Here is a 132,016-nt window from a genome sequence, read left to right as displayed (position 1 = left end):
TTCTTTGGCATTGGTTGCCATTCTCTAGGAATGCAGAGATCACAGATGCTAACAATGATGCCAGGGTTTCTGACAGGCCCCTCCAAGGCCTAAGGTAAAAGACATGACATATCCAAACAACACATAATACACAAAAGACAAGTGACACGATACACACCGGGACTGCTCTGCCCTGCGCACCTCAGCACTGTGATCCAAAGCCAGGCTTTGCTTTTATGGGGCCTAAGGGGCCGCTTCAGGGACAGCCCCTATCACCAAAGTGGACTCAAAAACCCCTTCCAGTAATTCCCAAACCAGCACCCTGCTTTCATCCCCCTCTCTGGGTCGTGGCCCTCTACTTATCTCTCGCACAGCTGGTGCTGTTGGTCTCGGGTGCGAAGAAAGGCCGCCTCGTCAGCCGGGAAGGTCCTGCTGGCACCGGGCTGGTGTCTCTCAGACAGCTGTATTAAAGAAAACCAAACATCAGTGCCCGATCTTGGCAGCCCCTCGGCCAAAACCCCACAAGTCAGCTACTCACCGTGCTCCTAAGAACGCTCAGCTCCTCGGGCCGCACGCTTCGGGCACGCTCGGAGACCGAGGCCGTCGTCATGGGTTAAGCCTGGGCTAAGAGGAGATGAAGTGATTTGGCATGGCTCAAACCTGAGGGGACCCTCGCTCCTCCTCCCTACTTCCCCGACTCACCGCAGCTCCTCGGCGGTTCCTGACCCGGAACTCAGGGCTCGTGAGAGCAGCAAACCCGGTCCATCGGCTGCTGGGGATGGGAGCTTGGCGTGCTCCGAGCGGATTGCCTAAGGCACAAAAACGAGAATGGAGACTTAGACGTGCCCCAGGAATTGAGACCTCAGCAACAAGAAAGGCTACTGATCACCTTGCTCTCCTGAACTTGACTGCTAGGATCCAGATTTACTTCCTAAAAAGAAAGACAAAGAACAGAGCTGTAACAGGGTCACCCTTGACACTCCCCCTGCAGAGACCAATGGTGACTGACCTGCTTGTAGGAACCCCCTCACCCAGGATGGGGGCTCTGCCATGGGTGCAATGCATCTGCACCTGAAAGAGAGTTAGAACATAAGTCAAACACCTGCAGAAAATCTCAAAAGCTGCAAACACCTCAGGTCAATATAGGAATAGCATCTGGAGTCCAAGTACAGCCCACATTACAAATTTCAACTCCCCAGGGCTTCTCCTGTTGCACCAGGCTATGCGGCAGGGCAGAGCAGCTCCGGCACAAATATGTGCACACACCCGTGACATGGGACAGACAGGACGTGACAGACAATGGGGACGCAACACGGACAGAAATCTCCTGGCAAGGAAAATGGCTGCGAGGACCATGAGAATGCAAAAGGAGATGACCGAGGGAAGACCGATGGTGAGCTGATGAGGCTCAGAGAAACCTGGAGGAAGAAGATGCTAACCGAATGATTTATTCCAAGAACTGCAAAGATGGATGCCCGAGAATCCTACGGCCAGAAGCCTCTACCTGCCCTCACGTTCTTTCAAGTCCTAGTCCGCCATAATGGATCCTGGCGGGGCAGAGCTGTCCACACAGCTCAGAACAAGACCTGAAAAGACATCTGACCGGATGCTTCTAAAGAGACAAGAGAGTCTGATGCCTGTCTGAGATCCCGAGTCAAAAGTTCCATGGTCTGGGTGCCAGGCCGAGGAATGCAGAGATCGCAGATGCTAACAATGATGCCAGGGTTTCTGACAGGCCCCACAAAGGGCTAAGATAAAAGACATGACATATCCAAACAACACATAATACACAAAAGACAAGTGACACAATACACACCGGGACTGCTCTGCCCTGCGCACCTCAGCACTGTGATCCAAAGCCAGGCTTTGCTTTTATGGGGCCTAAGGGGCCGCTTCATGTACACCCCCCCACCTCCTAAGTGGACTCAAAAACCCCTCCCAGTAATTCCCAAACCAGCACCCTGCTTTCATCCCCTCTGTGGGTCGTGGCCCTCTACTTATCTCTCGCACAGCTGGGGATGCCGGTCTAAGGGGCGAAGAAAGGCCACCTCGTCAGCTGGGAAGCTCCTGCTGGCACCGGGCTGGTGTCTCTCAGACAGCTGTATTAAAGAAAACCAAACATCAGTGCCCGATCTTGGCAGCCCCACGACCAAAACCCCACAAGTCTGCTACTCACCGTGCTCCTAAGAACGCTCAGCTGCTCGGGCCGCACGCTTCGGGCACGCTCGGAGACCGAGGCCGTCGTCACAGGGGGTGCCTGGGGTAAGAGGAGATGAGGTGATTGGGCATGGCTGAAACCTGAGGGGACCCTCGCTCCTCCTCCCTACTTCCCCTACTCACCGCAACTCCTCGGCAGGTGCCCAAGGCCACCTGGATGGCACCTTTAAATAGAAGAGTTCAGGGCGTCATCACCACGTCCTGTAATGCGTCCACAGGGCTCGCACGTGCAGGGAACCCGGTGCCTCGGCCGGCTGGTGACGGGGGCTCGGCCGGCTCCGAGTGGATTGCCTAAACCACAAAAAAGAGAATGGAGACTTAGATTTGCCCCAAGAATTGAGACCTCAGCAACAGAAAATGCTCCTGATCACCTTGCTCTCCTGAACTTGACTGCTGAGATCCAGATTTACTTCCTAAAAAGAAAGACAAAGAACAGAGCTGTAACAGGGTCACCCTCGACACTCCCCCTGCAGAAACAAATGCTGACTGACCTGCTTGTGGGAACCTACTCACCCAGGATGGGGGGCTCTGCCATGGGTGCAATGCATCTGCACCTGAAAGAAAGTCAGAACATATGTCAAACACCTGCAGGATAACTCAAAACCTGCAAACACCTTAGGTCAATCTAGGAATGGCATCTAGAGTCCAACTACACCCCACATTACAAACTTCAACCCCCCAGGGCTTCTCCTATTGCACCAGGCTATGCGGCAGGGCAGAGCAGCTCCGGCACAAATGTGTGCGCACACCCGTGACACAGGACAGGACGTGACAGACAACGGGGACACAACACGGACAGAAATCTCCTGGCAAGGAAAATGGCTGCGAGGACTGAGAGAATGCAAAAGGAGATGACCGAGGTAAGACCGATGGTGAGCTGATGAGGCTCAGAGAAACCTGGAGGAAGAAGATGCTAACCAAATGATTTATTCCAAGAACTGCAAAGATGGATGCCCGAGAATCCTACGGCCAGAAGCCTCTACCTGCCCTCACCTTCACACAAGTCCTAGTCCGCCATAATGGATCCTGGCGGGGCAGAGCTGTCCACACAGCTCAGAACAAGACCTGAAAAGGCATCTGACCGGATGCTTCTAAAGAGACAAGAGAGTCTGATGCCTGTCTGAGCTCCTGAGGCGAACGTTCTATGGCCTGGGTGCCAGGACGAGGAATGCAGAGATCACAGATGCTAACAATGATGCCAGGGTTTCTGACAGGCCCCTCCAAGGCCTAAGGTAAAGGACATGACATATCCAAACACACATAACACACAAAAGACAAGTGACACGATACACACCGGGACTGCTCTGCCCCGCGCACCTCAGCACTGTGATCCAAAGCCAGGCTTTGCTTTTATGGGGCCTAAGGGGCCGCTTTGTGGACACCCCCCCATCTCCAAAGGAGACTCAAAAACCCCTCCCGGTGGGTCCCTACCCTGCACCCCGCTTGCATCCCCTCTGTGGGTTGTAGCCCTCTACTTATCTCTCAGACATCTGGGGATGCAGGTCCGTCTCAGGTGCAAAAGAAGGCAGCCTCAACATCTGGGAAGTTCCTGCTGGCACTGTTGTTCAACAACTCCCTGTTGTTTCTTAGTCAGCTACATGAAAGAAATGCAAATATCAGTGCATGATCTCTGCAGCACACTGGCCAAAACCCAACAATTCTGCCACTCACCGTTCTCCTAAGAATGCCCGGCTCCTGGGGCCGCACCCTTCGGCCGCGCTCCGAGGCTGATGAAAACACAGGAACGGATGCTTAGAGTTGCACCGGAAAGTGAGACTGGAGCAATAACAACTGCTTCTGGACGCTACTCAATGCTCACATTGCCCACCTCACTTTGACTGCTGATATCCAGCTTTACCTCCTAAAAAGAAAAAGAACAGAGCTGTAACAGAGTCACACTTTACACTCTCCCTGCAGAGACAAACAGTGACTGACCTGCTCGGGGGAACCTCCTCACTCGGGATGGGTGGATGGATTTTGCCCTCGATTTTATCCTTCTGCATCTGAAAGAAAGCGAGGACAAAATTCAAAGGCCTGCAGGATGACTTCACAGCTCCAAACATCTTCTGTCTATCTAGGAATATCATCTAGAGTCTGGCAACGCCCCACAAACTGCAAGTCCCTGGGACTTGTCCTCTGGCAGCAGGCTATGCGGCAGGGCAGAGCGGCTCCGGCACAAATATGTGCGGACACCCGTGACACAGAACGTGACAAACAGGGGGACAACAAACACAACACATTATGCTTGTGGTGAGGGTCTCGAGGGGAAAAGGCAAAAGGGACCCCAAAGACACACTAGGTAACACGGTACACCGGACAACACGACGTGGACCGGAACTGTTCTGCGCTGCCCGCCTGAAAGCTGCCATCAAAATCAGAGCCTCTCCCTTTAGCTGTCCTAAGAGGCCCCTTGGAGGAGATTGCTTTTCCCTCTGCTAATCTTTAAATCTGTCCCAGGAACTCCCAACCCGCTGCTCTCCCATTGTCCCATCTCCAGGCCGTGGCCCAGACTTATCTTTTGGATGATCGGTGACGTGGATCCACGTTGCGCCTGAAATGAGTCTGCCTCAGAGGGCCCCGTGATCGCCTGTTAGCCTCTCGGTCAGCTACAATAAAGAAAAACAAAACCAATGTATGAGTACAGAGTTATGTGGGCCAAATCCCAGCGAGTCAGCTACTTGCCCTCTCCTGAGTGTGCCTGGCTCCTTCAGGCTCCAGCTTCATCCTGATTCCAAGGGTGTGACCTTTATTATCAGTGGCACCTGGGTTAGAGAAAAGCAAAGTTAAATGGCATTCCTGTGAGTGCAGTGGATGACCTTGTGTGCTGTAAGATGTGTGAATGCCTCTGCTCGGCTTCTAAAAGGCCTGGGGTGGGGGGCTCAAATAAACACCCTTTCTCACCCTACTGCCTTCAAAATCACCCCCCCAACAATAACTCCTAACCGGATACCTGCTCACCCTCCCTCTCCTAGTCACAATCCTCAACTCACCTGAAGCCTCATTCTCAAACACCATCTTGGACACTGGGCAGATCCCTCTTGTGACATGATGAATCTGCTGAAAAAAGTGTTGTAGCTGACACAACCTGGAGTCTCTGGAAGCTGCGCTCCTCCTAAAAAAAATACAAAGCAAAATAAGAACAAAACCAGAAATTACAAATGCACTTTACCACCCCTAAACACAAAACCCAAAATTGTGAACTTAAATACTTGCTGTATTCCAGGCTGTTTTCTTCACAGTATCTTCAAAGCCTCTGTTGCTTTAGATGCCCAGAAACACCTGCTGAAAACAAGCTGAGATAAGCTGAAAGAGCCTCTTACCTGAAATGAGAGGAGAGCTCTTATCCCAGCACCTCCCAGAGGGGGAATGAAGGCCCTGAGCAAAGGCTGGGGTTAATATACCCCTGATGGTGCCCGCCTCTCGTTCCCATGGCACCCGGGAAAAGGGAGGGGGTGAATCCCACCGGGTATAAAAGCCCTCAGAGCAGCTGAGGCTGTTTGGCTCCTCTGACTCAACTTCCAGGGAAGCAAAGGGCTTGTTATAGAAGACAATTCTTCAGAAAAATAACAGCACTTTCTTTTTTGCAACAACTACTTGGAGTAAGAGGGCAGAAAACTGGTAAGAAATAAAATTTTCTGTTTAGGCAGCATAACTAGATAAACTGGCTAATTTGCTGTTAACTTGCATAATTATTCCTTAGTGGCTACTAAGTAGTACTTCACGTGTGACTAAGTCCAGTGGTGGAGAATGCTTATGATATGAATAGTCTAAGTCTCCTTGGGACCTCTAATTAGGCCTATCTACATTATAAGTAAAAATAAGAAAAATAAATGCTTCCCAGGCAGTGTAAGGGTTAAGTGCATGCCTGGCTTACCCTGCTCTGAGATACTTGGTCCTATGGCACAGAAAGAAGGGCCTTGAAATGTATTTTTAAACTCTTAAAATGCTGAAAAAAGCAGAGCTTCCTTCCAGTGAATCCCTTAAACAGAGGAAATGGGGCAGCTACCTCTACTGAAACTAATACAATAGCAAATAAATAACTTCTGCCCTTTAATTTATTCTCCTTAAGTACTGGGAAAAGAGCAGTTTTCCTCACTTTAAATCTCTCCGGTGATGGAAAAAGAGGGATTCAAATTCTTAAGATGGAGGGTACAGCTGGGCTTCTCCCTCAATTTAGGGTTAGGGTTAGGGCCTCAGGACAACAAAACGGGGGCAGCTACCCTTAATTCAAACCCATAAGAAACATTGTCAAGATTTTCCCCTTCTACTTAAACTGGAAAATAATAGAAAATGAGGACTCCCTGTCAATTAACACCCCGAACAGCAGAGAAAAGGCAGGGATTCTTTCAACTGAGACCATTAAAATTGCAGGGGAAGCAGAGTCCCTCCCAGTTTGAACACAAAAAATAAAGGAAAAGGATGCTTTTTCCCTTTTTCCTAAACCCTTTTTCTCCTAATAACCCCTCTCCTTTCTGGGAGTGCTGTGGAGGGTCTGGGGGCCCTGGGGAGGGACTGGCACAGTAAAAGGGGAAAGTTGAAAGCTCTCTCCTGGAACCCCACGTGCTGCCTGGCCCGCTCAGATGCTGCCCCTTGGCAAAAGGGCTCTTCCCTTGGCGTTTTCTCAAAGTGTTGCTCCGTGCCCGGGTGGGTCCGGCTGCTCCCTAGTCCGTGCTGGATGCTCCGACCGTAGTTCCTGGAGGGACCCTTGGGATGCCCCTGTTAGCCCCTCTGGACTAGCAGCTCCCTGTGCGGGTGTGCCTGGGTAACCCTCTGAAAGCAGCTGGGCACACGGGGGGCTGCTAGACCTTGGAGTGGGGCTTGAGGTGAAGAAAGGTCCTGTGAGGAGTTCCTTCCCCTGCACAGCCCTTCGTCTGCCCCTTAAACCATGGGCTGCCAGACTTCCCTTTCTAAGGAAATTAACCTTTCCTCTTTGTGTGCCCGTGGCCAAAACCTCCTCCAAAACCGCAGAGAACGATTTCTCACGGACCGCGGCTGCCGACGCCGAGAACTCTTGCCGCCCTTGGAGCGCCGCGTGCCTCCTGCGAACGGACGTCGACGCGCAGCGGGGGTGAGTTTGGCTTTACGGGGAAGAGGGCCGGCGCAGGATTTCTCCGGGAGCAAAGCTGCCCCCGCCGAGAGCTCGGGCTGCCCTGGCAGTGCCAAGCACCTCCTGCGAACTGGCGTCGGGAGACGCGGGGGGTGAGTTTTTCTGTGCGGAAGTTCTCCCAGACCAAAGCTGACAGCATCTAACCCTAACCGCAACAACTTAGCTGGGTCTAAAACTTACAACCTTCGCACTGGACGCGTGGGACCCGACCCGCTGTGCCACCGCTGGCCCCTTGCTCAAGCATTCCACTGCAGTCCTAAAACTCTGCCTTTTCAGAGGGTGTTTCCTGTGACCCTGACCGTAATCTTCAAAATATGCTAAAGACTCATAAAATGGCTTTGAAAACGCCCCAACAATACCCTAAGTAGTCCCAGAAAAGTCCCTTCCAAAATCCCCTAAATACCTTTAAAAGTCCTGGAAAAAAAGCCTCACAAAGACATGCTCAGTCTCCGAGCTCTACCTCTTGCTGTCTAGCCCACAGATGTCATCCCTACCTTACTGCAGTGGGTCTGTTGTCCTCTGAGGGTTCTGTCATTGTGCTGCTGTGTGAGGGTTGCTGTCTGGTCTCGCTGTTAGGGTTGCTGCGTTGTGCTGCTGTTGGGGGAAAAGGCTGTTTTTAGGGGGGCTGCTTAGGCTGAGGTTAGGGCTGGGGTGAGGGGTGGTACAGTTGTACCCTGCACCCCTGATCTCCACTGGACTGTCCAGCCCTCAAGCCCTCTCCCTTTACCCCTCAACCGGTCCCTCGGCCCCCCAGCCCTCAGCTCCTGTGTGTCACCCTTGACCCCTCTCCTTTGCCCCTCAGCCCCCAGCTTCTCTGTGTCACCCTACAGCTGCCCCTGCCACCCTCAGCATCTCGGTGTGTCGCCCGCTGTCCCCTCTCCCTCTTCCAAAGAACCTTTAGAAAACCCTAAATATACCCTAAATAGTCCAAAAAGAGCTCTAAAAGTACCCCAAAAATCCTTAAAATGCCCTGATAAGACCCTAAAAAAGCCTAAAAATTCCCTCAAAAACCCTAAAAATACCCAAGCCCTAAAAAGTCCTCCACATACCCTCAATAGTCCTAAAAAAACCCCCAAGAACACACAAATCCCCCCCCAAACAATTCTTAAAAGTACTGAGAAAGCCCTTAAAATACCCTAACAAAATCTTTTAAAAGCCCTGAAAAAGCCCTAAAAGTATCCTAAATGTTCCCAGAAATTTCCTGGAAAACTCCTCCAAAAAAGCCCTAAAATATCCTTTGAAAGCCGTGAGAAAAACCCTAAAAAAAACCCTAAAAAACTGCTCAGCCCCCAACTCCTACCTGTCACTCTCTAGACCACAAACATCATTGCTACCTTTTTATTAGGGTTGCTGCCTGCAGCTGCTGGGAGACTTCTGGGGCTGTCCCAGCATTGGGGTTATTGCCTTGTGCTGCTGTTGGGGAAAACTGGGGTCCTAGGGGTGCTCTTTAGGGTGACCTTGGGGTTGGGTTGAGGGCTGCTGCACCTGTACCCTAGCCCTACCGGGTACCCTGTGTCCTTTGTACCCCTAACCCTCGGTGTGAGCTCTCCATCTGTCAAGCCTCCCCCTCCTTGCCCCTCAGCCCGCAATGTCTGCGTGCCACTCCGAGACCTCTGACATTGTCCCTTGGCCCCCTGGCCTCCACCGTGCACTCTCCGCCTGGTTAGGGGTGGTTTTTAGGGTAAGGTTAGGGGTGGTGTGAGCGCTGGTTCACCTGTCACCCTCAAGCAGCCCCCACTTTGCCCCTCAAGGCATCTGCTCCCCCTCACCCTTTTCTTGTCACCCTCAAGTTCCCCACTCCCAGCATCTCTGTGCCACCCTGGAGCCCTCCAGTTGCTCCTAACGCCCCCTTCTGCCTCTCAGCTCCCCCCATCCTCTGTGTCACCCTCCAGCCCCCTCCCCTCAGCCCGCAGCCCCTTGTGACACCCTGCAGCCCACAGACGTTGTCCTTGCCTGTCTCGCTTGGGTGTTGTCCTGCTGCGAGAGCTGCGCCGCCCTCCGAGGGTTCGGGCTCCCGCGTGCTGCTGGAGGGGACTCACGGGTGGGCGGTGGGTGAAGTAACGGATGGAGCGGGAAGTGTGCTGGGACGGGTTAAGGGCGGAGTGAGGGATGGAGCAAGGACGGGCTGGAAAATAGAGTAGGGTTAGGGGCGGAGAAGGGGACGCAGCAGCAGGGGGCTGAGGTGGGGAGGTGAGTGTTAGCAGGAGGCGTAACTCCGTAACTCCAAGACCGAGTCTGCAGCCAACGAGAACTCTGAGTGACCTGGGAGTGCCGAACGTCTTCGGCAAACTGATGTAAGGAAACTGGGGTGATGAGTTTTGTTTCCCTTGGAAAAGGGATGGCATTTGTATCCGTGGGCCTGCACCCTGCCCAGGACCTTTGATCTCGAGTGGGCTGCCGCCTCCTAAAATTCCAAACATCGCAGGTGAGACAGGGGGTTGGAAATTTTACTTGGGGTAGAAACCAATTTTGGATTTAGCTGAAGTCTGCTGGTGAAACTTGTGTAGTCTGTTAATTGGTGTGCTTGCAAAAAGGCCTGCAGAGAGAACAAGTTCGAGGCTACTGTTGGAAAAAGAGAATCTGGGTTACAACCGAGTGCACGGCCTTGTCCCTGTGTGAGTAAAAGTTTGAGGTTTTGCTGGCAGTGTCACTGAGTGCTGAGGGGTCCCCTGGTCGATAGGGCAACTCGGGAGGGTTTGCTTCAGGCTTTGCTTGTGAAAGGTGTGAGAAAAGCAAGCAGCTGTGAAGCAGATGAGCCCCCTCTTGCCTGTTGAAGTGTTGGATAAATCAAAGATAAACCTCAAGGTCCCTTCCCACCCAAACCATTCCATGATTCTTTGCCCTGGAGGCGAGGGTGCACCTGTCACCGCATTTCTCTTCACAGAGAAAAGCAAGGCACAATTCTTCCCAAGAATATTTCTGGGATTCACATTCTCTGAACCTCAGAGGAAGTAAAATCAATTCTTATCTCATTTACTGTGCCTGTGTTTGTGCCGAAGTAGAATGCAGCGTGGAGATTGTTCACCCAAAGTGATGGTGTTTTGTTTCCTTGGCCTGTCAGGGCCAAGTGTGTGTGTGTGTCGGGACTGTTGGGTGACAGTCATGAGTTGTGTGCGGTGTGTGTGGGGTTGAGTACTTGGCAGGTTCGGTTTAGATGTAATGTAATATAGTATGATAAAACAATTAATTAGCCTTCTGATAAGGCAGAATGCAGATGGGAAATAGTTGCACAATGATATTAAAGGACATGTGAACCACCTTTCTGTGAGACAAAAACACAAGACTCGGCCCATCGCTAACTTAGGACACAGCTAAAAAATAATAGATAAAATAATTTTTAATCTATTTTTGAATAACTCTCTAAAACTAATGGCAGATGATATAGCTATTTTATCTGGTAAGCTTCCGTGCAAAATTTCGTGCTGATGCTGGCTCGGACGGATGGAGATTTGGAGGAGGGGGAAGAACAAAGTGCCACGGGGCTTTATTGGATGAGCCTTGAAAGGTTTCTGCAAGCTTCTATTGCAAGGTTGATGAACCTTGTGTTTGTTAACTGCAGTTTTGCTCAGTGTTTTAACCCTGCTTTATCTCCTGGGGTCCAGATGACACATTCACACATCTTTAGAAAATTCAGTGGGATGCTCTTCAAACAACATGTGACTTTGCTCCACTGAGGGCAGAAACTTGATGGTTTTACCTCAATCTATGGTTTTTCAATATTGCTATAGAAAGTGCTTTTCTGTGAAATGTCTACTTTGGTTAGATCATGCAAATTGAGTGGTGGCTACTTGTATAAGTTGAAGAGTAAGAATAACTCAGGAATGTTTCATCATTTGTCTCTGCACTGGTCAGAAATGGTAATTTGAACTCCAATCTGTAGAAATTTAGCAAAAGAAGTTGGACACTCGGAGGATAAAAATAGAAAAAAATACTTTGGAAGGATTTTTCCTTGCTAGTGAGTGAGTTTCTAGCTGTAGGAGCATCACGGGGTAGCACGGTCGGGACGGACGGAGACGAGAGATCTCTGAAGCCGGGTCGTGGAACTTGGGGTTTATTGCAAAGGGCCCGGGGGCAGGGGCCTGCTGGGAGCTGCCAGCCACAGCTCAGAGCAGGCCTGAGAGAAGAGAGGGGTTGACAGGATGAGAGGGTAAGAGCATAAAAAGGTAAGAGAGCAAAAGCATAAGAGAGTAAAAAGGGGTAAGCGAGTAAAAGGTCAAGAGAGTGAAGTTCCCATTACAATACAAAAAATCATCTTCTGTGTTGAATAGTCTACTTCTCACTAACCAATCTAGTACAATACACAAATCCTATAGTATTTCCATACGGCCTATAAGAATCACTACATTACCATACTGTGTTACATTTTAAACCCTAAAAGCTCCTCTTTGGACCCCTTCTGCCAAGCTGGTAGGGTCTGCTCGGCCCCTTGGAGCTGTCTGCAGGCAGAGGGTGCTGTTTCATCAAAGGGGATTACCTTCAGCTGGCCACACCATTGTTTTCCTGTTGTTCAGTAACTGAGGGAGCTCAAAGCTCGCTTTCATTTCAATTTTGCTGATAGAAATATTACCTCATCCATTCCCATTTGTTCCCCCACTCGTTCGCGGCTGCCCCAGCCCCTGTGCTGGCTCCGGCACAGGTCGTCTGTCCCGGTCCGTCTGTCCCGGTCCGTCTGGCCCGGTCCGTCTGTCCCGGTTCCGGCCGCCTGGCCCGCGGCCGCTCCGCTGGCCGTGCCGGCGGAAGGGGCGGGGGGTCCGTCCTGCCGTGTGCACCGTGGGTACCGCGCTGACCGCACCGAGGGAGGGTCCCGTCTGTCCCATCCCCGGCTGCCCTGACTCTGCTCGGCTCCCGCCGCTGCAGCCGGGGTCAGTCCCGGCTTTGTCTCTGCCGGATCAGCCGCCGTGAGCCACGTGGGGCCGATCCACGCTGCAGCTCGGTCTGCACCGGAAAAGCCCCTGGGGCGGTCCCGGCTGCAGACCCCGCCTTTGGAGGACCGAGTCCCTGAGCTGTGCCGAGCCCCTCGGACGATCCCGGCTGCAGACCCCGCCTTTGGAGCATCCAGACCCTGAGCTGTGCCGATCCCCTCGGGTGGTTCCCCCTGCAGACCCCGCCTTTGGAGGATCCAGACCCTGAGCTGTGCCGAGCCCCTCGGCTGATTCCCCCTACAGACCCCGCCTTTGGAGGACCGAGACCCTGAGCTGTGCCCAGCCCCTTGGGCGATTCCCCCTGAAGACCCCACCTTTGGAACATCCAGACCCTGAGCTGTGCCCAGCCCCTTGGGCGATTCCCCCTGCAGACCCCGCCTTTGGAGCTCCCAGACCCTGAGCTGTGCCGATCCCCTCCGGTGATTCCCCCTGCAGACACTGCCTTTGGAGGACCGAGTCCCTGAGCTGTGCCGATCCCCTCGGGCGATCCCTGCTGCAGACCCCGCCTTTGGAGCACTCAGACCCTGAACTGTGCCGAGCCCCTCGGGCGATCCCGGCTGCAGACCCCACCTTTGGAGCACTCAGACCTGGAGCTGTACCGAGCCCCTCGGGTGATTTCCCGGCTGCAGACCCCGCCTTTGGAGCACCCAGACCCTGAGCTGTGCCGAGCCCCTCGGGCAATCCTGGCTGCAGACCCCGCCTTTGGAGCATCCAGACCCTGAGCTGTGCCCAGCCCCTCAGGTGATTCCCCCTGCAGACCCCGCCTTTGGAGGTCCGAGACTCTGAGCTGTGCTGAGCCCCTTGGGCGATCCCGGCTGCAGAACCCGCCTTTCGAGGACTGAGACCCTGAGCTGTGCCAAGCCCCTCGGCTGATTCCCCCTGCAGACCTAATCTTTGGAGCATCCAGACCCTGAGCTGTGCCGAGCCCCTCGGGAAATTCTCCCTGCAGACCCCGCCTTTGGAGGACCGAGACCCTGAGCTGTGCCGATCCCTTCAGGCGATCCTGGCTGCAGATCGCGCCATTGGATCACCCAGACCCGGAGCTGTGCTGAGCCCCTCAGGCGATCCCAGCTGCAGACCGCGCCATTGGAGGACCAAGACCCTGAGCTGTGCCGAGCCCCTCGGGTGATTCTCCCTGCAGACCCCGCCTTTGGAGCTTCCAGACCCTGAGCGGTGCCGATCCCCTCGGGCGATCCCGGCTGCAGACCCCGCCTTTGGAGGACCCAGACTCTGAGCTGTGCCGAGCCCCTTGGGCGATCCCAGCTGCAGACCCCGCCTTTGCAGGACCGAGACCCTGAGCTGCGCCGAGCCCCTCGGGCGATCCCGGCTGCAGACCCCGCCTTTGGAGGACCCAGACTCTGAGCTGTGCCGAGCCCCTCGGCTGATTCCCCCTGCAGACCCCGCCTTTGGAGGACCCAGACCCTGAGCTGTGCCGAGTTCCCCCGTCCTGCCCTGAGCTCCGTTCCCTTGGTAACCACGGCTCCGGCTGCTCAGCGGAACTCTCTAAAGGAATCACCTTATCGAAACACTAAAAGTTCAGGTAAAAGAAAGCCCTCTCCTGATTCTTCCTAAAAATACGGGATAAAAGCTATAGAAGATAAAAATCCAAAAAGAATGGGATAAAGGGATTGGTCTATTTCCATTAAAAGAGGTTCCCATAGGAGGGGGCAGACCAGGGTTTGTAAATGCTCCTTTGACTTCGTCTGAGGTCAGAAATTTTAAGAAATAAATAACAGGGATACTTGGAGGATCCCATAGGCATAGCTGAAGAATTAGACCAATTTTTAGGTCCCAACATTTATACTTCAGAAGAGAGATGTGGTCTGTAATGAAAATAATATTTTTCTCAGGAAGAAAGGCAATTAATCAGAGCAGCTGAAATAAAAGCTTAGGAAAAAAGATAATCTACGGTGACCCCCAGAGAAGACAAAATGCCAACTGTACCTCCTGAGTGGGGTAAAAATAACGAGGAGGGGAGTAAACACATGAATAATTATTGTAATTACATAATCAAAGGAATAAATGCGACAGCATGTCAAAGGCGAAATGCAGGGAAAAAAAAAAGGTTTTTAAGGGACAGCTTTTAGAGGGGAAAGAAGAAACTTCAGCTAAATAGATAAACAAACTTAAAAGAAATAGGAAAATGGTCCTAAGTAAGCGGAAGATCTGAAAATCTTTAAAGAGATGGGCACATAGGAGGAATAGGGAGGTCATAAGCTCTAATTTTCTGGGGGGAACAAATACCATCTGGAGCCTGTGATAACTTTAAAAGTGGGTCCCCAAGAAGAAGAATTAGAATTTCTAATAGACACAGGGCCAGACAGAACCTGCCTGTTAAATATTCCAAAAAGTTATAGTGTGAGCAAACATATAGTGAAAGTAACAGGGGCAAAGAGGGAAAGTTTTACATTTCTCGTCATTAAAGATGTAGTAATTGAGGGACGAAACTAGAATTTGGATGGGAGATGTCTTATTGGTCCCAGGGGCAGGTAGCAATTTATTGGGAAGAGTCTTACAAGTGCAATTAAGAATAGGAGTTTTATCAGAAAATGGGAAAATGACAGCTAGAGTTTTAAAATTATTTAAGAGAGGATGAAGAAAAAAAAAACAACAAAAAGGTTTGAAGTGGGGAAGGAAATAGGGGAAGATTAAATATCGACCCCATAAGGGTTACAACTGAGAGAGAAGATTGTCCCGTACGTGTACGTCAGTATCCTGGATCTTTAGAAGGACGGGAAGGTTCGAAGCCGGTAATAGAAGGACTAATAAAGGATGGGGCATTAGAACCTTGTATGTCTCCTCATAATATCCCTATGCCCCCAGTAAAGTCTGATGGGAGTTATAGACTAGTACAGGATTTAAGGGAGGTTAATAAAAGAACTCAGACTCACTACCCAGTGGTAAAATATCTTAGACACTTAATAAATAAAAGTAGCTGGAAACCCAACCATGAGAAATTTGCAAGAATTTTATTCCTTCTCCCTCCCTCTTCAAAGAGAGAGATCAGAAAATTACCTAGATTATTGAAATATTATAGATTATAGATTGAGGGGTACGCACAAGTAGCAAAATTTGTGTATGAAAAAACTGACAGAAGGAGATGATATAAAACAGACCAAAGAAGATATTGTTTAATTAAAAGAGTTAAGTTAAAACTAGCCTAACTACCAGCTTTAAGCTTACCTTTGTTCGAAAAATCCTTTATCATTTATACATAAATACAGAAAATGGAGTAGCTCATAAAATTTTAATTCAAGACTAAGGAAGAGTAAAAAAATATCTAGTAGCTTATATATCAAAGATGTTAGACTCAGTAAGCCACAGCTAGCCAGTAGGTATTTAACAGCTACTGCAATCCTAGTAAAAGAAAGTTGTAAGCTTACTTTTGGAAGTAATTTAGTTAGGTTCAGTTCATACCATCTGAGGTGTGTTGAATCAAAAACAACAGGTAAGAAGAGAAGAAAGAGAGAAGTTGAGGTAGGGAGGTGGTTAGCAAACTCTGAGATGTTAGAATGTGAAGTGATGACATCTTGGTGCTAGAAGAGAGCAGAAGTGTGAATGCGGGGTTTTTGCATGAAAGGCAGGGAAGTGTCTTAACACACGGTTGTTAGGAGGTTATTCAATGCCGAACTGAGGTCCAGAAAGGGTTTAGCAGAACGGGCCCTCCTTGAAGGGAAAGGAGGAGAAGTTGACTAGAGAAAGGAAAAGAATGTCAGGAGCACCTGGGGACGCCAGGTTTGGGGTTGTCAAGGTTGGGAGGTGTCTGACCGCTCCCTACGAGTGGCGGGGTCTCGGGGGCTGCGGCAGGCACCGATCCATGGAGGTGACCCGGTGGCGGTGCTGGCAGCAGAGGACACACGGGTTTGCCGGGCAGGAGCGGGCTGGCTCCGTGGCGGAACTGCCGGGGGGGCTCCCAGGCTGCCGGGGTCCTGAGTCGAGGATGGCAGCGTCGGCTCTGGTAAGTAGGCCGAGAGAGAGAAGGAAAGAGGAAGAGAGAGAGAAGAGAGAGAGAGAGGGCAAAAGGGACCCAAGGCTGCCCCCAGGGTCCCCATGCCCCTGGCTGCTCTCCCCTGCTCCGGCCCTGCAGCGAAGTGGCAGCACGGCATTGACAGCAAGGCCGTGAAAAGAGCGGGAGGGGGGCTAGCACTAAAAGATAAAATCAAAGCAGAGATTGCTGACTCTCCAAACCTCACAAAGTGGGTTGTTTTTCTTAAGTAAGAAGGTTTTTGGTCTTTTCTTTTGTGTGTTTTGTTTGCTGTTAAAAAGAAGTTTTTTGGTTTTTGTTTTTTTTTTCCTGACGAATGGGTTTGTAAGGCTAAAACAATTAAATGCTGCCCAAAAAGTAAAAAGCAATAGATGTGATACATCTCGTGTTAAAATTGGTCTAGCTTTTCTGATTTAACTAACTGTAACTCACAGAAAGAAGAATTTGCCTCTGCAGCTATTAGCACAGCTGGATAGAAGAAGAAGAGGCTGCTGTGGAAAAAGCTTTTAGCTAAACCCAGAAAGTTTGGAAGAAAAGTGAATGGTAAAAGTTAATGCAGTATTATCTTACTTTTATTACTATGCTATTAAGAAGTCCTATCCAGGTACTACTGAAGAAACAATCAGAATCACAGAAAGAGGGTGAATTCATGCCAGCAGAATCAAAGGACTTGTGAAGAAACCTGAGGAATGGACTGTCGCATTTAAACCGGGTGATACCGAACTGACTTTCCAATGGGGACTGAGTGGTAATAGTTTGGCAAAAGCCAAATGATCCAAAAAATGTACAAAGAACAACACTGAATTAAGAGTTAAGATGACGCTTATACCACTGGTTTCAAGCCCTGCCTGGTTTTATTCTGGTCATGCCTGAATAAAACATCTCCTTAGGGGAGGAATACTCCAGATAGAAGGATCAAGCCTGTTTTTGTGTTCTGACCTTAGCCTGAGAATTGTACAGGGGAGAAGGGGAATTACCATTTCCATCAGTAAACTTTATTTGATTCATTCCAATACTGGACATGCTAGCTGGGTTATAAGTAAATGCTTGAATTGTGAGAATAATTAGTATTGAAGTTCACAACATTTATGCTCTTATTGCAAAAAGTGTTAAAGTAATAACTTAGCTTTGTGGATGGGAATTATTAGTGCCTGGTGAATGAGAGATACCTGAAGAACGGTAAGAGACCACAGTTAAAGGGTGTCCAAACCAATTTGCCTGGAAATTAGTTAAGAGAAAGTGACAAGGAAATAGAGGGCAAGTGCAGATTGGCCTCTGTATTTCGCCACCGAGAAGATCAAATACACCTGCTGTGGGTTGCAACCTCACAGGCCTGGGAGGTGGGAGTATAAGGCATACTGGACCTCTGTTATTCCTGTTTCTGGCACTCATTTGTTCTCTTTTCCCTTTCGGGATACCAGCAAGATTGTGTCACAAATGCTGCAGAAGGCATCACGTGGAAAGAAACCAAAGTTCCTCTTTTATTACACATACCTATGTCAACAGCCACTGTTATAACCCATCCAAATTAAGAACCTGTAGGCAAAACGGAATAAATTATTGGATTACAAGAAACTTAGGAAAATGTGGTAATAGATTTGGAATTGAATGTTTAAAAGGAGAGAGATGGATTTGTTTTACATTTAATCTTGAAGATATGGTTCAAGAAGATTTGGTAAAAAAAACAAATAATAAAGGAAAAGGTAAAACCAGCACAGCAATTGAATCTGTATTGACCCCAAATAATCTATTGAGTCATATTACAAGACTCCAAGCAGTTATGGAAATGATAGCAAATGGAGCTGCCCAGGCATTGGAGTTAATATCAAGTCAGCTAAGCCAAACAAAAACTGTAGTGTATCAGAATAGGTTGGCTTTACACTATTTATTGGCCAAAGAAGGGGGTGTTTGTGGAAAGTTTAATATATCAAATTGTTGAAAATTCATGAGCACAGAAAAGTGATTCTAGAAAAAGCAAAAGAAATCAAAGAAGAAAAAAATATATATGCATATAATAACCCAGGTACCGGTCCAAAAATTAGAAAACAATGTTAAAACCTAGCTGGTAGGGTAATGTATTAGAAGAAATTAAGATCTTTCATTTTATGTGTTGCAACTATTTTTATATTTCTTCCTTGTGTAATCCCCTGTTTTATTTTGCCCGCATAGTCCAGAAGATGCAAGTAGACAAGAAATATTGCTCAAGCCAAAGGATTTACAAAGAATAAGAGTGGGGATTGTGAAAAATGCAGGTATTTTATGATTGGCTTTTTTGAAATATTAAAATGAATATTATATGTGTTGTGTTAGAAAGTAATGCTGTATTAATTCTCTTAAGTAGTGTGTTAAATATAGTTATAGGTTACAAAAACTGTTAAAAGAGAAACGATGCTATGTAAGATACTTTTTTTAAAGAAAGGACTTGCAGTGAGATAGCGGCCACAGGGCACCTGGATCTTTCAGAGAAAAAGAATTTATTGCCCTCTTATCAGAAGAAACAAACTTCTTCCTGCCTCCAAAGCGCTGTTAGGATTAGAAGGAAGAAGTGGATGATGAGCAGACAGAATCCTGTGTTTGAATGGAATTTATGCACCATGTACGAAGTGTATGACTATGCAACAGGCTATTGCTTTTAAGGGTTAATCCTTTGTTAACGGGGGTCCTTTTCCGGGCTCGTGCTGCCCAGAAAAAGGTACCCGGACGTCCGTAACTCTTTGTTTTTGTTGTCTCATATTGTCCTAATTCAAATTGTCCAAATTATTATTACTCTAATTGTATGACTATTTTTATAACCATTTTATTACTATTAAACTTTCAAAAATTTTAAAAGCAAGTGATTGATGTTTTTCACACCAGTCTGTTAGGTGAAAATTATCAAAAGATTTTTGTGAGTTTTCTAATTTTGGCATTAATGCTGGCAAATTTTCAGAGTTTACTGTCTATTTGTGGGTCGAGAAATCTGTCCCAAACACTGAGGGGACTCTGGAGCTATTTGGGAACAGTTCTTTTTCAAAATTCTTTTGTGTTGGGATCAAAGAGCTGGCATTTGCAGGGGCAAAATAATTCTCTGTCTGTCCTGTATTTATTAAAGCAGCTGTCATATTCCAACCTCCTCCTCCTCCTCCTCGCCGCACGGTTTGTGTGCATGGATGTGGCTGTGCAGACGAATCGTGACACAAAGTAGTCCCACTGGGTGCTAGGAGTGTGGAAGGCGAAAACGCGGAGGCACACCAGGTATCGGTTGTGCACTGTTACGCGCTGCACTGCGGAGGGATCTCTCGGTGCCGGCAGAAGGAGAGACGCGGAAGGATACGTGCAAGGCGCTGCAGTTTTCGCCTGCTGTGGTGCCGTGTACAGATGCAGTGGCGGCAGAAGTGGCGTGACAGGGCACAACGATTCCGGCTGTGGCCGGACAGTGGCACGCAGCGACTCGGAACCGGGACCAGGCTGTACCAAAGCTGCGGCAAACGCAGTGGGGGGTGGCGGCGGGGCTGTGGAGATAGAACTGCGCATGCGTGCGGCTGATCCCGGAAGCAGCACTGCGGTTCGATGAGTCGGCGTGGAGTGATATCGCTGGTGCTGGGGTTGTAGCAACTGCGCATGCGTGGGTTCCGTCACTACGGCGGCGCGGGCGGTCATCATGGCGCCGGGCGGGCCGGGGCGTGCGGGAGGCGGCGGAGCTGCAGGAACGGGAACGGGGCCGCGGCTGCGGCCGTGGAAGGGAACGCCGGGACGTCCGTGGTTGCAGGAGGCGGCGGAGCCGCGCCATCCAGCAGCTCTGAAGCGGGAGGGTGCGGTGGGGAAGGCGCGGCTCGGCCCGCCATGCAGCGGCGGCGGCAGGAGAGGGGAAGCGACCACGGGCGGCGCTGACGGGAGGCTGGGCTGGAGCGCCGCGGCGCCGGCACGGGGTGCCTTGGGTGGCTGGGGCGCCCCGGTAAGACAGTCATTAAAACACCCTAAAAATTATTTTTAAAGCCCTGAAAAAGCCCTAAAGGTATCCTAAACATTTCCAGAGAATTCCTAAAAAACTCCTGTAAAAAAAACCCTAAAATATCCCTAAAAATCCCTGAAAAATCACCTGAAAGACCCTAAAAAACTGTTTAACCCCTACCTGTAACACTGTGGCCTCCAAACATCATCTCTACCTATTAATCGGGGTAACTGCAAGACCCTCAAAAACCACCACAATCACCAGCTTGAGTTGGTCTGGGCAGCACCAAATAAAATAAAATAAAAAGCTTTAAAAATAGAAAAATTAAAAATAAAAATTAAATAAAAAATAAAATAAAAAAAATAAAATAAATGCTTTAAAAATGGGAAAATAAAAAAAAAGAAAATTAAAAAAATAAAAAGCTTTAAAAACAGAAAAATTAAAACTAAAAATTAAAAAAAATTTAAAAAAATAAAAGAAATGCTTAGAAATAGAAAAATTAAAACTAAAAATGAAAAAAAATGAAATTAAAAAAATAAAAGAAATTCTTTAAAAATAAAAAAATCAAAACTAAAAAATTAAATAAAAAATAAAATTAAAAAAATAAAAGAAATGCTTTAAAAATAAATCAAAACTAAAAATAAATAAAAAATAAAATTAAAAAATAAAATTAAATACAATAAAGGTTTAAAAATAAAAAATAAAACTAGAAATTAAATAAAAAATAAAAAAAGGTTTAAAAATAGAAAGATCAAAAATAAAAATTAAATAAAAAATAAAAAATAAAAAAATGTTTTAAAAATAAAAAAATCAAAACTAAAAATTAAATAAAAAGGAAAACTAAAAAAATAAAATAAATGCTTTAAAAATAGAAAAAGCAAAAAATAAAAATGAAATAAAAAATAAAATTAAAAAATTTTAAAAAGCTTTAAAAATAAAAAAAATTTAAAAATTAAATAAAAAATAAAAAAATAAATAGTTCAAAAATAAAAAATTAAAACTAAAAATGAAATAAAAAAAATTAAAAAATAAAATAAATGTTTAAAAATAAAAAAATTAAAACTGAAAATTAAAAAAAATTTTAAAAGCTTTAAAAATAGAAAGATCAAAAATAAAAATTAAATTAAAAAAACATTAAAAAATGCTTTAAAAAAAAATCAAAACTAAAAATTAAATAAAAAATAAAAGTAAAAAAAATAAAATAAATGCTTTGAAAATAGAAAAAGCAAAAAATAAAAATGAAATAAAATATAATATTTCAAAAATAAAATAAATAGTTCAAAAATAAAAAATTAAAACTAAAAATGAAACAAAAAATTAAATAAAAAAAATTTTTAAAAGCTTTAAAAATAGAAAGATCAAAAATAAAGATTAAATAAAAAATTTAAAAAAGCTTTAAAAATAAAAAAAATAAAAACTAAAAATTAAATAAATAATGATTTTTTTTAAAAAAGCATTAAAAATAGAAAAAGCAAAAAATAAAAATGAAATAAAAAATAAAATTAAAAAAATAAAATAAATGATTTAAAAATAAAAAAATTAAAACAAAAAATTAAATAAAAATAAAATTAAAAAATAAAAAAAGCTTTAAAAATAGAAAAAGCAAAAAATAAAAATGAAATAAAAAATAAAATTAAAAAATAAAATAAATGCTTAAAAAATAAAAAAAATTAAAACAAAAAATTAAATAACAAATAAAATTAAAAAATAAAATAAAAAGCTTTAAAAATAGAAAAATCAAAAATAAAAATTAAATAAAAAGTAAAAAATAAAATAAATGCTTTAAAAATAAAAAAATCAAAACTAAATATTAAATAAAAACTAAAAAAATGAAATAAATGCTTTAAAAATAGATAAAGCAAAAATAAATATGAAATAAAAAATAAAATTTAAAATATAAAATAAATTGTTTATAAATAAAAAATGAAAACTAAAAAATAAAAAATAAATTTAAAAAAATAAATGCTTAAAAAAAATAAAACAAAAAAATTAAATTAAAAAAATTTAAAATAAAATAAAAAGCTTTAAAAATAGATAAATCAAAAATAAAATTAAATAAAAAATAATTTTAAAAAGCTTTAAAATTCAAAAACTCAAAAGTAAAAATTAAGAAAAAAATAAAAATAAAAAAATTTAAAATTTGCTTTAGAAATATAAAAATTAAAACTAAAAATTAAATAAAAAGAAAAATTTAAAAATAAAATAAATGCTTTAAAATAGAAAAATTAAAACTAAAAAAAAGATAAAAAAAGCTTTAAAAATCGGAAAATTAAAAAAATATTAAATAAAAATTAAATTTAAAAAATAGAATTAATTAAAAATACTTAAAAAACAAAATAAAATCCATAAAGTGCTGTAATGTACTGTAAAAGTTCCATAAAAAAGGTAGTGCAGTTTTACGACTGTCGCGCTTTACGGCAGTTTTACGACAGTCGCGCTTTACGGCACCTTTTACGACAGTCGCGCTTTACGGCACCTTTTACGACAGTTTTACGACAGTCGCGCTTTACGGCACCTTTTACGACAGTCGCGCTTTACGGCACCTTTTACGACAGTTTTACGACAGTCGCGCTTTACGACACCTTTTACGACAGTTTTACGACAGTCGCGCTTTACGGCACCTTTCACGACAGTTTTACGACAGTCGCGCTTTACGGCACCTTTTACGACAGTTTTACGACTGTCGCGCTTTACGGCACCTTTTACGACAGTCGCGCTTTACGACAGTTTTACGACAGTCGCGCTTTACGGCACCTTTTACGACAGTCGCGCTTTACGGTGCCTTTTACGACAGTTTTACGACAGTCGCGCTTTACGGCACCTTTTACGACAGTCGCGCTTTACGGCACCTTTTACGACAGTTTTACGACAGTCGCGCTTTACTGCACCTTTTACGACAGTTTTACGACAGTCGCGCTTTACGGCACCTTTCACGACAGTTTTACGACAGTCGCGCTTTACGGCACCTTTTACGACAGTCGCGCTTTACGGCACCTTTTACGACAGTTTTACGACAGTCGCGCTTTACGGCACCTTTTACGACAGTCGCGCTTTACGGCACCTTTTACGACAGTCGCGCTTTACGGCACCTTTTACGACACTTTTATGGAAATTTTACGGAACTCTACAGCACTTTAGAGTTTTTGTTTTTCATGTATTTTTAATTAATTTTATTTTATTAATTTTGGGGTTTTTTTAATTTTTCTATTTTTAAAGCTTTTTATTTTATTTTTTTAAATTTTTTTATTTGTTTTTATTTTTAATTTTCCTATTTTTAAAGCATTTTATTTTATTTTAAAAATATTTTTAAATTTAATTTTTAAATTTAATTTTTCTTTTTTTAAAGCATTTATTTTTTTATTTTGTTTTTTATTTAATTTTTATTTTTCTATTTTTTTAATTTTATTTTTTTTTATTTTTATTTTTAAACCTTTTTATTTTTTAAATTTTTTTATTAATTTTTTTTATTTTTAAAGCATTTATTTTTTTTTAAATATTTATATTTATTTTTAATTTTTCTATTTTTAAGGGTTTTATTTTTTAAATTTTATTTTTAATTTTTTAAATTTTTCTCTTTTTAAACTGTTTTTTAAAATTTTTTTTTTATTATTTTTAATTTTTCTATTTTTAAAGCTTTTTATTTTTTATTTTTATTTAATTTTTATATTTCATTTTTTTATTTTTAAAGCATTTATTATATTTTTTAATTTTGTTTTTTATTGATTGTTTATTTTTCTATTTTAAAAGCATTTATTTGATTTGTAAATTTTTTTTATTTAACTTTTAATTTTTCTATTTTTAAAGCCTTTTTAAAATTTTTTAAATTCGTTTTTATTTTTAATTTTTCTATTTTAAAAGCTTTTTATTTTTTTAATTTTTTATTTAATTTTTATATTTAATTTTATCATTTTTAAAGCATTTATTATATTTTTTAATTTTGTTTTTTATTGAATGTTTATTTTTAATTTTTCTATTTTTAAAGCTTTTTATTTTTTTAATTTTATTTTTAATTTTTTTATTTTTAAGTTTTCCATTTTTGAAGCATTTATATTTTTAATTTTGTTTTTTATTTTTCTATTTTTAATTTTTGTATTATTAAAGCATTTATTTTTTAATTTTGGTTTTTTTTCTAATTTTTATATTTATTTTTTCTATTTTTAAAGCATTTATTTTTTTTTGTTTTTATTTAATTTTTATTTTTTACATTTTCTTTCAAAGTTTTTGAATTTTTAAATTTTATTTTTTATTTCTTTTTATTCTTAATTTTTTTATTTTTAAGTTTTCTATTTTTAAAGCATTTATTCTTTTAATTTTGTTTTTTATTTATTTTTCTATTTTTAATTTTTGTATTATTAAAGCATTTATTTTTTAATTTTGGTTTTTTTCTAATTTTTATATTTATTTTTTCTATTTTTAAAGCATTTATTTTTTACTCTTGTTTTTTATTTAATTTTTATTTTTTAAAATTTTTATTTTCAAAGTTTTTGAATTTTTAAATTTTATTTTTTATTTATTTTTCTTCTTAATTTTTTTATTTTTAAAGCATTTATTTTTTTTAATTTTATTTTTCATTTAATTTTTATTTTTAATTTTATATTTTGAAACCTTTTTTTATTTTTTAATTTAATTTTTTATTTCTATTTTTAATTTTTCTATTTTTAAACCTTTTAATTTTATTAATTTTTAATTTAATTTTTATATTTAATTTTTCTATTTTTAAAGCATTTATTATATTTTTTTAATTTTGTTTTGTATTAAATTTTTATTTTTAATTTTTCTTTTTTTAAAGCATTTTTTAAATTTTATTTTTTATTTAATTTTTATTTTTAATTTTTCTCTTTTTAAAGCATTTTATTTTTTTAATTTTCTTTTTATTTTTTAGTTCTAATTTTTCTATTTTTAAAGCATTTATTTTTTAATTTTGTTTTTTATTTAATTTTTTTTTTAATTTTTCTATTTTTAAAGCTTTTTATTTTATTTTATTTGGTGCTGCCCAGACCAATTTAAGCTGGTGATTGTGGTGGTGTTTGAGGGTCTTGCATTACGGCACTACATTTTATGGAACTTGTACAGCACTTTACAGTTTGGTTTTTTTTATTATTTATTTTTAATTACTTTTGTTATTTTATTTATTTTTATTTTTAATTTTTCTATTTTTAAAGCATTTTATTACATTTTATTTGGTGCTGCCCAAACCTGCTGGAGTGCATTTTTATACTTTGTAATACTTTGAAGTAATTTTTCCCAAATGGTTTATCCCAAACTGTACCCCCCTCCCTTTACCTGTGTTATCCCTCTCCCGGGATGAGATCATCCCCAAACCCCCACCCTGGCTCTCTGTCAATCACTCAGCCTCCCATCCCCCCCATGCAGAAGTTTCAGTCCAAGTCCTCGATTGATTAGCCAGAGGCTAGGGGTCAGCCCCCCAAGCCTTGCCCCATACGCTGTCCTATATGTCTATCCCCCAGCATCCATCCCTTAGGGTCACTTAATGGTTGGTAGGATGTTATCTACTTTCGGTTTCCACCTCCCTTAAAATGTAACCTTGGCACATCTCCCGGGGCTCTGGGCAGGAGCCCCCTGAGGTGCAGGAGCTCCTATGGGACTCCTAATAAAACCTTGCATTAACCCCTGCTAAGAGTCGGCCCTTTATCTTCTACCGCTGTCTCTGGTGTCTCTTCTGCTGCAAAGGCGACCAGGCCAGGTGTCCTCAGTACCCTCGGGGCACAGAGAGTGTCTCCCCCCAGCCCAGGTGCCCTCAGTACCCTCGGGGCACAGAGAGTGTCTCCCCGCTGTCGGCCGTGTCGGGGCTGCCCCCCCCCCGGTGTCTGCCAACTCGGGACCGGCCGAGGGTTCCTGAGAGGCTCGCACAAACCCGCTCGGCCGCTGATTGTGGTGGTGTTTGAGGGTCCTCCAGGACAAGGGAGGAGACGAGAATCTTGACTCCCCCTTTCAGAAGGCTGAAATATTATTTTATGATCTCTATTATATTAAAAGAAAATGAGATATTAGAACTACACTAAAAGAGCAAGGAGACATCAGAAAGCTGGAAAGGAATGAATAATAAAAACCTGGGACTGCTCACAGTCCCGACACCGCTGGACCATGATTGGTCATCAAGTAGAAACAATGCACAGGAGACCAACCCAAGATGCCCCTGTTGCTAAACCATCTCCAGCCCACACTCCACAGCCAGCAGATTGTTATTGGTTCCATTTCTGTTCTGAGGCTTCTCAGGAGAAAAAACCCAGCAAAAGGATTTTCATCAAACACATCAGTGCCAGGTGATGGCACAGGCAGCATCAGCTGCCAGAGGTCACTGTGTCATCCCTGCCAGCCCAGGTGTCACAGCAAGGAGGAGAGAGTTCACCCTGTGCTCACCCTGCAATACAGAGCAATACAACACAACACACATATTAACACAAGATTATAACCTTTTTCTATTTTCATTACTTGTGGAGTTATTGTTACAGGACACCCAAAACAACAAAAGCACACAAAAAACAGCACTCACCTACCATTAACACCCCCTTCAAATGACACACAAACTCACCATCCCTCTCACCACAACTGCTAAATTACACCCCAGCAATCATTGGTCCTCGGGAACGTGGTTCCCTGGAGCCTCCAAAAATTCCTCCTGCCTGAAGAAATACCCGGTCCCTGGAGGGTCTGTGCCCAAACTTTGGCGATGAACGTCGCCTCGCTGACCGACCGGGACCGGGGAAAAAAAACCCAGCCGGGGGGAAAAAAAAAAGAAAAAAAAAACAGCCGGGGGGGGTGGGGGGGGTAAACCCAGCTGGGGATTTTTTTACTCTAAATTTACAAATGAGTTGAAAAACCTGACAAGCAAAAGTCACACACACAAGGTTAAATCCCGTCAGCATGTGCTCACACACGCAGAGACGAGTAGACGAAGACAGACACAGGCACGTGCTCTCACACACGCTCATGCACTCCTCCCATTTAAACGTTCCCTGCGGCTCTTCCTCGAGACGCTGAAGAACGCACTTCCACGCTTCTTCTGGCTGCCGCTCCTCGACGTCAAATGGTAGATTCTGGGGAAATCAGTAGCCTCAGGGACCTGTGAGACGACAGGAAGCGGTCAACGAGTGGCTGACAGCTAGGACTTGTCCCCGCTCTGACCGATAAATTTTCTACCCTAAACCCCACTAAAGACAGATGACCAGTAAAGTTTTTATAACTCTGCTACCTAACTGTGACTACATGCCCGGGCAGGGCAGCTCCAACCATAAGTGGTACAACATGAGCACACACAATAAAAGCAGATGCATACAGACGCAGTGCAAGTGTACATGGAGTGTAAGTCCATACAATATAAGCCAGCATAGGTACACACAATGTAAGTACATACAGTGTAAGCCAACATAGGTAAACGCAATGTAAGTACATACAGCATAAGTACATACAGTATAAGCCAGCATAGGCACAAACAATGTAAGTACATACAGTATAAGCCAGGACTTGAGATAGCTCTCTGGAAGATTAATTCTTGAGCCCTATACCCCTTGGGAGGATGGAACCTATAGAACTCCTGCAGTCACGCGAGGAGGGTGTAAGACGCTTCCTCCAGAAGTCCAAGAGAATGGCGTGGAAAAAAAGGCACTACCAAAGCCGGTAGTGAAAAGGAAGACGGATGAGAACATCTTGTCCCTTTGAGACATTCCTGTCCCAAAGAGTAAAAATGTAAAGATGCCGGAATAAGGGATATCCGGAATGGAACGTGAGTAGAATATGGCCTACGTGGCACGGAATAGTGCCGATAAAGCGTTGAGACGTAACAAAGGCCTGTGACACGTAAGACGATGGACACGGACTACATAACACAGACACGGACTACATAACACGGACACGGACAACATAACACGGACACGGACAACATAACACGGACACGGACAACATAACACAGAGACGAGTGGCAACTGCCTGGCACTGTCCCCGTAGGGACCCGAGATTCCTAACGCAAGATGAGCCAGAGGCTGATGATGCCAAAGGAAAGGAAGCCCTATGACGATGGCACGTGATGATGAAATGTAACTCGTCAAAAGAAGTTAGTGACGAAGCAGTTAAGAGGATGCTCGAGAGGGGCGGCGAGCCTAGAGAAGGAAGCAGACTGCCGGGTGACCATGGCCGGAGCTCCGGACGTGAAGGCGAGCTCCTCGGGGGAAAGATCCGTGACGACGTCGAGTCGAGGGAGGCGGACGACGCAAAGTTCCCGAGAATGTGGAGATGGGTCGGAACTGCCCTGCCCGGCAAAGGCTCTGGCGAGGCTGAGGGGAAACCCTCTCCCTTTACTTCCAGAGAGCCCACCCCGCTACAGACCTGTCCCCTAAGCTGACATCTGATTGCCTCCTGTGATAGTAAAGGCTATTCCCCTTCTCCCAACCGCTGGCCCCGACACTTAGCTTTTGGAAGATGAGAGGACAAAATCCATCCTCGGTCAGACGTGGACGTTGAGATGCTCTCCGTGTGTGCTTCGGTGCTGCCGTTTCCAAGCTTGGGCTACGAGCCTCCTCAGGGTACCTAAGACAAAACAGAAAACCTGACTATTGCCCTCAAAAACAGTAATCCCCGGGACTCCTCCGCACCGCTGCCCTGGCTCACCTCAAATCTTGATTTGACTCCGGAGGGTGCCCGGAAGATACCTGCAAAGAGAAAAGGGACACGCTTAGCATGCTGCTGTGTAACGCTCACCTAGGAATCAGCCTGCCTGAACTCCAACTCACCTGCCCTCCTCTGATCCAGGGCGTGCCTAGGGCAGTGACAGCACCTGCAAAGAAACAAAGCAGAAAAGCATGGTGACATACTGTGAAAACACAACCGCCCAAATCTGACAAGGATGCCACACCGATACCTTAAGCTCTCACCCACCTGGCATAGGCGTGCTCGGCCAGGAGAGATGGCAAGTGGACCACCTAAAATAAAAAAACAAGAGGAGATGCTTAGAGCTGAACCAAAACTGAGACCTCAGCAATAACAACTGCTTCTGTACGCTATTCAATGCTCACCTCGCCCACTCGGCCTTGACTGCTGCTCTCGGCCTTGACTTCCTAAAAAGAGAGACAATGAACAATGCTGTAACGGCCAGCATTTATGCTTCCTGTGCAGAGACAAACAGTGACTGACCTGATCGGGGCAATCCCCACACCAGGGATGGGGGGCTCTGCCCTGGATTTTATCCTTCTGCATCTGAAAGAAAGTCAGGACAAAAGTCAAACTGTTGCAGGGTAACTTAATAGCTCCAGATATCTTGTGTCCAACTACACCCCACATTACAAACTTCAAGTCCCCGGGACTTCTCCTATTGCACCAGGCTATGTGGAAGGGCAGAGCAGCTCCGGCACAATTGTGTGCAGACACCCGTGACACAGGACAGGACGTGACAGACAACGGGGACACAACACGGACAGAAATCTCCTGGCAAGGAAAATGGCTGTGAGGACTGAGAGAATGCAAAAGGAGATGACCGAGGGGAGACCGATGGTGAGCTGATGAGGCTCAGAGAAACCTGGAGGAAGAAGATGCTAACCAAATGATTTATTCCAAGAACTGCAAAGATGGATGCCCGAGAATCCTACGGCCAGAAGCCTCTACCTGCCCTCACGTTCTTTCCAGTCCTAGTCCGCCATAATGGATCCTGGCGGGGCAGAGCTGTCCATACAGCTCAGAACAAGACCTGAAAAGACATCTGACCGGATGCTTCTAAAGAGACAAGAGAGTCTGATGCCTGTCTGAGCTCCTGAGGCAAAAGTTCTATGGCCTGGGTGCCAGGCCGAGGAATGCAGAGATCGCAGGTGCTAACAATGATGCCAGGGTTTCTGACAGGCCCCTCCAAGGCCTAAGGTAAAGGACATGACATATGCAAACACACATAATATACAAAAGACAAGTGACACGATACACACCGGGACTGCTCTGCCCTGCGCACCTCAGCACTGTGATCCAAAGCCAGGCTTTGCTTTTATGGGGCCTAAGGGGCCACTTCATGGACACCCCCATCTCCAAAGGAGATTCAAAAATCCCTCCCGGTGGGTCCCTGCCCTGCGCCCCGCTTTCATCCCCTCTGTGGGTCGTAGCCCTCTACTTATCTCTCGGACATCTGGGGATGCAGGTCCGTGTCAGGTGCAACAGAAGGCAGCCTCAACATCTGGGAAGTTCCTGCTGGCACTGTTGTTCAACAACTCCCTGTTGTTTCTTAGTCAGCTACATGAAAGAAATGCAAATATCAATGCATGATCTCTGCAGCACACTGGCCAAAACCCAACAATTCTGCCACTCACGGTTCTCCTAAGAATGCCCGGCTCCTGGGGCCGCACCCTTCGGCCACGCTTCGAGGCTGATGTCATTGTCACGGGGTAAGCCTGGGGTAAGAGGAGACGAGGTGATGTGGAATTGCTGAAACCTGAGCAGACCCTCGCTCCTCCTCCCTACTTCCCCGACTCCCCGCAACTCCTTGGCACCTGCCCAAGACCACCTGGATGGCACCTTTAAATAGAAAAGTTCTGGGCTTCATCACCAGGTCCTGTAACGCATCCACAGGGCTCACATGTGCAGGGAACCCGGTGCATCGGCCGGCTGGTGACGGGGGCTTGGCAGGCTCCGAGTGGATTGCCTAAACCACAAAAAAGAGAATGGAAGCTTAGAGCAGCACCGGAAACTGAGACCTGAGCAATAACAGCTACTTCTCTCCACTGCTCACCTTGACTGCTGGTATCCAGATTTACTTCCTAAAAAGAAAGACAAAGAACAGTGCTGTAACAGAGTCACCACATACACTTCTGCTGCAGAGACAAATGGTGCCTCACCTGCTCAGGGGAAACCACTCACCCGGGATGGGGCCTTCTGGCACACATTTAATCCATCTGAATCTGAAAAAAATGTCAGGACAAGAGTCAAACTGTTGCAGGATAACTTAAGAGCTCCAGATAGCCTGTGTCCATCTACAAATCCCACCTAGAGTCCAACTACACCCCACATTACAAACTTCAAGTCCCCGGGACTTCTCCTATTGCACCAGGCTATGCGGCAGGGCAGAGCAGCTCCGGCACAAATGTGTGTGCAGACACCCGTGACACAGGACAGACGGGACGTGACAGACAACGGGGACACAACACGGACAGAAATCTCCTGGCAAGGAAAATGGCTGCGAGGACTGAGAGAATGCAAAAGGAGATGACCGAGGGGAGACCGATGGTGAGCTGATGAGGCTCAGAGAAACCTGGAGGAAGAAGATGCTAACCAAATGATTTATTCCAAGAACTGCAAAGATGGATGCCCGAGAATCCTACAGCCAGAAGCCTCTACCTGCCCTCACGTTCTTTCAAGTCCTAGTCCGCCATAATGGATCCTGGCGGGGCAGAGCTGTCCACACAGCTCAGAACAAGACCTGAAAAGACATCTGACCGGATGCTTCTAAACAGACAAGAGAGTCTGATGCCTGTCTGAGCTCCTGAGGCAAAAGTTCTAGGGCCTGGGTGCCAGGCCGAGGAATGCAGAGATCACAGATGCTAACAATGATGCCAGGGTTTCTGACAGGCCCCTCCAAGGCCTAAGATAAAGGACATGACATATCCAAACAACACATAATACACAAAAGACAAGTGACACGATACACACCGGGACTGCTCTGCCCTGCGTGCCTCAGCACTGTGATCCAAAGCCAGGCTTTGCTTTTATGGGGCCTAAGGGGCCGCTTCAGGGACAGCCCCATCTGCAAAGGAGACTCAAAAACCCCTCCCAGTAATTCCCAAACCAGCCCCTGGCTTTCATCCCCTCTGTGGGTCGTAGCCCTCTACTTATCTCTCGCACAGCTGGGGATGCCGGACTCGGGTGCGAAGAAAGGCCGCCTCGTCAGCCGGGAAGGTCCTGCTGGCACCGGGCTGGTGTCTCTTAAACAGCTGTATTAAAGAAAACCAAACATCAGTGCCCGATCTTGGCAGCCCCTCGGCCAAAACCCCACAAGTCTGCTACTCACCGTGCTCCTAAGAACGCTCAGCTGCTCGGGCCGCACGCTTCGGGCACGCTCAGAGACCGAAGCCGTCGTCACAGGGGGTAAGCCTGGGCTAAGAGGAGATGAGGTGATTTGGCATGGCTGAAACCTGAGGGGACCCTCACTCCTCCTCCCTACTTCCCCGACTCACCACAACTCCTTGGCAGCTGCCCAAGGCCACCCAGATGGCACCTTTAAATAGAAAAGTTCTGGGCTTCATCACCAGGTCCTGTAACGCATCCACAGGGCTCACACGTGCAGGGAACCCGGTGCGTCGGCCGGCTGGTGACGGGGGCTCGGCAGGCTCCGAGTGGATTGCCTAGACCACAAAAACGAGAATGGAGACTTAGACTTGCCCCAGGAATTCAGACCTCAGCAAAAAGAAATGCTACTGATCACCTTGCTCTCCTGAACTTGATTTCTGGGATCCAGCTATACTTCCTAAAAATAAAGACAAAAAAAAAAAGCTGTAACAGGGCCACACTTGACACACCCCCTGCAGAAACAAATGGTGACTGACCTGCTTGCGGGAACCCCCTCACCCAGGATGGGGGGCTCTGCCATGGGTGCAATGCATCTGCACCTGAAAGAAAGTCAGAACATACGTCAAACACCTGCAGGATAACTCAAAAGCTGCAAACACCTTAGGTCAATCTAGGAATGGCATCTAGAGTCCAACTACACCCCACATTACAAACTTCAAGTCCCCGGGACTTCTCCTACTGCACACCAGGCTATGCGGAAGGGCAGAGCAGCTCCGGCACAATTGTGTGCAGACACCCGTGACACAGGACAGGACGTGACAGACAACGGGGACACAACATGGACAGAAATCTCCTGGCAAGGAAAATGGCTGCGAGGACTGAGAGAATGCAAAAGGAGATGACTGAGGAGAGACCAATGGTGAGCTGATGAGGCTCAGAGAAACCTGGAGGAACAAGATGCTAACCGAATGATTTATTCCAAGAACTGCAAAGATGGATGCCCGAGAATCCTACGGCCAGAAGCCTCTACCTGCCCTCACGTTCTTTCAAGTCCTAGTCCGCCATAATGGATCCTGGCGGGGCAGAGCTGTCCACACAGCTCAGAACAAGACCTGAAAAGACATCTGACCGGATGCTTCTAAAGAGACAAGAGAGTCTGATGCCTGTCTGAGCTCCTGAGGCAAAAGTTCTATGGCCTGGCTGCCAGGCCGAGGAATGCAGAGATCGCAGGTGCTAACAATGATGCCAGGGTTTCTGACAGGCCCCTCCAAGGCCTAAGGTAAAGGACATGACATATGCAAACACACATAATATACAAAAGACAAGTGACACGATACACACCGGGACTGCTCTGCCCTGCGCACCTCAGCACTGTGATCCAAAGCCAGGCTTTGCTTTTATGGGGCCTAAGGGGCCACTTCATGGACACCCCCATCTCCAAAGGAGATTCAAAAATCCCTCCCGGTGGGTCCCTGCCCTGCGCCCCGCTTTCATCCCCTCTGTGGGTCGTAGCCCTCTACTTATCTCTCGGACATCTGGGGATGCAGGTCCGTGTCAGGTGCAACAGAAGGCAGCCTCAACATCTGGGAAGTTCCTGCTGGCACTGTTGTTCAACAACTCCCTGTTGTTTCTTAGTCAGCTACATGAAAGAAATGCAAATATCAATGCATGATCTCTGCAGCACACTGGCCAAAACCCAACAATTCTGCCACTCACGGTTCTCCTAAGAATGCCCGGCTCCTGGGGCCGCACCCTTCGGCCACGCTTCGAGGCTGATGTCATTGTCACGGGGTAAGCCTGGGGTAAGAGGAGACGAGGTGATGTGGAATTGCTGAAACCTGAGCAGACCCTCGCTCCTCCTCCCTACTTCCCCGACTCCCCGCAACTCCTTGGCACCTGCCCAAGACCACCTGGATGGCACCTTTAAATAGAAAAGTTCTGGGCTTCATCACCAGGTCCTGTAACGCATCCACAGGGCTCACATGTGCAGGGAACCCGGTGCATCGGCCGGCTGGTGACGGGGGCTTGGCAGGCTCCGAGTGGATTGCCTAAACCACAAAAAAGAGAATGGAAGCTTAGAGCAGCACCGGAAACTGAGACCTGAGCAATAACAGCTACTTCTCTCCACTGCTCACCTTGACTGCTGGTATCCAGATTTACTTCCTAAAAAGAAAGACAAAGAACAGTGCTGTAACAGAGTCACCACATACACTTCTGCTGCAGAGACAAATGGTGCCTCACCTGCTCAGGGGAAACCACTCACCCGGGATGGGGCCTTCTGGCACACATTTAATCCATCTGAATCTGAAAAAAATGTCAGGACAAGAGTCAAACTGTTGCAGGATAACTTAAGAGCTCCAGATAGCCTGTGTCCATCTACAAATCCCACCTAGAGTCCAACTACACCCCACATTACAAACTTCAAGTCCCCGGGACTTCTCCTATTGCACCAGGCTATGCGGCAGGGCAGAGCAGCTCCGGCACAAATGTGTGTGCAGACACCCGTGACACAGGACAGACGGGACGTGACAGACAACGGGGACACAACACGGACAGAAATCTCCTGGCAAGGAAAATGGCTGCGAGGACTGAGAGAATGCAAAAGGAGATGACCGAGGGGAGACCGATGGTGAGCTGATGAGGCTCAGAGAAACCTGGAGGAAGAAGATGCTAACCAAATGATTTATTCCAAGAACTGCAAAGATGGATGCCCGAGAATCCTACGGCCAGAAGCCTCTACCTGCCCTCACGTTCTTTCAAGTCCTAGTCCGCCATAATGGATCCTGGCGGGGCAGAGCTGTCCACACAGCTCAGAACAAGACCTGAAAAGACATCTGACCGGATGCTTCTAAACAGACAAGAGAGTCTGATGCCTGTCTGAGCTCCTGAGGCGAAAGTTCTAGGGCCTGGGTGCCAGGCCGAGGAATGCAGAGATCACAGATGCTAACAATGATGCCAGGGTTTCTGACAGGCCCCTCCAAGGCCTAAGGTAAAGGACATGACATATCCAAACAACACATAATACACAAAAGACAAGTGACACGATACACACCGGGACTGCTCTGCCCTGCGCGCCTCAGCACTGTGATCCAAAGCCAGGCTTTGCTTTTATGGGGCCTAAGGGGCCGCTTCAGGGACAGCCCCATCTGCAAAGGAGACTCAAAAACCCCTCCCAGTAATTCCCAAACCAGCCCCCGGCTTTCATCCCCTCTGTGGGTCGTAGCCCTCTACTTATCTCTCGCACAGCTGGGGATGCCGGACTCGGGTGCGAAGAAAGGCCGCCTCGTCAGCCGGGAAGGTCCTGCTGGCACCGGGCTGGTGTCTCTTAAACAGCTGTATTAAAGAAAACCAAGCATCAGTGCCCGATCTTGGCAGCCCCTCGGCCAAAACCCCACAAGTCTGCTACTCACCGTGCTCCTAAGAACGCTCAGCTGCTCGGGCCGCACGCTTCGGGCACGCTCAGAGACCGAAGCCGTCGTCACAGGGGGTAAGCCTGGGCTAAGAGGAGATGAGGTGATTTGGCATGGCTCAAACCTGAGGGGACCCTCACTCCTCCTCCCTACTTCCCCGACTCACCGCAACTCCTTGGCAGCTGCCCAAGGCCACCCAGATGGCACCTTTAAATAGAAAAGTTCTGGGCTTCATCACCAGGTCCTGTAACGCATCCACAGGGCTCACACGTGCAGGGAACCCGGTGCGTCGGCCGGCTGGTGACGGGGGCTCGGCCGGCTCCGAGTGGATTGCCTAGACCACAAAAACGAGAATGGAGACTTAGACTTGCCCCAGGAATTCAGACCTCAGCAAAAAGAAATGCTACTGATCACCTTGCTCTCCTGAACTTGATTTCTGGGATCCAGCTATACTTCCTAAAAATAAAGACAAAAAAAAAAAGCTGTAACAGGGCCACACTTGACACACCCCCTGCAGAAACAAATGGTGACTGACCTGCTTGCGGGAACCCCCTCACCCAGGATGGGGGGCTCTGCCATGGGTGCAATACATCTGCACCTGAAAGAAAGTCAGAACATACGTCAAACACCTGCAGGATAACTCAAAAGCTGCAAACACCTTAGGTCAATCTAGGAATGGCATCTAGAGTCCAACTACACCCCACATTACAAACTTCAAGTCCCCGGGACTTCTCCTACTGCACACCAGGCTATGCGGAAGGGCAGAGCAGCTCCGGCACAATTGTGTGCAGACACCCGTGACACAGGACAGGACGTGACAGACAACGGGGACACAACATGGACAGAAATCTCCTGGCAAGGAAAATGGCTGCGAGGACTGAGAGAATGCAAAAGGAGATGACTGAGGAGAGACCAATGGTGAGCTGATGAGGCTCAGAGAAACCTGGAGGAACAAGATGCTAACCGAATGATTTATTCCAAGAACTGCAAAGATGGATGCCCGAGAATCCTACGGCCAGAAGCCTCTACCTGCCCTCACGTTCTTTCAAGTCCTAGTCCGCCATAATGGATCCTGGCGGGGCAGAGCTGTCCATACAGCTCAGAACAAGACCTGAAAAGACATCTGACCGGATGCTTCTAAAGAGACAAGAGAGTCTGATGCCTGTCTGAGCTCCTGAGGCAAAAGTTCTAGGGCCTGGGTGCCAGGCCGAGGAATGCAGAGATCGCAGGTGCTAACAATGATGCCAGGGTTTCTGACAGGCCCCTCCAAGGCCTAAGGTAAAGGACATGACATATCCAAACAACACATAATACACAAAAGACAAGTGACACGATACACACCGGGACTGCTCTGCCCTGCGCGCCTCAGCACTGTGATCCAAAGTCAGGCTTTCCTTTTATGGGGCCTAAGGGGCCACTTCATGGACAGCCCCCACCTCCAAAGTGGACTCAAAAACCCCTCCCAGTGGGTCCCTGCCCTGCACCCCGCTTTCATCTCCTCTGTGGGTTGTAGCCCTCTACTTATCTCTCGGACATCTGGGGATGCAGGTCCGTGTCAGGTGAAAAGAAGGCAGCCGCGACATCTGGGAAGTTCCTGCTGGCACTGTTGTTCAACAACTCCCTGTTGTTTCTTAGTCAGCTACAAGAAAGAAATCCAAATATCAACGCATGATCTCTGCAGCACACTGGCCAAAACCCAACAATTCTGCGACTCACCGTTCTCCTAAGAATGCCTGGCTCCTGGGGCCGCACCCTTCAGCCGCGCTCCGAGGCTGATGAAAACACAGGAACGGATGCTTAGAGTTGCACTGGAAAGCGAGACTGGAGCATTAACAACTGCTTCTGTACCCTACTCAATGCTCACCTTGCCCACCTCACCTTGACTGCTGATATCCAGCTTTACTTCCTAAAAAGAAAAAGAACAGAGCTGGAACAAAGTCACACTTTACACTCTCCCTGCAGAGACAAACGGTGACTGACCTGCTCGGGGGAACCTCCTCACCCGCGATGGGTGGATGGATTTTGCCCTGGATTTTATCCTTCTGCGTCTGAAAGAAAGCGAGGACAAAAGTCAAAGGGCTGCGGGATGACTTCACAGCTCCAAACATCTTCTGTCTATCTAGGAATATCATCTAGAGTCTGGCAACGCCCCACAAACTGCAAGTCCCTGGGACTTGTCCTCTGGCAGCAGGCTATGCGGCAGGGCAGGGCAGAGCGGCTCCGGCACAAATATGTGCGGACACCCGTGACACGGAACGTGACAAACAGGGGGACAACAAACACAACACAGCATGCTTGTGGTGAGGGTCTCGAGGGGAAAAGGCAAAAGGGACCCCAAAGACACACTAGGTAACACGGTACGCCGGACAACACGACGGGGACCGGAACTGTTCTGCGCTGCCCGCCTGAAAGCTGCCATCAAAAGTAGAACCTCTCCCTTTAGCTGTCCTAAGAGGCCCCTTGGGGGAGATTGCTTTTCCCTCTGCTAATTTTTAAATCTGTCCCAGGAACTCCCGACCCGCTGCTCTCCCATTGTCCCATCTCCAGGCCGTGGCCCCGACTTATCTTTTGGATGATCGGTGACGTGGATCCACGTTGCACCTGAAATGAGTCTGCCTCAGAGGGCCCCGTGATCGCCTGTTAGCCTCTCGGTCAGCTACAATAAAGAAAAACAAAACCAATGTATGAGTACAGAGTTATGTGGGCCAAATCCCAGCGAGTCAGCTACTTGCCCTCTCCTGAGTGTGCCTGGCTCCTTCAGGCTCCAGCTTCATCCTGATTCCAAGGCTGCGGCCGTTACTGTGAGTGGCACCTGGGTTAGAGAAAGGCAAAGTTAAATGGCATTCCTGTGAGTGCAGTGGATGACCTTGTGTGCTGTAAGACGTGTGAATGCCTCTGATCGGCTTCTAAAAGGCCTGGGGTGGGGGGCTCAAATAAACACCCTTTCTCACCCTGCTGCCTTCAAAACCACCCCCCCAACAATAACTCCTAACTGGATACCCGCTCAGCCTCCCTCTCCTAGTCACAATCCTCAACTCACCTGAAGCCTCAATCTCAAACATCATCTTGGACACTGGGCAGATCCCTCTTGGGACACGATGAATCTGCTGAAAAGCGTTGTAGTTGACACAACCTGGAGCCTCTTGAAGCTGCGCTCCTCCTAAAAAAAAAAAAAAAAAAAAATCAGAACAAAACCAGAAAAACCAGAAATTACAAATGCACTTCACTACCCCTAAACACAAAACCCAAAATCATTAACTTAAATACTCCCTGTATTCTATGCTGTTTTCTTCACAGTATCTTCAAAGCCTCTGTTGCTTTAGATGCCCAGAAACACCTGCTGAAAACAAGCTGAGATAAGCTGAAAGAGCCTCTTACCTGAAATGAGAGGAGAGCTCTGATCCCAGCACATCCCAGAGGGGGAATGAAGGCTCTGAGCAAAGGCTGGGGTTAATATACCCCTGATGGTGCCCGCCTCTCGTTCCCGTGGCACCCGGGAAAAGGGAGGGGGCAAATCCCACCGGGCATAAAAGCCCTCAGAGCAGTTGCAGCTGTTTGGCTCCTCTGACTCGAGTTCAAGGGGAGTATAGGGCTTGTTATAGAAGGAAATTCTTCAGAAAAATAACAGCACTTTCTTTTTTACAACAACTACTTGGAGTAAAAGGGCAGAAAACTGCTAAGACATAAAACTTTGTGTTTAGGTATTATAGCTAGATAAATTGGGTAATTTGCTGTTAACTTATATAATTATTCTTTATTGATCACTAAGTAGCATATCACATGTGACCTAGTAGGGTGGAGAAGAATACTAATGATGTAAATAGTGTAAGTCTCCTTGGGACTCCTAATTCGGCCTATCTACGTTGTAAACAAAAATAAGAAAACAAGAAACCTCCTGGGCAGCATAATGGTTAAGTACATGCCAGGCTCACCCTTCTCTGAGATAGCTGGTCCAAAGGCACAGAAGGAGTGCCCAGAAATTAATATTAAAATCCTTAAAATGCTGAAAAAGAGCTTCCTTCAAGTGAACCCGTAAAAATGAGAAACTGGGGCAGTTAGCTCCACTGAAACTGATAAAATGGCAAATAAACCAATTCTGCCCTTTAATTTATTCTCCAAAAATATTGTGAAAAGAAGGGTTCTCCTCAATTTAAATCCCTCCAGCAACGAAAAAAGAGAAATTTTTCCCTCAATCAAAACCCTTAACAATGAGGAACAGCTGGGGAAGGTTTTCAGGAGGCACTTAAGACTAACAAAGCAGCCTGACTTTACGGTGGTGGCAGCTTGGGTCTGGGAGACATCCGGCACAATGACCAATTTTCAGCGTGCAGCCGGCCACTCTGGGCCACAGGCCCCTGAACACCAGCGCTGGCCCTTTTCCCTGGCAAACAAAACTAGCCCAGGTTACTGATGGTAGATTGCAGGAGACACTTAGCACTGTCAAAGCAGCCCAAGTTGGCACTGGTGCCAGCTTGGGTCGGGGAAGCATCCTGTGTATTGCGGAATTTCAGGAGGCAGCTGGCCACTCTAGGCCACAGGCCCCCAAACACCAACCTGAGCCCTTTTCCTTTTGCCAAGCAGCCCTCAGGCTCTGTCTGTCACCCTCAAGCCCCCCCTATGCCCCCCAAGGCCCCTTCAGCTGCCCCTCAGCCCCTGTGTGTCACCCTTGACCCCTCTCCTTTGCCCCTCAGCCCCCAGCTTCTCTGTGTCACCCTACAGCTGCCCCTGCCACCCTCAGCATCCCTGTGTGTCACCCGCTGTCCCCTCTTCCTCACTCAGCTCCCAGCCTCTGTCACCCTCAAGCCCCCACAGTGCCCCTCAAGCTGCCCGTCAGCCTCTGTCATGCCCTGAAAGGACCCTAAAAAATCCTATCAATTACCTTAAAAGCCCTAGTTTTCAAAGTGTCCTAAACACCCCACAGAAACCTAAAAATAGCCTCAAAATACACTAAAAATACCCTACTTTTAAAAAGCCCCTAAAACACCCCTGAAAATCCTCAACGAACCTTTAAAAAATCCTTAAATAATCCTAAAAGAGCTCTAAGAATACCTCTTAAATCTTTAAAATGCCCTGATAAGACTCTAAAAAAAACCCTAAAAAATTCCCCTCAAAACCTTAGAAATACCAAAGTCCTAAAAAAGTTCTCCATATACCCTCAACACTCCTCTAAAAGCCCGAGAAACTTATAAGTCGTCCTAAAAAAGTCCCAAGAATACCCAAAACCACCCCTAACAATTCCAAGTAGTAGTTAGACAGCCCTTAAAATACCATAAAATAATTCTGTTATAACTCTGAAAAAGCTCTAAAGGTATCCTAAACATTCCCAGAGAATTCCTAAAAAACTCCTGCAAAGAAAAAATCCCTAAAATAGCCATTAAAAGCCCTGAAAAAAAACTAAAAAAAATCCCTAAAAACTGTTCAACCCTTAACTGTAACTCTGTAGCCTCCAAACATCATCTCTACCTATTAATTGGGGTAATTGCCTGCACCTGCTGGGAGAGTTCTGGGGCTGTCCCACCATGAGGGCTGCACCAGTACCCCAACACTACCTGGTACCCTGTGTCCTTTGCCCCCCTAACCCTCAGTGTCAGCTCTCTGCTGGTCCAGCCCCCCCCCTTTGCCCCTCAGCCCACAATGTCTGTGTGCCACCCCAAGCCCCCCACAATGTCTGTGTGCCACCCCAACCCCCCCCCACAATGTCTGTGTGCCACCCCAAGCCCCCCCAATGTCTGTGTGCCACCCCAAACCCCCCACAACCTCTGTGCGCCACCCCAAGCCCCCCCCACAATGTCTGTGCACCACCCCAAACCCCCCACAACGTCTGTGTGCCACCCCAAACCCCCCCCACAACGTCTGTGTGCCACCCCAAGCCCCCCCAATGTCTGTGTGCCACCCCAAACCCCCCCACAATGTCTGTGTGCCACCCCAAACCCCCCCCACAACGTCTGTGTGCCACCCCAAGCCCCCCCAATATCTGTGCGCCACCCCAAACCCCCCCCACAACGTCTGTGTGCCACCCCAAGCCCCCCCCACAACGTCTGTGTGCCACCCCAAACCCCCCACAACGTCTGTGCGCCACCCCAAACCCCCCCCACAACGTCTGTGTGCCACCCCAAGCCCCCCCCACAACGTCTGTGTGCCACCCCAAGCCCCCCACAACGTCTGTGCGCCACCCCAAACCCCCCCCACAACGTCTGTGTTCCACCCCAAGCCCCCCCAATGTCTGTGTGCCACCCCAAACCCCCCCACACTGTCCCTTGGCCCCCTGACCTCCACCGTGCACTCTCCACCTGGTTAGGGGTATTTTAGGGTGAGGTGAGGGGTGGTGTGAGGGGTGGCTCACCTGTCCCCCTCAGGCACCCCCCACTTTGCCCCTCAAGGCACTCCCAAGTTCCCCACTGCAGCCCCTCAGTGTCTCTGTGCCACCCCGGAGCCCCCCCTCTTCTCCTAAATACCTCTTCTGCCTCTCAGCTGCCCCTGGTGTCACCCTGCAGCCCCCTCCCCTCAGCCTCCGGTGTCACCCTGCAGCCCCCTCCCCTCAGCCCCTGGTGTCACCCTGCAGCCCCCTCCCCTCCTGCAGGGAGTCACGGGTGGGCGGTGGGGGCACTGAGGGATGGGGCAGGGGTGGGATGGGCTGGAAGTTTGAGTAGGGGTGAGGGGTGAAGGAGGGGACACGGCAGAAGAGGCCTGAGGGGAGGAGGCAAGGCTTAGCATGGGGCACTCCATTTCTTCCAGACCAAAGCTGCAGCAAAATAAAACTCTGTTTGCCCTGGCAGTGCCAAACGCCTCCTGCAAACTGGCACCAGGAACCTGAGTTTTGTTTCCCAGGGAAAAAAAAACCCTAAAATATCCTTATCCAGCATTGGTGTCCAGGGGTCCGTGGCCCCGAATCACCTTCTGCCTCCTTAATTTGCAAACGGGGCAAAGCTGCAAGGAACTGTGGCTTTGGCTGGCCTAGCATGGCCAGATCCATTCTCTAAACCTGTCCCAAGACACTCAAGTCCAAGGCTCACCTTCCTGTGGTCAGGAGCCCCTTCTGGTTTTCCTCAGACCTCCCTACTCAGCAACGCCCCAAACTCCTACAAATTTGTCCCATCCCTGAAGGGGCCCTGCCACCCCCCCACCCCATGCCAGCCCCCACTAACCCCACCACCCCAATTCCCCTGTGTGGAGGGGAGAAAATGTCGGAGGAGACAAGAACAGAGGAGGCAGAGACAGACCCTTTATGGGCATCATGCTGGGAGAGCCCAGCAGGCAGGGCCCCCTTGGCTGGGGCAGGGGTTACGAGGGTCTGGGGGCTCGGGGGGACGGTGGTGGCACGGGGAGGCTCAGCTGCGCTCCTCCAGGCTCAGGCGGTCGAACAGGTACTCGCCCAGGCCGCTCGAGGCCCCCCCGCCGTTGTTGAGGCGGCGCAGGTTGGTGGCGTGGTCACCCAGAGCCTTGATGGCCTTCACCTGCTCGTCCAGGTAGTGCGACTCCAGGAAGTCACAGAGCTGCGGGACACGGGAGGGTCAGGCAGGGCCGAGGGTCTGGGGGAGGTGAGGGACCCCGGAGCAACGGGAGATCTCAAACACTTCCCTTGGAGAGGGAGGGTGGACAGAGCCTCTGCACCAGGAGGGGGGTATTGCACCTGGGGGGGCCCTTTTTGGGAGGTGAGGACCCCCAGGAAATACTCACCGTACGGCCATGGCTGTAACCGTGCCCCCCACCCCCCCAGGTGATTCTAGGGGGGTCACAGCGACCCCCCCAGCCCCACATCAGAGGGTGGAACCGCAGGATCCCCCCTCCCTCTGGATCCCCAGGGCGATCCCGTGGGAAAAGGGAGGAACTGGGAGCACTGGGAGCTGGGGAGGGGGCGTCAGACCCTTGAGGAGGAGGAGGAGGAGGGCGGCCGAAGCCGGGGGGGGTCTCACTCACGTGGGGGTCTCCCTTCTCGGCAGCCAGGGCGTGCAGCTCCAGCAGCGCCTGGTTCACCGACTTCTCCAGCTGCAGCGCCGCCTCCACCGCCTCCAGCGCCGAGCCCCAGGTGTCCCGCTCCGGCTTCTGCGGGGCACCGCGGTCACCGGGAGGGGCCCAGGTGGGCCACGTAGCCCACCTCGATCCCCCGGACACGCACCTTGATGTCCTGCAGCAGGACGCGGCCGCCGCGGTTGGTCTGGAAGCGCAGCAGCCCCTCGGCGTGCTCCCGCTCCTCCCGCGACTGCTCCAGGAAGAACCGCGACAGTCGCGACAAAGCCACGTCGTCCCTATCGAAGTAGAAGCCCTAGGGGAGGGAGGAGAGGTCAGGGGGAGCCTCCCAGGACCTCTCCCCACCCCCCAAATTCCTGGGATTCCGCCCTGCCATCAGCGGGGCGGGGCGGGACTTTGGGGCGCACCAAGGGGGTCCCCCAAGCCCCGGGGGTCCCGAGCCCCCCTACCATGGACAGGTAGACGTAGGAGGCGTAGAGCTCCATGTTGGCCATGCGGTTGACGGCGGCCTCGCAGTCGCGGTGGTAATTCTGGCGGACCTGGGACTCCATGGCGGCGCGGCCGGACGGACGGACGGACGGACGGACGGAGCGGCTCGGGAGCGGCGGGACGGACGGATGGACGGACGGAGCCGCGAGCAGCCGGTTCCGTTCAAGCACTGTTGAAGCGAGAACGCGGCTGTGGCCGCTCAACGTCCGCCGGGGGGGGTTTATGTCCCTTCCCCGCCGCGGGGGCGGAGAGAAGGGGGCGCCCCCCCCGCCCGCCCCCTTTTCACCCGGGAAGACCCGGGTGGCCTTGGCCCTTGTCCCCGTTTGTCACACGGCCCCGCAGTCAGCATGACTGGGCAGGATTTTGGGGGGGTCGGGGGATGGGGGGGTTCCACCCCACCCTTGTGCGCCCCCCATGAGTGGGGTGACCAGGAGAGGGGGGGCTGGGGGAGACCGCGGTTCACCGGTGGGTGGGGGGGCACGGGGGGGGCTGGGGAGGAGTTGGGGGGCACAGGGGGACTGGGGAGGGGCTGGGGGGGCACAGGGGGGCACAGGAGAGGAGCCGAGGGGCGGTTTTGGGGTGTGCTGGGGCGCAGGTTGCCCGTTAATCGGAGTTGGGGGCTGGGGCAGAGCCGCTGTTCACCGGTGGGTCGGGGGACACAGGGGAAGCCGGGGGGCGGTTTTGGGGTGTCCCGGCGGGTCGGGGGGTGCCGGGTGACTCCCACTAATCGGAGTTTAGCGGGCTGTAGGGTGCGGAAGGAGCTGACTCAGCGCCGGGACCATAAAAGAGGAACTTGGCAGCGCTGACTCCGCGTTTCCGCCGCCCCGGGACTGCGGGGAACTGGGAGCCTCCCCCTCAAAGCCACCCCCACACTCGGGGGGGGACCACCCCCCCAAAGCCTCCCGAAGTCACCCCCACACCCGGGGGGAATCACCCCCAAAATCCCCCGAATTCACCCCAAAATCCTTTTGTCCCCGAGATCCAGAGGCTGCGCTGCAGGAGGGAGGCGGCCCCGTGGGGAAGGGTCCAGATGTGGGACCCCCACCCCAAACCCCCCCTCCCATGGCCGCTCAGTGAACCCCGGGACGCCCCTCCCCCACACACGGACCCCAAATGGCCCTGCGGGGAAAGGGGGGGGGGGGAAGGTGGGGGGTAAGGACCCTTCCCCACCCCTCCCCCATCAGGCGGGACCCCCAACCCCCGAGATGTTGTTGGACAAAAGGGGGAGGGGCCCCGACCCCACCCCCCAAAACGGCCCCGCAGGCGCCCCCCCCCCCCCCAAGCCAGGTGGGAAAAGCGAAAGTGAAAGCGGCGCTGCCCCCCCCCAAAATTCCTGTCCCCCCCTCCCCTACCGCACCCCGAGACCCCCGAGGTTTTGTTTGCGGGGGGGGGGGGGGGCACGCCCAGGAAGCTCCGCGTTCCCCTTTTTTTTTTTTAATTTCCATGGAAATTCCCGAGATACAAAAACCAAGGTACAAAAAAAGAGAAGAAAAATCCACGACGGAGAAAAGCGATTTTGGGGGCGGGGGGGGCAGAGAGGGGGGACCCCCCATTTTGGGGAGGGGCGGTTCCCTGTGACGTCACCGCCGAGAGCACCGTGGGAGGGGGTGGGGGACACGGGGGGACCTCCAAAAACCGGGAGGGGGGGAGGGGGTGTAAACAGGGGGTGTGGCCCCCCCCCACCCTGAGAGCCCCCGCCCCGGGAGGGGGGTATTGCACCTGGGGGGGCCCTTTTTGGGGGGCGGGGACCCCCAATAAATACTCACCCTACAGCCATGGCTGTAACCCAACCCCCCCCCCCCCACCCCCCAGGTCATCCTGGGGGGGTCACAGAGACACCCCACCCCCCCCAGCCACCCCCACATCGGGGGTGGAACCGCAGGATTCCCCCCCCTTCCCCCCCCCACTCGAAGCACCACAAACCAAGGGCAGGGCAGGGCTGGGGGGGTCCCCGACCCCCCAAAACCCCCCCAAATCCCAGCTGTGGCCTCTGGGGGGGTCTGGGGGATGGAGGGGATGGAGGGGAGGGTCCCCCCCAGCTCGACCACCGCCCCAAAATCCAGGTGAGCAAGCGGTGTTGGTTAAAAACCCCCCGGGCCCGGGGTCAGCACCATCCCTGCCGGCAGGGCCAGTCCGGGGGGGGGTCCCAGGAGGGGGGGGGACAGAAATTGGCCCCCCCCGAGAGTCTAGGACATCTTCCAGATGGTCAGCGAGGCCGTGAGCACACCGGCGGCGAAGATGGTGATGGTCTGCCAGGTGGGGGTCCCGAAGTGGGACAGGAGCCCTTCCTGGGGGGGCACGGGGGGGACGAGGTCAGCACCCTGTGCTGGGGGGTCCCAAACCTCCCCCCACCCCCCTAGAACAACCAGCCCAGGGCAGCTGGGAAAGGGGGGATGGAGGATTTGGGGTAATTTGGGGGTAAATTTGGGGCAAATTTGGGGTAAAAGGGAACATTGGGGAAGGGAGATTGCCAAACAGGGGCACGGCCCCCCGAGGAATGGGGGGGTTGGGGTACAAGGGAGGGGTCAGGGGCACAGACCCCCAAGGAATGGGGGGCTTTGGGGTCTCACCCATCCACCCTGGGCCTGGATCCAGGCCAGCACGTGCTCCTGCAGATACTCCATGGTCCAGCGCAGGATGGTCTGGACCAGCTCCGGGACCTTGGTGCACAGAGCCTGCCGGGGCAGAGCAGGGGGCTCAGAGGGGCCGGGAAGGCCCTTCGGGGGGCTCAGAGGGCCCCGGGGAGGCCTTTGGGGGGGCTCCACACCCACCTTGAGCACCAGCTTGCAGGCAAAGTAGAAGAGGGCGACCACGCGGCCCCAGTTGAAGGTGCCATCGGCAAACATCTCCCTGGCCACGCGGAAGAAAAGCTTCTTGGGGGCGTCACAGCCCACCTGCTCGATCATCCTGGGGCAGGGCACGGTGGGCAGGGGGGACAACAAGGGCCGGGAGTAAATTCTGGTCAGCTCATTCTGGGGGGGTCACCGAGACACCCCACCCCCCCCAGCCACCCCCACATCGGGGGTGGAACCGCAGGATCCCCCCCCCCCCCCCCCGCCAAATCCCAGCTTTGCCCCCGGGGAGCAGCCGAGCTGCCCACCTCTGTAGCTCCATGTTGCTGTCCAGCTCGTCGCCGATGCGGCGCAGGCACTCGCTGAGGCGTTTGGTGTCGGGGCTGCTGGGCTGGGGCTGGCCCAGCTCGGCCTCGCTCAGCGCCACGGCCTGGGGGTCCCCGCAGCGCTGCACGCGGTCCCGCACGAACCTGGGACCCCCCGGTGCTCTGGGTGACCCCCCGGCTCCAGGGGACCCCGGCCCTCCGTCCCTCGGTCCCACCTTCCCCCCAGGGTCACAGCTCACCCCCGTGTCCAGGGCCTTCTCAAGGCCCCTGGGATCCTCTCGTGTCCCCCTAACTCCCCCCTCACTCCCTGTGTCCCCACAGCTCTGCATCCTCTCAAGCCCCGCCCCAAGCTTTGAGTTCCCCCCCACACTCTGTGTCCCCCCAGAATCCCCACAAGACCCCCAAGGTTCCCTCCCAGTCCCAAGTGCCCCTCCCTCCCTCCCTCCCTGTGTCCCCAAAATCCCCCCTCACCCTGTGACCTCCCCAGTCCCCTCCCAGTCCCAAGCTCCCATCATGTCCCCCCCAGTCCCTTCCCAGTCCCAAGTCCCCACTACTCCCCAAGTCCCATCGTGTCCCCCCTCACCCTGTGTCCCCCCCAGTCCCCTCCCAATCCTAAGTCCCCCCCTTATCCCCCAGTCCCTTCCCAGTCCCAAGTTCTCCCCAAGTCCCCTCCCAGTCCCAAGTCCCGCCCACACCCTGTGTCCCCCAAGTCCCCCCTGTGTCCCCCAAGTCCCCCCGCACCCCGTGTCCCCAAAGCTCCCCCCATGTCCCCCCCAGTCCCCTCCCAGTCCCAAGTCCCCCCACACCCTGTCCCCCCCAAGTCCCTTCCCAGTCCCAAGTCCTTCCTGTTGCCCCAAGTCCCCCCCCTTGTCCCCCCAGTCCCCTCCGGGTCCCAAGTCCTCCCCGCTTCCCGTGTCCCCCCCAAGTCCCTTCCCAGTCCCATGTCCTTCCTGTGTCCCCCAACTTCCCCCGGTGTCCCCCCGAGTCCCCTCCCTGTCCCAAGTCCCCAAGTCCGCCCCCGTGTCCTCTCCAGTCCCCTCCCTGTCCCAAGTCCCCAAGCCGCCCCTTGTCCCCCCCGGCCCCGCCCGTTCTCCCGCCGCTCCCCTACTCACGCCCGCAGCAGGATCGCCCCAGTCTGCATGATCTGGTCCGAGGAGGCCCCTGCGGACAGCGGGGTGCTCACCGGGCCGCCCACCGACGCCGGCTGCCGCCGCCGCCGCCTCCCCGGGCCGCGCAGGCCGCGCCCCGCCGCCGGTCCTGCCGCTCCCCCCACTCACCGCCGCCCCCTGGTGGCGGGGCGGGCTCGCCGCCGCCGGCCCCGGCTCCGGGATCGGCTCCGGGATCGCTGCCGCCTCCTCCGCCTCCGCCGCCGCCCCGCTGGGCCGAAGCCGCCGCCGCCGCCATCGCGCCCGGAACACGTGGGCCCCGCCGCCGTCACGTGACACCGGCGGGGCCGGGACGCTGCCTCACGTGAGCGGATCGGGAGCGGGGCTGATGTGAGGCCATGCCCCCCCGGGGAGGCTCCGCCCCCTGACCCGTCACTCATTGCTCGGTCACGCCCCCTGTGCAGGCCCCTCCCTTTTGCCCGTCACTCATTGTCCGGCCCCGCCCCCTACCGGATTCGGCCCCGCCCCCGCAGCCCCCCGGGACCCCCGGGGTCACCGCCCGGTCCCAGGGGTCACACCGGGGGTCACGACCCCGCTCCCGGGAGTCACACCGGGGGTCACACCGGGGGTCACACCGGGGTCACGGCCCCCGCCGTCCGTGGGGGTCCCGGGGCGACGCCCCCGCGGCGCTTCCGCCGTCCCCGGCGCTTCCCGCGGTTCCCGAGGTGGCGGCACCGGGCGGGGCGGGAGGGGAACCGGGGCCCGGGGACGGTTCGGGCTCGGCGTGGGCTCGGGGTCCGTGCGGGTGCGACCCCCGAAGCGCGGCCATGAGCCCCAAAAGCTGCCTGGGCTGCACCAAGTGCTTCCTCTTCCTCCTCAACCTCTTCTTCTTCGTGAGTGGGGCTTGGGGGAGGGGGGGCAGGGGGGATATGGGGGGACCTGAGGGGACCCGGGGGGGCCTCCCCGTGCTGGGGGGCACTGGGGGTCCCCCATGTCCTGACCTGGGCTCCCCCCCAGTTCCTGGGCGTCCTCCTCCTCGCCTTCAGCTTCTGGGTCCTGTTCGACCGGCAGAGCTTCGCCGCCGTGCTGGGTAAGGCACCCCCAAATCGGGGGGCACCCCGAGAGCTGCGGCACCCCCAGAGGGTGCCTGACCCCCCCTCGGTGTCCCCAGGGTCGCCGCTGCTCAGCCTGAGGCACTGCTCCTATGGCTTCTCGGGGGTCGGCATGGCCACCATGCTCCTGGGCTTCCTGGGCTGCCTGGGGGCCCTCAAGGAGGTCAAGGCCATGCTGGGGATGGTGAGTCGGGGGGCTCGGGGGGGTCCGGGGGGATTCGGGGAACCGGGAGGGTGCGGGGTGGCTGTGCTGCAACTTCCTGGGGTGACCGCAGGGACACGTGGTGCCACCACATCCTGCACCGGGGGGGACAACAGCGGGGAGGGGGCGACCCTGTGGGCTGGGGAGGGGCTGGGGGGCAGGTCCGGCTGACCCCGGAGGGGCTGGGGGGCAGGTCCGGCTGACCCCCATCCCCCCCGTTTGTCCCCAAAGTATTTCGGGCTGCTGCTGCTGCTCCTCGCTGCCCAGATCACCATGGCCATCATCGTCTACACGCAGCGCGCCACTGTGAGTGCGGGGGCCCCGTCCCAGCTGGGGGGGACCCTGGCATCAGGGTGGGACGCCGGGGGTCGGGGGGCGAGGCTGTGCTGACCCCTGTCCCCAGCTGGCTGCCAAGGTGGCCACCTACGCCGAGGAGCTGATCCAGGGGTACCCAGCCCAGGGACCACCTGGGGACCCTCATGAGAGCTGGGACGCTGTCCAGCAGCAGGTGAGACGCCCTCCCCCCAAAAGGAGCCCAGGACCACCCCTCGGCCACCACACTGACCCTCTGCCCCCTCCCCAGCTTGGCTGCTGTGGGTGGAAGGGACCTCAGGACTGGGAGCAGTACGATGAGGCCACCAGGGATGGGGACAGGGACAGAGCCATCGCCTGCTCCTGCCTCAGGGCACCCAACGGCACCCACGGGAGCCCGTGGGTGCTCCCCCACGGCCGCTGCCCCATGGCCGCCCCCCAGGACACCTTCCCCACGGTGAGGCACGGGGCAATCGGGGGGTCCCGGAGCTCCGGGGGGGGCTCCAAGTGACCCCCCAGCTGTCACCCCAGGGCTGCAAGGAGAGAGTCCAGAGCTGGCTGTCCGGAAACCTGGTCACCATCGTGGGGGCTTGCGTCGGCATTGGCCTGGGGGAGGTAGGGGGATGCCCTGGGGCGGGGGGTGCTCGGAGGGCTGTGGGGGGATGCCCTGGGGCGGGGGGCTGAGCTGAGGGGGCCTGGGGGTGGCTGGAAGGCTGTGGGACCACAGGTGGGGTGGGCTGGGGGGGCCAGGGAGGGTTCAGGGGAGGGTCCTAGGGGATTCAGGGTGTCCAGAAGGGTCGGAGGGGGCTCAGGGTGGCCGGGAGGGGAGTCAGGGGTCCGAGAGATTGGGGGGAGCTGATCCTGCTCTCTGCTGCCAGCTCTCCCTGCTGATGCTGTCGATGTTCCTGCTCCGGAACTTGGACTCCCGCTACGAGAAGCTGCTGCGAGGGCTCTGAGGGGGCCGGGGTGGTGTCGGGGGGAAGCGCGGAGGGTTTTGTGCTTCAATAAAAGCCGTTGGGAAGCAGCGGGACCGGGAGCGCGCCGGGACGGGACCGGGAGCGCGCGGAGCAGCAGGGCCACGCCCCTTCCCCCTGACCACGCCCCTTTCTCTCTGAGCGGGAAGGGCTCGCGCCAAGCCCCGCCCCTCTCCTCGCCGTGAGGCGATTCCCGCCCCCCTCACCGGCTCCCCCTCAACCCCTCAACGGCGCTCCCGGGACCCCCCGAGACCCTCGACACCGCCCCGGAGCACCCCTGAACACCATGGCTGCAGAGCTTCCCTGCGCCCCGGGCGCCGCCATCCCCCTGCCAGGTGCGGGCACCATGAGGGAGAGGGGTGGGGGGCGAGGCGCCGACCCCTCCATAACGCGTGTCCCCCCCTCAGCCCCTGCCGAGAGCGGCTGCTCGGACGAGTTCGCCCTGGACTGCACCTTCTCTGCCTGCGACCCCGAGCGTACAGGTAGCCGAAGCCGCTGGGGCCTCGGTGGCTGCAACCAAACTGAGGTGGTGGTCCCTGAGCCCTCGGTCCATCCGCACAGGGCTGGTGCAGCCGCAGCGCGTGGTGGAGTACGTGGCGGCCATGACCGGGCACAGTGGGCACGACGGGCGGCTGCGGGCGCTGCAGAGGGCACTGGACCCCGCAGCCGCGGGCACGGCGCTGGACTGGAGCCGGTTCCGCAGCGCCATGGGCGCCTGGATCGCAGCGTGCCGGCAGGATGGGTCAGTGCCCAGAAATAGATGGGCACGGTGCCTGGTGCCAGCCACACCGGTCAGTGGTGCTGACCCGCGGCTCCGTCCCTGCAGGGCCGAGGAGCAGGACATGGCCACTGGTGACACTGGAGCAGTGCCAGCAGGTGGGCGTTGGCACAGGAAAAGGGAGTCGGGGTGGCCCTAATGAGGACACAAACACAGCTCCGATGGGGACACAAACCCAGCCCGATGGGGACACAAACCCAGCCCAATGGGGTCACAAACACAGACCACTGTGTCCCATCCCGCAGAGGACGAAGGACACGCATCCCCAGCAGCTGCCCAGCTCCAGGGTGACAACACGGATGCCACCAGCCCGTAAGTGCCCGCTGTGGGGACACCCTGCCATCCCTGGCCGTGCTCCCAGGAGCACGCCAGGATCTATGGGACTCCCCAGCAGCGCCGAGGCCGCGGGGCTGCGGAGCCGTACCCGGCAGCTGGCGGCCCAGAACGCCAAACTGCAGCGGGACGCCGAGCTGGCTGAGGAGCTCAACACCCGCCTGGCCGAGGAGATTGCACAGCTCCAGGCGCAGCTGCGAAGGTGCTCCCGAGGGGCTCCCGAGGGGCGCGGGGTCTGGGTCTGCATCCTGGCAAGGCTGAAGCGCCATTTGCCCCTGGCAGCAGCCGGCAGGCACTGGAGCAGGCCAGGGCAGCCGTGGAGGAGCTGGACGACATGAAGGCCGTGGTGAAGCGGCTGGAGGAGGAGAACACCGAGCTGCGGCGGCAGGCACGGCACACGGTGAGAGACTGAGCTGAGGTGCCACATGGTGCCACGCTGTCACACGGTGTCCCCTCATGGCCGTGCCCTCCCTCCCTCCCCAGGAGAAGGAGCAGCGCAGCCTGTGCTCGCGGGCCGAGGGCCTGCAGGAGGAGGTCAGCCTGGTGCTGGGGGCTGCCCCAGTGGGGCAGTGCCACAGGGAACCCCAGCCCTGTTTCACCCCTGGCAGAACCAGCGGCTCCTTGCCGAGGGCCAGGGACTGCGGGAGCAGCTCCAGGCGCAGGCGGCTCGGGTGGCCAGCCTGGAGGTGAGCACGGTGGCCATGGTGCTGGGGGCTGTGTTGGACAGTGACAGTGCTGAGTCCCTGTCCCTGTCCCTCTGCCCAGGCCCAGCTCTGCCGTGGCACTGCCCTGCTCTCTGCCCGGGACGCAGCCCTTGCCCAGGTGAGCGCTGCCCAGTGACACTGCCACCACCTCAGCTGTCACCAGGGCCACCCCCGGCCCTGTCCCACGGCCCCTCACGTCCAGGCCCTGTCCCACAGGCAGGGCAGAGGGCGCAGGAGCTGACAGCAGCACTGGAGGAGTACGAGCGGATGGTGCAGGTACAGCACACCTGCCCTCCGTGTGGGCCCAGACAGTGGCCACAGAGCCCCTGGGTGGGCACAGCAGAGCCCCACGGCGGCCACTCTCTGTGTGGGGGTCAAGGACCGAGGGTGACATCCCCTTCTCCCCGGCAGGAACTGCGCCTGGAGACGACGCGGCTGCGGCAGCAGCTGGGCCAGATGCGGGACGCCTGGGCCATGTAGGGGGCGACACGTGGGTGGGGAATGTCCTCGGGAGCCTTCACCTCTGCGTCCTCACCCTCCTCCTCCTCCCACAGGCGCCCGTGGTGCCCACGCGGCCAGCTGGAGCTCCAGGCCACGGCCACGGCCACGGCGAGCCCGGTAAGGGTGGGCTCAGGGGGGACCCTGCAGGGCCACCCCAGCACTGACTGACCCCGAGGCTCTGCCCAGGGCACGGGGGACAAGGAGGAGGACAAGGAGGAGGACGCAGGGACAGGAGGAGGAGGCCTGGAGGGCAGCCCTGAGAAGGTGGCCAAGGCGGTGGCCCCCCAGGCACCGCTGTCACCGTGGACGCCGCTGCTGTCACCGTGGGCTCTGGCGCTGCTGGCCCTGCTGGCCCTGCTGTACCTCTTGCCCCGCCAGCTGCCCCAGCCCCAGCTGCGCCACCGGAGCCCCCCGCCCCTGTGAGACCCCCAGTAAAGGCCGTTTGGGCAGTGCTGTGTCCGCCCCAGTCTGTACCAGTTCCCCCAAACCCTCGTCCCAGTCCTCCCAGTGCACTCAAGCAGGATCAGAGCCGGGGTGTCAGGATCAGCTTTATGAGCGCTGCACGGGGCCAGGCCGGGCCCCCTCCGTGGGTCTCTCCACGGCTCTGGAGATCCCGGTGTAGCCCCCAGGGGCTTCCAGCAGGGAGCTGGGGGGGCCCCGACTCTCACCAGTGGCACAGGGTGAGGGCCTGATGGTCCTCAGGGCATTCCCAGTGATCCCAGTATGCAGGAGCCCTCCCAGTACCTGTGTCTGTCCCCAGGTACCGCTCGGCCACTCAGGTCCCGTCCTGCTCCAGTCTCGGGGGTCCCTGTGAGGGCTGGGGGGTGCTGAGGGGAATGACCTCCCAGTGCCTCCCAGCGCTCCCAGTGACCCCAAGACAGCCCCCAGTGCTCCCAGCAGGACAGCCAACATCCCCCGTGTCCCCAACACACACAGCGCCCCCCACACCCTCGCCACCCTCTCCAGTGCCCCCCAGTATCCCCACCTGGGCACAGGGTTTCCTCCACAGTGCCCAGGCCGCCGCCACCAGGCCCAGGGCCCCCCCAAGTCCCCCCAGCAGCAGCAGCCCGTGTCCAGCGGGGCTGGGGGGGCCCTGCCTGGCCCCCAGGGTCCCCTCGTGCCGCTCATGCCGCTCGGCGGGGCTGCTCAGCGCCGGGTCTGGGGGGAGACGGGGGTCAGCAGCTGCCCGGGGGGGGGTTACGGGGGTCTCCCGGGGGTCCCGGGGGGTACCTGGGCGGCAGCGCAAGTGGGCACAGCCAGGGAAGTGGAGGGGTCTCCCTTGCAGCCCCCCCAGGTGCTGCGCCAGGGTCTCCAGTAGCTGCGACACGTTCACCCTCTCCAGCTGGACACAGCCCTGGGGGTCCTGGGGAGATGGCACAGGAGCCCCCCCAGGGGACCCCAGACCCCTTCTGAACCACCCTGGGATATGCCAGAAATGCCCCAGAGCTCCTGCACCCCCCCCAAGACACCTCAGGGAACCCCCAGACCCCCCAAGACCCTCAGAGTAACCCTGGACACCTCAGTGAACCCCCAGACCCCTGTGGGGACCCCAGAGCCCCCCAAGACCGCCAGAGTTACCCTGGACACCTCAGGGGACCCCCAGAGCCCCCCAAGACCCCCAGACTCACCTTGGCCTCCCCAGGACCACCCGGAGCCCCCCCGGGGACCCCCACCCACCTGGATGTGACACTCGGCGACGAAGTGGAGCTGGGCGAGGAGGGTCCTGAGCAGGGGAGCCAAATCCTTGCCAGCCACCCCCAGCATCCGCTGCAGAGCCAGCGCCCCGAAGTGAAGCCCCCAGAGATCAGAGCAGGCGCTGTCCTGGGGCGGCCAGGGCAGGTCGGGATTTGGGGGGTCAGGGGTCTCGGGGGGCAGGAACAGGGAGGGATTTGGGGGTGGGGGCACATGTGGGATTGGGGGGGTATCGCTCACCAGCTCCAGGTTGCTGGGCATCGCCACGGGGTAGTCGAGGAGCAGCCAGGGGATCTGTGGGAGGGGTCAGGGGGTCCCCAAAAGCAGCCCGGAGGGCTGAGGGGGGGCGCTCAGGGGGTCCCCAGCGACCCTTTGGGGGTGAAGGGGCGCAGTCAGGGGGTTTTCGGGACCCTTCCCTGGGGAATGAGGGAGTTTGGGGGGGTCCCGGGGGGATCGGTTCTGGGGGCGGGGGTCTCACCAGGTTGTTCAGGTGGGCGCTGAAGGTGCTGCTGATGGGGTTAAAGCCGAAGGAGCAGCAGCTGCCGAGGGCGGGCAGGGCCAGGAGCAGCAGGAGCGGCGGCACCTGGGGGGGGGCACCGGGGGGGCTCTCGCGGGGGTCCCGGAGGGGCTCTCGGAGGGGGGGAGGGGGGGTGCGGGGGTTCCCCACTTACCAGAGCAGAGCAAGGGGGGGACACGTCCATGGCGGTGCCGAGCTGGAGACGGCGCACGGGGACCCGCGAGCGCTCCCGGAGCCCCCCCGGGACCCCCTCGGGCCGCGGCGGAGCCGCCGCCGAAAGCGAAAGTGGGAGCGGGCCGGGAGGGGGCCCAGGAAACCCGAGAGGGCAGCGGGACGCGCCGAGCCGCCCCCTCGCACCCAGCGCACGGAGCCCCGAGCGCCCCCTCCTCACCCCGGGGACCCCTCCCCAACCCCGCGGGGGCTCCGGCGCTCGGGACCCCCGCCCGGCCCAGCAGAGCTTTGGGTGCGGCTGCCCCGAGCGAGGGAGGGAGGCCGGGGCGTCCGGGCACGTGCAGGGGCGGGGCGCCCCCAAAATGTCCCCCCCAAATTGTTCCCCCCAAATTGTCCCCCCGCAAAATGTTCCCCCCGCACTGCAGCCCGAGACCCCCCGGTCCCCCCCAAGGACAGGACAGCGGCTGCGGCTCGGAGCGCTTTATTGGGGCGGGGGTCCCGAGGGGCGGGGCTGGGGGGGCACAGGGCGAGGTCCGAATTCCCCGCAGATTTGGGGGGGGTCTCAGGGGGCGCCCCCCGGCAGCCAAAGGCAGCGGGGGCGGGTGCAGCGCAGCTCCAGCTCCCGCTCGGCGCCGGGGGGGAGATCCTGCCCCGGAGCCCCCAGGAGTCCCGCCGGGACCCCCCAGACGCGGGGGACGCTCACGGCAGAGGCCCAGTCGCAGTCCTGGGCGGGGGGGGACATGAGAGATGACAGCTGGGGACAGCCGGGGGCTGTGCCCCCCCACCCCAAACCCCCCCACAGCAGCCGCCCCACGACTCGGAACCCCCAAACGTCACAGCCCAGTGCCCACGCCCCTTCCCCCGCGTCCCCTCCGCTGTTCCCTTCCCCGTGTCCCCACATTGTCCCCCCTCGAAAATGTCCCGCACCGCCCCCGCACTCACCGCGTCCCCCCCGCACAGCCACAGCCCGTCCGGGCGCTGCCGCGCCAGGCGAGATCCGCTGCACCGGGAAGCCCCGGGCAGCACCGTCAGGGCCCCCGCCGGCAGCCCCGCGGCCACCAGAGCCTGGGGACACAGGGGAGGGGGCGCAGCGTCACCGGGGGGGGGGGTCCCGGGTGATGGAAGGGGACGGGGGGGAGGGGTCCCGGAAGGGTTCGGGGGGGAATGCGATGGGGAGCGGGGGGCACAGGGGAGGTCCTGGGGAGGCAAATGCGAGGTCCGGAGAGGGACATGGGCGGGTCACCCGGGGGTCAGGGGGCATCATGGGTGTCCCCGGGGAGGCACGAGGGGGTCTCGGAGGGGTTCGGGGAGGCACGCGATGGGGCACAGGGGAGGAGCATGGGGGACACAGGGGAGCTCCCGGGGGTCGCAGGGGGGACGTGGGGGTCACCCGAGGGTCAGGGGGCATCACAGGTGTCCCCCGGGGGGGCACGGGGGTGTCCCGGTTCCGCACCTTCCGCAGTCGCTGTGCGGCACCGGCGCCGCCAGAGGGCGCCGCCACCACGACCGCGTTCCCGAGCGCCAGCGCCGGGAGGAGGAGCTCCAGCGCCAAGGGGCGTGGCCAGCCCCAGGCCACGCCCAGCACTCCCAGCGGCCGCCTTGTTAGCAGGGCCCGCCCCCCGGGCATCTCCTGCAGCAGGATTGGTCACGCCCGATCAGAGGCCGCGCCCACTCACCGAACAGACACACGCCTCCTTTCTGCCCCACCCCCTTTAACCACGCCCACCTGCACGGTCCCGCCCGCGCGCTCCGCTCGCTCCGCCCAGCGCAGCAGCGCCCCCCGCAGGCTCCCGCCGGTGTCGCTGCGGTCGCCGTCCTCGGGGGTCCCGGGACCCCCCGGCAGCGCCGCCGCCGCCCCCCGCAGCACCCGGGCCCGCGACGCCCCCGGCAGCCGCCCCCACCTGCGGGAAGGGAGGGCATCGGGGACCGAGCCCCCCTCCCCGAGGGGTCCCGAGGTCGGGGACACCCCTGGGAGGGTCGGGGACAGCCCTGGGGGGGTCGGGGACACCCCTAGGGGGGGGTCACCCACCCACCCCCGCACTCACCCTGGGGCGGCCCCGCGGGCGGCGGCCACGGCCTGGGCCAGCTCAGGATAACCGGGGTCATCCAGGGTCACCGAGGGGCTGGGAGGGGACAAAGAGGACAAAGGACACAGGGGTCAAAGGGCATGGCCGTGGGAGGGGCATCGGGGGCACCAGGACCCCCGCGAGAGGAACAATCGGGGGGGTCCTGAGGGGCACACGGGACCCTCTGGGGGGGCAGGATGGGGCTGGGACCACCCCGGGGGGGAGGAAGGGGATCCTGGGGTGCTAAACCAGTCCCAGTCTTGCTGTTCTTGTCCTGGGACCCCCCCCAGTTTGGGGTCTCCATCCTGGAGAGGGGTCCCTGTCCCATCAGGGGGTACCTGAGCGGCTCCTCCACCTCGGGGGGCTGTTCCCAGGGGGGGCACCCAAATTCTCGCAGTGCCTAGAGGGAGTGCGGGGGGGGCAGAGCCCATCTGCAACGGCACAGGACCCCTCCCCCACCCTGGGGACCCCCAAAACCCATCCCAGTCCCCCCAGGACACCTCCACGTCCCTCCGGCTTCTCCAGGACCCCCACAAACCCCCCTGGACCCCTCCCAAACCCCCCCCAGAGCCCCCCCTTGGTTCCCCCCACCTCATCCAGGTCGGTGCCCCCGGTGCTGGGGTCCAGCAGGTCCAGGGAGTTGAGGGACACCAGCCCCTGGGGCAGCCTGCGGAGGGGTCGGCGCTCAGTGACCAGGGGTCACTCCTGGCCTGGCCTCAGGGTCAGGGGGTGGCGGTCACTCCTGCCCTCGGGGTCAGGGGGTGGCGGTGGTCACCTGTCTGCCGTGTCCAAGGCCACGGTGATGTCCTGGGCCCAGAGGGCAGCAGCAGCGGCGTGGGGCAGCGCCGAGGCCACGGCCACGGCCTCGGAGGGGCCACGCACGGGCAGCAGCACCAGCACCGGCCCCGGGACCTGGGGGGGCAGGGGGCGCTCAGAGGGTCCCCAAAGGCACCCGCGACCCCCCCAGGGGCATCCCCAGGGGCCCCCCCAGGGGCACCCACCGGCTCCCGCAGGCACCGCGAGGTCGGGGCCACCCCCGAGATCAGCGTGGGGGGGTAGAAACGCTGCCCCCGCCCTGGCAGCGGTGGCAGAGGAACCTGGAAAACCTGGGGGAAAAAAAAAGGGTCCCAATGAGGGAGGGACGCTGAGAGTGACACCCAGGGCAGCCCTGAAGGGACCCACAATGTCCAGGAATCCCTGGACCTCCCCAAACCTCGGGAACCTCCAAATTTCTTCCCAGAAAACACCTCAAACTCCCTGCCACCCAACAGGAACCCTGGTGTCCAAAACCTCCAAATTTTCCCCACAAAACACCCCAAACTCCCCTCGCCAGCCCACCCCAATATCCAGGAACCCCCAAACCCCCCTACACCCCAAACCCCGCATCCCCCTCCCCACCTCGCAGCCCCTCAGTGCCACCCCCGTGTCCCCCTGTGTCACCTGCGCCCCCTCCTCCCGCGCCTCCCACAGCAGCTCCTCGGGCAGGGGGGTCTCTGGGGCCAGCGGCCCCACCTCGGTCCTGGGGTCCGTGGGGTCCCCCAGGCGCAGCCGCCCGAGCCGGGCCCGGAGCCGCCGCTCCAGCGGCGCTGCCACCGAGTCCTGGGCCAGGAGCACGCAGCCCCCCCTGGGCAGCTGGGGACAGCAGGGGACAGCATCAGGGACAGGCCAGGGAAATGCCAAACCGACCCCAAAAAAAACCAAACGCCTCCCGAAAATCCCCCACAAAAACCCCCCGAAAAACCCCCAAACCCTCAAAAAAACCCCAAAAGAAACCCAAACACCTCCTGAAAATCCCGCACAAAAACCTCCCAAAAATCCCCCACAAAAACCCCAAAAGAAACCCAAATGCCTCCTGAAAAATACCCCAAAACCTGTCAAAAAAAAGAAAAAAAAACTCAAAAGCTCCCTGAAACCTCCCCAAAAATGCCCCTGAAATCACCAAACCCCCACAAAATCCCAACAAAAAAAAAACATAAAAACCACAAAAACCCTCTGAAACGTCCCCAAAAGGCATCCCCAAAAGAAATCCTGAAAAACCTGAGAAACCACCAGAACCCCCACAAACCCTCCCAAAAAATCCGAAAACCCCCTGAAACCTCCCCCAAGAAAAGCCAAAAAAATTCCTAAGAAACCACCAAATCCCAAAAAAAACCCCCAAAATCCCCTAAAACCTTCCAAAAAAAAAAACCAAAAAAAACCTGAAGAACCCCAAAATCCCCAAAAAAACCCTCAAAACCCCCTAAAATCTCCCCCCCAAAAAATCCCCCCAAATCCCCCACAAAAGCCCCCCCAAAAAAACCCCAAACCCCCCCAAACCCCTCCCCGAGGCCCCCAGGCCCCCAGCCCCACCGTGGCCGCAGCGGCGGCAGCGCTGTCCAGGTCGGCCGAGTCCAGGACGATGACAACGACACGGCCCCCCCGGGGACCCCCCCCCAGGCGCGGCCCCCGCAGCGGGGACCCCCAGAGGTGGCACCGGAGATCGTCCTGGGGATGGGGGACACAGGGACACGGGGACAGCTCATGGGGACAGGAACAGGAGACAGGGGACAGGGGACAGGGACAGGGCACGGGGACCCCCAGAGGTGGCACCGGAGATCGTCCTGGGGACAGGAACAGGGACGTGGGGACAGGGACGTGGGGACCCCCAAAGGTGGCACCGCGGATCCTCCTGGGGACAGGGACAGAGACAGGGACCCCGCATTGGGGGGGTTGTCCCATTGTTGTTGTCCCCTCCTCTGGGCGTGTCACCTTCTCCTTTATTTGGCCCTTCCCCGGGCGTGTCCCTTCCCCCGTTATTGGCCCCTCCCCTGGGCGTGTCCCCCGTACCTGCTCCGCCGCCCCCATCCAGGTGACCGCTCGGATCCCGGGGTGGTCGCGCAGGGCCCGGGGCAGCCCCGGGGGTCCCGCCAGGACGTTCAGGACCCCCGGGGGCAGCGCCGCCCCCTCCCCGCCCAGCTCCGCCAGCAGCAGCAGCGGCAGCACCGCCGCCGGGGGGGCCACGAGCACGGCCGCGTTCCCTGGGGGGGGCACCGGAACCGTGGGACCCCAACAGGGGCTGGGACCGCCCCCCCCGGGCTGGGACCCCAACAGGGACTGGGACCCCCCCCCAGGGCTGGGACCCGAACAGGGGCTGGGACCCCAAAAAAGGACACTGGGGCCCCCCCAGGGGCACCCTGAAAGGGATGGGGCCCCAAAAAGAAGGGACATTGGGACACCCCAAAACTGCAGGGACACCCCAGAAACCATGGGACCCCAAAAGAGACACCCCCCCAAGGACACTCCAAAACAGCTGTCCCTAGGGTCCCCATTTGTCCCCATTTGTTCCCCCCTGCACTCACCCATGGCCAGGAGTGGCCCCAGTTTCCAGAGCAGCTCCGGCATCGAGCAGGGACCCACCAGGACCAGGGCCACCACCCCTGAGGGGACAGACATGGACACCATGGGGACACCATGGGGACACCCAGGGGACAGTGACACCATGGGTCAGGGAGCAGGGACCAGAGCCACCACCCCTGAGGGGACAGACATGGACACCATGGGGACACCATGGGGACACCCAGGGGACAGTGACACCATGGGGACAGGGAGCAGGGACCAGAGCCACCACCCCTGAGGGGACACAGGGACATCATGGAGACACCCAGGGGACAATGACACCACGGGGACAGAGAGCAGGGACTGGCCAGAACCAGGGCCACCACCCCTGGGGACACACAGGGGTCAGGGGACACCCAGAGGGGACAGGGAACACCGTGGGGACAGTGACACTCACCCACGGGATACCTTGGGGACCCTTTGGTGACAGTGGTACTCACTCAGGGGACACCCTTGGGGACAATGACACTCACCCAGGGGGTGTCAGAGGACACCTTGGGGACCCTTTGGGGACAATGGCACTCACCCAGGGGGCGCCACCCCCCCTCGGGCAGCTCCAGCCCCCGCAGTGGCCGCAGCCCCAGCGCCAGCTCAGCCCCGAGGGTCCAGCACAGGGGGCGCCCCCCGCCCAGGGCCAGCAGCGCCCCCAGGGCCACCCCGGGGTCACCCTCGAGTGTGGCGGCCAGCCTGGGGAGATAGAGGGGACAATGGGGTCACCTGGGGTCACCCAGGGTGACCCGGGGTCAGAGGTCACTCACCTGGCCAGGTGCTGCCCCCGCCGGGGCCCCCCCAGCCCCGCCCAGGCTTCAGCCGCTGCTGCCGCCGCTGCCACGGCCACAGCCACGTCCGAGCTGTCCCCGGCCGGCACCGCGGCCACCGTCCGGCCTGGGGACACAACAGGGGATGGACACTGACCACTGACCGCTGGACACTGACCACTGAACTCTGACCCCAAAGCCCAACCCCAAACCCCAACTCCAGCTCCACGACCTTGCCCCAGTCCCTGACACTTGACCCTGGTCTGCACCAGTGACCCCAAATCTTTCACCTCGACACTTTACCCCAATCCCTGTCCCTGTCCCCTCGGTGTCCCCTCAGTGTCCCTGTCCCCCCCCATACCCGTGGTGGCCTCGTGGCACTCAAGTCTCTCCCTGTCCCTGTCCCTCAGTGTCCCCGTCCCTGTCCCCTGTGTGACCTCTCAGTTTCCCCTGTGTGTCCCGTACCTGTGGTAGCCTTGTGGCACTCGATGATCTCCCTGTCCCTGTCCCTGTCCCTATCCCCTGTGTGTCCCCTCGGTGATCCCTGTCCTTCAGTGTCCCCTCAATGTCCCCTGTGTGTCCCGTACCCGTGGTGGCCTCGTGGCACTCGAGGCTCTCCCTCCCCTCCGGTCTCAGCCAAGTCCCGTTCACGAAGTGTCCGAGGCTGCGCCCGTGGGACTCCAGCCACGCCTGGGGGGCAGGGGGGGACACAATGGGACCCCCGGGACCCCCAGGATCCCCCAGGGACCCCTCTGGGACCCCCAGCCCCAGCCCAGCCCTCCCCCATCCCCCAAACGACCTTGGGCCCATGGGGAGACTTTGACCCCGACGCACCCCACAGAACCCCGGGTTCCCCATGGGCTCCACCCATGGGACGCCCCCAGGACCCTCCAGGACGCCCCCAGGACCCATCTGGGACCCTCAAGGACCCACCAGAACCCCCCCATCCTCACGGGACCCCACAAACCCACCCCAATTCCCCCCCTGGTGCCTCCCCCTGCCCCATTATTTCCCTCGGGACCCCCCGCCCCAGACCCCTCCCAGTTCCTGAGGAGGCTCCCAAGAGCCCCCCAAGACCCCCCTCAGATTCGGAGGGATGTCCCAGGAGCCCCCGAGCACCTCGACCCCCAGAACCCCCCCAGAGCCAACCCAGAGCCCACCCAGGGGGACCCCCAGGGACCCCCTCACCTCGCCCTGGTTGGACCTGCCGGGGATCGGCCCCTCCTCCATGGTGGCGAAGATTTCGGGGACCGGAGGAGCCCCGAGGGCCGCCAGAGCCGCCATCACCGCCAGGACACCACCGAGACAGGCGGGGCGGGCCAGAGCGGCCCGGAAAACCACCGAGACGGGCGGGACGGGCCAGAGCGGCACCGGAACAACCGAGATTGACCGGAAATGGCCAGAGCGGCACAGGAAACACCGAGATTGACCGGATGTGGCTAGAGCGGGCCGGAACCACCGAGTATGACCGGATATGGCCAGAGCGGGACCGAAACCACCGAGATTGACCGGATATGGCCAGAGCGGTACATGATAAACCGAGATTGAGCGGAAATGGCTAGAGCGGCGGCGGAACCACCGAGATTGACCGGATATGGCCAGAGCGGCGCCGGAATCACCGAGATTAACCGGAAATGGCTAGAGCGGCGCCGAAACACCGAGATTGACCGGAAGTGGCTAGAGCGGCGCCGGAACCACCGAGATTGACCGGATAAGGCCAGAGCGGCACCGGAACCACGGAGATTGACCGGAAATGGCCAGAGCGGCACCGGAACCACCGAGAATAACCGGAAATGGCCAGAGCGGCGCCGGAACAACCGAGACTGTGCGGACGTGGCTAGAGCAGCCTCGGTAACCACCGACACGGGGCAGAAGTGGCCAGAGCGGCGCTGGAACAACCGAGATCAAGCGGAGGCGGCCAGAGCGGCGCCGGAACTACAGAGATCAAGCGGAATTGGACAAAGAGGCGCCGGAACCACAGAGATTGACCGGAAACGGCCAGGGCGGCACCGGAACCACCGAGAATGACTTCAAACGGCCAGAGCGGCGTCGGAACCACCGAGACTGAGCGGAAATGGCCAGAGCGGCGCAGGAACCACCGAGATTGGCCGGATGTGGCCAGAGCGGCACCGGAACCACAGAGATTGACCGGAAGTTGCCAGAGCGGCGCCGGAACCACCGAGATTGACCAGAAACGGCCAGAGCGGCGCCGGAACCACCGAGACTGAGCGGAAGTGGCTAGAGCGGCGCCGGAACACTAAGATTTACCGGATGTGTCCAGAGCGGCACCGGAACTACCAAGATTGAGCGGAAGTGGCTAGAGCGGCGCCGGAACCACAGAGATTGACCGGATATGGCCAGAGCGGCGCCGGAACCACCGAGATTGACCGGAAGTGGCTAGAGCGGCGCCGGAACAACCGAGATTGACCGGATATGGCCAGAGCGGCACCGGGACAACCGAGAATGACCGGATATGGCCAGAGCGGAACCGGAACCACTGAGATTTACCGGAAATGGCCAGAGCGGCGCCGGAAAAACCGAGTCGGGGCAGCAGTGGCCAGAGCAGCCTCGGTAACCACCAAGTCGGGGCAGAAGTGGCCAGAGCGGCGCTGGAACAACCGAGAGCAAGCGGAGGCGGCCAGAGCGGCGCCGTAACCACCGAGATCAAGCGGAAATGGCCAGAGAGGCGCCGGAACCACAGAGATTGACCGGATGTGGCCAGAGCGACACCGGAACCACCGAGATTGACCGGAAATGGCCAGAGCGGCGCCGGAACCACCCAGACTGAGCGGAAGTGGCTAGAGCGGCGCCGGAACCACCGAGATTTAGCGGAAGTGGCCAGAGCGGCACCGGAAAAAACCGAGACTGAGCGGAATTGGCCAGAGCGGCACCGGAACAACCGAGATTTAGCGGAAGTGGCTAGAGCGGCGCCGGAACCACCGAGATTGAGAGGAAGTGGCTAGAGCGGCGCCGGAACCACTGAGATTGAGCGGAAATGGATAGAGCGGCGCCGGAACCACCGAGATTTACCGGAAATGGCCAGAGCGGCGCCGGAACAACCGAGACTGTGCGGACGTGGCTAGAGCAGCCTCGGTAACCACCGAGTCGGGGCAGAAGTGGCCAGAGCGGCGCTGGAACAACCGAGATCAAGCGGAGGCGGCCAGAGCGGCGCCGGAACCACCGAGATAAAGTGGAAGTGGCCAAAGAGGCGCCGGAACCACAGAGATTGACCGGAAACGGCCAGGGCGGCACCGGAACCACAGAGAATGACCGGAAACGGCCAGAGCGGCGCCGGAACCACCGAGACTGAGCGGAAACGGCCAGAGCGGCGCCGGAACCACCGAGATTGACCGGATATGGCCAGAGCGGCGCCGAAACCACAGAGATTGACCGGATATGGCCAGAGCGGCGCAGGAACCACCGAGATTGACCGGAAAAGGCCAGAGCGGCGCCAGAACCACCGAGACTGAGCGGAAGTGGCTAGAGCGGCGCCGGAACCACCGAGATTGACCGGAAGTGGCTAGAGCGGCACCGGAACCACCGAGATTGAGCGGAAGTGGCTAGAGCGGCGCCGGAACCACAGAGATTGACCGGAAATGGCCAGAGCGGCACCGGAACCACTGAGATTTACCGGAAATGGCCAGAGCGGCGCCGGAACAACCGAGACTGTGCGGACGTGGCTAGAGCAGCCTCGGTAACCACCGAGTCGGGGCAGAAGTGGCCAGAGCGGCGCTGGAACAACCGAGATCAAGCGGAAGCGGCCAGAGCGGCGCCGGAACCACCGAGATAAAGTGGAAGTGGCCAGAGAGGCGCCGGAACCACAGAGATTTACCGGATGTGGCCAGAGCGGCACCGGAACCAGCGAGATTGACCGGAAATGGCCAGAGCAGCGCCAGAACCACCGAGACTGAACGGAAGTGGCTAGAGCGGCGCCGGAACCACTGAGATTTACCGGATGTGGCCAGAGCGGCACCGGAACCACCGAGATTGAGCGGAAGTGGCTAGAACGGCGCCGGAACCACCGAGATTGACCGGATGTGGCCAGAGCGGCACCGGAACCACGGAAATTGACCGGAAATGGTCAGAGCGGCACCGGAACCACCGAGATTGACCGGAAATGGCTAGAGCGGCGCCGGAACCACCGAGATCAAGCGGAAGTGGCTAGAGCAGCGCCGGAACCACCGAGATTGACCGGATATGGCCAGAGCGGCACCGGAACCACCGAGATTTAGCGGAAGTGGCTAGAGCGGAGCCGAAACCACCGAGATTGAGCGGAAGTGGCTAGAGCGGCGCCGGAACCACTAAGATTGAGTGGAAATGGCTAGACCGGCGCCGGAACCACCAAAATTGACTGGAAATGGCCAGAGCGGCGCCGGAAACCCCGAGACTGTGCGGATGTGGCTAGAGCAGCTTCGGTAATCACCGAATCGGGGCCGAAGTGGCCAGAGCGGCGCCGGAACCACCGAGATTGACAGGAAATGGATAGAGCGGCGCCGGAACCACCGAGATTGGACGGAAGTGTCTAGAGCGGCGCCGGAACCACCGAGATTTACCGGATATGCCCAGAGCGGCGCCGGAACCACCGAGATTGACCGGAAATGGCCAGAGCAGCGCTGGAACCACCGAGATTGGGCGGAAGTGTCTAGAGCGGCGCCGGAACAATCGAGATTGACCGGAATTGGTCAGAGCGACATAGGAACCACAGAGATTGACCGGAAATGGCCAGAGCAGCGCCGGAACCACCGAGATCAAGCGGAAGTGTCTAGAGCGGCGCCGGAACCACCGAGATTTTCCGGATATGGCCAGAGCGGCGCTGGAACCACCGAGGTTGACCCGAAATGGCCAGAGCGGCACCGGAACCACCGAGATTTAGCGGAAGTGGCTAGAGCGGCGCCGGAACCACCGAGATTTGACGGAAATGGCTAGAGCGGCCCCTGAACCACCGAGATTTACCGGAAATGGCCAGAGCGGCGCCGGAACCACCGAGATTTACCGGAAATGGCCAGAGCGGCGCCGGAACCACCGAGATTGAGCGGAAATGGCCAGAGCGGCGCTGGTACCACCGAGATTTACCGGAACTGGGCAGAGCGGCACCGGAACCACCGAGATTCACCGGAAATGGCCAGAGCAGCGCCGGAACCACCGAGATGGGGCGGAAGTGTCTAGAGCGGCGCCGGAACAATCGAGATTGGCCGGAATTGGCCAGAGCGACATAGGTACCAGCGAGATTGACCGGAAATGGCCAGAGCAGCGCCGGAACCACTGAGATCAAGCGGAAGTGGCTAGAGGGCGCCGGAACCACCGAGATTTTCCGGATATGGCCAGAGCGGCACCGGAACCACCGAGATTTACCGGAAATGGCCAGAGCGGCACCGGAACACCGAGATTTAGCGGAAGTGGCTAGAGCGACGCCGGAACCACCGAGATTGAGCGGAAGTGGCTAGAGCGGCGCCGGAACCACCGAAATTTGACGGAAATGGCTAGAGCGGCCCCGGAACCACCGAGATTTACCGGAAATGGCCAGAGCGGCGCCGGAACCACCGAGATGGACCGGAAATGGCCAGAGCGGCGCCAGAACCACCGAGGTTGACCGGAAATGGCCAGAGCGGCGCTGGTACCACCGAGATTTACCGGAACTGGGCAGAGCGGCACCGGAACCACAGAGATTGACCGGAAATGGTCAGAGCAGCGCCGGAACCACTGAGATTGAGCGGAAGTGGCTAGAGCGGCGCCGGAACCGTCAAAATTGACCGGAAATGGTTAGAGCGGCGCTGGAACCACTGAGACTGGGCGGAAGTGGGTAGAGCAGCCTCGGTAACCATGGAGACGGGTGCGTGCCGGAAGCGGAAGTGGCGGGTGGTGAAGGCGCGGTGAGGGCGGCCCGCTGGGGCCCGGAGCGGTTTCGGGGCTCTCAGGGGCTTCCCGGGGGCTCCCGGAGCTCTCGGTTCCCTCAGGGCCATGGCGGACCCGTCGCTGCTCTCGGCCGAGCTGGAGGCGGACGAGGAGGAGGAGGCGGCTCTGCGGCGGCTGCTGCTGCAGGTGGGCCCCGGAGCCGGCGCCGGTTCTGATCCCGGTTCCGATCTCGATCCCGATCCCGGTTCTCACCCCCTCCCCCCGGTTCCCGCAGGTGGCCTCGGACCCTGAGGAGGTGCCGAGCCCCGTCCCCGCCCGGGCCGTGACCCCGCAGCCGGGTAGGGGGGCTCGGGTGGATTTTGGGGGGGCTCTGTTGGATTTTGGGGGGGCTCTGTTGGATTTTGGGGGGGGCTCTTTTGGATTTTGGGGGTTTGTGTTGGATTTCTATCCCCCCGGGTCTCTGTGTCAAGACCCGCGTGGCGGGCGGGGGGCTCTGGTGGATTTTGGCGCGTTTTGTTGGCTTTTGGTGCATTTTGGGGGGTTCTCGGGGTTCCCCTGACCCCTGTTCCCCCCCAGGTCTCTGCGTCAAGACCCGCGTGGCGGGCGGGGGTCCCAAGGTGTTCCTCAACGTTTGCCACTCGCCCGAGGTGCCCCCCCCGCCCCCCGTGCCCCCCCCGGGGCTGCAGCAGCTCCTGCGGGACCCCCCCGGTCCCGGGGGCTCCTTCCGCATCCCCATGAGCCTGGGGGAGCCCCACGCCGAGCTCGACCGAGGTCAGAGACCCCTCCCCAAAAACCCCCGGACCCCCTGATCCCCCCGGGACCCTCCCCCAAACCTGCTCTGACCCCGCAGGGGGAAGGGGCTGCACGGCCTACGACGTGGTGGTGAACTCGGGCTTCTTCAGGACCCTCCAGGTGGGTCTGGGGGGTTAAATGGGGGTCTGGGGGCGTTAAATGGGGGTCAGGGGGTGAACTCTGGGTTCTTCAGGACCGTCCAGGTGGGGCTGGAGGGGAAATTGGGGGGGTTAAATAGGGGTCTGGGGGCTGCTGGGGGGCTTCTTCCGGACCCTACAGGTGGGGCTGGGGGTTTCTGGGACGCAAAATGGGGCTCTGGGGGGTGGTCTCAAGTACCTCCAGGTGGGTCAGGAGGGGGAATTGGGTCTGGGGTCTCCCTGCGGGGGGTCTGGGGGTTCTCTAGGTGGGTCACGGTGTAGAATTGGGTCTGGGATTTCCCTGGGGAGAGCTCAGGGTGTGAATTGGGTCTGGGGTCTCCCAGGCCGACCCCCTGTACCTTGAGTTCTTCCTGACCGTGGCCCTGGAGGGGCTGTCAGACAAGTACGGGGTGGAGCTGGAGCTTACAGGTAAGTCTGGGGGCTCTGGGGGGGGGCAGGACCCCTCCCCAAAATCCCCCCTGACCCCCCGGGACCCCTCCCCAATCCCCCCAGGCTGGCGGGTGCTGCGGAACCGGCGCTGCCTCGGCTCCATCGCGGCCCAGAACATCCGGGCCCGACCCCAGCCCCGCATCCAGGAGCTGCCGGGGTGAGTGAGACCCTTCCCCAAAACACCCCCGAGACTCCTGGGACCCTTCCCCAAATATCCCTGGGACCCCTCCCCAAATAGCTTGGGACTCCCCCAGCCTGACCCCAGCCCCAGCCCCACATCCAGGAGCTGCCGGGGTGAGGGGGACCCCTCCCCAGATTAAACCAAATACTCTGGGACCCCTCCCCAAATATCCCTGGGACCCCCCAAAATACCCCCAAACACACCCAGAATCCCCCAGGCTGACCCTGGCCCTGGCCCCGCATCCAGGAGCTGCCGAGGTGAGGGGGACCCCCGGGACCCCTCCCCAAAAACCCCCGGGCCCCCCCCGTTTGTGGTCGTGGCCTCGCCCTCGGCTCAGGAGCCACAGGAGCTGCAGGCCCGGGTACACCTGGAACAGGTGGTGAGTGGGGAACTGGGGATACTGGGGAGAACTGGGGGGGACTGGGGGGAAACTGGGATGGAATGGGAGGGGCTGGGGGGGAGTGGGAGGGACCGGGGGCACTGGGGTGGACTGGGGGACATTGGGGGGCTGTGCTGGGAGGGGTCTCCACCATCCTTGGGGGGTAGAGGGACAATGGGGAGGGGTCGGGGGTGCAGTGGGCGTGTCCTAACGTTATCCCCGCCCAGGAGGGGGCGGGCTCTCTGTGGCTGGGGCTGAGCGAGGAGCGGCTGCTGCTGCTGCGCCCTGCGCCGCCGCCGGGGGGCGCTGCCGGTGCCGCTCCCGAGGGTCCGCCGGGCCGCCAGGGGGCGCTGCTGGAGCTGGGGCTGCCACTGCGCATGCGCGCCGACCCCGCGCGGTGCCGCGCGCGCTTCCACCGCCGCTCCAAGGTAACCATGGCAACCTACGGGGAGAGACACGCCCCTTCTCCACCGGGGACACGCCCCCTTTCTACCGGGGACACGCCCCCCCGCTGACCCATGGCCACGCCCCCTGCAGGTTCTCACCGTGACGATGCCGCTGCTGCGAGCATGAGGGACCCTCCGAAAAAACCCACCCGGGACCCTCAAAATCCCACCCGGGACCTCCCAGGACCCTCCTGGACCCCCCCAGGACCCCCAAGACTCCCACAGGACCCCTAGACCTCTTTGGGGCCGTTCTCAGGATGCTCCTGAGCCCCCCCAACCACTCAGGGACCCCCTCCAGGACACCCCTGACCTCCCCAGGATTATCCAGGACCCCCCCAGATCCCTCATGATCTCTCAGCCCCCTCCCCTTCCCCTTTTTTTGGTACAAAAGCCCCCAATAAAGCCAAACTCGCAGCCTGTGCTCTGATTGGTCAGTGTCCCCCGCCTCCCCCCCCCCCCCCGGTGGCCCCCCCCCGGCGCAGGGGGGGATTTGGGGGGGGATTTGGGGGGATTTAGGGCTGATCCGGACCGGGGGGGCCGGGGGGGCGCCCAGAGCTGCCCTGGAGAGGCCCCGAGAGCGACGCCGGGCCCGGGGGGCTGCGGGCAGGGGGGCGGGGGGGATTCTGGGGGGGTCCCGGGGGTCCCGCGGTGACGATGGAGCCCTGAGGCAGCGATGGAGTTCAACAAGGAGGAGTTCAGGAGGCAGCTGGGGGCCGGGCTGGGCCGGCTGCACCGGTGAGACCCCGGGATGGGGACCCTGGGATGGGGACCCTGGGGATGGGGCTGGGCAGGGGTCCTGGCGGGGGCTGGGGGGTCTTTATGAGGGGCTGAGGGCCAGGCTGGGCCGGCTGCACCAGTGAGACCCCCGGGATGGGGCTGGGGGCCTGGGGGGACATTGGGGTCTGCGGGGGTCACTGGGGGCCAGGCTGGGGCAGCTGCACTGGTGAGACCCCTGGGATGGGGACCCCGGGATGGGGACCCCGGGATGGGGCTGGGGAGGGGGGCTGGGGGTTCTGGGTGAGCCCTGGGGAGGCTTGGGGGGGCCAGGTTTTCTGGAAAGATTTGGGGGTGGTCAAGTTTGGGGGCATTTTGGGCGTCTTGGGTTTGCCAGGAGTTTTGGGGGGTCAGGTTTTGAGGGGGGGTCACGTTTGCCGAGGGGGATTTGGGGTCAGGTTTTGAGGGGGGGTCAGGTTTGCCGGGGGGGATTTGGGGTTGGGTTTTGTGGGGGTTTTTGGGGTCTTAGGTTTGCCGGGGGGGAATTGGGGTCGGGTTTTGTGGGGGTTTTCGGGGCTCTCGGGTGCCCCCCCCCGTGTCACCTCCCACGCTCGTGTCCGTGCCACGCGTGTCCCCAGCCCGGCCCCTCCCCTGTCCCCGTGTCCCCCCCGCATGTCCCCTCCCGGCTGTCGCCGCCACCGCGGGGATTAGAGAGGGATTTAATCGGCGGCGGGGGGGACACAGGGGGGACAGGGGGACATGGCAGAGGAGAAAGGGACATAGTGACACAGGGAGGGGCACTGGGGGACACGGGGGGACACGGGGGGGACAGGGGGACATGGCAGAGGAGAAAGGGACATAGTGACACAGGGAGGGGCACATGGGGGACACGAGGGGGGGGAAGGGACAGTGGGGGAACACTGGGGACACAGGGGTGACGCTGCGGGCCACGGCCGCGCAGGTTCCTGGAGCGGCGCCAGGATGACCCCGAGAGCCTGGAGCTGAGCTCGGGGGGGCTCTCGGGCGGGACCCCCACGGCGCCACGGCCCCCGGTGCTGGACTGCACCTTCTGCGGGCTGCCCCGGCGCTACGGCATCGCCATCCTCTGCGGCATCGGCTTCTGCATCAGCTTCGGCATCCGCTGCAACCTGGGCGTGGCCGTGGTCAGCATGGTCAACCCCGCCCACGGGCAGGTGAGGGGGCGCCTGTGGGCTCAGCAGGGTCATCTGTGGGCTCAGCAGGGTCAACCCCGCCCACAGGCAGGTCTGGGGGCACTTGTGCAGGTGTGGGGTCAGCCCCGCCCACAGACAGGTGAGGGGGCACCTGTGGGGTCAGCTCTGGGCCACCTCTGGGGTCAGGTGTGGGGTCACCTCCGGGGTCAGGTGTGGGGTCAGCTTTGGGGTCAGTTGGGATAGATGTGGGGATACTGTGGAGACACAGACAGGGGGATACACACCTGCCCAGGGCGTGTCCAGGGCACGTCTGGGGCATGTCCGGGGCGTGTCCAGGGCGTGCCTGGGGCGTGTCCAGGGCGTGTCCAGGGTGTGTCCAGGGCGTGTCCCCCGCCCCACCGACCCCTCCCCGCCGTCCCCAGCGCGCCCAGTTCAACTGGGACCCCGAGACCGTGGGGATGATCCACGGCTCCTTCTTCTGGGGCTACATCGTCACCCAGATCCCCGGCGGCTTCATCGCCCAGAAATTCGCCGCCAACAGGTGAGCTCCGCCCGGGGGTGGGGCCGGGGGCGGGGCCCGCGCCAGGTGTGTCCCCAGGTGTCACCGGGGCGTCCCCTGCCGCAGGGTGTTCGGCCTGGCCATCGTGTCCACCTCGGTGCTGAACATGCTGATCCCGTCGGCCGCGCGCGCCCACGTGGGCTGCGTCATCGCCGTGCGCGTCATGCAGGGCCTGGTGGAGGTAAAGAGGGGATTTTGGGGTGAATTTGGGGCATTTTGGGTGCGTTGGGGGCTGCGTCATTGCCCTGCACGTCATGCAGGGCCTGGTGGAGGCAAAGAGGGGATTTTGGGGTGAATTTGGGGTATTTTGGGTGCGTTGGGGGATGCGTCATTGCCGTGCGCGTCATGCAGGGCCTGGTGGAGGCAAAGAGGGGATTTTGGGGTGAATTTGGGGTATTTTGGGTGCGTTGGGGGATGCGTCATTGCCCTGCGCGTCATGCAGGGCCTGGTGGAGGCAAAGAGGGGATTTTGGGGTGAATTTGGAGGATTTTGGGTCTGTTTGGGGCTGCGTTATCACCGTGCACATCATGCAGGGCCTGGTCGAGGAGGAGAGGAGGGGATTTTGGGGCAATTTTGGGGCTTTTTGGGTGCGTTTGGTGTGTTTTTACGGTGGTTTTGGGGTATTCTGGGGTGGTTTAGGATAGGTTTTGCTGTTCAGGTGCTGAGGTTGGGGCGTGGCCATGGTTGGGTGTGTCCCTGTCCATCAAGGCACAGCTGTGTAGGTGTGGCCAGGGTTGGGTGTGTCCCTGCCCATCAAGGTGTGGCCGGGTGGGCGTGGCCAGGGTTGGGTGTGTCCCTGCCCATCAAGATGTGGCCGGGTGGGTGTGGCGCTGTAGGGTGTGTCCCGTGGGCGTGTCCCGCGCTGACCCCGCCCCTTTTCCCGGGCAGGGCGTGACCTACCCCGCCTGTCACGGCATCTGGAGCAAGTGGGCGCCGCCCCTGGAGCGGAGCCGGCTGGCAACCACGGCCTTCTGCGGTAATGGGGGGTCCGGGGGGTCACCGAGGGGTCCGGGGGGTCACCGAGGGGTCTGGGGGCTTCGGGGGCTCTGGGGGCTCTCAGGGGGTGTCCCGGGGGGGTTGGGGTCCCACTGACCCCTCCTCACCCCCCAGGTTCCTGCATGGGGGCCGTGGTGGCCCCGCCCCTGCCGGGGTCCCAGGGGCTGGGGGCGGCACGGGGGGGGTCCCAGGGACATGGGGGGGTTTGGGGGGTCCCTGGGGGTCCCCAGTGACCCCTGCCCCCCCAGGGTCGTACGCAGGGGCCGTGGTGGCCATGCCCCTGGCCGGGGTCCTGGTGCAGTACACGGGCTGGAGCTCCGTGTTCTACGTCTACGGTGAGACCCCCGCCCACCCCGGGACCCCCCCTGGGACCCCCCTGGGACCCCCTGAGAGCCCCCCCGGGCCCCCCACCCACCCTGGGACCCCCTGGGACCCCCCCTGAAACCCCTCAGAAACCCTGAGACCCCCTGGGAGCCCCTCGGGACCCCCAGAACCCTCCCAAACCGGGGACCCCCGCCCATCCCGGGACCCCCTGAGACCCCCTGACCCCTCCTAAATCTCACCTGGGAGCCCATCCCAGTTCCCCCAGTAACCCCAGTTCCGCCAGGCAGTTTCGGGGTGCTCTGGTACCACTCCCGCTGCCCCCATTGACCATTCCCAGTATCCCCAGTATCCCCAGTATAACCATTACCCCCAGGCAGTTTCGGGGCGCTCTGGTATCTCTCCCACTGCCCCCATTGACCGTTCCCAGTGCTCCCAGTGCTCCCAGTATAACCATTACCCCCAGGCAGTTTCGGGGTGCTCTGGTGCCACTCCCACTGCCCCCACTGACCATTCCCAGTGCTCCCAGTATAACCATTACCCCCAGGCAGTTTCGGGGTGCTCTGGTACATGTTCTGGGTGCTGGTGTCCTACGAGAGCCCGGCCCAGCACCCGACGATCTCCCCCGAGGAGAGGAAATACATCGAGGAGAGCATCGGGGAGAGCGTGGGCAGCAACCCCTTACTGGTCAGACTGGGATGGACTGGGAGGCACTGGGAGAACTGGGATCGCACTGGGGGTGGTCAGGGATGGCCTGGGGGGTGTCCTGGAGATGGTCAGAGGTGGACAGGGGTGGCCTGGGAATGGTCAAGGGTGGTCAGGGGTGGCCGGGGTCACTCTGGGGGTGTCCTGGGGGTGATCAGGGGTGGCCAGCGGTGTCCTGGGGGTGACCGCGGGTGGTCAGGGGTGGTCAGGGGGTGTCCTGGAGATGACCAGGGGTGACCAGGGGTGGCCGGGGTCACTCTGGGGGTGTCCTGGGGGTGGCCTGGGGTGGTCAGGCATGGTCAGGGGTGGCCGGGGGTGGCCGGGGTCACTCTGGGGGTGTCCTGGAGATGACCAGGGGTGGCCTGGGGTGGTCAGGGGTGGCCGGGATCACTCTGGGGGTGTCCTGGGGGTGGTCAGGGATGGCCAGGGGTGGCCGGGGTCACTCTGGGGGTGTCCTGGGCGTGGTCAGGGGTGGCCAGGGGTGGCCGGGGTCACTCTGGGGGTGTCCTGGGGGTGGCCTGGGGTGGTCAGGCATGGTCAGGGGTGGCCGGGGGTGGCCGGGGTCACTCTGGGGGTGTCCTGGAGATGACCAGGGGTGGCCTGGGGTGGTCAGGGGTGGCCGGGGTCACTCTGGGGGTGTCCTGGGGGTGGTCAGGGGTGGCCAGGGGTGGCCGGGGTCACTCTGGGGGTGTCCTGGGCGTGGTCAGGGGTGGCCGGGGGTGGCCGGGGTCACTCTGGGGGTGTCCTGGGGGTCAGCTGTCCCCCCCTGCCCGCAGCTGGCCACGCCCTGGCGCCAGTTCTTCACCTCCATGCCCGTCTACGCCATCATCGTGGCCAACTTCTGCCGCAGCTGGACCTTCTACCTGCTGCTCATCAGCCAGCCTGCCTACTTCGAGGAGGTCTTCGGGTTTGAGATCAGCAAGGTGGGCCCAAAATAACCCCCAAAAATCTAAAACCAGCCCAAAAAATACACACTTAATAAATCCCTCAAATTTCCCAAAAAACACCCTAAAAAACCACCCAAAAATACCCCCAAAACACCCAAAAGCCACAGAAAACAGCCCAAAAACCATCCAAAAAAAACCACCCCAAAAACCATGTGAAACACCCCAAAAACTAATAATTAAATTTAATAATAACAATCAAGTTTAAATAACTTATTTAAAGATAATTTATTTATTCAGTCATTTACCATGTTTACATTTAATGTTAAATTCTCTAGGGGGGTTTGTAGTTGGATGTCCCCCACCTGGTGATGACCATCGTGGTGCCCATCAATGATAGCTGATTTATTCCGTTATTTTATTTTATTTTATTTATATAGTTTATTTATTTCTCTCTCTCAGGTGGGATTGCTCTCAGCTCTCCCCCACCTGCTGATGACCATCGTGGTGCCCATTGGGGATAATTGATTTATTCCGTTATTTTATTTACAGACAATTGATGTGCTCAGTTATTTAATTTAATTTAATTTAATTTATTTTAATTTATTTATTTCTCTCTCCCAAGTGGGATTGCTCTGAGTTCTCCCCCACCTGGTGATGACCATCATGGCGCCCATCAGGGATAATTGATTTATTCTATTATTTTATTTACAGACAATTGATGTGCTCAGTTATTTTATTTTATTTTATTTTATTTTATTTTATTTTATTTTATTTTATTTTATTTTATTTTATTTATATAATTTATTTATTTCTCTCTCCCAGGTGGGTTTGCTGTCAGCACTGCCCCACCTGGTGATGACCATCGTGGTGCCCATCGGGGGCCAGATCGCCGATTTCCTGCGCTCGCGCGGCCTCATGTCCACGACCAACGTGCGCAAGATGATGAACTGCGGGGGTAGGTGACAGTGGGGACACTGTGTGACCCTGTGTGACACTGTGACAGTGGCAATGACAAGATGACGCTGTGTGACAAGGTGACACTGTGACAGTGACAATGACCAGGTGACACTGTGTGACAAGGTGACACTGTGACAGTGACAATGACCAGGTGACACTGTGACACTGTGACAACGACAAGGTGCCCCTGTCCCCGCGCAGGGTTCGGCATGGAGGCCACGCTGCTGCTGGTGGTCGGGTACTCGCACTCCCGCGCCGTCGCCATCTCCTTCTTGGTGCTGGCCGTGGGCTTCAGTGGCTTCGCCATCTCAGGTGGGCACAGGGGACGCTGGGGACAGCCGGAAACACGCCCTGACCCTGCTGTGACCCCGCTGTCACCGCCCCCAGGGTTCAACGTGAACCACCTGGACATCGCGCCGCGCTACGCCAGCGTCCTGATGGGGCTGAGCAACGGCGTGGGGACACTGTCGGGGATGGTGTGTCCCCTGATCGTGGGGGCGCTGACCCGCCACAAGGTGAGGGGACATTGGGGACACTGAGGGGACATTGGGGACACTGTCGGGGATGGTGTGTCCCCTGATTGTGGGGGGACATTGGGGATAATGGGACAATGGGGGACAATGGGACACACGGGTGGGGAACAGAAGGACATTGGGGACAGAGGGACATGGAGGGACAGAGGGACACGGAGGGACAGAGGGACATTGGGGACAGGGGGGACTTGGAGGGGGGACAGAGGGACATGGGGGAGAAAGACGGACACGGGAATTTAGGGGGTTGCTCTGACCGCCTGTCACTCACCGCCCGCCTGGCCCCGCCCCCTCCCTTTCACCCCGCCTCTCCCCTTTATTTCCCCGCCCTCCTCTTGACCACGCCCCCTCCCTTTCCCGCCACTCTCCCTCCCCCATTCCCATTCGCTCCCTCTGGGTCCCGCCCCCGCTCGTCGCGGATTGGCCGGCGGGCGGCGCGCGGCGGGCGCTGATCGGCCCAGACGCGCGAGGAGTGGCAGTGGGTGTTCCTGATCGCCGCGCTCGTGCACTACGGGGGCGTGGCCTTCTACGGCATCTTCGCTTCCGGGGAGCCGCAGCCGTGGGCGGAGCCGCCGCGCGAGGAGGCGGAGCCTCTGGCGCCGGGAGGCTTGGCCAGCGACGAGGAGGAGGAGGAGGAGGAGGAAGTGGAGGGGGGAGGGGTGGGGGGAGGGGCGGCAGGACCCCCGGGAGGGCCCCCCGCGAGCTACGGGGCCATCGGGACCACCCCGGTAACCGGGGGCGGGGCCTGAGAACGGCCACGCCCCCCCAAGGGGAACCCCGGGGAACACCCCGAGACCCCCAAAAGACACCCCCGGGACCCCCCCGGATCCACCAGGGACCTCCCCAGACCCCCGAAAGGGACCCCTGAGACCCCCGGAGAGCCCGAGACCCCCAAGAACCCGCAAAAAGGGACCCCAAGGACCCCCGAGATCCCACAAAGGGACCCCCCCAGACCACCGGGGACCCCCCGAGACCCCCCCAAGAACCCCCAAAAGGGACTCCAGGGATCCCTGAAAGAGACCCCCAGAAAGCCCCAGGGTCCCCCAGGAACCCCCAAAAGGGACCCCAGAGACTCCCCCCGCCCCTTCCCGAGATCCCCCCACCGCTGTACATATATAAATATAAATAAATATAATTATAAATATAAATATAAAATGCGGCCGCTGGAGAGCCTGGAGTGAGGGACATGAGGGGACTGGGAGGGACTGGGGGACACTGGGATCATACTGGGATCGCACTGGGATCATATTGGGAGCAGTGGAATCACACTGGGGGCACTGGAGGGGCACTGGTTGGTACTGGGAGCACTGGGATCACACTGGGGGCATTGGAGGGACACTGGAGGGGCACTGGGATCACACTGGGAGCAGTGGGATCATACTGGGAGCTACTGGGGGTTACTGGGAGCCCTGGAAATCTCTAAGCACATGGATACTCCTCCCCCGGCACTCCGATTGGGTTTTCCCACCCATTCCCCCCTCTTTCCTCCCTCAATGGTTCCTCCTCCGCCTCCATTCCGTGACGCCACTTCCGCCCTCCCGCGGCGGAAGCGGCGCTCCCGCAGGGGGCGTGGTCTCTTTCTGAGGCGGGTGGCGGCCATGGCGGAGCCGCGGGTGCGGCCCGGGGGCCCCGGGAGGGCTCGGGGGGCTCCGGGAGCGGCCTGGGGGGCTCGGCGGGGCTCGGGGAGCGCGCGGGAAACCGCGAGGAGCGCGGGGAGCCGCGGGCGGGCGGCGGGAGGGGCGCAGGGCGCGGCCACGCGGTGCGGCCTGGGCCCGGTGCGGCGCGGCCTGGGCCCGGTGAGGGCCCGGCCTCACCCCGGGGCTCCCCCCGCCGCAGGTTCTGGTGATCGATGGGCGCGGGCACCTCCTGGGCCGGCTGGCGGCGATCGTGGCCAAGCAGGTGCTGCTGGGTGAGTGCGGGGCGGCGGCACCGGGGGAGTTACCGGGAACGGAACCGAGGGAATTACCGGCAATGGCACCGGGACCCCCGCGCCGTGATGAACCCTGTCGGCTGTCGAGTTTGGCGACCATGAGAGGCGCCTACATGCACTACCAGCTGAGCGCGGGGGGAAACCGAGGAAAACAGGGAAAAATGGTGAAAAACCGGGATTAACGGGGAAAGCCGGCATTAACGGGGGGTGGGTACAGGAATAAAGGGGGAAAACAGGGAATAAAGGGGAAAAAAAAGGTGAATAAAGGGGGGGGGAAACCGGGAAAAAGGGTGAAAAACCGGGACTAAAGGGGGGGAACCGGAGGAGATCTGGGATTAACGGGGGACCGGGGCCGGTGCGCTGTCCCCAGGCCGCCGCGTGGTCGTTGTTCGCTGCGAGGGCATCAACATCTCCGGGAACTTCTACCGGAACAAGCGTGAGTGCGGGGGCGGCCGGGTTTGGGGGGAGATCCCGGGGTTTGGGGACAATTCCAGCGGTTTTGGGTCACGGAGAAGTCTTGGGAAGGTTCCAGAAGGTCCCGCGTTCTCGGTGCACCCCCGGCCCCCCCGGTTTGGGGCGGTTTCACCCTTTTCCCTCATCCTGGCAATTCGTGAGTGCCATTTTTGAGGCATTCTGCCCTGTCTTTAACGAATTCTGCCCCATTTCTGAGGGATTTCCCCCCATTTTTAAAGGAATACTGCTCCAGTTCTGAGGGTTCTGCCCCAGTTCCGAAGGATTTTTGCCCCATTTTTAAAGAATTCTGCCCAATTTTTTGATGGATCCTTCTCCAGTTCTGAGGGATTCTGCCTCATTTTTAATGGGTTCTCCCCATTTTAGAGGAATTCTGCCCTATTTCTGTGGATTCTGCACCATTTTTTAACGTTTCTCACCGGGTTTTTGATCGTTTCTGCCCCTTTTCTAATGAATTTTACCCGATTTCTGCTGATTTTGCCCCATTTTCCGCCCCCCCTCCCCCCAGTGAAGTTCCTGGCCTTCCTGAGGAAGAGGATGAACACCAACCCCTCCCGGGGCCCCTTCCACTTCCGAGCCCCCAGCCGCATCTTCTGGCGCACGGTGCGAGGTGAGAGACCCCAAAATCCCCAAAAATCACCCCAAAATCCTCACACATTGACTGAGGTGAGCAGGGCCCCAAAAACTGCCCCAAAAACCCCAACCTCCCCCCCCAGCCGCATCTTCTGGTGCACGGTGCGAGGTGAGAGACCCCAAAATCCCCAAAAATCACCCCAAAATCCCCCCCCCAAAACCCTCTAAAATCCCTACACATGGTGCAAGGTGAGAGACACCCAAAAACCCCCAAATTCCCCCCAAAAACTGCCCCAAAATCCCCACACACAGCGCGAGGTGAGAGACCCCAAAATCCCCAAAAACTGCCCCAAAATCCCCACACACACTGTGAGGTGAGAGACCCCAAAATCCCCAAAAACTGCCCCAAAATCCACACGCGCAGTCTGGAGTGAGGAGAGCCCAAAAATTCCCCCAAAATCCCCAAAATTCTCCCCAGAATCCCCAAACCCTCAGATTGCCCTAAATCCCCGTTTTTCACCCCAAACCCAGATTTGCCCAAAATCCCCAATTTTCACCCCAAACCCCCCCCAGACTCAGATTTGCCCTAAATCCCCGTTTTTCACCCCAAACCCAGATTTGCCCAAAATCCCCGATTTTCACCCCAAACCCCCCCAGACTTGGATTTGCCCTAAATGCCCGTTTTTCACCCCAAACCCAGATTTGCCCTAAATCCCCGTTTTTCACCCCAATCCAGGCATGCTGCCCCACAAGACCAAGCGGGGCCAGGCGGCGCTGGAGCGGCTCAAGGTGTTCGATGGGATCCCCCCTCCCTACGACAAGGTGGGACCCAAAATCCCCCAGTTTCACCCCAAAATCCCTCCCCAAACTGCCCCAAATCCCGGTGTCGGTGATGTCACCTTTACCTACATTGTTTGACTCGAGCTGAGAAAAACCCAAATCCTGAGACACCAGGGACCCCACAGACCCCAGAAACATCTGCTAAAATCGCCCCAAAATCCTGAAATCTTCCCCAAAATCTGGTGAAAACCTTGAAATGCCATCAAATCTCCAAAATCACAGAAACCCCCTAAAGAAAACCTGATAAAATCGCAATTAAACCTTGTAATCCCCACCGAAATCCCATAGAAACCTTGAAATCCCATTGAACCATAACAATCTCATAAACTCCCTTAAAAAATCAGAGAGAATCCCCCTGAAATTTTGTAATCCACCCCAAAATCCCACAAAACTGTGAAATCTCGTAAAACCCCAGAAGTCCCCCAAGAAATTTGATAAAATCCCAGTGAAATCTTACAACCCCCACCAAAATCCCATAAAATCTCCTAAAATCCCATAAAACCTCCTAAAATCTCATGAAACCCCCTAAAATTCCATAAACTCTCTAAAATCTCTTTAACACCTTATAAAATCTGACAGACTCACTAAAACCTCGTAAAATTTCCTTAAAATTCTATGAACTCCCTAAAGCAGTGATAGAACACCCTAAAATCCCATAACCCCCACCCAAATCCCACAAACCCCTTAAAATCTCATAAAATCGCCCTAAAATCCCTCACCAAAATGGCATAAAACCCCTTAAAATCACATAAATCTCCTAAAAATCCCATAAAACCCCCCCAAGATCCCGTAACCCCACGAAAATCCCATAAAACCCCCTAAAATCCCATAAAAACCCCCTAAAATTCTATAGACCTGTGAAAATACCCTAAAACCCCCCACCAAAATCCCTTAAAACCTTTAAAAATCCCCCTGAGACCCCCCAAAAAGCCCCGAATTTGGGATTTTGCAGCGCAAGCGCATGGTGGTGCCGGCGGCGCTGAAGATCATCCGCCTGAAACCCACGCGGAAGGTGAGCCCGGTTTGGGGCAAATCCGGGGGGTTTGGGGACATTTCGGGGTTTTATGAGGGTTTTTTAGGGAGTTTATGGGATTTTAGGGGAATTTTAGGGAGATATTTGGGGGTTTATGTGGGACTCTGGGGGAATTCTTTGGGATTTTAGACAGATTTTAGGGAGTTCAGGAATTTTTTTTAATGAGATTTTTTTTTCGGGTGTTTATGGGATTTTGGGTTTTATGGGATTTTTGGGACTTTATGGGTTTGTTTTTTTTTCTGGGGGATCCAGCATTCAGGTGCTGTACAAGTCAGATTCGGGGCAGTTCTGTGGGATTTTGGGCTGATTTGGGAGGACTTTGGGGGTGGTTTTGGGTCTGGGATTTTGGGGATTTTGGGATGTGTTATTTTGGGGGGGTTTTGGGGTGTTTTTGGGCATTTCCTGAGCTCCCAGTGTCCCCAGTTTGCCGTGCTGGGCCGCCTGGCACACGAGGTGGATTTGGGGCAGTTCTGTGGGATTTGGGGCTGTTTTTTGGGGGTTTTGGGGGCAGTTTTTGGGTGTGGTTTTGGGTGTGTTTTGGGGGGTTTTTCGGGGTTTTTTGGGCTGTTTTGGGCTGTTTTCTGAGCTCCCAGTGTCCCCAGTTTGCCGTGCTGGGCCGCCTGGCACACGAGGTGGGCTGGAAGTACCGGGACGTCACCGAGGCCCTGGAGGAGAAGAGGAAGGAAAAGGCCAAGATCCGCTACAACAAGAAGAGGAAGATGATGGTGAGGAAAACGCGGGGAAAAACACCCCAAAATTGGGGGAAAACACCCCAAAATCGGGGAAAAAAAACAAAATCAGGGAAAAAACCCAAAATTGGGGTAAAAACCCCGGGATTTGGGTGTGGGACTTGAAAAAACTCATAGTGAGAAAAACGGGGTGGGAAAGACCTAAAACCAGGGAAAACCCCAAATTGTGGCCCTCTCAATGCCTGATTTCCCCTTTTTTCCCTGTTTTTTTTTTTTCCTTTTTCTCGATTTCCCTGGCTTTTCCCCCCTTTTTTTTTTTTTTTACATTTTCCCTCATTTTTCCATGGTTTTTTTCCTTTTTTTTCTCTCATTTTCTCCTGACTTCTTCCCCTTTTTCCTGCATTTTTTCCACGTTTTTCCTTTTTCCCTGATATTCCCTTTTTTCCCCACCTTTTTTCCTGTCCCCCACTCTTTTTTTCAACCTTTTTTTTTCCCCTGTTTTTTTTTTTTTTTTTTTCATTTTTTCCCCGTCTTTTTTTAATTTTTTTCCCCTGTCCCTTCCCTGATTTTCTTGGGGTTTTTTTTCCTGGTTTTTCCCCCATTTTTTCCTGGTTTTTTCCCCGGTTTTTCCCCCCATTTTTCCCCGTTTTTTTCCCCCATTTTTCCCCATGTTTTTCCCTGGTTTTTCCCCCACTTTTCCCTGTTTTTCCCCCGTTTTTTCCTGGGTTTCCCCCCATGTTTTTCCCCCATGTTTTTCTCCCCATTTTTCCCAATTTCCCCGTATTTCCCCCATCCAGAGCCTGCGGCGCCGGGCCGAGCGCAGCGCGGAGAAGAAAGCGGCGCCGTTCACGGCAGTGCTGCGGCAGCACGGGCTGCTGCTCTAATAAACCGGGCAAACTGGGCAAACTGGGGCTGTGTCTGTGTGACTGGGACAGACTGGGATGGACTGGGACAGACTGGGGCTGTGTCTGTGTGACTGGGACAGACTGGGATGGACTGGGGCAAACTGGGGCTGTGTCTGTGTGACTGGGACAGACTGGGATGGACTGGGGCAAACTGGGGCTGTGTCTGTGTGACTGGGACAGACTGGGATGGACTGGGGCAAACTGGGGCTGTGTCTGTGTGACTGGGGCAAACTGGGGCTGTGTCTGTGTGACTGGGACAAACTGGGGCCGTGTCTGTGTGACTGGGCAAACTGGGAGCATCTGGGAGGGACTGGGCCCCGTTTTGGGGAGGTTTCAGAGCTTTTATTGAGCCACGGGCAGGCGACACCGGAGCTGCTCTGGTCACTCCAGCGGTCACTCAGGAGGGTCAGTGGTCACTCCGGGGCTCACTTGGGAGGGTCAGCAGTCACTCCTGTGGTCACTCTGGGTCAGTGGTCACTCCCGCGGTCACTCCCGTGGTCACTCCCGTGGTCACTCTGGGTCAGTGGTCACTCCCGTGGTCACTCCTGTGGTCACTCGGGGCGGCTGCGGCCCCTTTGTCCCCCAGCTGCTGCCGGGCCTGGTCCAGCAGCTGCGCGATGGCCTCGCTCTCGGCCAGCGGCATCTCGGGGCTCTGGGTCAGCCCTGGGCAGGGGGACCCCAAAACGGGGGGTTTTAACCCAAAAACGGGCGATTTTACCCCAAAACGGGGGGTGCCACCCCAAAATCGGGGGGGGGGGGGGTTCGCCCCAAATACTGGGGCTTTTCTCCAAAAACGGGGAGGTTTTACCCCAAATCTCATGAGTTTTACCCCAAATCCCAGGATTTTTACCCAAAACCTGTGTTTTTTCCCAGGGTTTTTCCCCAAATCCCAGGGTTTCCCCCACCAAATCCCAGATATTTCCCCCCAAACCCCATTTTTCCCCAAATCCCGGCTTTTTTCCCCCAGATCCCATTTTTCCCCCCCCAAACCCCATTTTTTTCCCAAAATCGCAGTTTTTCACCCCAAATCTCACCCCGCAGCAGGCACTCCCGCACGTGCTGGGCCTCGTAGCGCAGCCCCGCGCTGTGGGGGAAGTTGGGGGGCTCGGCCGTGGGGGGCAGCGGGAAACGCTCCCGGCGCCCCCCCCAGAGCAGCTCCGTGGGGCAGTTCATGTGGGTCGGGAGCTGTGGGGCAGCGAAACGGGGGGGATCGGACCCAAAAACACCCGAAATGCACCCAAAAAACCCTGAAAACCCCCATGTGGCCCCCCCAGAGCAGCTCCGTGGGGCAGTTCATGTGGGTCGGGAGCTATGGGGGCAGCGAAACAGGGGGTCAGACCCAAAAACACCTGAAATACACCCAAAAAACCCTGAGAACACCCAAAAAATGAATCCCGGACTCAAAAAGCCCCCCAAGAAACCCAAAAAACTCTGAAAACCCAAAAAAAAGCAACCCCAGAGCCAAAAACACCCAAAATCCACCCCAAAAAAAAACCTGAACACACACAAAAAATGAACCCTGGCCCAAAAACCCCCAGGAAACACCAAAAACACCCAAAATTAACCCTGGCCCCAAAATACCCCGAAAACCCCCATAAAAACCCCGAAAAAAAGCCAAAAATGAACCCCAACCCCCCAAAAAACCGAAAAAACCCCAAAAATTCCAAAACGACCCCAAAACGCCGAAAACCCGGGGGGGTTAACCCCAAAACCGGGGGATTCCTCCCCAAAGACGTTGGGGTTTTGCCCCAAACCCTGGGTATTTCACCCCAAATCCCGGCGTTTTAATCCAAATCGCGCTGTTTTCCCCCAACCCCCGGGTTTTGGGGTCCCCCCCGGTTTTGGGGTGAAATCCCGGGGTTTTGGTCACCTCGGCCCAGCCGCGCGGCCCCCCCAGCGCCGCCCCCCCCGGCAGCTCCGCGGCCATGGAGAAAACGAGCGAGGCCAGGCCCCGCCCGGGGAACGAGAGCGACAGCGACACCGACTCGTCCACGCCTGGAAAATGGGGCGAAAAACGGGGAAAACGGGCAAAAATCATGGGGGAAAAACGGGGGAAAATGGGGGAGAAAATGGGGAAAATTATGGGGGGAAATAACGGGGAAAATGGGAAAAAATAATGGGGGGAAATGGGGAATAATAATGGGGTGAAATTGGGGGGAAATGGGCAAAAATAATGGGGGGAAATAACGGGGGGAAAATGGGGAAAATAATGGGGGGAAATAACGGGGAAATGGGCAAAAATAATGGGGGGAAATAACGGGGGAAAACCGGGGAAATAATGGGGGGAAATAACGGGGGGAGAATGGGGGAAAACGGGCAGAAATAATGGGGAGAAATATGGGGGGAAATGGAGGAAAATAATGGGGGAAATGGGTGAAAAGGAGACAAATCGGACAAGGATGGGAAGAAAAGTGGGAAAATGGGGAAGAGAGATCCCAGTGCCCCCCAGTGCCCCCCAGTGCCCCCCAGTTCCCCGTTCCCAGTCCCTCCCAGTCCCTCCCAGTCCATTCCAGTCCATTCCAGTCCATCCCAGTCCCTCCCAGTATAACCCAGTCCCTCCCAGTCCATCCCAGTCCATCCCAGTCCCTCCCAGTATAACCCAGTCCCTCCAAGTATAACCCAGTCCCTCCCAGTCCATCCCAGTCTCTCCCAGTCCCTCCCAGTCCCTCCCAGTATATCCCAGTCCCTCCCAGTCCCTCCCAGTCCCTCCCAGTATATCCCAGTCCCTCCCAGTCTCTCCCAGTCCCTCCGAGTCCCTCCCAGTCCATCCCAGTCCCTCCCAGTCCATCCCAGTATAACCCAGTCCCTCCCAGTCCCTCCCAGTCTCTCCCAGTCCCTCCCAGTCCCTCCCAGTATATCCCAGTCCGTACCGGTGGGGTGCAGCACGCCGTGGGCTCTAATTTGGGGAGGGGGCTGCCCCTCTGCCCCCCCCAGCATGGCCAGGGCCATTTGGACCCCGTAGCCCCCCAGGTCCAGCAGGGCCCCCCCGCCCAGGCCGGGGTCTCGGAGCCTCGGGACCCCCCTCAGGTCGAATCCGAGCTCCCCCCGCAGCACCAGGGGGGACCCCAGGCAGCCCCCCCGGGCCAGGGAGAGCAGGCGGCGCCAGGCGGGGAAAAAACGGGTCCAGAAACCCTAAAAACGGGAAAAAACGGGGGAAAACGTAAAAAAAAACGGGAAAAAATGGGTACAGAAACACTGGAAATTATAAAAAATGGGGAAAATGGGAAAAAACGGGTCCAGGAACCCTGGAAATGGGAAAAAACTGGGAAAAAACAGGTACAGAAAGCATGGAAACTGGAAAAAACAAGCAAAACGGGTATGGAAACCATGGAAGGAAACAAACTGGAGATACTGGGGATACTGGGAGGGACTGGGAGAGAGACTGGGGTTACTGGGGCACTGGGAACAGAACCCTGAGGATACTGGGGATACTGTGAGGGGTTACTGGTTATACTGGGAGGGGTCACTGGTTATACTGGCGGCACTGGGAGGGGTCACTGGTTATACTGGGGATACTGGGAGGGGTCACTGGTTATACTGGCGGCACTGGGAGGGGTCACTGGTTATACTGGCGGCACTGGGAGGGGTCACTGGTTATACTGGGGGCACTGGGAGGGGTCACTGGTTATACTGGGGGCACAGGGAGGGGTCCCTGGCCCCACCGGCCCCACCTCCATCAGGAACACGCCTTTGTCCCTGGCCGTCCCCGCGAGCTGCGCCACCTGGCGGGCGCCGAGCGCCATCGGCTTCTCCATCAGCACCGCGCGGCCCCGGCGCAGGAAGAGCAGCCCGGCGGGCAGGTGGGCGGGGTTCACCACGCCCACGTACACAACATCTGATGGGGAACCCCAAAAAAACCCCTGAGTGACCCCAAAAAAAACCCGACCCCAAAAAACCCCGAATTCCCCCCAAAAAACCCATAAAAACATCATAAATCCGCATCAAACCCCATAGAACAGCGGCCCCGTGGGCAGGTGAGCGGGGTTCACCACGCCCACGTACACCACGTCTAATGGGGAACCCCAAAAAACCGCCTGAGTGACCCCAAAAAAACCCCGACCCCAAAAAAACCCGAATTCCCCCCCAAAAAAACCCCAAAAACACATAAAACCCTCAAAAATCCCATAACCCCCTCCCAAAAAAAACCCAAAAACCAAAAAATCCCATAAAGCCTCACATTTGTGGGGACACCCCAAAACCCGCCTCAGGGAACCCCCAAACAAACCCGACCCCAATAAAACACCAAAAAAAAACCAAGTTTCCCCCCAAACAAACCCCATAAAACCCCAGAAAAACCCCAAAAAACCCAAAATCCCCCCCAAAATCCCCCAAACCCGGGGTCTCACCCACGCCGGGGTCCTGGGCCAGCTCCTCGTAGGATCCGTAGGCCCGGGGCACCCCAAAACGCTGCGCGAAGCCCCGGGCGCGCCCCAAATCCCGCGCGGCCACCGCCGCCACCTGCGGGGACACGGAGGGGGCGCTCCAGAATCCGGGGGGGACCCCAAAATCACCGGGGAAAACCCAAAATCCCGGGAAAACCCCAAAATCCCCGGGGAAACCCCAAAATCCCGGGGAAAACCCCAAAATCCACGGGGAAACCCCAAAATCCCCAAAGAAACCCCAAAATCCCGGGGGTTTTTGGGGGCACGCCCAGGTTTTGGGGGTCCCGGGGGTTTTGGGGACACGCCCTGGTTTAGGGACACGCCCAGGATTTTCGGGGTCACGCCCAGATTTTGGGGCTCCCGGGGATTTTGGGGACCCGCCCAGGTTTGGGGACACGCCTAGGATTTTTGGGGTCCCGGGGGTTTTAGGGGTCCCGGGGGTTTTGGGGACATTCCCAGGTGTTTGGGGGTCCTGGGGGGATTTTGGGGTTCCCCTGGTAATTTTGCGGTTCCCCGGCATTTGGGGGGTTTTGGGGGGATTTTGGGGTGATTTCGGGGGTTTTTGGGGGTGATTTCGGGGGTTTTTGGGGGTTTTTGGGGGGTCACCGTGTGCTCCTCGGGGGGCAGGGTCTGCAGGGCCAGCACGAAGTCGTGGCTGATGGCCCCGGGGCGGTTTTGTGGGATCGTTTTGGGGGATATTTTGGGGGTTTTGGGGCTCCGCGGGATCGGGGGTTTTTGGGGTGATTTTGGGGTGATTTTGGGGGTTTTTGGGGCTCACCGTGTGCTCCTCGGGGGGCAGGGTCTGCAGGGCCAGCACGAAGTCGTGGCTGATGGCCCCGGCCGAGCAGATGCCCCAGCGGGTGGGGCCGGGCCGGGACCGGGGGCGCTCCGGGCCGGGGCACGGCGGCGGCGGCTCCTGGTCCCGGTTCCGGTCCAGATCCGGGTTCCGGTCCTTATCCGCGTCCCGGTTCCGCTCCTGGTCCCGCTCCTGGTCCCGATCCATGCCTTGGTCCCGATCCCGATCCTGATCCAGATCCGTGTCCTGATGCCGGTCCCGGTCCCAATCCCGACTCCAAACCCGGTCCCGGTCCCAACCCTAATCCCGATCCCGGCCCGGTTCTTATCCCGGTTCCCGACCCCGGTCCCGGTTCCTGTCCCTGTCCCGGTTCTTGTCCTGGTCCGGTCCCGGTCCCTGTCCTGATTCTGATCCCAGTCCCGGTCCCGGTCCGGTCCGGTCCGGTCCCAACTCCAATCCCGATCCCAGCCCGGTTCCTGTCCCGGTCCCGGTCCTGGTTCCTGACCCCAATCCCGGTTCGGTCCCGGTTCGGTCCCGGTTCCTGACCCCAGTCCCGGTTCCTGTCCCGGTTCTTGTCCCAGTTCGGTTCCTGACCCCAATCCCGGTTCCTGTCCCGGTTCCTGTCCCGGTTCGGTCCCGGGCCCGTCCCGCACCTGCCGGGGCCCCGCCCGCCCCTCCCCCCACCGTGGGAAGCTCCGCGCGCCCCTCCCCCCACCCACGGACGAGGGGGGAGGGGCGGGAACCCCAAAAACGGGGGAGGGGGGAGGGGCGGGGTGGGCAGGAGCTGCCCCGAGACCCCCGGGGGGAACCGGGGATTTGGGGAAATTTGGGGGGATTTGGGAAAATTTGGGGATTTGGCGGATTTCGGGGGATTTTTGGGGATTTTTGGGGATTTTGGGGATTTGGGGGGATTTTTTAGGATTTTGAGGGTCCCCAAATTTCGGGGATTTCGGGGATTTGGGGGCTCCGGGGATTTCGGGGGAATTTTGGAGATTTCGAGGGTCCCTGGATTTCGGGGATTTGGGGATTTCGGGGGGATTTTGGTGATTTTGAAGATTTCGAGGATTTTGCGGGGATTTCGGAGGATTTTTGGGATTCTGGGATTTGGGGATTTCGGAGATTTTGGAGATTTCGGGGATCTCTGGTATTTTTCCGAATTTCGGGGATTTTCCGAGGATTTTGGGCATTTTGGGGCTCCCCGGATTTCAGGGATTTTGGAGATTTTGGGGTCATTTCGGGCATTTTGGCCATTTTTGGCTCCCGGGGTCCCCCTCGGGGGCGTGGCCCCCTGCCCGCACGTGCCGTGGCCCCGCCCCCTCCGCGCGGCGCCGCGCTCCCATTGGTCAGCACCCACGAAGGCGGCGTGGCCGATATGCAAATGAGCGGCGGGTGAACGGCTGCATTTATTGGCTGCCTGGTGGGAGTGGCTCTGGGGAGGGGCGCGGCGCTGATTGGCCGCAGGGCGGCGCGCGCTGATTGGCCGCGGCGGGGGCGGGGCGGAACGGCGCGCTGCGATTGGGCGAGAGCGCGGGCGGGGCGCGGCCGCGCGCTGCGATTGGGCGAGGCGCGGCGGGCGGGGCGGGAGGGAGCGCCGTGATTGGCGCAGAGCGAGAGGGGCGGGGCCTGGAGCGATGGCGGCGGCGGCGCTGCGGTCCCGGGGCGGCGGAGCGGTGAGAGAGAGCGGAGGCAGCAGCGGCACCAGTGACCCCCAGTTAGACCAGTAACCCCAGTGACCCCGCCCAGTTAGACCAGTGACCCCGCCCAGTGACCCCGCCCAGTAACCCCCAGTTAGCCCAGTGACCCCCAGTTAGACCAGTAACCCGTGACCCCGCCCAGTTAGACCAGTGACCCCGCCCAGTGACCCCGCCCAGTGACCCCCAGTAACCCAAGTAACCCCCAGTTAGACCAGTAACCACCCAGTGACCCCGCCCAGTTAGAGCAGTGACCCCGCCCAGTGACCCCGCCCAGTGACCCCCAGTAACCACAGTGACCCCCAGTTAGACCAGTAACCACCCAGTGACCCCGCCCAGTTAGAGCAGTGACCCCGCCCAGTGACCCCAGTGACCCCGCCCAGTGACCCCCAGTAACCCCAGTAACCCCCAGTTAGACCAGTAACCACCCATTGACCCCACCCAGTAACTCCAGCGACTCCTCCCAGTGACCCCAGTGACCCCGCCCAGTGACCCCCAGTTAGACCAGTGACCCCCAGTGACCCCTCCCAGTGTCACCAGTGGCACCAGTGACTCCCAGTGACCCCAGTGACCCCTCCCAGTTAGCCCAGTAACTCCTGCCAGGGCTACCAGTAACACCAGTTAGACCAGTAACCCCTCCCGGTAACCCCCAGTAACGCCCCAGTAACTCCCAGTTAGCCCTCCCAGTAACACCCAGTAACCCCAGTAACCCCAGTGACCCCGCCCAGTGCCACCTGTCCCCTCCCAGTCCCCTCCCAGTGCTCCCAGTTCACCTTTGGACCTTCCCAGTTCCACTCAGGCCCTCCCAGTGCCCGTCCCAGTGCTCCCAGTGCCCCCAGGATCCCCATTCCCAGTGTCCCCAGTTCCTTCCAGTCCCCTCCAGTCCCTCCCAGTGCCCCCCAGTCCCTCCCAGTGCCCCCCAGTCCCTCCCAGTCCCTCCCAGTGCTCCCAGTCTCTCCCAGTCCCTCTCCCAGTCCGTCCCAGTCCCTCCCAGTGCTCCCAGTCCGTCCCAGTCGTTCCCAGTTGTTCCCAGTCTGTCCCAGTCTCTCCCAATTGCTCCCAGTTGCTCTCAGTGCATTCCCAGTTGTTCCCAGTTGCTCCCAGTCGCTCCCAGTTGTTCCCAGTTGCTCCCAATCCATCCCAGTCTCTCCCAGTTGCTCCCAGTCGCTCTCAGTGCGTTCCCAGTCGTTCCCAGTTTGTCCCAGTCATTCCCAGTTGCTCCCACTCTCTCTCAATCTCTCCCAGTCCGTCCCAGTCTCTCCCAGTCCGTCCCAGCCGTTCCCAGTTTGTCCCAGTCGCTCCCAGTCTGTCCCAGTTTGTCCCAGTTTGTCCCAGTCGCTCCCAGTTGCTCCCAGTTGTTCCCAATCTCTCCCAGTCCGTCCCAGTCTGTCCCAGTTTGTCCCAGTCCGTCCCAGTCCGTCCCAGTCCGTCCCAGTCCGGTGCTCTCGGCAATGGCGGCTCCAGGGGGGGGTCAAAGTCCGTGGGGGGAGGGGCAGGGCCCGGACCCCTCCTCCCCCCGCCATGGCCACGCCCTCCCCGGGGCTGGGGGAAACTGAGGCAAAAATGGGGTGAAAATGGGGAAAAATGGGGTGAAAACGGGGAAAATAGGGTCTAAAATGGAGTCAGCTGAGGCAAACTGGGGTGAAACTGGGGGGAACTGGGACAAAACAGGGCCAGACTGGGGCGAAAACGGGGAAAAATGGGGGGAAATGGGGTAAAACAGGGCCCAAACTGGGGCCAAAACTGTGGAAAACGGGGTCCGAAATGGGGTAAAATGGGGCTAAACTGGGGTAAAATGGGGTCAGGTGGGATAAATTGGGGCCAAACTGGTCCAAACTGGTCCAAACTGGGAGCCTGTGCCCCCCCCCAGGTGCTGGCGACGCTGCTGCGGCCCCGGCGCGGCTACAAGAGCACATTCAGGGTGAGAGGAAAAACCCAAAACAGCCCCAAATCAACCCAAAATGTGCCCCAATAAAACACCCAAATATACCCAAAATATATCCCAAAAAACACCCAAATATGCCCTAAAATATACCCCAAAACAGCCCCAAATCAACCCAAAATACACCCCAAAAAACCACCCAAATATACCCCAAAACAGCCCCAAATATACCCTAAAATATACCCCAAAACCACCCAAATATACCCTAAAATATACCCCAAAACAGCCCCAAATATACCCGAAATATACACCTAATATACCCCAAAATATCTGCTAAAATATCCCCAAAACATCCCCACAATATCCCCTAAAAAATACCCAAAATAAACCCCAAAATAATCCCCAAAATAAAACCCCAAATTACCCAAAATAAACCCCAAAACCCCCAAAATCCCCCCCAAACGGCCCCAAATCCCCCAAATCCCCCCAAATTACCTGAACGCCCCCCAAATAAACCCCAAAATCCCCAAATAATCCCCAAATCTCCCCCAAATCTCGCCCAAGTTAACCCGAATCTCCCCCCAGGCCTCGGAGCTGGAGCTGCAGCGCTCGGGGAGCCCCGGGACGCCCCCGAGCCCCCAGGATTTGGTTTTTGGGAAGGTTTTCACCGACCACATGCTGACGGTGGAGTGGGAGCGGGAGCGGGGCTGGGGGCGGCCCAGGATCGGCCCCTTCCAGGAGCTGCGGCTGCACCCGGCCTCCAGCGCGCTGCACTACGCCGTGGAGGTACCGAAACCGCCCGAAATCACCCCAAAAACTGTCCCGAAATAGCCCAAAAACTGCCCGAGAAACAGCCCAAAAACTGCCCGAGAAACAGCCCAAAAGCTGCCCCAAAACTGCCCAAAGTTACCCCAAACCAGCCCCTTCCAGGAGCTGCGGCTGCACCCGGCCTCCAGCGCGCTGCACTACGCCGTGGAGGTACCAAAAACACCTGAAATCACCCCAAAAACTGCCCCAAAATAGCCCAAAAACTGCCCCAAAATTACCCCCAAAACAGTTCAAAAATATCCCAGAAACGGCCCAAACCACGCCGTGGAGGTAGGGGGGAAAAAATCCCCAAAAATCACCCCAAAAATCACCCCAAAAATCAACCTAAAACCAGCCCAAAATCCAGCCCTAAACCAGCCAAAATATCACCTCAAAAATAACCGAAAAATCACCTCGAAAACAGCCCAAAAACAGCCCAAAATCACCCCAAACCCAGCACTACGCCGTCAAGGTCAGAGGGGAAAAAATCCCCAAAAATCACCCCAAAATTCACCCCAAAAATCACCCCAAAAATCACCCCAAAAACAGCCAAAAATCACCTCCAAAAGATCCCAAAAATCACCTCAAAAAGAGCCCAAAAATCACCTCAAAAGAGCCCAAAAATCACCCCAAAAATCATCCCAAAACACCCCAAAAATCACCTCAAAACCAGCCCAAAAATCACCCCGAAACCACCCAAAAATGCACAAAATCCCCCAGATCTGTTCCCCTCCCGCAGCTCTTCGAGGGCCTCAAGGCTTTTCGGGGCGACGACGACAAAATTCGGCTTTTTCGGCCCGAACTGAACATGGAGAGGATGAAGAGATCGGCACGAAGGGTCTGCCTGCCTGTGAGTGCCCAAAAACCCCGAAATCACCCCAAAATCACCCTGAAATAACCCTGGAATAACCCGTGAGGGTCTGCCTGCCTGTGAGTGCCCAAAAACCCTGAAATCACCCCAAAATCACCCCAAAATCCTGCCCGAAGGGTCTGCCTGCCTGTGAGTACCTAAAAACCCTGAAATCACCCCAAAATCACCCCAAAATCATCCCAAAATTACCCCTGAGGGTCTGCCTGCCTGTGAGTGACCAAAAACCGCAAAATCACCCCCCCAAAAAAAGCCCAAATCACCCCAAAAAAAACCCAAAATCACCCCCCTGAGAGTCTCCAAAACCCTCAAAAATAAAATAAATTTTAAAAAAAAATCCATCCCAGTGCTCCCAGTGCCCCATTCCCAGCGCTCCCAGTCCCTCCCAGTCCCTCCCAGTCCATCCCAGTTTGCTCCCAGTGCTCCCAGTGCCCTGCCCCAGTGTTCCCAGTCCCTCCCTGTCCATCCCAGTTGCCCCCAAACCCCATCCCAGTCCATCCCAGTCCATCCCAGTCCATCCCAGTCCATCCCAGTCCCTCCCAGTCCATCCCAGTCCATCCCAGTTTGGTTTCAGGCTGTTCCCAGTCCCTCCCAGTCCATCCCAGTTGCCCCCAAACCCTGTCCCAGTCCATCCCAGTCCATCCCAGTCCATCCCAGTCCCTCCCAGTCCCTCCCAGTCCATCCCAGTCCATCCCAGTTTGGTTTCAGGCTGTTCCCAGTCCCTCCCAGTCCCTCCCAGTCCATCCCAGTCCCTCCCAGTCCCTCCCAGTCCCTCCCAGTCCATCCCAGTTGCCCCCAAACCCCGTCCCAGTCCATCCCAGTTTGTTCCCAGTCCATCCCAGTTTGGTTTCAGGCTGTTCCCAGTCCCTCCCAGTCCCTCCCAGTCCATCCCAGTCCATCCCAGTTTGGTTTCAGGCTGTTCCCAGTCCCTCCCAGTCCCTCCCAGTCCATCCCAGTTTCCCCCCAATAGGAGTTCGATGGTCAGGAGCTCCTCGAGTGCATCCGGGCCCTGGTGCGGCTCGAGGGGCGCTGGGTGCCCCGGGACCCCCAGAGCAGCCTCTACATCCGGCCCACCTTCATCGGCACCGAGGTGCTTTGGGCCGAATTCACGGCATTTTGGGACATTTTGGGTTAATTTGGGGCATTCTGGGGGATTTATGGAGATTTATGGGGATTTGGGGTGAATTACGGGGGATTTGGGTGTCCCGGGACCCCCGGAGCAGCCTCTACATCCGGCCCACCTTCATCGGCACCGAGGTCAGCGGGGGATTTTGAGGTGAATTCTGGCGATTTTGGGTCACTTTGGGGTGATTTGGGGTGATTTGGGGCCCAGGGGGTGGATTTGGGGTGAATTCTGGGGATTTTGGGTAATTTTGGAAAGAACTGGGAGGATCTTGGGGGTCCTGGGGGGGGATTTCCGGGCTCTGGGGGAGATTTCAGGGATTTCGGGGAGGATTTTTGGGGGAGATTTTGGGGTTTTTCAGGCGGTTTTTGGCTGGATTTTTGGGCAGTTTTTTGGGGTGATTTTTTTGGATTTTGGGGTTAATTTGGGGGTCTCTGTTCCCCAGCCCACCCTGGGGGTCTCAGCCCCTGGCCGTGCTCTCCTGTTCGTGCTCCTCTATCTGATTGGGCCCTGCACATTTTGGGGGATTTCGGGCAGTTTTTGGGCGATTTTTGAGGCGGTTTTTGGGGGGATTTTTGAGGCGATTTTTGAGGCGATTTTTTTGGGGTGATTTTCCGGGATTTTGGGGTTGATTTGGGGGTCTCTGTTCCCCAGCCCACCCTGGGGGTGGCGCCCCCCGGACGTGCCCTCCTGTTTGTGCTCCTATGTCCGGTGGGGCCGTATTTCTCCGGGGGCTTCGGCCCCATCCGGCTCCTGGCTGACCCCCAGCACGTCCGGGCGTGGCCGGGCGGGGCCGGACACTGCAAACTGGGCGGGTGAGTGACCACAGAGTGACCACAAAGTGACCACTGACCAATGGGAGTGACCACCATGGCGGGGGGAGTGACCACTGACCCATGGGAGTGATCACTGACCAATGGGAGTGATCATGGCTGGGTCGGGCCGGGCGGGGCCGGACACTGCAAACTGGGCGGGTGAGTGACCACAGAGTGACCACAGAGTGACCACTGAGCCCCGGGAGGGACCACCATGGTGGGGGGAGTGACCAGGGACCCATGGGAATGGACATTGGGGCAGGGGGGTGACCACTGACCCCTGGGAGTGACCCCTGACCAATGGGAATGGACATTGGGGCAGAGGGAGTGACCACTGACCACTGGGAGGGGGAGAGTGACCACTGACCAATGGGAATGGACATTGGGGCAGGGGGGTGACCACTGACCCCTGGGAGTGACCCCTGACCAATGGGAATGGACATTGGGGCAGAGGGAGTGACCACTGACCACTGGGAGGGGGAGAGTGACCACTGACCAATGGGAATGGACATTGGGGCAGGGGGGTGACCACTGACCCCTGGGAGTGACCCCTGACCAATGGGAATGGACATTGGGGCAGGGGGGTGACCACTGACCACTGGGAGGGGGAGAGTGACCACTGACCAATGGGAATGGACATTGGGGCAGAGGGAGTGACCACTGACCACTGGGAGTGACCAGGGACCAATGGGAATGGACATTGGGGCAGGGGGGTGACCACTGACCACTGGGAGTGACCAGGACCAATGGGAATGGACATTGGGGCAGGGGGGTGACCACTGACCACTGGGAGTGACCCCTGACCAATGGGAATGGACATTGGGGCAGGGGGGTGACCACTGACCCATGGGAGGGGGAGAGTGACCACTGACCCCTGGGAGTGACCGACGGGGGGCTTTGGGGCACTTTTGGGTTTTTTTGGGGGGGTTTTGGGATTTTTGGGAGGTTTTTTGGGTTTGTTTTTTGGGTTTGTTGGGTTTCGTTTTTGGGGGGTTTTTTTGGAGGGATTTGGGGTAAATTTTGGGGGAGGTTTTGGGGTTTTTGGGTTTGGTTTTGGGGGTTTTTTATGGGGTGTTCTTTGGGGGTTTTTTGGGTTTGTTTTTGGGGATTTTTTGGGTTTTTTTGGGGTTTTTTTTGGGGGATATTAATTGCGGGGTTTTTGGGTTATTTTGTATATATTTTGGGCTACTTCGGGGCTGTTTTTGGGGTATATTTTGGGTTATTTTTGGGCTATTTTTGCGGGTTTTTTGGGGGCTATTTTTGCAGGGTTTTTTTGGGGTTATTTTTGGGATATTTTGGGGCTATTTTTGCGGGGTTTTTTGGGGTATTTTTTGGGGTTATTTTAGGTATATTTTGGGCTATTTCGGGGCTATTTTTGCGGGGTTTTTGGGGGCTATTGTTTGGGTTATTTTTGGACTATTTTGGGTCTATTTTTGCGGGTTTTTTGGGGGTATTTTTTGGGTATATTTTGTGCTATTTTGGGGCTATTTTTGTGGGGGTTTTGGGGGCATTTTTTGTGGTTTTTTTGGGGCTATTTTTGCAGTTATTTGGGGGGGTATTTTTTGGGTATATTTTTGGCTATTTCAGGGCTATTTTTGCAGTTATTTTTGGGCTATTTCGGGACTATTTTTGCGGGGTTTTTTGGGGTATTTTTTGGGTATATTTTGTGCCATTTCGGGGCTATTTTTGCGGGGTTTTTTGGGGTATTTTTTGGGTATATTTTGTGCCATTTCGGGGCTATTTTTGCGGAGTTTTTTTGTTGTTTTTTTGCAGGAACTACGGCCCGTGCCTGGAGCTGCAGGAGGCGGCGCGGGCCCGCGGCTGCCAGCAGGTGCTGTGGCTGCACGGCCCCGAGCGGCTCCTGACCGAGGTGGGCACCATGAACCTCTTCGTCTTCTGGGAGCGCCCGGACGGGGGTACGGGGGGACGGGGGGGATTTGGGGGGTCCCGGGGGGTCCTGGGGGGTGCTGGGGGGAAATTTCGGGGGTCCCGGGGGGATTTGTGGGGGTTCTGGGGGGTTTGGGGGCGTCCTGGAGGGGATTTGAGGGGAGAAATTTGGGGGGATTCTGGGGGGATTTGGGCAGGGTTTGGGGGGGAAATTTGGGGGGTCCTGGGGAGAAATTTGGGGGCTCCTGGAGGGCATTTGAGGGGGGGAAATTTGGGGGGATTCTCGGGGTATTTGGGCAGGGTTTGAGGGGGTGTGGGTGGGAATTTGGGGGTCCTGGAGAGAAATTTGGGGGCTCCTGGAGGGGGTTTAAGGAGCTGGTGACGCCCCCCCTGGACGGGGCTGATCCTGGGAAGATTTGGGGGGTCGCAGGGGGTTTTGGGGGGGGGTTGGGTAGTTTTTGGGGGGTTTTGGGGGTCCCGGGGGGTTTTTGGGTGGTTTTTGGGTGTTTTTTGGGGGTCCCGGGTGTCTCTGACGCCCCCCGTGCCCCCCCCAGGTCAGGAGCTGGTGACGCCCCCCCTGGACGGGCTGATCCTGCCGGGGGTGACGCGGCAGAGCCTCCTGGAGCTGGCCCGAAAATGGGTGAGGGGCTCGGGGGGCGTTTGGAGCAGTTTTTGGGTCAGATTTCGCCGAATTTTGGGCAGTTTTAGGCCAGTTTTGGGGCAGTTTTGGGGTCAGATTTGGGCTGAATTTTGGGCAGTTTTGGGGCAGATTTGGGGCCAATTTGGGGCGGTTTTGGTGCAGTTTTGGGGTCGGATTTGGGCCGAATTTTAGGCAGTTTTGGGGCGGATTTGTGAGGATTTGGGGCGGTTTTGGGGCAGTTTTGGGGTGGTTTTGGGGCGGATTTGTGAGGATTTGGGGCGGTTTTGGGGCAGTTTTGGGGTGGTTTTGGGGCCGATTTGTGGCGGTTTTGGGGCAGTTTTGGGGTGGTTTTGGGGCAGTTTTGTGGCGGATTTGGGGCGGTTTTGGGGCAGTTTTGGAGCAGTTTGGGGGTCAGATTTGGGCCAAATTTTGGGCAGTTTTGGGGCAGTTTTGGGTCGGATTTGGGGCAGATTTGTGTGAATTTGTGGGGATTTTGTGCAGTTTTGGGGCGGTTTTGTGCGGATTTTGTGCAATTTTGGGTCAGTTTTGCACGGTTTTGGGGCGGTTCCGAGGGTGCCCATCGAGACCCCTCCCCATTTTCCCCCCCCCCAGGGGGAGTTCGAGGTGCGCGAGGCCCCCCTGGCCATGGGCAGCGTCCTGGGGGCGCTCAAGGGGGGGCGGCTCCGGGAAATGTTCGGGGCCGGCACCGCCTGCGTGGTTTGCCCGGTGGGCGAGATCCTGTACGAGGAGCAGGTGCGGGGACCTGGGGGCTCCGGGGGGATTTGGGGGCTCCGGGGGGGAATTGGGGGGTCCGGGGGGGTCCGGGGGGGGTCCTGGGGATCGGGGGGGGTCTGGGGATTTGGGGGGGTTACGGGGTTTGGGGGTTTGGGGGGAGGTTTTGGGGTCTTTGGGGAGGGATTTGGGAGGGGGTCCCCAATAGCCCAAAATGTCCCCAAAATATCCCGCAGAAATGTCCCTAAAAATATCCCCCAAAACATCCCCAAAACACTCCAAAAATATCCCCAAAAAATCCTAAAAAAATCCCAACAATCTCGAAAAATATCCCCAAAAAAATCCCCCCAAAATCCCAAAAAATCTCCCCAAAAAAATCCAAAAAAAATCCCAAAAAATCTCAAATAGCTCCAAAATATCCCCAAATATATGGAGATTTTTGGGGAATTTTTGGGGGATATTTTGGGATATTTTTGGGGTGTTTGGGGGTATATTTTGGGATATTTTGTGGGTATTTTGGGGAATATTTTGGGATGTTTTTGGGGAATATTTTGGTCTGTTTTTGTGGGTATTTGGGGGAATATTTTTGGGATATTTTGGGGGTATTTTGGGGAATATTTTTGGGGTATTCTGGGGGATATTTTGGGATGGTTTTGGGGGATATTTTGGGGAATATTTTTGGGGTATTTTGGGGGATATTTTGGGATTGTTTTGGGGATATTTTGGAATCTATTTTTGGGTGTTTTGGGGGATATTTTGGGATGGTTTTGGGGGATATTTTGGGGATTATTTTTGGGGTATTTTGGGGAATATTTCTGGGATATTTGGGGGGATATTTTGGGATGGTTTTGGGGGTATTTTGGGGGATAATTTGGGATGATTTGGGGATGTTTTTGGGGGATATTTTGTGATGTTTTTGGGTGCCGGTGACCCCCCCGTGCCCCCCCAGCTGCTGTCGGTGCCCACGATGGAGAACGGAGCCAAAGTGACCACGAGGTTCCTGCGGGAGCTCAGCGACATCCAGGTGGGAATGGGGCAGGTTTGGGGCCTTTTGGGTGAAATTGGGGAAATCCGGGGGGAATGGGGGAGAGTTTGGGGGAAATTGGAGGGAAATTTTGGTGGAAAAGTGGGGGGAAATTGGGGGGGAATTGGGGGAAAATTTGGGGGGAAAATTAGGAGAAGATTTGCGGGACAGTTTGGGAAAATGTGGAGGGAAAATTGGGGGGAAATTGAGGGGGAAATTTGGGAAAAATCAGGGGGAATTTTGGGGGAGATTTGGGAAGAGAAATTTTGGTGGAAATCTGAGGGGAATTGGGAAAAATTGGGAGAAATTTGGGGGAAATTTGGATAAAAAAGTGGGACAAATTTGACGGACGTTTAGGGGAAATTTGGGGGGAAATCTGGGGAAGATTTGGTGGAAATCTGGGAAAATTGGAGAAAATTTGGGGGAAAATTGGGAGGAATTTGGGAAAATTGGGGGGAAATTGTGGGGGAAATTTGGGAGGAAATTGGGGAAAATTTGGGGGGAAATTTGGGAGGAAATTGGGGGGGAAATTTGGGGGAAAATTTGAGAGAAATTTTGGTGGAAATTTGGGGGGAATTGGGTGAAAAATTGGGAGGAATTTGGGGGAAAATTGGGTGGAAAATTGGGGTAGATTTGTGGGGATTTGGGGGGAAATTTTGGGTGAAAAATTGGGGTAAATTTGTGGGAATTTGGGGAGAAATCTTGGGGGAAATTCGGGGAAGTTTGGGTAACGAGGGGGGGAAGGGGGGAAGGGGAATTTGGGGAGTGGTCCCGGTGACACCCGCCCCCCCCCCCGTTTCTGCCCCCCCAGTACGGCCGCGTCCCCAGCCCGTGGGCCCAGCCCGTGTGACCCAAAACGCACCAAAAATGCCAAAAAAACCCAAAATCGAACACTCCGGACCCTTTTTGGGGAGGGGTCCCCAATTCCCCTCCCCCCCCTCCCCCAAAGACCCCAGACCCTTTTTGGGGGGGGGGTCCCAAATTCCCCTCCCCCAGCTCAGCCCCTCCCCCCCCCGTGCAATATCTGAGCTGACCCCGCCCCCTACCCCCCTCCCCCCTCCCCAATTTGGGGGGTCCCTCCCCTCCCCCCACCAGTGCTTGAAAAGCCTTAAACGACCCCAAAAATCCGGGACCCCTCCCCCAGCCACCAAAGGTCAGCAAAGGGGGTCGTTAATAATAAACAGCCATTGATTGATTGATTGATTAATTAATGATTAATGATTGATTGATTGATTGCGGATTGGGGGTTAATTGATGGGTCGGGGCTGGGGTGGGGCTGGGGGGGGAGGGATGGGGCGTGGCCAAAATGTCCAAAAATTTCCCCAAAATGTCCCCAAAATATCCAAAAATATCAAAAAATACAAAAAAAATCCAAATGTCCTGAAATATCCCCAAAAAATTTTCTAAATATCTCAAATACCCCCAAAATCCCCCAAATGTCCCAAATGTCCCCAAATGTGCCCAGAATATCCCCACATTTCCCAGATATCCCCAAAATGTCCAAAAATACCCAAAATATCACAAATGTCCCAAAAGTTCCAAATATCTGCAAATGTCCCAAATGTCCCCAAATCCCCCCCAAAAGTCCCAAATATCCCAAATATTCCAAATATCCAAAATATCCCCAAATATCCGAAATATTCCGAATATCTCGAATGTCCCAAAATATCCCCAAATGTCCAAAAATTCCGAATTCCCCAAATATCCCAAACGTCCCCAAAATCGAACTTTTCAGCTTTTTTTTTTTTTTCCAAAAAATCTCCTTTATTTCCCCAATTTTTCCCCCTTTTTTTACAAAACCATCCGAGACAATAAATAGGATTTTTTTTTGGGGGGAGGGGGGATTCGAATAATAACAATAATTACAATAATAATTACAGTAATAATTACAGTAATAATTACAGTAATAATTACAGCAATAATTAATTACAATAATGACAATGATGACAATAATAATAATAATAACCACGATAATAAAAATAACAATAATGATAAAAATTAAAATAATAATAAAAATTAAAATAATAACAATAATAATTAAAATTAACAATAATAATAACAGCCGTAATAAAATTACCAATAATAATAATAATAATAATAATAATAATAATAATAATAATAATAATAATAATAATAATAATAATAACGACAATAATAATAAAATTACCAACAATAAAAATAAAAATACCAATAATAAAAATAAAAATACCAATAATAATAATAATAATAATAATAATAATAATTAAAATACCAACAACAATATTAAAAATACCGACAATAACAATAAAAACGACAACAATGACAATAAAAATAACGTTAAACCCAATAAAATATCGACATTATTCATCAATAATTGCAATTCCCGCGGCCTCGGGCGGGGCGGGGCCCCGCCGGGCGTTTTGCATAGATCAGAATAAATTAGAATAAATTAAGGCGGGGTCAGAGGCGGTTGCGCAGCAGGACGAGCGCGCGCGCGGCCCAGTCCAGGTACAGGTGCAGCCCCCGCAGCAGCGCATGCGCGGCGCGCACCGCCCCCCACGGCGTCACCTGCGGGGGCGGGGTCACAGCCGGCGACGGGGCGGGGCGGGGCAGCGACAGACGGGACACCTGGGAGGGACAGAGGGGTCAGGGACACACCTGGACACACCTGGGGACACACCTGGGGGACAGGGACACACCTGGGGACACACCTGGGGACACACCTGGGGGACAGGGACACACCTGGACGCACCTGGAGGGTTAAGGGACACACCCTGGGGGGTAAAGGGACACACCTGGGGACACACCTGGGGGACAGGGGATAACATCTGAGGGAGCAGGGACACATCTGGGGGACACCTGGGAGGGGACAGAGGGGTCAGGGACACACCTGGACACACCTGGGGACACACCTGGGGGACAGGGACACACCTGGACGCACCTGGAGGGTTAAGGGACACACCCTGGGGGGTAAAGGGACACACCTGGGGACACACCTGGGGGACAGGGGATAACATCTGAGGGAGCAGGGACACATCTGGGGGACACCTGGGAGGGGACAGAGGGGTCAGGGACACACCTGGACACACCTGGGGACACACCTGGGGGACAGGGACACACCTGGACGCACCTGGAGGGTTAAGGGACACACCCTGGGGGGTAAAGGGACACACCTGGGGACACACCTGGGGGACAGGGGATAACATCTGAGGGAGCAGGGACACATCTGGGGGACACCTGGGAGGGGACAGAGGGGTCAGGGACACACCTGGACACACCTGGGGACACACCTGGAGGGTCAGGGACACACCTGGGGCACACGGGGACGCACCTGGGCACTCACCTGTGCTGCGGACCCCCTCTTTCCCCAAGCCCCGCCCACCCCAGCCCCGCTGCCTCCTCCTCCTCCCCAGGCCCCGCCCCGGCCCCGCCCGGCCCCGCCCCCAGGCGCTCACCAGGTGCTCCAGGCGGCCCCGCAGGCGCTCGAGGCGCCCCCGCAGCGCCCCCAGCGGCGGCTCCAGGCCCCGCAGCGCGACCCCGGCCCGGCGCAGCCACTCCAGGAGGCGCTGGTAGCGCAGGAGATCCGAGCCCAGGCGGGGCAGCAGCGCCGAGGCCTGGGGGACACAGGGGACATTGGGGACACTGAGGGGTCAGGGGGACATTGGGGACATTGGGGACATTGGGGGGATTGGGGACAATTGGGGACATTGGGGACATTGGGGACATTGGGGGATTGGGGACAATTGGGGACATTGGGGGGCATTGGGGACATTGGGGGGATTTGGGACATGGGGGACAGAGAAGTCCCCAGCCCCACAGAGGAGCCCCCAGCCCCATAGAGAAGCCCCCAGCCCCATAGGGAGCCCCCAGATCCATAGGAAGCCCCCAGCCCCACACGGAGCCCCCAGCCCCACACGGAGCCCCCAGCCCCACAGAGAAGCCCCCAGCCCCACACGAAGCCCCCAGCCCCATAGGGAGCCCCCAGCCCCACCTGGATGTTGGGCAGCTCCAGCGCGCTCATGGCCAGCACGGGCAGCGAGTCCATCTTGTGCTCCCCCTCCGCCGGGAATCGCGACTTCTGTCGCGACAGCAACGACAGGGGCGGGGTCAGCCCTTGCCACGGCCCCCCCCCCCCCCATTTCCCTAAATCTCCCCAAATCTCAGCAAATCCCCTCAGGGAAACTCGGGGAGATTGGGGACATTTAGAGAGATTTGGCGAGATTTGGGGGGATTTGGGGAGATTTTGGGGAGATTTGGGGGGATTTGGGGAGATTTTGGGGAGATTTGGGGGATTTGGGGAGATTTTGGGGAGATTTGGGGGGATTTGGGGAGATTTGGGGATATTTGTGGAGATTTGGGGGAGGTTTGGGGGAGATTTGGGGGAGGTTTGGGGGACATTAGGGGAGGTTCGGGGAGATTTTGGGGGAATTTGGGGAAGATTTAGGGGGTTTTGGGGGAGATTTGGGGAGGTTTGGGGGAGATTTGGGGGAGATTTTGGGGGGATTTGGGGATTTGGGAGTTTTGGGGAGGTTTGGGGGGTCCCGGGGGTCCCGGGGGTACCCACGAGCAGCTCCAGGAGCGCCTTGGTGTCCCCCAGCAGCGCCTTGGCCAGGTGGATGACGCTGTCCAGGTCCCCGCGCGCGTCCGGGGGGCTCGGGGGGCGCGGGCGGGGGGCGAGCGCCAGCCCCGGGCCCGGCCACAGCCCCGGCCACAGCCCCAGCAGCGCCAGCAGCGCCCGCCACGGAGCCCCTGCGGGAGATTTGGGGGAGATTTGGGGGAGATTTGGGGGATTTTGGGGGTCACAGCCCCGGCCACAGCCCCAGCAGCGCCCGCCACGGAGCCCCTGCGGGAGATTTGGGGGAGATTTGGGGGGATTTGGGGGATTTTGGGGGTCACAGCCCCGGCCACAGCCCCAGCAGCGCCCGCCACGGAGCCCCTGCGGGAATGGGGGAGATTTTGGGGGATTTTGGGGAGATTTGGGCGATTTTGGGGGAGATTGGGGGGATTTTGGGAGCCACAGCCCCGGCAGCCCCAGCAGCGCCAGCAGCGCCCGCCACGGAGCCCCTGCGGGAGATTTGGGGGAGATTTGGTGGGATTCAGGGCGATTTTGGGGAGATTCGGGGAGATTCGGGGGGTCCCGGGATTTGGGGAGATTTGGGGGGTCCCGGGTACCCCGGGATTTGGGGGAAGATTTGGGGATTTGGGGAGATTCGGGGGGTCCCGCGAATGCCGGGATTTGGGAGCCACGGGAATCGCGGGATTTGGGCGAAGATTTTGGGATTTAGGGGAAGATTTGGGGCTTGGGCACCCCGGAAATCCCGGGATTTTGGAGACGTCCCGGGACTCGCGGGGCCCGGGATTGAGGGGATGGAGGATCCCGAGGGGTCCCGGGGGTGTCGGGGACGCCGTTCCCGTTTTTCCCGTTTTTCCCGTTTTTCCCGGGATTCCCGGAGCTGGAGGACCTCGGGAACGCTGGGAATTTTGGGGCTGCATCCCGAAATTTGGGGCCGAAGGATTCCGGCGCTCTCGGGAATTTTGGGCATTCCCGGGAATTTGGGAATCCCGGGATTCCCGGGGCACCGCCGGGAATTCCCGGTGCGGGCGATTTCGGGGCTCCGGGACTTTGGGAATTTGGGGATCCCGGGATTTGCGGCTCCTGGGAAAACCGGAGAATCCCCGGGAACGGGGGGGTCCCTCGGGCTCCCGGAATTCGGGGAATCTCAGAATTTGGGGCTCCCGGAATTCGGGAATTCTGGGCTCGGGAATTGCGGGAATTGCGGGGATTTTGGGGTCCCCGCGCGCGGCTCTCCCGGGATTTTGGGGCCGTTGGGAATTCGGGGACTCCTGGATTTGGAGACACCCGGGAATTTCGGAATTTGGGACTCTCGGGCTCGGGAATTTCGGGATTTGGGGCTGCCGGGACCGGGAAAACCGAGGACCCCTCGCAATTTTGGGCATTCCCAGAATTTCGGGACTCCCGACGTTTGGGAATCGCGGGATTTTTTGAGGGCGCTCCCCAAATTTTTGTGCCAACTCAAATTTTTGTGCCAACCGCGCTCTCTCCCGGCTTTCGGGGGGCTCTCCCAGCAATTCGGGGCTCCCAAAATTCGGGGGCTCCCGAATTTGGGAAAGCCCGGGAATTTCGGGATTTGGGGCTGCCGGGACCGGGAATCCCTCGCACTCCCGAAATTTCGGGACTCTCGGGATTCAGGAATCGCGGTATTTTTGGGAGGGCTCCCCAAAACTTTTTCCTCCCCAAATTTTTGTGATCGCTCTCCCGGCTTTGGGGGGGGGGGGGGTGGTCTCGCAGCAATTCGGGGCTCCCAGAATTCGGGGTTCCCGGGCAAAATTGGGCAAAATTGGGCAAAATTGGGCAAAATCGGGCAAAATCGGGCAAAACGCGGGATCGCGGCTCGGGGTGGGGTGGGGGCTGCGGGCGGGGGGCGGCGGCCGCGCGTCCTGTGCGGTCCCGGCCTGGAAACTTTGATGCGGGGCTGAGTCAGGGGCGGCGGCGGCGGCGGCGGCGGCACCTGCGGAGCCCCCGCGCGTGGGGGGCCCACCCGAGGCGGGGGGGGGGACACAACAGCACGGGGGGGGGTCCCGAAACCCCCGAAATCCGCCCCAAAAAAGCAAACAAATAAAAACCCCACAAACCCCGCAAGGGAACCCGGCTGCGTTCACACCTGGGCAGCCCCACGCGTGCCCTCCCTCGCTCGCTCCCTGCCCGCCGCCCCCACGCGTGTCGCGGGGCGGGCGCGGCCGCCGCGGGCGGGCAGGTGCGCCGGGGCCGTTTGCGGTTTGAGGCGCGGCCGCCGCTGCCCGAGCCCCGCGGCCACGCGGGTGGAGTGGACGCGCCCGCTCCCGTGGGGCGCGCGCGCGGGGTGCGGGGCGCGGGGCGCGGACCCCTCCCCACGCAGGGAAACCCCCCCGGACCCTCCCCATGCCCGGACCCTCCCCACGGGGGTCGCGCGGGCGGTGCCCCCCCCCAGGTTCCCGGTGGTTGTCGCCCCCTCCCCGCCCCACGCGCGCCCGCGGGCGGCACTCACGGTTCATGGCGGGACGCGGGGGTCGGTCCGCGGGGTCCCCGCAGCCGCGCGGGGGTCGCGCTCCGTGCGCTCGGGGCTCCGCTCCCGCGGGTGGCGCGGCGGGGTCACCCCACGGTCACCCGTGACCCGCTCGGGGCCGGTCCCGCGCGGGTCCTGCCGACGGCGCCGCCGCCACCGAGGGGCACCCGCGACCCCGGCCCACGGCCGCGCCGCTCCCGGGGCCGCTCGGCGCGCCCTCCCCACGGCCACGCGGGACGCGCCGCTGCCTCCGGTGCCGCTGGCCGGGATTGTCCCCAAACCGCCGGGATTGTCCCCAAACCGCCGGGGCTGTCCCCAAACCGCCGGGGGTGTCCCCACGCTCCGGGACGGTCCCCACGCACCGGGGATGTCCCCAAAATCGCCGGGATTGTCCCCACGCACCGGGACGGTCCCCACGCACCGGGACACGGTCCGGGGCTGTCCCCACGCTCCGGGATTGTCCCCACGCTCCGGGGCTGTCCCCACGCTCCGGGGCTGTCCCCACGCACCCCGACACGCTCCCACTCCTCTCTCCCTCTCTCCCTTTCACGCCCCCCCCTCAAATCCCTTCCCCGCCTTCCTCCTCCTCCTCCTCCTCCTCCTCCTCCTCCCCGCGCCGCTCGCGGCCGCGTTCCCCCCCCCGCGTGTTTTTTTGGGGGGTGGGCTCGGGCCGGTCCGGGTCTGTCCCGCGCGTCCCGCGTGTCCCGGTGTCCCCGCGTGACGCCCGGCGCGCCGCCCGCCCCCTTTATAAACCCCCGCGGGAGCCGCCGCGGCCGCCGCCGCCGCCGATGACACATCCTGAGTCACGGCTTTTCCATTCAGCAACGGCCCGGGGGGAGCGAAACCCCCCACGGCGGCCCCCGGACACGCGCGACCCCCCCGGGACCCCCCCCGGGACCCCCCCGGGCCGAGCGGCACCGAGCGGCACCGAGCGGGACCCCCCAGCACCGACGGGAGGGAGGAACGGGACCCCCGAGAGGCGGCGGAGGAGGGGAAGGGGCGCACCTGGAGGGGGGGGGGATGGACCGGGACCGAACCCGGATCGGGACCGAATCGGGACCGGGAGCGAACCGGGACCCCCCCGGACACGCGGGACCCCCCCGGGCCGAGCGGGACCCCCCAACACCGACCCACACCGGGAGGGAGGAACGGGACCCCCGAGAGGCGGCGGAGGAGGGGAAGGGGCGCACCTGGAGGGGGGGATGGACCGAGACCACGGTACCGGCACCGAACCGGGACCGGGGGAATCGGGAGAGAACCAGGACCGGGATACCGGGAGCGGGGGGACCAGGAGAGAACCGGGCCCGCGGTACCGAGAACGGCACCGAACCCGGACCAGGGGTACCGGGACCGAACATGCACCGGGATCAGTCCCGGACCTGCACCGGGGCGCACCTGGAGAGGGGCTGGAGCGGGACCGGGGGTACCGGGAACGGACTGGGGGAACCGGGAGCGGGGCCGAACCTGGAGCAGGGCGCACCTGGATCGGCACCGAACCTGCGCCGGGGGCACCGGGATCGGTCCCGAACCTGCACCGGGGGCACCGGGATCGGTCCCGAACCTGCACCGGGGGCACCGGGATTGGTCCCAAACTGCACCGGGATCGGTCTCGAACCGGCGCCGGGGGTACCGGGAGCGGAGCCGAACCTGAGCCGGGGGTACCAGGAGAGACCCCGAACCTGGAGCAGGGCGCACCTGGACCTGTCCCGCACCTGGACCGGGTGCACCGGGATCGGCCCCGAACCCTACGGGGAAGGGCCCGGGCGGTACCGGGAGCGGGGCCGCACCTGGGCCAGGTGCACCGGAACCGACACCGGAGCCCCAGCCCGCCCCGGGGGAGAACCCGCGGTCCCGCACCTGACCCGGGGCCGCACCTGGACCAGGTGGGACCGGACCGGACCGGACCGAGCCGAGCCGGCACCGGAGGGATCCCGACCCCTCATGGGGGAGTTCCCAAACCCGAACCGGGGGGGTCCCGATCCCGGTCCCGAACCGGGCGTCCCGAACCGGGGGGTCCCGAGGTCCTGAACCGGGGGGGCCGCACACCCCCCGGTTCCCCCCCGCCCCCCCTCTCTGACTCAGCCCCTCCCCCCCCCCGGTTCCCCCCACTCGCGTCAGCGCCGGGACCCCCCGTGGGGGCGGGGGGGGGCACAAACCCGAGGGGAGGGGGCGGGGCCATCTCGGGGGGGGGGCACAAACCCGAGGGGAGGGGGCGGGGCCGTCCCGTGGGGGGCGTGTCCGGCGCGCGCGCGCGGGGGGGCGGGGCGGGCTCGGGGACGGCCCCGACACCGCGGGGAGGGTCCCGGGATATGGGGGGGGGGAGGGGGGGGGTCCCGGTGCGGCCCCCGCGGTCCCGGAAGGGCTCGGGGGGTGGGGGGGGGTTCAAGGGGGCGGGGGGGCCCCGCTGGCGTCAGCGGAAACCCCGGGCGGCCGCAGGGCCCCCCCCGGCCCCGCCGCGCTGCGTCAGCACCGGGACCCCCCCGGACCCCCCCCGGGCAGGAAACCCCCCCCAAAAATGGGGGCGACCCCCCCCAAGTGTCCCAGGAGGGGTTTGGGGGGTCCGGGTCGGGGTTTGGGCGACGGGGGGGGCACAATCGGCGGCCACCGCGGTCAGCACGGGTGGCCCCGGGGGGGCGGGGGGGGCCGGGCCGTGCGTCAGGCGGTGACGCGGGGCAGGATGTGGGGGGGACACCGGGGGGGGCAAAAAGGGACGGGGGGAAACGGGGGGACACGGAGGAGACGCGGAGGGGACACGGGGGGGGTGGCAGCGTCCCCAGTGGGGGGGACATGGGGGGACATTCAGGGAGTACGGGGGGGGAAAACCGGGGGGGACACAGGGGGGAAAACGGGGGGACAAAGGGGGGACACGGGGGGGTGGCAGCGTCCCCAGTGGGGGGGGGGACAAAGGGGGGAAAACCGGGGGGACACGGGGGGGGGGGAAAAGGGATGGGGGAAAACGGGGGGACAAAGAGGGGACACCGGGGGGGGACACGGAGGGGACACAGGGCAGGATGTGGGGGCGACACCGGGGAGGAAACGGGGGGACAAAGAGGGGGCACGGGGGGGTGGCAGCGTCCCCAATGGGGGGGGACAAAGGAGGGAAAACCGGGGGGACACGGCGGGGGAAAAACGGGGAACATTCAGGGGATACGGGGGGGACACGGGGGGTGGCAATGTCCCCAATGGGGGGAAAACCGGGGGGACAAAAGGGGGGAAAATCGGGGGGGACAAACGGGGGGACATTGGGGGGACACGGAGGGAGCACGGGGGGGGTGGCAGCGTCCGCGGCGTCGCTGCGGGGCCCAGAGCGGCGACACGGGGGGGACAGCGGTGGTGGCGGCGCTGGCTGGGGGGTGGCAGTGTCACTGTCACTGTGTCACTGTCACCGTGTCACTGTCACCGTGTCACTGTCGCTGTCACTTTCCCCGCGCCGCTGTCACTGTGTCACTGTGTCACTGTGTCACTGTGTCGCTGTTTCGGGGACGCTTTGAAGGGGAACAAGGTCCATTTGAGGGCTCCGGGGCTCGGTTTTGGGGCCGATTTTGGGGGTTTTGGGGCCGGGGGGGGGAAATTGAAGTCCATTTTGGGGCTCCAGGGCTCGGTTTTGGGGCTCCCAGGGGGTTTTGGGGGGATTCGGGGGTATTTTGGGGCGCCGGGACTCGGTTTTGAGGACGATTTTGGGGTTGGGGGGGGATTGAGGTAGATTTTGGGGCCGAATTTGGGGTTTTTGGGGTATTGAGGTCCATTTTGGGGCTCCAGGGCTGGGGTTTGGGGCCGATATTGGGTTTTGGGGGGGATTGAGGTCCATTTTGGGGCTCCAGGGCTCTGTTTTGGGCCCATTTTAGGGGGTTTTGGTGATTGGGGGGTGATTGAGGTCGATTTTGAGGATCCGGGGCTCGGTTTTGGGGCCGATTTTAGCGTTTTTGGGGGTTTTTCGGGGGCTTTAGGACCGCGGCGGAGCCGCGGGCAGGGGGCGTGGCCACTGTGAGGGGCGTGGTCTCGGGGAGGAGGTGCGGCCTTGGTGAAGAGGCGCGGCTTTAGGGCGTGGTTTGTTTTGATGCGCTTCGGGCTCTGATTGGCCGATTCTCTTCCCGCCCAAAACATGCCGGTCCCGCCTATCCTTCTCTTTGCCTTGCTCTGATTGGCTTGCGCGCGGCGAGGCGGGAAAAGCTCGGCCAATGAGCGTGCCCGGTGAGGCAGAGGGGGCGGGGCCTGGCTCTGAGGGAAGGGGATTTGGCGGAGGGGGGTCGTGAGGGGCCGGGGTCACCGTGAGGGGTCATGGAGAGGTTTGGGGTCATTGTGAGGGGAGAAGGTCACCCTGAGGGGTCTGTGAGGGGTCTGGGGTCACCCTGAAGGGTCTGTGAGGGGTCTGGGGTCACCCTGAACGGACATGGAGCAGTTTGGGGTCACTCTGAGGGGTCTGGGGTCACCCTGAGGGCACCTGGAGTCCCTTTGGAGGGGGTCTGGGGTCTGTTTTGTTGCTCTGGGGTCCCTTTGGGGGGTCTGGGATCCCTCTACAGGGGTCTGAGCCCCTCTTTGGTGGGTCTGGGGTCCGTTGGGGAGTTTGTGATCCCTTTGGGGGGGTCAGGGGTCTCTTTGGGGGATCTGGGGTCACCCTGAGGGGTCTGTGAGGGGTCTGTGGCCCCTCTGGGGGGACATAGACAGGTCTGGGGTCCATCTGGGTGGGTCTGGGGTCCATCTGGGTGGGTCTGGGGTCCCTCTTGTGGGGTCCGGGGTCACCCTGAGGGGTTCATGATGGGTCTGGGGTCCCTTTGGGTGGGTCTGGGGTCACCCTGAGGGGTCCATGATGGCTCTGGGGTCCCTATGGTGGCTCTAGAGTCCCTTTGGGTGAGGGTCCGTCCCAGGCCCCCCCATTTTGGTGGCTCTGGGACCCCTTTGGGTGACTCTGGGGTCCCTTTGGTGACTCTGGGGTGCCTTTGGTGGCTCTGGGGTCCCTTTGGGTGGCTCTGGGGTCACCCTGAGGGGTCCATGATGGCTCTGGGGTCCCTTTGGGTGGCTCTGGGACCCCTTTGGGTGGCTCTTGGACCCCTTTGGGTGGCTCTGGGGTCCCTTTGGGTGGGTCTGGGGTCACCCTGAGGGGTCCATGATGGCTCTGGGGTCCCTTTGGGTGGCTCTGGGACCCCTTTGGGTGGGTCTGGGGTCCCTTTGGTGGCTCTGGGGTCCCTTTGGTGACTCTGGGGTCACCCTGAGGGGTCCCTTTGGGTGGGTCTGGGGTCCCTTTGGGTGACTCTGGGGTCCCTTTGGGTGGCTCTGGGACCCCTTTGGGTGACTCTGGGGTCCCTTTGGTGACTCTGGGGTCACCCTGAGGGGTCCGTGATGGCTCTGGGGTCCCTTTGGTGACTCTGGGGTCACCCTGAGGGGTCCCTTTGGTGACTCTGGGGTCCCTTTGGGTGGCTCTGGGGTCCCTTTGGGTGGGGGTCCGTCCCAGGCCCCCCCATTTTGGGTTGCTCGGGGCTCCCCTTCCCCTCCCCTCCCCCTCCCCCCCCTCCCGGCCGTGCCCCTCCCCCCCGCCCTTCCCGCCCCCCCCCCTCGATTTCCTGGCCCGGCTCGGCCCTTCCTGCCCCCCCCCCCCGGGAAACGGGACCGGGGGAATTCTCCGGGAATTCGGGAATTCTCCGGGAATTCGGCAGCGCCGGGAGCCGCCGGCACCACGGTGAGGGGCGGCCACGGGGGGAAAAGGGGGAACTGCGGGGGTTAGAGGGTCCAGAGGGGGGAAAAAAGGGTTTTTTTGGGGAAAAAGGGTTTTTTTTGGGAAAAAGGGGGGTTTTGAGGGAAAAGGGTGGGAAAAGGGGGGATTTGGGTGGAAAAAAGAGTGGGAAAAGGGGGGAAAAGGGGGGGCTGAGGGGATAAAGAGGGGGAAATGGGGGAAAATGCAGGATAAAGGCTGGGGAAAGGTGAAAAATGGGAGGTAGAGGGGGGAAAAGGGGGAAAAGGGGGAATAAAGGATGGGAGAAGGGTAAAAAAGGGGAGAAAAGGAAAAAGGGGGGGGAAAAGGGGGTTTGGGTAGAAAAAGGGGAAAAAGGGGAAAAAGGGTGGGAACGGGGGGGGGAAAAGGGGAGGTAAAAGGGAGAAAAAGGGGAAAAGAAGGAAAAAAGGGAAGAAGTGTGGGAAAATGAGGATAAAAGGGAAAAAAGGGGAGGTAAAGAGTGAGAAAAGGGGGGAAATGGGTGGAAAAGGAGGGTGAGAGGGTCCTGAGGGGAATAAAAAAGGGTTTTTTGAGGAAAAGGGGAAAAAAGGTGAGGAAAAGGGTGGAAACGGGGGGAAAAGCGTGGGAAAAGGGGATTTGGGCAGAAAAAGGGGGGTGGGAGGGTCCCGGGTGGAGCCTGAGGGGGATTTTGGGGAAAAAAGGTGAGAAAGGGAGAGTTTGAGCAGTCTGGCGAGAAAAAAGCCTGGAAAAGGCGTTTTTGGGTCGGTCAAAGCTGTGATTTGGGGTTTGGGGCGCGGGCTGCGGGGAGGGTGCCCCGAAATCCCCTTTTTCCCCCTTTTTTGGCCTTTTTTGGCCTCGCTCAGCAGAGGATGCTCCCCGAGGAGCGCAAGGAGGGCTCGCCCCGCTTCGGGAAGCTCCATTTCCCCGTGGGGCTCTGGATCAACTCCCCCAAGAAGCGCCTGGCCAAGATGAGCCGGCGCTGGCCCAGCGCGGGCTCCGTGCGGTGAGACCCCATAATCCCGTTTTCCCCCTTTTTCACCCCAATTTTTCCCCACCTTTAATCCCATTCCCCCTGTTTTTCCCCCCTTTAATCCCATTTCCCCCGTTTTCCCCCCAATTTTTCCCACCTTTAATCCCATTCCCTCCGTTTTTCCCCCCTTTAATCCCATTTCCCCCAGTTTTCCCCATTAATCCCATTTCCCCCCTTAATCCCATTTCCCCCTGTTTTTTTCCCTTTTAATTAAATTTTTCCCACATTTCCCCCCGTTTTTTCCCCCTTTAATTCAATTTCTCCCCATTTCCCCCCAAATCCCATTTCCCCCCGTTTAACCCCATTTCCCCGCTTTTAACCCCATTTCCTCCCCTTTTAACCCCATTTTTCCCCTTTTAACCGCATTCCTCCCCCATTTCCCCCCCTTTAACCCCATTTCCCCCCTATTAACCCCATTTTCCCCCATTTTAACCCAATTTCCCCCCATTTAACCCCATTTCCCCCCCTTTTAACCCTATTTTTACCCCATTTCTCCCCCTTTTAACCCCATTCCCCCTCTTTTAACCCCATTTCCCCCCACTTAAACCCCATTTTTACCCCTTTTAACCCCATTTTTACCCCTTTTTCCCCCCTTTTAACCCCATTTCCCCCCTTTTCCCCCCTCAGCTCCACCTCCTCGGACACCCCCAGCCGCGCCAGCGACCCCTCGGACCCCCGCCCCATTCCCAGCGCGGCGCCCGCTCCCAAGGCGAAGCCGCCGCGCCACAAGCGCCTCTCCCACCTCTTCCACCGCGCCACCACCGCCGCCAGCACCACCAGCACCGGCCCGGGCCACCCCCACTCCCGCTGGGCCAGCGAGAAGAAGCTCAGCGACCTCCGCGACGGCCCCGCCGCGCTCCCGGGCCCCGCGCTGTCGCCGAGCCCGCCGTGCATCCTCAAGATCTTCGGCGGGGCCATTTCCCGCGGCGCCAACTACAAGAGCGTCCTGGCCACGCCGCGCTGCAGCGCCCGCGCCCTGGTCCGCGAGGCGCTCGAGCGCTACGGCCTCGACCCCGAGGACTTCGCGCGCTTCGCGCTCTGCGACGTCGTGGGCAGGCCCGGCGGGCCCGGCGGCGCCTGGCAGGGCGAGCACCTGCGCGAGGTGGGCGACGCGGAGCGGCCGCTGCTGCTGCAGGAGCTCTGGAAGCCCAAGGCCGGCTGGTCCCGCCGCTTCGAGATCCGCCGCAGGGAGGACCTGGAGCGGGAGCGGGAGCGCGACGGAGGAGGAGCAGGAGGAGACGAGAACGGCGAGGGAGGCGACGGCGCCGGTGAGGGATGGGGTGGCCCTTTTAACCCAATTTCTACCCCATTTCTCCCCCATTCCCCCCCTTTTAACCTGGGACGCTTGGATTGCCTTTTCACCACGGGTTTACTCCGGGGCTTTTGCCCTTATTCCTATTTTTCCCCGTTTTTTGCCCTTATTCCTATTCCCCCCCCCATTTTTACCCCGCTTTTACCCCGGGTTTTTTGCCCTTATTCCTATTTTTCCCCGTTTTTTGCCCTTATTCCTATTTCCCCCCCCCCCATTTTTACCCCGGTTTTACCCCGGTTTTTTTGCCCTTATTCCTATTTTCCCCCCGTTTTTCCCTCGGTTTTTTTTTTTGCCCTTAATCCTATTTTCCCCCCGTTTTTCACCCGGTGTTTTTGCCCTTATTCCCATTTTCCCCCTGGTTTTTTTTTTTTCCCTCAATCCTATTTTTCCCCCCGTTTTTTCCCCCTTAATCCTGTTTTTCACTCGGTTTTTTTTTGCCCTTATTCCTATTTTCCCCCCATTTTTACCCCCGGTTTTTCCCCCTTATTCCTATTTTTCCCCCGGTTTTTTTTTGCCCTTATTCCTATTTCCCCCCCCATTTTTACCCCCGTTTTTCCCCCGCTTTTTTTTGCCCTTATTCCTATTCCCCCCATTTTTCCCCTTAATCCTATTTCCCCCCCCGTTTTTTCCCCTTAATCCTGTTTTTCCCCCATTTTTTCCCCTTAATACCATTTTCCCCCCATTATTTTCCTCTTTTTCCCCATTTTCCCCCCATTTCCCCCCAATGCCGGAGCCTCCCCACATTCCCACGGTGTCCCCCCCCAAGCCCCCTCCCCACATTCCCCAGCTCCACCAACGCCCCCTTCGCCCCCTTCGCCCCCTCCCCTCGTTTCCCCAGGGCTGCCGCCCCCCTCCCGCCGCCTGCACCGGAACCGCTCCCGGGCGGCCTCGGGCGGCCCCGCGGCCCCGGCCCGCGGCGACCCCGGCCCGGCCATGCGGCGCAGCATCAGCGACCTCAACCTGAGCACGCGGCGGCGCCAGCGCAAGGCCCTGAGCGTGGCCGGGGGCGGGGACAGCGCGGGCCCCGCCCCCCCGGGACCCCCGCCCAGCACCCCCGGCACCCCCGGGACCCCGGACGGCGGCGATGGGGACGGGGGTCCCGGCCTGGAGCTGCTGTCGCAGTGCCTGATCCAGCCCCCCCGGGACCGCCCCTATTTCCTGCTGCTGCGGGGCTACGGCAAGGAGGTGAGAGGAAAACGGGAAATTCACCCCAAAAATGGGACCAGAGTGACCCCTAAATCCAGAGAAATCTGCCCAAAAAAATCCCCTTTTCTTCCTGCCCGCCCCTATTTCCTGCTGCTGCGGGGCTACGGCAAGGAGGTGAGAGGAAAAACGGGAAATTCACCCCAAAAATGGGACCAGAGTGAGCCCCCAAACCCAGGGAAACCACCCCAAAAATCCTCCAAAAAAACCCCAGAAATTCACCCCAAAAATGGGACCAAAGCGACCCCCATTTCCCACCCCAAACCCCCCATTTTTTAACCCCAAACCCCCCATTTTTTTAACCCCAAACCCCCCATTTTTTAACCCCAAACCCCCCATTTTTTTAACCCCAAACCCCCCATTTTTTTTTTACCCCAAACCCCCCATTTTCACCCCGTTTCCCGCACAGGACTTCGTCCTTTTCATCATGACCCGCCCCCAGCACATCTTCGGCCGCCTCGACCGCCGCGCCGGGGCGGGGGTCCCGGGCCCCCCGGAGCCCTCCCCGGGCCCCCCCGAGCCCCCCGCGCCCCCTCCCCAAAAACCCGACCCGGGCCCCTTCTCGGTGGTCGACACCTTCCTGGACGCCCCCGACCTCCTCCCGCGGCACTGCCTGGTGCAGGCGGACCCCGCCCCGGGGCTGCTGGGGGGCGGCTGCGACCCCTCCCCGAATTCCGGGGCGCCCCCCTCGGCCACCGTGCGGCCCTTCCGGGGCGCCCCCACCACGCTGAACGGGACCCCCCTGTTCCGCCGAGCGCCGCTGCGCCCCGGGGACCTTTTGGGTCTGGGGGAGCACGTCCTGCTGCTCTACAAGGACCCCCGCGCTGGGGAGGGGGCGCGGCCGCCCTGGGCGCCCCCCCCGCGGCCCCCGATGGGGATTCTGGGGGTGCTGGGGTGTGCGGGCTGCGGGAGGAGCCCCCGGGAGCGGCGGGAGCAGCTGCGGGAGGCGCTGCGGAGCCCCCGCGCCGAGCTCCGCTACCGCCCGCAGGACGAGGCGGCGCTGCTGCGGGACATCCTCAGCATGGACCTGGGCGGCTTCGCGGGGCCCAGGGGGCATTCGGGGGGTCCCGATGAGGGTTTGGGGGGTTCTGGGCAAAATTCGGGGGGTCCCGGGCAAAATTCGGGGGGTCCCGATGAGGATTCGGGGGGTCCCAGAGGGGATTTGGGGGGTCCTGGGCAGGATTTGAGGGGTCCCGGAGATGGTTTGAGGGGTCCTGGGCAGAATTTGGGGGGTCCTGGGCAGGATTTGAGGGGTCCCAAGGGGGATTTGAGGGGTCCCGATGAGGGTTTGGGGGGTCCCGGACGAGATTCGGGGGTTCCCGAGGAGGATTCGGGGGGTCCCAAGGGGGATTCGGGGGGTCCCGAGGAGGATTCGGGGGGTCCTGAGGAGGATTTGGGGGCGCTGGCCCCGGCGTTCCTGCTGGGGCTGTGCCTGGAGCACGCGGCCAAGGAGTTCCCGGCGGGACATTTCCCGGAGCTGCTGGGGAGAGTGGCCGGGATGCTGCGGGAAACGGTCGGGGTGAGCGACCCGGGGACATCTGGGGACATTTTGGGACATTTTGGGGCATTGTGGGGACATTTGGGGACATTTTGGGGCATTTTGGGGACATTTTGGGGCATTTTGGGGACACGGGGATATGGGGGAATTTGGGGATATTTGGGGACATTTTGGGGACACAGAGGGATGGGGGGAATTGGGGGGAACATGGGAGATACTGGGGCCAAACTGGGGCTGAACTGGGAGGGAAACTGGGAGGGAAACTGGGGCCATACTGGGAGCGATACTGGTCCATACTGGTCCATACTGGTCCATACTGGGGCACTGAGGGTCCCTCGCTCTCCTGGCAGGAGAAAATCAAGGAAATCGGGGACCGGCAGCCGGAGAGGTGAGAGAGACCCAAAACCGCCCAAAATCTCCCCAAAACCGCCCAAAATCTCTCCAAAACTGCCCCAAATCTCCTCAAAACCTCCCTGAGACCCCCAAAACTGCCCCTGGGGACTGGGACAAACTGGGACGGACTGGGACAGACTGGGAGGGCTCCTGGGGCTGCTCTGGGGCTGTTTTGGGGTCAGTCCAGGCCGTTTTGGGGCCATTTTTGGGGGGATTCCGGGTAGAATTTTGGGGAATTTCTGGGACCCCCACCCAGTCCCAAACCCCTCCCAATTTGGGGTCCCCCAGTCCCAAACCCTTCCCAATTTTGGGGATCCCCCTCCCAATTCCCTTCCAAGTTTGGGGGATCCTGCCCCAATTCCCTCACAATTTTGGGATCCATTTCCCAATTTTGAGGATCCCCCCCAAACCCCTCCAAAATTTGAGATTCCCCCCCAAACCCCAAACCTCTCCCAATTTTGGGGTGTGCCCCCCCACACCCCTCCCAATTTGGGGTCCCCCAGTCCCAAACCCCTCCCAATTTTGGGATCCCCCCCCAATGCTGGGATCCCCAATCCCAATTTTGGGCCCCCCCTCACCCAATTTTGGGATCTCCCCCAAACCCCTCCCCATTTTGGGTTATCCCACTCAATTTTGAGGAGCCTCAATCCCAATTTTGGGCCCTCCCTCACCCAATTTTGGGATCTCCCCCAAACCCCTCCCCATTTTGGTTTATCCCGCTCAATTTTGAGGATCCCCAATCCCAATTTTGGGGTGTCCCCCCCCACCCTTCGCAGCCCCCCGGACGGGGACCCCCCCCCGTGTCTGGACCTTTCCGGGGTCACCTCGGACCTGGTGTCCCCCCCCACCCTTCGCAGCCCCCCGGACGGGGACCCCCCCCCGTGTCTGGACCTTTCCGGGGTCACCTCGGACCTGCGCCCCCTGCTGGGGTGGCTGGCGAACAGCGTGGAGCTGCTGAACCTGGCGCAGGCGCACCTGCAGGCGCTGGAGGCCCAGCTGGACATCGAGGGTAGACTGGGATATACTGGGATATACTGGGATATACTGGGATATACTGGTTATACTGGGATATACTGGGTTATACTGGGTTATACTGGGATATACTGGGCTATACTGGTTTATACTGGTTATACTGGGCTATACTGGGATGGGGCTGGCGAACAGCGTGGAGCTGCTGAACCTGGCGCAGGCGCACCTGCAGGCGCTGGAGGCCCAGCTGGACATCGAGGGTACCCGGGATATACTGGGATATACTGGTTATACTGGGTTATACTGGGATATACTGGGTTATACTGGTTATACTGGGTTATACTGGGTTATACTGGGATATACTGGTTATACTGGGTTATACTGGGTTATAATGGGATATACTGGGTTATAATGGGATATACTGGGCTATACTGGGCTATACTGGTTATACTGGGATGCACTGGGTTATACTGGGTTATACTGGACTATACTGGTTTACACTGGTTTATACTGGTTTATACTGGTTAGACTGGGTTATACTGAGTTACACTGGTTTATACTGGTTTATACTGGGATGGGGTCCTGGGGCGGTTCTGGGGCCAGACCGGACATTTTTGGGGCCGTACTGGGATTTTTTTGGGGCATTTGGGGGGAATTTCCGAGTTTTGGGGTGAATCCCTGGGGTTTAGGGGCTGACCCCCATTTTGGGGTGATTCCCGTGGGATTTAGGGGTTTATCCTGGATTTTGGGATTTATCCTATATTTTGGGATGAATTTCCAGGGTTTATCCTGAATTTTGGGGTGAATTGACACAATTTCAGGGTTTATCCCAGGTTTAGGGTCTGACCCCCATTTTGGGGTGAATTCCCGGGTTTTTAGGGCCGTGCCCGGGGCTGGAGAAGGACCTGGAGAGCTGTGAGGAGGCCCTGGGGTGAATCCCCGGGGTTTTGGGGTGATTCCTGTGGGATTATCCCATTTTTTTGGGGTGAATTCCCGGGATTTAGGGGTTTATCCTGGATTTTGGGATTTGCACCATATTTTGGGGTAAATTCCCGGGTTTTCAGGGCCGTGCCCCGAGCTGGAGAGGGACCTGGAGAGCTGTGACGAGGCCCTGGGGGTGCTGGACGAGGTGATCATGTCCACGTTTCAGCAGAGCGTCTACTACCTGACCAAGGTGAGCCCCAATTCACCTGGGGGACCCCGAAATTCACCTGGGGGACCCCGAAATTCACCTGGGGGACCCGAAATCCCCTCTGTAAGCAACAAATACCCTCTCAAATCCCCTCTAAACCCCCCAAACTCTCCCAAAATCCCCTGAATTCACCCCAAATCCCCAAATTCCAGACCCTGGACTCGGCCCTGCCCGCCCTGCTCGACACCAACCCCTCTGAACCCCCCAAAATGCCCCGAATTCACCCCAAATCTCCAATTCCAGACCCTGTACTCGGCCCTGCCCGCCCTGCTCGACACCAAACCCCTCTAAACCCCCAAAATGCCCCGAATTCACCCGAATTCACCCCAATTTCAGACCCTTTATTCAGCCCTTCCCGCCCTGCTTGACACCAACCCCTCTGAACCCCCCAAAATGCCCCGAATTCACCCCAAATCTCCAATTCCAGACCCTGTACTCGGCGCTGCCCGCCCTGCTCGACACCAACCCCTCTGAACCCCCCAAAATGCCCCGAATTCACCCCAAATCTCCAATTCCAGACCCTGTACTCGGCCCTGCCCGCCCTGCTCGACACCAACCCCTCTGAACCCCCCAAAATGCCCCGAATTCACCCCAAATCTCCAATTCCAGACCCTGTACTCGGCCCTGCCCGCCCTGCTCGACACCAACCCCTCTGAACCCCCCAAAATGCCCCGAATTCACCCCAAATCTCCAATTCCAGACCCTGTACTCGGCCCTGCCCGCCCTGCTCGACACCAACCCCTCTGAACCCCCCAAAATGCCCCGAATTCACCCCAAATCTCCAATTCCAGACCCTGTACTCGGCCCTGCCCGCCCTGCTCGACACCAACCCCTCTGAACCCCCCAAAATGCCCCGAATTCACCCCAAATCTCCAATTCCAGACCCTGTACTCGGCCCTGCCCGCCCTGCTCGACACCAACCCGTTCGCGGGCGCGGCGGAGCCGCGGGCGGGGCCGGACGGGGGCGGGGTCCCCGCGGGGCTGCGGCCGCCCCTGGCCGTGTTCAGCGCCGTGCTGGGGCTGAGCCGCGAGTGCCGCCTGCACCCCGAGCTGGCGTCCCAGACCTTCGGGTACCTGTTCTTCTTCTCCAACGCGTCCCTCTTCAACACCCTCATGGAGAAAGGTCAGAAATGGGACATTTTGGGGTGATTTATATGGGATTTCTGGGGTTTATAGGGGTTCATAGGGGTTTATGGGGGGTTTGGGGTGTCCCAGACCTTCGGGTACCTGTTCTTCTTCTCCAACGCCTCCCTCTTCAACACCCTCATGGAGAAAGGTGCAATTATGGGGCATTTTGGGGTGTTTATATATAAAAACACCAACCAAAAATCTGAAAAATCTCTGAAAAAAATCCAGAAAAATTCTGAAAAAAAAAGATCTGATTAAAATCTGGAAATATATCTGATAAAAATCTGGAATAAAATTAAAATAATATTTAAAAAAAAAACCCTGAAAAAAATCGAAAAAAAATCTGGATAAAATCTGATTAAAATTAAAAAAAAATCCGATAAAAATCTGAATAAAATCTGATTAAATAAAAAAAAAATCTGATAAAAATCTGAAAAAATCTGAAAAAAATCCGAAAAAAATCGGAAAAAATTCTGAAAAAATCTGAAAAAAATCCGATAAAAATCTGAAAAAAATCGGAAAAAATTCTGAAAAAATCTGAAAAAAATGTGATAAAAAATCTGAAAAAAATCTGATAAAAATCTGAAAAAAGTCCGATAAAAATCTGAAAAAAATGTGATAAAAATCCGGAAAAAAATCTGAAAAAAATCCTATAAAAATCTGAAAAAAATCCGATAAAAATCCGAAAAAAAATCTGAAAAAAATCTGGGGAAAAATCTGCTAAAAATGTGTGAGAAGCCCGAAGTAACCCCAAACGTTCTGCCCCGCAGGCAGCGCGGGGCCGTTCTTCCAGTGGTGGGTGGGCGTCCGGCTCCGCACCAACCTGGACCTGGTGCTGGACGGGCTGGGGGCGCTGGGGCTGGGCGACATCGCCGGAGACTTCTTCAGGAAACTGTCGGCCACGGCCAACCTGCTGTGCACGCCCCGCGGCTGCCTGGAGCAGGTGAGCGCACCTGGGATACACCTGGGGATCATAAACACATCTGGGGTACACCTGAGATACACCTGGGTACACCTGGGGATATCACAGATACACCTGGGGACAGCTCTCGGCCACAGCCAACCTGCTGTGCACGCCCCGCGGCTGCCTGGAGCAGGTGAGCGCACCTGGGTACAGCTGGGTACAGCTGGGATACACCTGGGTACACCTGGGATACACCTGGGGATCATAAACACATCTGGGGTACAGCTGGGATACACCTGGGGACAGCTGGGTACAGCTGGGATACACCTGGGATACACCTGGGTACAGCTGGGATACACCTGGGATACACCTGGGGACAGCTGGGATACACCTGGGTACACCTGGGATACACCTGGGGACAGCTGGGATACACCTGGGCACAGCTGGGTACACCTGGGATACACCTGGGATACACCTGGGTACAGCTGGGATACACCTGGATACACCTGGGATACACCTGGGGACAGCTGGGATACACCTGGGCACAGCTGGGTACACCTGGGATACACCTGGGATACACCTGGGTACACCTGGGATACACCTGGGTACAGCTGGGATACACCTGGGCACAGCTGGGTACACCTGGGATACACCTGGGATACACCTGGGATACACCTGGGTACAGCTGGGATACACCTGGGCACAGCTGGGATACACCTGGGTACAGCTGGGATACACCTGGGCACACCTGGGATACACCTGGGCACAGCTCTCGGCCACGGCCAACCTGCTGTGCACGCCCCACGGCTGCCTCGAGCAGGTGAGCGCACCTGGGGATACACCTGGGCACACCTGGGGCATCATAAACACACCTGGGGATATCAGACACACCTGGGTACACCTATGAGACACCTATGACACACCTGAGCACACCTGGGGATATCACAGACTCACCTGGGTGCACCACAGACACACCTGTGCACACCTGGGGATACCACAGACTCACCTGTGCACACCTGGGGGCACCACAGACACACCTGAGCACACCTGGGCACACCTGGGGGCATCGCAGACACACCTGGGCACACACCTGAGCACACACCTGGGCACACAGCTGCTCACACCTGTCCGTGTCCCCAAGGCCACCTGGGCGCGGCTCCGGGCCGAGTTCCCGGCGCTCTCACCTGCACAGCTGCACCACGTGCTGAGGCACTACCGGCTGGGGCGGGGCCGGGCGGCCCCACCCGCCTGGAGCCCCGCCCCCGAGGAGAGCGCGGCCGCCACCACAGGTGAGCCACGCACCTGGGGGGGTGCGCGCGTGTGTGTGTGTGTGTGTTATACCCCTGTGTTATACACCTGTGTGCGTGTGTTATACACCTGTCACACACCTGTGTGTGTGTGTGTGTGTGTGTGTGTGTGTGTGTGTGTGTGTGTGTTATACACCTGTGTTATACACCTGTGTGTGTGTGTGATACACCTGTGTGTGTGTGTGAGATACACCTGTGTGTGTGTGTGATACACCTGTGTCACACCCCCTGTGTGTGTATGTGTGTTATACACCTGTGTCACACCTGTGTGTGTGTGTGATACACCTGTGTGTGTGTGTGTGTGATACACCTGTGTGTGTGTGTGATACACCTGTGTGTGTGTGTGATACACCTGTGTCACACCCCCTGTGTGTGTATGTGTGTTATACACCTGTGTCACACCTGTGTGTGTGTGTGATACACCTGTGTGTGTGTGTGTGTGATACACCTGTGTGTGTGTGTGATACACCTGTGTCACACCCCCTGTGTGTGTATGTGTGTTATACACCTGTGTCACACCTGTGTGTGTGTGTGATACACCTGTGTGTGTGTGTGATACACCTGTGTCACACCCCCTGTGTGTATGTGTGTTATACACCTGTGTCACACCTGTGTGTGTGTGTGATACACCTGTGTGTGTGTGTGTGAGATACACCTGTGTGTGTGTGTGATACACCTGTGTCACACCCCCTGTGTGTGTATGTGTGTTATACACCTGTGTCACACCTGTGTGTGTGTGTGATACACCTGTGTGTGTGTGTGATACACCTGTGTCACACCCCCTGTGTGTATGTGTGTTATACACCTGTGTCACACCTGTGTGTGTGTGTGATACACCTGTGTGTGTGTGTGTGTGATACACCTGTGTGTGTGTGTGATACACCTGTGTCACACCCCCTGTGTGTGTATGTGTGTTATACACCTGTGTCACACACCTGTCACACCTGTCACACCCCCCCCCCATGTCACCTGTGTCACACACCTGTGTCACACCTGTGTCACACCCCCTGTGTCGCCCCCAGGTGAGTTTCTGGTAGGTTTTGGGGGTGATTTTGGGCTGATTTTTGGGCTGATTTCGGTGCTTTTTGGGTCCCCTCCAGGTGACATTTTTCGAGAGTTTCTCGGGGGATTTTGGGGGGTGATTTTGGGCTGATTTTGTTGTTTTTTGGGTCTGATTTTGGTGATTTTGGGCTGATTTTTGGGTCTGATTTTGGGGGGGTGATTTTGGGCTGATTTTGGTGCTTTTTGGGGCTGATTTTGGTGCTTTTTGGGGCTGATTTTTGGGCTGATTTCGGTGCTTTTTGGGTCCCCCCCAGGTGACATTTTTCGAGAGTTTCTCGGGGGATTTTGGGGGGTGATTTTGGGCTGATTTTGTTGTTTTTTGGGACTGATTTTGGTGATTTTGGGCTGATTTTGTTGTTTTTTGGGTCTGATTTTGGGCTGATTTTGGTGCTTTTTGGGTCTGATTTTGGGGGGGTGATTTTGGGCTGATTTTGTTGTTTTTTGGGCTGATTTTGGTGATTTTGGTGCTTTTTGGGTCTGATTTTGGGAGGGTGATTTTGGGCTGATTTTGGTGCTTTTTGGGTCCCCCCAGGTGACATCTTCGAGAGTTTCTCGGGGGATTTTGGGGGGTGATTTTGGGCTGATTTTGTTGTTTTTTGGGTCTGATTTTGGTGCTTTTTGGGTCTGATTTTGGGAGGGTGATTTTGGGCTGATTTTGGTGCTTTTTGGGTCTGATTTTGGGCTGATTTTGGGCTGATTTTTGGGCTGATTTTGTTGTTTTTTGGGCTGATTTTTGGGCTGATTTTGGTGCTTTTTGGGTCTGATTTTGGGGGGGTGATTTTGGGGTGATTTTGGTGCTTTTTGGGTCCCCCCAGGTGACATTTTCGAGAGTTTCTCGGACCACCCCCCGCTCCTGCTGCCCACCCGGGGCTTCCGCCTGCGCCCGGGGGTGCCCCTGGGCCCGGGGGGGCTCCTGAGCCCCCTCCTCAAAATCCGGCGGCGCCTCTGGGAGCTCGAGGGGGGCGACGACCTCTGAGACCCCTCCCCAAAAAAACCTAAATAGCCCCTAAAATACCCCCAAAAATAACCCCTAAAATAACCCCCAAAATAACCCAAAATCCCCCCCCAAAAATCTCCCTGCGCCCCCTCCTCAAAATCCGGTGGCGCCTCTGGGATCTCAAGGGGGGCGACGACCTCTGAGACCCCCAAAAAATAACCCAAAAGAACCTAAATAACCCCCAAAATACCGCCCAAAATCGCCCCCAATATAACCCCCAAAATAACCCCAAACCCCTCAAAAATCCCCCCAAAATAACCCAAAGTACCCAAAATCCCCCCCAAAATACCCCAAATACCCTGAGACCCCCCCCAAATAATCCAAATACCCAAAATCCCCCCCAAAATACCCCAAAATCCCCTGAAACCCCCCCAAAATCCCCAAAAAACACCTGAGACCCCCCCCCCCCCCAAATTCCTCCCAATTTCCCCAAAATCTCCCCCCGGATCTGTGCGGGGGGGAGGGGTCGCACACGGAGACCCCTCCCCAAATAAAGGAGAGACGGCGACATCGGGGTGAGACTGGGGGGATTTTGGGGAAATGTGGGGGGTCCTGGGTGGGATTTGGGGGGGATTTTTTGGGGATTTTGGGGGGATTTTGGGGAAATTTGGGGGGTCCTGGGTGGGATTTGGGGGGGATTTTTTGGGGATTTAGGGGGGTCCTGGGGGGATTTTGGGGGATTTTTGGGGGTCCTGGGGGGGGATTTTAGGGGTCTGGGGTGGGATTTGGGGGGTCCTGGTGGGATTTTGGGGCAATTTTGGGGGGTTTTAGTGGCGGGACCCCTCCCCAAATAACGCGAGGCCCGGGGGAGGGGAGGGGTCGCTACTCCTCCTTTATTTGGGGGGGGTCCTGGTGCTCCTGGGGGTCCCCGCGACGGAGGCAGAACCTGGGGGCGGAGCCAGAGCGGGGGCGGGGCTTAGATTAGGCCACGCCTCCGGAGGAGGGGGGCGCGGTCTCGCGGCTGGGCGTGGCTTCTTCACCTACGCCCCCAGAATCGCCCTGAAACCGCCAAGATTCTCCTGAAACCCCCCCAAAAATTCTCCCGGAACCCCCCAGATTCCTTCCGGGACCCCCAAAATCCTCACGAAATCCCCCCAAATCCCCCTGGGACCCTCCAAATTCCCCCCCGGGACGCCCAAACCCCCCAAAATCCCCCCAAAACTCCCCCAAATCCTCACGAAATCCCGCCGGGATCCCCCAAAATCTCCCCCGGGACCCCCAAAACTCCCCGAAATCCCCCCGAATCCCCCCCGGGCTCACCAGGCGATGCCCGCGGCCACCAGCACTGTCGCGATAGTCGTGACGGCGATGGCGGCGAGCGCGGCCGGGGGGAGCCCCCCGGGGTGGGCGCGCGGGGGGGGCGGGGCCTCGCCCTGGAGCCGGGGGCGGGGCACGACTGCGGGGGGAGGGGCGTCAGTGGGGGCGGGGATCTGGGGCGGGGCTGGGGGATCTGGGGCGGGGCCTTGGGGGATTTTGGGGGCATTTTGGGGGTCCCGAGGAGGTTTTGGGGGTCCTGGAGGGATTCTGGGGGGGATTTTGGGGGTCCTGGGGGGATTTTGGGGCAATTTGGGGGTCCTAGGGGGGATTTTGGGGGTTCTGGGGTGGGATTTGGGGAAGGGGTCGTGGGGTAATTTTTGGGGGTGTTTCAGGGATTTTTTGGGGGTATTTCGGGGTATTTTGGGGGTAATTTTAGGGATATTTTGGGGTTTATTTCGGGGATATTTTGGGGATGTTTAGGGGTTTATTTTGGGCGTATTTTTAGGGATATTTGGGAAATATTTCAGGGGTATTTAGTGGACATTTCGGGAATATTTAGGGGATACTTTGGGGCTATTTAGCAGCTATTTTGCGGGGCATTTCGGGCCCATTTCAGGGTACATTTCGGGGTACATTTCGGGCCCATTTCAGGCCCAATTCCAGCCCATTTCGGGCACATTTCCGGCCCATTTCGGGCCCATTTCGGGTACATTTTGGGCACATTTCGGGGCACATTTCAGGCCCATTTCGGGGTTCATTTCGGGCACAATTTGGGCCCATGTCGGGCCCATTTCGGGGTTCATTTCAGGGTTAATTTTGGGGTTCATTTCAGGCCCATTTCGGGTTCATTTCGGGTTCATTTCGGGGCACATTTCGGGGTTCATTTCGGGCACATTTTGGGCACATTTCGGGGCCATTTCGGGGTACATTTCGAGCCCCATTCGGGCTCATTTCGGGGTACATTTCGGGCCCATTTCGGGCACATTTCGGGGTTCATTTCGGGGTTCATTCCGGGCCCATTTCGGGGTGCATTCCGGGCCCGTTTCGGGTTCATTCCGGGCCCATTTCGGGGCGCATTTCGGGACCCATTTCGAGCCCCTTTCGGGGTTAATTTCGGGCACATTCCGGGCCCATTTCGGGCCCGTTTCGGGGCCATTTTGGGCACATTTCGGGGCCATTTCGGGGTACATTTCGAGCCCCATTCGGGCTCATTTCGGGGTACATTTCGGGGCGCTCACCGGTGACGTTGAAGTGCAGCTGCGACCCCGCCCGCCCGCTGGGGCCGCGCATGAGGCACCGGTACCGCCCCGCGGCCGCCGCCGCCGCCGCCTTCAGCTCCAGCACCGGCCCGGGGCCGCTCCGCAGCAGCCGCTCCGCGGGCGGGGGGCGCGGCCGGGCCGGGCCGGGGGGCGCGGGCCCGCCCCGCCCTTGGGGAGGGGGCGCGGGGGGCTCCGGAGCCGCCCCCGGCCCCTCCAGGCGCTGCAAAGGGGAGAAAAAGGGGTCCTGGGGGGCGTTTGTGGGGAATTTGGGGGAATTTAGGGGAGTTTTTGGGGGTTCCAAGGGCGAATTTCGGGAGGGGTTTTGGGGGGTCCCGGGGGGGATTTTAGGGGGGGGGGTCCCAGGGGGGATTTTTGGGAGGATTTTTTGGGAATTTGGGGCAGGTTTTTGGGGGTTCCAAGGGCGAATTTCGGGAGGGATTTTGGAGATTCCCGGGGGGGGGATTTTTAAGGATTTTTTTGGGGTGAATTTGGGGGGTCCCAAGGGGGATTTTTGAGGATTTTTTGGGGGAATTTGGGGGGGTTCCGAGGGCGAATTTCGGGAGGAATTTTGGGGCATTTGGGGGGAATTTGGGGGGTTCCGTGGGCGAATTTCGGGGAAGGATTTTGGGGGGTCCTAGGAGGATTTTTGAGGATTTTTTTGGGGGGAATTTGGGGAGAATTCGGGGGAAATTTTTTGGGCTTCGAAGGGCGAATTTCGGGCTGTTTTGTGGGGGGGGTCCCAGGAGGGGTTTATGAGGATTTTTTGGGGGGAATTTGGGGGAAATTTCGGGAGGGATTTTGGGCGGTCCCAGGGGGGGTTTTTGGGGGGATTTTTTTGGGGGGATTTTTGGGGGATTTGGGGCAATTTGGGGAGGGATTTTGGGCGGTCCCAGGGGGGATTTTTTGGGGGATTTTTTGGGGGTATTTTTGGGGGATTTGGGCAATTTGGGGGAGGGGTACCTGGTAGAAGCTGTAGGTTTTGGCGCCGTGGGACGCCCCGTGCCAGGGCAGGGCGCAGTCCCAGCACCAGGTCCTGCCCCTCCTCCACCCACAGCTGCCGCTCTGGGGGGGGGGGGGGGAGGGGGCTGAGACCCCTCCCCAAATCCCCTCGAGCCGCCCCCACCCCCGCGTTCACCCCAGCAGACCCCTCCCCAATTTGGGAGGGGCGGGAGGCACCGAAATGGCCCCAAAAATCCCCATGGGACCCCCCAAAACATCCCCTGGAACCTCCCAAAATCCCCCCCGAGACCCTCCCCAAAAATCCCCCGGAATCCCCCCAAAAAAATCCCCCCAGGAATCCCCAAAAATCCCCTTGAGACCCCTCCCCAAAACCCCCCGGGACCCCCCAAAATCTCCCCATAACCCCCAAAAAATCCCCCCAGGACCCCCCAAACCCCCCGGGGACCCCCCAAATCCCCCCAAGGACCCCCGGTTCCCCCCTCACTGCCTCAGTCCAGACCCCCCAAAACCCCTCCCAGGACCCCCAAAACCCCTCTGGAACCCCCCAAAATCCCCCCCAAATTCTCCGCAAAAATCCCCAAAATCCCCCAGGACCCCCCAAACCCCCCGGGACCCCCCAAATCGCCCCAGAGCCCCCAAGGACCCCCCCTGACCGCCGCAGTCCAGGCCGCGGTTGCAGGCGAAGCGCGTGAGGTTGCAGAAGATGCACTCGATCCACAGCACCTCCATCCGCCCTGCGAGCGGATTTGGGGCAAATTCCGGCGATTTTGGGTTCGCCCGGGGGAATCCGCACCCCCAAAATCCCCCCCCCGAACCCTCCCGGCCCCGCTTACCGCATTTATTGGGCAATAAACTGTGGAAAAAAGGGGAAATTGGGTTAAAAATGGGAGTGGGTTTGGGGGGGATTTGGGGGATTTTGGGGGAAAATTTGGGGGGAATTTGGGGGAAATTTTGGGGGGTTCCAAGGGTGAATTTCGGGAGGGATTTTGGGGGTCCCAGAGGGGATTTTTGAGGATTTTTTTGGGGAATTTGGGGGCATTTTTGGGGGGATTTTGGGGGGGATTTTGGGGGTTCCTAAAGGGGATTTTTGAGGATTTTTTGGGGGAATTTGGGGAGGATTTGAGGGGGTTCCAAGGGCGAATTTCGGGAGGGATTTCGGGGGTTCCCAGAGCGGATTTCGGGGTGTTTTGAGGGGGTTTTGGGGTCCCACCCTGGCTCTGGAAACGCCTCATGAGCCGCTCAAAGTCCTCCTTGATCTCGCGCATGGCCCAGAGCAGCTCCTGGTAAACTTGCTGGTCTGGGGGGGATTTGGGGCAGTTTGGGGCTTTTTGGGGCGTTTATTTTAATTAAATTAATTAAACCCCAATAAAATCCCATTTAAACCTCAATAAATCCCTAAAAATTACTCAAATTAAAGCCCAATAAGTAGCCCAATTAAACCCCAATAAAATCCCAATTAAACTCCAATAAATCCCCCCAAAGATGACCCAATTAAACCCCAGTAAAACCCAAATAAACCCCAATAAAACTCCCAAAAATGACCCAATTAAATTCCAATTAATCCCCAATAAGAACCTGAATAAACCCTCAATAAATCCCCCCAAAAATGACCCAATTAAACCCCAATAAATCCCTAAATATGACCCAATTAAACCCCAATAAAAATCCATATAAAAACTCAAATAAATCCCCAAAAATTACCCAGATTAAACCCCAATAAATGGCACAATTAAAGCCCAATAAAACCCCAATAAAACCCCAGTTAAATCCCAATAAAAACTCAATTAAACCCCAAATAAACCCCAATTAAACCCCAATAAATCCCCAATAAATCCCCAATTAAACCCCAAATAAACCCCAATTAAACCCCAATAAATCCCCAATAAATCCCCAATTAAACCCCAATTAAACCCCAATTAAACCCCAATTAAACCCCAATTAACCCCGCGATGCCCGGGTGAGTTTTCGGGGTGGGATTTTTGGGGTCCCCCCCCGGTTTCGGGGTCACCTTGGGGCTCCTGGGCCATGACCCTGCTCAGCGTCCGGCGGAAATTGGTGGAGGCTTCCTCCAGGGTGGCCTGGTCTGGGGAGGGGTCCCGGGGGTCGCGGGGGTCCCTCGGACCCCCCCAGACCCCCCCCAAATCCCAGGAACCCCGAAATTTCCCAAAACCCCCGAAATTCCCCAAAACCCCCAAAACTCCGCCCAAAATCCGCCCCCAAATCCCCTTCCCAGCTCCCCCCCCCGTCCGGTTTTGGGATGAATTTGGGGAGGGGTCTGGGGGGGGTTGGGGAGGATTTTGGGGAGGTTTTTGGGGGGGATTTGGGAGGTTTTTGGGGAGGTTTTTGGGTGATTCAGGAGGGGATTTTGGGGGGAGGATTTGGGGGATTCAGGAGGGGATTTGGGGGTAATAAGTCAGGTTTCGGGTAATGTGGGGAGGGGTCGGCACTGACCGATGACCCCCATGAAGCTGCGCGGGTCCCGCGGCAGGATGCGGGGTTATTTGGGGAGGTTTTTGGGGGATTTTGGGGGGATTTGGGGGTAATAAGTCAGGTTTCGGGTAATGTGGGCAGGGGTCGGCACTGACCGATGACCCCCATGAAGCTGCGCGGGTCCCGCGGCAGCCGCGCCAGCCCCAGCACCCCCTGCAGCACGAGGGTCCCCAGGCGCCCCCGCGCCGCGGGCTCCGCCGGCAGCGCCCGCTCCAGGAAGGGCCCCAGGAGCTGCCCCAGCGCCGCCCCCGCCGCGGGGTCGCACAGGACGCAGCCCCCGGCCCCCCCCGGCAGCCCCCAGACCCACACGGCCCCGAGCAGCGCCCAGAGCAGCAGCGGCCGCCGCATGGCGACAACGGGAACGGGGCGGAAAAACCGGGGGGGGGAAAACGGGGCGGGGGGCAACGGACGGGAGGGGCCGGTAACGGCGGGGGGGGCCCGGTAACGGCGGGGGGG

At 57.1% G+C, this 132,016-nt stretch overlaps 13 protein-coding genes, 1 long non-coding RNA gene and 2 other non-coding genes across 21 annotated transcripts; 9 read left to right on the top strand and 7 right to left on the bottom strand.

The window, feature by feature from the left end:
• Nucleotides 1-42,747: 42,747 nt before the first annotated feature.
• On the bottom strand, nt 42,748-44,250 carry LOC136569617 (ferritin heavy chain A-like). The gene is made up of 4 exons (XM_066570012.1): nt 43,963-44,250; nt 43,662-43,808; nt 43,463-43,588; nt 42,748-43,038 (listed from the first exon to the last, which is right to left on the bottom strand). The coding sequence occupies exons 1-4, from the start codon at nt 44,062-44,064 to the stop codon at nt 42,874-42,876; spliced, it is 540 nt and encodes a 179-aa protein (XP_066426109.1). The 5' UTR covers nt 44,065-44,250; the 3' UTR covers nt 42,748-42,873.
• Nucleotides 44,251-45,918: 1,668 nt separating this feature from the next.
• On the bottom strand, nt 45,919-48,488 carry BAX (BCL2 associated X, apoptosis regulator). Its single transcript, XM_066570013.1, has 6 exons — nt 48,398-48,488; nt 48,233-48,281; nt 47,103-47,264; nt 46,774-46,909; nt 46,573-46,677; nt 45,919-46,290 (listed from the first exon to the last, which is right to left on the bottom strand). Exons 2-6 carry the CDS (start codon nt 48,259-48,261, stop codon nt 46,189-46,191), a joined length of 534 nt encoding a protein of 177 aa, XP_066426110.1. The 5' UTR covers nt 48,262-48,281; nt 48,398-48,488; the 3' UTR covers nt 45,919-46,188.
• A 312-nt stretch (nt 48,489-48,800) lies between these two features.
• On the top strand, nt 48,801-50,894 carry CD37 (CD37 molecule). Its single transcript, XM_066570015.1, has 8 exons — nt 48,801-49,119; nt 49,244-49,316; nt 49,398-49,522; nt 49,772-49,846; nt 49,944-50,048; nt 50,124-50,309; nt 50,384-50,467; nt 50,731-50,894. Exons 1-8 carry the CDS (start codon nt 49,054-49,056, stop codon nt 50,806-50,808), a joined length of 792 nt encoding a protein of 263 aa, XP_066426112.1. The 5' UTR covers nt 48,801-49,053; the 3' UTR covers nt 50,809-50,894.
• A 218-nt stretch (nt 50,895-51,112) lies between these two features.
• On the top strand, nt 51,113-53,565 carry KASH5 (KASH domain containing 5). The gene is made up of 13 exons (XM_066570010.1): nt 51,113-51,308; nt 51,388-51,568; nt 51,653-51,702; nt 51,850-51,916; nt 51,996-52,139; nt 52,220-52,337; nt 52,421-52,471; nt 52,546-52,623; nt 52,703-52,759; nt 52,858-52,917; nt 53,053-53,117; nt 53,196-53,259; nt 53,329-53,565. Exons 1-13 carry the CDS (start codon nt 51,113-51,115, stop codon nt 53,563-53,565), a joined length of 1,368 nt encoding a protein of 455 aa, XP_066426107.1.
• Nucleotides 53,566-53,672: 107 nt separating this feature from the next.
• Nucleotides 53,673-55,763, bottom strand: FLT3LG (fms related receptor tyrosine kinase 3 ligand). 3 transcript variants are annotated; one of them, XM_066570019.1, is made up of 6 exons: nt 55,506-55,763; nt 55,313-55,417; nt 55,075-55,128; nt 54,820-54,963; nt 54,373-54,505; nt 53,673-54,300 (listed from the first exon to the last, which is right to left on the bottom strand). In XM_066570019.1, exons 1-6 carry the CDS (start codon nt 55,533-55,535, stop codon nt 53,918-53,920), a joined length of 849 nt encoding a protein of 282 aa, XP_066426116.1. In that variant the 5' UTR covers nt 55,536-55,763; the 3' UTR covers nt 53,673-53,917. The 3 variants fall into 3 exon arrangements, with proteins under 3 accessions (XP_066426116.1, XP_066426117.1, XP_066426118.1); XM_066570020.1 differs by lacking the exon at nt 55,506-55,763 and having other exon boundaries at nt 55,075-55,204; nt 55,313-55,416; XM_066570021.1 differs by lacking the exon at nt 55,506-55,763 and having other exon boundaries at nt 55,075-55,170; nt 55,313-55,413.
• A 224-nt stretch (nt 55,764-55,987) lies between these two features.
• Nucleotides 55,988-63,013, bottom strand: ALDH16A1 (aldehyde dehydrogenase 16 family member A1). Of its 2 annotated transcripts, XM_066570016.1 has the most exons (17): nt 62,910-63,013; nt 62,309-62,411; nt 61,722-61,848; nt 61,490-61,650; nt 60,927-61,004; nt 60,415-60,605; nt 59,938-60,072; nt 59,029-59,220; nt 58,590-58,694; nt 58,364-58,500; nt 58,180-58,255; nt 57,927-57,988; nt 57,568-57,645; nt 57,249-57,423; nt 56,976-57,152; nt 56,465-56,587; nt 55,988-56,246 (listed from the first exon to the last, which is right to left on the bottom strand). In XM_066570016.1, the coding sequence occupies exons 1-17, from the start codon at nt 63,003-63,005 to the stop codon at nt 56,085-56,087; spliced, it is 2,178 nt and encodes a 725-aa protein (XP_066426113.1). In that variant the 5' UTR covers nt 63,006-63,013; the 3' UTR covers nt 55,988-56,084. The 2 variants fall into 2 exon arrangements, 1 of the variants encoding a protein (XP_066426113.1); XR_010785401.1 differs by lacking the exons at nt 55,988-56,246; nt 56,465-56,587; nt 57,249-57,423 and having other exon boundaries at nt 57,113-57,152; nt 57,568-57,988.
• A 2,702-nt stretch (nt 63,014-65,715) lies between these two features.
• PIH1D1 (PIH1 domain containing 1) lies at nt 65,716-70,373 on the top strand. Of its 2 annotated transcripts, XM_066570017.1 has the most exons (10): nt 65,716-67,551; nt 67,676-67,760; nt 67,849-67,912; nt 68,151-68,345; nt 68,425-68,486; nt 68,848-68,932; nt 69,017-69,110; nt 69,381-69,513; nt 69,741-69,941; nt 70,051-70,373. In XM_066570017.1, exons 2-10 carry the CDS (start codon nt 67,680-67,682, stop codon nt 70,084-70,086), a joined length of 951 nt encoding a protein of 316 aa, XP_066426114.1. In that variant the 5' UTR covers nt 65,716-67,551; nt 67,676-67,679; the 3' UTR covers nt 70,087-70,373. The 2 variants fall into 2 exon arrangements, with proteins under 2 accessions (XP_066426114.1, XP_066426115.1); XM_066570018.1 differs by having other exon boundaries at nt 65,716-67,760; nt 69,381-69,510.
• Nucleotides 70,374-70,625: 252 nt separating this feature from the next.
• Nucleotides 70,626-77,905, top strand: SLC17A7 (solute carrier family 17 member 7). The gene is made up of 12 exons (XM_066570011.1): nt 70,626-70,694; nt 71,635-71,866; nt 72,268-72,386; nt 72,471-72,585; nt 73,293-73,380; nt 73,649-73,735; nt 74,269-74,408; nt 75,203-75,349; nt 76,136-76,268; nt 76,472-76,582; nt 76,658-76,785; nt 77,262-77,905. The coding sequence occupies exons 1-12, from the start codon at nt 70,633-70,635 to the stop codon at nt 77,547-77,549; spliced, it is 1,650 nt and encodes a 549-aa protein (XP_066426108.1). The 5' UTR covers nt 70,626-70,632; the 3' UTR covers nt 77,550-77,905.
• Nucleotides 77,906-78,353: 448 nt separating this feature from the next.
• Nucleotides 78,354-83,242, top strand: RPL13A (ribosomal protein L13a). The gene is made up of 8 exons (XM_066570006.1): nt 78,354-78,413; nt 78,637-78,709; nt 79,101-79,166; nt 79,710-79,811; nt 80,511-80,596; nt 81,567-81,626; nt 82,250-82,372; nt 83,134-83,242. Exons 1-8 carry the CDS (start codon nt 78,399-78,401, stop codon nt 83,218-83,220), a joined length of 612 nt encoding a protein of 203 aa, XP_066426103.1. The 5' UTR covers nt 78,354-78,398; the 3' UTR covers nt 83,221-83,242.
• Nucleotides 78,787-78,865, top strand: LOC136569626 (small nucleolar RNA Z195/SNORD33/SNORD32 family). Its single transcript, XR_010785402.1, has one exon. It is a non-coding gene; the product is annotated as a small nucleolar RNA Z195/SNORD33/SNORD32 family (small nucleolar RNA).
• LOC136569627 (small nucleolar RNA SNORD34) lies at nt 80,656-80,727 on the top strand. Its single transcript, XR_010785403.1, has one exon. It is a non-coding gene; the product is annotated as a small nucleolar RNA SNORD34 (small nucleolar RNA).
• Nucleotides 83,243-83,634: 392 nt separating the features above from the next.
• Nucleotides 83,635-88,626, bottom strand: DHDH (dihydrodiol dehydrogenase). Its single transcript, XM_066570009.1, has 8 exons — nt 88,402-88,626; nt 87,588-87,699; nt 86,913-87,076; nt 86,112-86,373; nt 85,112-85,236; nt 84,276-84,426; nt 83,823-83,904; nt 83,635-83,671 (listed from the first exon to the last, which is right to left on the bottom strand). The coding sequence occupies exons 1-8, from the start codon at nt 88,624-88,626 to the stop codon at nt 83,635-83,637; spliced, it is 1,158 nt and encodes a 385-aa protein (XP_066426106.1).
• Nucleotides 88,627-90,047: 1,421 nt separating this feature from the next.
• Nucleotides 90,048-100,895, top strand: LOC136569609 (branched-chain-amino-acid aminotransferase, cytosolic-like). Of its 2 annotated transcripts, XM_066570004.1 has the most exons (11): nt 90,048-90,089; nt 91,981-92,031; nt 92,578-92,778; nt 93,539-93,649; nt 94,638-94,757; nt 95,445-95,605; nt 97,379-97,521; nt 98,047-98,132; nt 98,745-98,885; nt 99,814-99,888; nt 100,700-100,895. In XM_066570004.1, the coding sequence occupies exons 1-11, from the start codon at nt 90,051-90,053 to the stop codon at nt 100,736-100,738; spliced, it is 1,167 nt and encodes a 388-aa protein (XP_066426101.1). In that variant the 5' UTR covers nt 90,048-90,050; the 3' UTR covers nt 100,739-100,895. The 2 variants fall into 2 exon arrangements, with proteins under 2 accessions (XP_066426101.1, XP_066426102.1); XM_066570005.1 differs by lacking the exon at nt 92,578-92,778 and having other exon boundaries at nt 90,051-90,089.
• A 1,432-nt stretch (nt 100,896-102,327) lies between these two features.
• IL11 (interleukin 11) lies at nt 102,328-106,920 on the bottom strand. Its single transcript, XM_066570008.1, has 5 exons — nt 106,818-106,920; nt 104,432-104,616; nt 103,859-103,945; nt 103,323-103,481; nt 102,328-102,495 (listed from the first exon to the last, which is right to left on the bottom strand). Exons 1-5 carry the CDS (start codon nt 106,918-106,920, stop codon nt 102,328-102,330), a joined length of 702 nt encoding a protein of 233 aa, XP_066426105.1.
• A 6,497-nt stretch (nt 106,921-113,417) lies between these two features.
• RASIP1 (Ras interacting protein 1) lies at nt 113,418-125,969 on the top strand. The gene is made up of 12 exons (XM_066570007.1): nt 113,418-113,602; nt 114,257-114,897; nt 115,780-116,126; nt 116,554-117,220; nt 117,452-117,663; nt 117,993-118,030; nt 118,893-119,044; nt 120,069-120,178; nt 121,079-121,319; nt 122,095-122,267; nt 123,370-123,517; nt 125,413-125,969. The coding sequence occupies exons 1-12, from the start codon at nt 113,469-113,471 to the stop codon at nt 125,571-125,573; spliced, it is 3,024 nt and encodes a 1,007-aa protein (XP_066426104.1). The 5' UTR covers nt 113,418-113,468; the 3' UTR covers nt 125,574-125,969.
• Nucleotides 125,970-126,408: 439 nt separating this feature from the next.
• On the bottom strand, nt 126,409-126,950 carry LOC136569619 (uncharacterized). Its single transcript, XR_010785399.1, has 2 exons — nt 126,855-126,950; nt 126,409-126,480 (listed from the first exon to the last, which is right to left on the bottom strand). It is a non-coding gene; the product is annotated as an uncharacterized lncRNA (long non-coding RNA).
• Between the last annotated feature and the right edge of the window lie 5,066 nt (nt 126,951-132,016).

Source organism: Molothrus aeneus, unplaced genomic scaffold (assembly GCF_037042795.1).
Source record: "Molothrus aeneus isolate 106 unplaced genomic scaffold, BPBGC_Maene_1.0 scaffold_166, whole genome shotgun sequence".
In the NCBI taxonomy this organism is placed as follows: domain Eukaryota; kingdom Metazoa; phylum Chordata; class Aves; order Passeriformes; family Icteridae; genus Molothrus; species Molothrus aeneus.
The sequence above is the reverse complement of the archived record's forward strand: the minus strand, read 5'-3'. Positions and strand labels throughout refer to the sequence as shown.

What these genes read in the sequence shown, in the direction of transcription:
- PIH1D1 (XM_066570017.1), top strand. Translation starts at nt 67,680, where the DNA reads ATGGCGGACCCGTCGCTGCTCTCGGCCGAGCTGGAGGCGGACGAGGAG. An exon ending in GGCCGTGACCCCGCAGCCGG is followed by an intron (nt 67,913 to 68,150) that starts GTAGGGGGGCTC and finishes GTTCCCCCCCAG; the next exon opens with GTCTCTGCGTCAAGACCCGC. An exon ending in GGTGGAGCTGGAGCTTACAG is followed by an intron (nt 68,933 to 69,016) that starts GTAAGTCTGGGG and finishes CAATCCCCCCAG; the next exon opens with GCTGGCGGGTGCTGCGGAAC.
- SLC17A7 (XM_066570011.1), top strand. Translation starts at nt 70,633, where the DNA reads ATGGAGTTCAACAAGGAGGAGTTCAGGAGGCAGCTGGGGGCCGGGCTG. An exon ending in GGGCTGGGCCGGCTGCACCG is followed by an intron (nt 70,695 to 71,634) that starts GTGAGACCCCGG and finishes ACGGCCGCGCAG; the next exon opens with GTTCCTGGAGCGGCGCCAGG. An exon ending in TCAACCCCGCCCACGGGCAG is followed by an intron (nt 71,867 to 72,267) that starts GTGAGGGGGCGC and finishes CGCCGTCCCCAG; the next exon opens with CGCGCCCAGTTCAACTGGGA.
- LOC136569617 (XM_066570012.1), bottom strand. Translation starts at nt 44,064, where the DNA reads ATGGAGTCCCAGGTCCGCCAGAATTACCACCGCGACTGCGAGGCCGCC. An exon ending in CCTACGTCTACCTGTCCATG is followed by an intron (nt 43,809 to 43,962) that starts GTAGGGGGGCTC and finishes TCCCTCCCCTAG; the next exon opens with GGCTTCTACTTCGATAGGGA. An exon ending in TCCTGCTGCAGGACATCAAG is followed by an intron (nt 43,589 to 43,661) that starts GTGCGTGTCCGG and finishes GGTGCCCCGCAG; the next exon opens with AAGCCGGAGCGGGACACCTG.
- BAX (XM_066570013.1), bottom strand. Translation starts at nt 48,261, where the DNA reads ATGCAGACTGGGGCGATCCTGCTGCGGGC. An exon ending in GGGGCGATCCTGCTGCGGGC is followed by an intron (nt 47,265 to 48,232) that starts GTGAGTAGGGGA and finishes GGGGGGTCCCAG; the next exon opens with GTTCGTGCGGGACCGCGTGC. An exon ending in CCTGCAAGCTGGTGCTCAAG is followed by an intron (nt 46,678 to 46,773) that starts GTGGGTGTGGAG and finishes CTGCCCCGGCAG; the next exon opens with GCTCTGTGCACCAAGGTCCC.
- RASIP1 (XM_066570007.1), top strand. Translation starts at nt 113,469, where the DNA reads ATGCTCCCCGAGGAGCGCAAGGAGGGCTCGCCCCGCTTCGGGAAGCTC. An exon ending in GCGTCTACTACCTGACCAAG is followed by an intron (nt 120,179 to 121,078) that starts GTGAGCCCCAAT and finishes CTCCAATTCCAG; the next exon opens with ACCCTGTACTCGGCCCTGCC. An exon ending in CAACACCCTCATGGAGAAAG is followed by an intron (nt 121,320 to 122,094) that starts GTCAGAAATGGG and finishes TCTGCCCCGCAG; the next exon opens with GCAGCGCGGGGCCGTTCTTC.
- LOC136569609 (XM_066570004.1), top strand. Translation starts at nt 90,051, where the DNA reads ATGGCGGCGGCGGCGCTGCGGTCCCGGGGCGGCGGAGCG. An exon ending in GGTCCCGGGGCGGCGGAGCG is followed by an intron (nt 90,090 to 91,980) that starts GTGAGAGAGAGC and finishes GCCCCCCCCCAG; the next exon opens with GTGCTGGCGACGCTGCTGCG. An exon ending in CTGGGAGCGCCCGGACGGGG is followed by an intron (nt 97,522 to 98,046) that starts GTACGGGGGGAC and finishes TGCCCCCCCCAG; the next exon opens with GTCAGGAGCTGGTGACGCCC.
- RPL13A (XM_066570006.1), top strand. An exon ending in GGCCAAGCAGGTGCTGCTGG is followed by an intron (nt 78,710 to 79,100) that starts GTGAGTGCGGGG and finishes CGCTGTCCCCAG; the next exon opens with GCCGCCGCGTGGTCGTTGTT. An exon ending in ACAAGAAGAGGAAGATGATG is followed by an intron (nt 82,373 to 83,133) that starts GTGAGGAAAACG and finishes TCCCCCATCCAG; the next exon opens with AGCCTGCGGCGCCGGGCCGA.
- CD37 (XM_066570015.1), top strand. Translation starts at nt 49,054, where the DNA reads ATGAGCCCCAAAAGCTGCCTGGGCTGCACCAAGTGCTTCCTCTTCCTC. An exon ending in TCAAGGCCATGCTGGGGATG is followed by an intron (nt 49,523 to 49,771) that starts GTGAGTCGGGGG and finishes TTGTCCCCAAAG; the next exon opens with TATTTCGGGCTGCTGCTGCT. An exon ending in TCGGCATTGGCCTGGGGGAG is followed by an intron (nt 50,468 to 50,730) that starts GTAGGGGGATGC and finishes CTCTGCTGCCAG; the next exon opens with CTCTCCCTGCTGATGCTGTC.
- IL11 (XM_066570008.1), bottom strand. Translation starts at nt 106,920, where the DNA reads ATGAACCGTGAGTGCCGCCCGCGGGCGCGCGTGGGGCGGGGAGGGGGC. An exon ending in GCGCGACCCCCGTGGGGAGG is followed by an intron (nt 104,617 to 106,817) that starts GTCCGGGCATGG and finishes AATCTCCCGCAG; the next exon opens with GGGCTCCGTGGCGGGCGCTG. An exon ending in GGGGCCGCCTGGAGCACCTG is followed by an intron (nt 102,496 to 103,322) that starts GTGAGCGCCTGG and finishes TGTCCCTCCCAG; the next exon opens with GTGTCCCGTCTGTCGCTGCC.
- DHDH (XM_066570009.1), bottom strand. Translation starts at nt 88,626, where the DNA reads ATGGATCGGGACCAGGAGCGGGACCAGGAGCGGAACCGGGACGCGGAT. An exon ending in GGCCCAGGACCCCGGCGTGG is followed by an intron (nt 87,077 to 87,587) that starts GTGAGACCCCGG and finishes GTTCCCCATCAG; the next exon opens with ATGTTGTGTACGTGGGCGTG. An exon ending in GCGGGAGTGCCTGCTGCGGG is followed by an intron (nt 83,905 to 84,275) that starts GTGAGATTTGGG and finishes CCCCCTGCCCAG; the next exon opens with GGCTGACCCAGAGCCCCGAG.
- FLT3LG (XM_066570019.1), bottom strand. Translation starts at nt 55,535, where the DNA reads ATGGACGTGTCCCCCCCTTGCTCTGCTCTG. An exon ending in GCGCCCACCTGAACAACCTG is followed by an intron (nt 55,129 to 55,312) that starts GTGAGACCCCCG and finishes CCCCTCCCACAG; the next exon opens with ATCCCCTGGCTGCTCCTCGA. An exon ending in CCACTTGCGCTGCCGCCCAG is followed by an intron (nt 54,301 to 54,372) that starts GTACCCCCCGGG and finishes GTCTCCCCCCAG; the next exon opens with ACCCGGCGCTGAGCAGCCCC.
- ALDH16A1 (XM_066570016.1), bottom strand. Translation starts at nt 63,005, where the DNA reads ATGGCGGCTCTGGCGGCCCTCGGGGCTCCTCCGGTCCCCGAAATCTTC. An exon ending in GCCTTGGACACGGCAGACAG is followed by an intron (nt 58,256 to 58,363) that starts GTGACCACCGCC and finishes ACCCCTCCGCAG; the next exon opens with GCTGCCCCAGGGGCTGGTGT. An exon ending in GGCTGTGCGGGGGGGACGCG is followed by an intron (nt 56,247 to 56,464) that starts GTGAGTGCGGGG and finishes CCCCCCGCCCAG; the next exon opens with GACTGCGACTGGGCCTCTGC.
- KASH5 (XM_066570010.1), top strand. Translation starts at nt 51,113, where the DNA reads ATGGCTGCAGAGCTTCCCTGCGCCCCGGGCGCCGCCATCCCCCTGCCA. An exon ending in CTCCAGGCGCAGCTGCGAAG is followed by an intron (nt 52,140 to 52,219) that starts GTGCTCCCGAGG and finishes TGCCCCTGGCAG; the next exon opens with CAGCCGGCAGGCACTGGAGC. An exon ending in CCACGGCCACGGCGAGCCCG is followed by an intron (nt 53,260 to 53,328) that starts GTAAGGGTGGGC and finishes GGCTCTGCCCAG; the next exon opens with GGCACGGGGGACAAGGAGGA.